Genomic DNA, 144,179 nt, shown 5'->3' with positions numbered 1-144,179 from the left:
AGATTATAAATGACACCTTCAAGCTCTGTTAACTCAGGAAGCAAACCGTAAATCAAAAAGGCAACTGACATTTTCTACGGAAACTCCTATACAGCTGACATTTTCAACATACACTTATAAGCATTAGGCCCTCTTGACATAAATAAGGCACAACATTTTTAATTTGGAAAGGTAAAAAAATTACACTATATCACCACACTTTATGTAAATATACTTGCTTCATATTTTCAGTTTACTCTTAAAAATGACATTTAGCTTCATATTGCATGTCATTTAACATGTCCCTTAAAGTGGTAAATCTGCATATATAATTGATTTCCATTACATGCGAGTAGGTGTTAAAACATGCTAATATTGGACTCAGCTCTCGCCAAGATAAGCACTAACTAAGACATCGATTTTTTTTACTGTAAACTAATGTGATCCATCTGTGTTTCCTTCCATCTGAGGGTGCAGATAACCTTTTGCCTGGTGTTGATGGCTGAAGTGTAATGCTGGCTCCAGGGATCAGCCTATTTTGCCTCCCTGGTGTATCAGCACACAAAACGGCTGCAATGCTGGTTCCAAGGATCAACCACAGTGTGGCCTCTCTAGCGCATCAGCATGACAACTGTCTGGACTGATCTGAGTAGGGTACTTCTTTGGGGTCTTGAAGTGGGCACCTTCCATCCTTGGTGTTTCGTCAACTAGCCCACTACACTTTAAGTAGGCTCGACAGTGATTCTGGCATCCCAGCATCACCCCCCTCTGTCCCCCACTCCCAATTTACTTACCTTCCTTTCCATCAACATTGCTTTTTTTTCTATTGTGCTTGAGGCCCCCAGCCACAATCTTTTCATCGCCAGTTGCTGCTCCTCTCTGCTGCTTCAGATAACTTCTTCACTATGTGTTGCAACTCTTGACCAATGAATCTGATGTCTCTGAGAAACTGGGTTGTGGAGTGTGCCACAAATCCTCGACAATCCATCTCCACTGGGTAAACCAGGACTCTCCATCCTCGCTGTTTCACTTCAGCAGCTAGTTAAGCACACCGAAGTTTCTTCCTCTCATACGCCTCATCCACAGCAACCTCCCTTGGCACGGTTAACTCTACACACACAGTTAGATAGTTTGAACCAACTGCTAAATCACAATGGAGTCAGTTTATTACTCACCTTACTGCTTTTACAATTATCAGTTTTTTTACTCATAAATATTTTAAATAATAATAATAATAATAATAATAATAATAATAATAATAATAATAATAATAATAATAATATTTTTTAGGTTCTGGAACCTTAAATGTATTAAAATTGAGCTTTTATGGAACCTCCTAGTGTGGTTTAAATTGTATTAAACAGTGTTTTTGTTAATCTTTGGAAACACTAAAGTATAACTGTGACAGAAATATAATAGTAGCAAAAGTAGAGTCCTTTGGACGGGCTGGTCTGACAGTTCTTTACCAGGAAGACTCAGTTGTAAGAACATAATGACCTAGAAGGAAAACGATGTAACAGCTGCAGATTGTAGAGACAGCTGCACTTATTTACCAAGGGGTTATGTGTGACGGCATAAAAGGGGCCGGAGAATCAAAATCTACTCCTTCGCTTGGTTTACACTTGAACTTGAAGGACCGTGAGAGACGCAGTTACCACTGTTATTGGAGAGAATATTTGTGAGTGTTTTGTTTGTTTGTGCTTGTTAGTAATTGTATTTGTTTGTGAATCACCAGATGGATAATACATTTCTGGAGCTGTCGCCTTGGGTCAGCACAAAGCCAGAACAGCACTTCACTACAGTCACTAATACATTGTTATCCACAAACACTACTGCACGCACCGGACTGGTGACTGTGTCCAGTTTTATAGTGGGGTGGATAGCGTGTATTGGTTGTTTGGGCTTCAATCCCTTGTTTTACCCTCCATGCATTACATATTGGTGTGTATTGCCGGAGATTTATTGTTTGGTCATCAGACAGGGAGTATAATTAAAAGACAGCCCTTTTCCAAACGTATTACAGTCTCCTGTCAGTGTTTGTTCTTGCACTGCATCACCTCTGCAGCTGTTCACAATCAGCAGCCACTTTGCCACAATGACAAACTTATCCCTTTAAATCAGGTAGGCAACCTTGGCTCTTCCGATCCATCCTACTGCAGGACATTGTTCCAACAGGGTTATAATTAAGGGTCTGGTTGGAACAAAGTCCTGCAGTGGAATGGATTGAAAGAGCCAATGTTTCCTACCCCTTATTTTTAAAGGGATATCTTACACCAAAAAAAGTAAATGTAGAAATCTAGTGACACATCTTTCAATTCACCAACTCACTTAAGGTCAAGAAAATACCATTTATTAAAAAACAAACAAACAGGGGACCCTCGAGTCAAAGGAGGGTTTTAACTTGAAATTGCCTAAATAAAACACAATGTTCACTGAGTAACAGTTCTATCCTCCATAATTGTAAAAATATTGTTTAAAAATAAATGTGGTTATTAAAATTAAAAAAAAAGCTATGATGTTAACAGGTCTGCAGACTGTAGCTATCCAGCAGCACTGTAATCACAACCTTTTCATTAGTGAGAGCTACTTCTGATAAACAAAACATATCACGAGCCACTCAAACATATATGGAAAATAAAATGAATAAATAAATGCAAACTAAATATGTAGCTAGTTTGATTATATTATAATATTATATTTAATATGAAGTAAAACTGATCTTACCTTCGTTTCAATGTGATACTTGACACTGCATGTTGTCCACCAGGCCTATGAAATTCGGCTTGTAACTGGAGAGGGCAACCCTGATGGAGTCATTCAGACGCTTGTTGGTCAGTTCAAAATTTTGATTCATGTTGTTCATGTCGGAAAAGGCAAACTCGCAAAGATATGTGGAACCAAACAAGGAAGCCACTTTCATTGCTGCTATGCAGATGTTTTTGAACTTCTCTGTATCCACAAGTCAGTTGTAGGGTATCTTGATTTAATTGAATGTCATTTTGAAGATTAATAATCTTAATTTCCAAATTGGCACAATCCTGGTTAAACAGCATGCCCACTTGTTCAGAAATTTCACATACAGGGGTCTGAAGTAAACATCACACACTGCTCCAGCTGCTTAAAGCACAAAATCGGTCGTTGAATTCTTGGCCAAGCCTGATCAAGAAATCACTGTACGTGCCGGTGCCCAAAAGCCCAGCAGTGGCTTCATTTTCTTCCAGTGTTTGTAGCACAGATGGAAAGTGGTGCATTTTCTTTTTCTGCAGCTGTTGTACCCAAAAGTCCAGCTTCGATTTGAAAACGTTCACAACACTTATCATGTTGACTCCATGAAAGTTTTAATTTCTGACACATGGGAAAGAAATCGACACAGCACATTCAGTCTGCTAAGCCACCTAATTTCGAATGCAGCAAAAGATGCCATACACAGATGACAGTTCATAAAGTAGTGCTTGAACTGATGGTGTTGTAAGGCTCTTGCATGAATCAAATTTATTATTTTCACAACAGGAGTCATTACGTGGTCAAATCCCATCACTTTACTGCAAATTGCCTGTTGATGAATGATACAGTGGTAGTTCAGGAAAGGAAGGTCTGCTTTGCAACTTGCAATGAAACCTACCTGACGCCGTCATAGCAGGGGCTCCATTGGTTGTAATTGACACTAATTTCTTGATTTGCAAGATATTCTTGATTTTTGCAAAATAATTATTGACCTTGTTGTAGATATCAACTCCCCTGGTTGTGTCTTTCAAAGGCAATAAAGTTCCTCTTTAACGGTGAAGTCTTCAAACACCATTCGAACAATCACTTACTTTTTTTGTGCGGAGACTGCTTCCTGCAGGAAAATTCTTCTCAAAGTCCTTGTGCACTGTGCAAAGTGCCTCTCGACATTGCACTTATTTTCCAACTGCAACTTCCACACCACCGATTAGGCAGACACGCTTGTCTTTAATGCATGTAAACTATAAATCATTTTCCCACTCTTGATGAAAATAGTATGTTTTTTGTCTTTTTTTGGACGGACCTGCCTCGGCATCCATGATTCAAGTGTAACAGTGATTTCCCCTCAAAAATAAATACGCATGAGTTCTATTCAACTACAAACTGACTACGAATCCCAAGATTCCAAAACGTCTCGTTTCCAGTCATGTTACATACATTTGTTCTTGTGTATCTTTCTATGGGGCTGTTTTTCCTCTAATGGCACAGAGTATTTTGCATACCAAAAGATATTGGCCAATCATCTAAAACCTTCTGCTACAAAACTTGGTTTAACACACAACTGGACGTTCCAACATAACAGTGATTCAAAGCACACATCAAATATTACTTCAGAATGGTTAAAGAATAAAATCAAGGTTCTGGAATGGCCTAGTCAAAAGTCCCGATATAAATCCAATTGAGAATCTTTTTTGGAGTTTGGAGACTGTCTTTGGAGTTGAAGAAGGCTGTGCACAAGAGAAGTCCTTGAAATTTGAATGAACTTGAACAATTTTGCATTGAAGGATGATTAAAAAAAGAATCATGCCAAAAGCTCATTGACAAATATCCTAATTGTTTAAACAAGGTTATTATTGCTAAAGGTGCCTCAACTAACTATTAATTTCATTTTTCTTGTCAGGGTATGAATATTTTTGAGTTAGCATTTTTGGAGTTTTGCAAAAAAATTGCTGAAGTAAATAATTGTAGACATCTATTTCTTGTAACTTTTTTCATCATCTGCAAAAGTGAAACTTTTTCAACAAAAGATTTTTCCTATAATTATTTGTTATTGAGAAATTTTGAGAATTTCATAGCCGTGCAGTAAGACAATTATTACCGCACGGTCATGTGATCTTGTACAAAACATTAGGAACAACTTCCTAGTATTGAGTTGCACCCCCTTTTGCCCTCAGAACAGCCTCAATTTGTCGGGTAATGGACTCTACAAGGTGTCGAACACGTTTCACAGGGATGCTGGCCAATGTTGACTCCAGTGCTTCCCACAGTTGTGTCAAGTTGGCTGGTTGTGGACCTCTGCTCCGAATAGCTCATTCCATCTCATCCCACAGATGGTCAATTGGATTGAGATCTAGTGACTGGGCAGGCCACTGCAGGAAGCTGAATTGACTGTCATGTTTGTGGAACCATTCCAGGCTTCAATGTCCTTTGGGTGGTGGACCATCCTTGATACAAACACGAAACTGCTGAGCATGAAAAACCCAGCAGCGTTGCAGTTCTTGACACACTCAAACCAGTGCGCCTGGCACCTACTATCATGCCCCGTTCAAAGGCTCTTAAATCTTTTGTCTTACCCATTTACCTTCTGAATGGCACATACACATAATCCATGTCTCAGCTGTGTCAAGGCTTAAAAATACTTCTTTAATCTGTCTCCCCTACATCTACACTGATTGAAGTGGATTTAACAGGTTACATCAATAACGGATCATAATGACAAGTCAGTTTTGAAAATATTGAATAAACCATTTGAATTTGAGTTTGATGATGATGAATTATCAGGTTACAAAACAGTACTGTATCAGTTTTTAATTGGCTAACAACAAATGCCAAAAAGGTATACTTTTAAGCAAAGTTCCTGTTCCTTTAGGCAGAGCATTTACAATGGGGAAATTCCATTTCACTACAAGGTTGTCACCTGAGCTGAAGTGTTCTCTTAAGAGGTGTTCCTATACGTGGAGACTACTGTATTGGACAAACAGGCAAATGTGAACTAGGATTTTATCCAGAACCTACTCTTGAATGTACTGTAAAGCCAATAACTGTTTACATTTTGCTTTCTTTTTGTTTCTGTACAGATATTACTTGTTGTATGCAGAATTGTTTTAAGCATACAAAATAACTATGTAAATGCTTCATTTATTATGTTATGTACAACGTTATGGTGGTAGCAAAGCGTAGATCAGTTTCCTCTCTACATTTATATGTAAGGGGATTGTAATTTAGTTTTTGTTATTTGTTTTCAAACTAAATAAAATAAAAAGAATGGGAAGGATGATTAAAAAAAAAAACATCTGTTTTGGCAGCAGCTGTGGCTTTGCTTTTCGCTACACAAATAGAAATTGTTCAAAAAGTATAATTTAAATTTTCATTTAAATAAATTAGCATTTGAATGAATATTCAATTTTAGGAGCCCTTCAAATTGATCAAGAAACAACTCAATTGCTTATAGTTATAATTTAATTATTGTTGTGAGCTGATTTTCTAGTATAAAAAGCTTTGTTCTCTTTAAAACAGGGTTACTGTGTGTAACAGTATAGAATTGTCATGTCTCACTTACAGGTTTCGTTTACAGGTTTTCTTGGGGCCCATTTTACAGCTGAGTGAACTGAAGTACAAGTAAATTGTGTAACCTGTCCTGGCTTGCAGTGTGAACTGAACTAGGATTCAAAAACAGGTGCACCTGTCTCCATCCTCTTGCATTTAACAGCTGTGACACATTTGGAAAAAGGTTGCATTTCTGGAAGGAAAATCAAAAAGTGCCATAAAAACTTGGCCATCTTTAGAGCCTGAGGAAGGGCTACACTCAGCCATAGATTCCCTAAGGTTTCCTCCTTCCAGCGAGTAGGTTTTTTTTTTTCCTTACCTGTGTGCCGAGCGGTTCGAGCAGGGCATTTCATCCTCTGGTGGTCTGGCCCGCATTTCAACTACTTACTTTTCATTCATCCTTTTCCTATTTTGGAGGGTAGGTAGCATTGTGCAGTTGTTGTGTTAACCATTCATAGTTTGACAGTCTTGTCTTTTGGGGGGAGGTGGACCTGTGAGCCACTTCATATCCATGGCAGCAGATTATCAGATGTCATCGTGTTTTCGCTAGTCGGACAACATTGCGGATAGCTGTCAGCACCCACGGACAAGGTCTCTGGCCAAATTCATTATCGTCATTAAATCATCCACATTGCGGCCTCTTCGTATTGAGTAACTAGTTCTGCGGTAATCTGGAAATGTATAAAAGTAACTGGTAAATGTATAAAGATACCAGCTGATGGGTCAGTTCATGTTAGTAGAAATATGTGCTGCTGTTTCCACTCTTCAGCAGGCTGTCAATAGGAGCCTGTGTGGGTTTTTCTTTTTTTTTTTTAAATCCAATGATGAAAGTGCGAGACATTTGTCATATTAGAAATGGTATTGAGCAGAAATCAACCCAGTAATAAGTAGGGGGTGATGAAGTTGCTAGTGACTAGAGGTAAGAATGCTACTTTTCAAGGATCTTTGTTTTGATGGTAGTCATGCATAGCTGCACTCTTTGTTTGATCCTGCAGATCATTATGATTGTAGGCTTATACAGCTAAAATGTATACAATATACTGGTCCAGTGGTAATTGGCAATATATGTAAAATGTCTACAATGCTAATCATGTATCTTACCAATTTAACTGTACTGTAATAGTGTACTGTGCGTGCATCTTATCTGCTTAGCAGTGATAATTGCATTCAGAGAGCTAGCAGAATGTAGCTGTCATTGTGACCAGTGATGACCTTCAATGTGATTTAACTGAAGTATCTGTGTCAGACAGTTAATTGAATGAAGCTGTGAACTTGTACGTGGCAATGGTTCTGATTAGTACAACAGGCCATAAAAAAAAAAGATAATGATGTAACTTGGGCCCCATAACATCAATGCTTAATATCCTGGCTATATATTTTCAGTGGAAAAAAAAAATGTCACAAGGAAGCATTTTAATTTCAATTTGTTTTATTAGTAGGATATGGATTATTCTTTAACCTCAACTGTAACTAAAAAGCAATGTTTTATTGCTAGATCTTAAATATATTAACTAATGGAGCATGTAACTACATTAGAAAATATACCCGTTTGAAGAGGTTTTCACGGTCCATTCCTGCTTCTCTGGATTTGATTTTACATTAGGAGTACAGACTTGTTTAATGTGCTGAAGCTTTAATATTTCAATAGCAAATACTGAAAGGACTGATTTGGAAATGGGAAACATACCTTCTGATTTGAAATGCTAAGTTTTAAGATAATGGTACACACAAATAGCCTTAATGATTTCTAAGTTTACTATTTCACTGAATAAAACTTTTAAGCTGTATTTATTCATGAAATGTATGCTCAGACCATAACTATCTACGTATGCATGTGTATATGTCACAAATACATATTTAATTTACACCAGATCAATTTTTGTTTTAAAAGTACAAAACCAAAGTGTGTGTGTGTATATATATATATATATATATATATATATATATATATATATATATATATATATATATATATATAATTTAGCAAAGCAGTTTCGACAGACATTGGGATTTCAGTTCTTCCTATGTTCATACATACATAAAATAGAATGAATAAATACATTAACCCATGGAAGCCAAGGTATGTTCTGATTAAATTAATTTATGGACCTCATGCTCCAAAACATGTGAGATTTGTTATGAAGGTCATAGGTTAATTTTTCTAAATGTAAAAAATGAGCAGGTCAAAAAGTTTTTCTGAGCTAGGATCCAGCACGAAACCCGAACTCACACCGAGAAGATACACAGTTGGAGACATATCAGATTTAACACTGAAGATATCTTGTATAATTAAGTGTATAATGATGTAGCATGGTGATTTGAACCCCGTAATAAATAATATTAATTGTGCTTCATCCAGCTCTTGGCCTGAGCCCCATCTAGTTAATAAATAAATAAGCCAGCTGTAATAAAATCAAACTGGGGGGGCTAAAAGCACGGTTGTTAACGTTGCATTGGGGGGGGGGGGGGGGGGGGGGGGGTCACCTTTAGTGACAAGAGACAGAGGTTGTTTTTCGACTGTTGTGACTACCGTCTGCATCAAATTAGAGAACCGTGTATAACAGTTAAGTGAGAATTCTGAGTCACTATACTTTGTTTTGATTCATTTATTATTCCGGTCAGGAATATATGTACATTGAGTGATGTAGACTCTGAGTTTATGTTGTGTAAAACACATATTTATTGTGTAGAAAACATGTCTTCTTTTTGATGCCTTTGAATCTTCATTACTTCTACAAAGTGCCCGGGTCGGGTTAAAGAACAGGGGCACCTTAAGCAGAAAACGCGTAGAACTACAAGAAACAGAGACTGCAGATCATACAGGCTACAATTACTACAGTTTAAAGTTGTAAACATTCCTGAATATCATAATATACAGTGCCTATAGTAAGTATTCACCCCCCTCGGACGTTTTCATTTTGTTGTGTTACAACCTAAATTCTTGATGCATTTAATTGGGATTTTGTTTTTTCCTTTGATTTACACAACCTCCTCAACACTCAAAATGGGGGGTTTAAAAAACAAATCAATTAAAAATAAAAACCTGAAAAAGCCTTCATTAGATAAGTATTCACCTCCTTTGCTATGACACTCCTAAATAAGCTCAGGTGCAAGCAGTTGCCTTCAGAATTCACACAATAAGTAAAATGGAGTCCATCTAAATGGAGTGCAATAAAAGTGGTTCACATGATTTCAGATTAAGTACACCTGTCTCTGTAAGGTCTCACAGTTCAAAGCAAAGATACTACCATGAAGACCAAGGAACTTTCAAAACAACTCCGGGATAAAGTTGTGCGAAGACACAGATCAGGGGAGGGGTATAAAAAATGTTCAAAGGCATTGGATATCCCTTGGAGCACAGTCAAGTCGATCATCAAGAAGTGGAAGGTATACGGCACCTCCCTGAATCTGCTTAGCACAGACCATCTTCCCAAACTGAGCAGCGGGGTAAGAAGGGCATTGATCAGAGAAGCCACCAAGAGGCCAGTGACAACTCTGAAAGACAGCATTCCATGGCTGAGATGGGAGAAACTGTCCATGTGTCAACAATAACTGAGGTACTCCACAAATCTGGCCGCTGGCCTGTATGGAAGAGTGGCAAGAAGAAAGACATTTCTGAAAAAAAGCCTATGTAAAATCCTGCTTGGAATTTGCAAAAAGGCATGCGGGAGACACATGTGAAAAAGATGTGGCAAACAATTATGTGGTCCAATTAAACAAAAATTGAACTATTTGGCCTAAATGCAAAGCTTTGTGTCTGGCGCAAACCCAACACAGCACATCATCCAGGTAACACAATCCCTACTTTGAAACGTGGTGGAAGCAGCATCATGCTATGGGGATGCTTTTCATTGGCAGGGACTGGGAAGCTTGTCAGGGTAGAGGGTAAAATGGATGGTGTTAAATACAGGCAAATCCTTGAGGAAAACCTGCTTCAGTCTGCAAAAGACCTAAGATTAGGATGGAGATTCACCTTTCAGTAGGGCAATAACCCCAAGCACACAGCCAAAGCGATACTGGAGTGGCTTAAAAAGAAGAAAATGAATGTCCTAGAGTGGCCTAGTCAAAGCCTGGACTTGAAATTGATTGAGAATCTATGGCAAGACTTGAAGATTGCTGTCCACCAACAGTCCCCATCCAACTTGACAGAGCTTGAACAATTTTGCCAAGAAGAATGGGTGAATATTGCACGATCCAGCTGTGCAAACCTGGTAGAGACTTACCCCAAAAGACTCACAGCTGTAATTGCTGCCAAAGGTGGTTCTACCAAGTACTGACTCAGGGGCTGAATCCTTATCTAACCAAGACATTTCAGGGTTTTTTTTTTTTTAAATTTTTTCATTAACTGTTGTTTCACAATAAAAATCTCTTACCTCTTCAAAGTGTTGAGTAGGTTATGTAAATCAAAGAAAAAAGCAATCCCATTTAAATGCCTCAAGATTTCAGGTTATAACACAACAAATGTCCAGTGGGGGTGAATACTTACTATAGGCACTGTAGGTTATGGTAACTCACCATTACTTTAAAAAGGCTATGGGACCTATTAACAAAACCATTTAACACATGTTTAATTAAGGACTTCTTTTTTAAAGCCCTTTCTGATTATTTCAGTCAATTTAGCAGATCATGAAACCTGTTTCTAACTGTTTTAGAGATGGTTAGCAGTCTACACCAGTACCACTTCACAGGTGTTGCGGTTGAATACCACTGTAATACCAATTGTTCTGAGAAATCTATTTTATGATTGACGATGATTCTTACCTGTTTACACTTGTCAGCAAGCTGGAATATTTTGGTTTACTTTAGATAAAGATGTTATCAATCAGTTTGCCATTCCATACTAACGATACAAGACATGCAGTTGTTTGTCATTTGTGGCTAGACTGAAATATGTTTTAATCAAAGTTTATTTTAGTTCTTGCTTTGTAACTTAAGCATATTGTTGCCTTGGCTCAAACTTCCAAACACATTTTTTTTTTCTCTTTAAATGTAATGATGCTTCCAATCCAAACAGAAATCCTTCTTAACAAAGGACAATGTCTGGCAAAGCAACCGACCTGAGAAGATGTAATAACCCTGTGATGCAAACAACATCCACGATTCTCACATGAGTGAATCTTCTGCCAAAATCAGATACGGCTTTTTTAGAGACTCTGTGCATTCTAGATATGACACACATTCATGCGTGGAGCACACTGCTTGTGGCTGAATTTTTAATATGAAGTGAGAACAATCTTCAAAAAAGGAATAGAAAGAAAATCGGTCATGAAAAGTTTGGAAAACACCAATGGGACCATCATAGTCTCATTTATGAAGGAACACTACCATTAGCAGACAGTGGTGTTGATCTGCAGATCACCAGTGTGCATTGGTGCCTATATTATGAAACAGAGGTGTTTTACCACAACTGTAGCTGCCATTTCCCCTTATTGTAGTACATAACCATTGCATTTATATAGTGCCACTGCATTTCTAGGGAATGTTACCATAGATCAATGCTAAGAGCACAGGATTGCAGTTATGTTGTTAAGACATTGCCCACCCCTGTCGTCAGCGCATCTGAAAATGCAAAATCAGGGTTTCAACTGGGGATGTCAATGGAGACAGTGTGACACTGGCCTCACTGCTGCCTTGCTGTGGAGGCCACACAAATAAACATCTATTGAGTACCTCATGAGTCTACAAATACATTGCAGTCAAGGGAAATGCATATTGTTTACAAATTTGGAAGGCAGGGAGCTAATATATAAATCTCCTAATAACTACATTGTAAAGGTGTTTCCAAGTATTTATTGAATTGAAAAAGTTACTATACATCTTTACTAGTGGTCAGTTTTGAATATTACTTCAGAGGAAATTGGCCACATTCTTACTTTTGTTTGACAAACAAGCTACAGAAAAAAAAAAAAAAAAACATTGCAAGCTTCATATCTACAGAGATATGTATTAATTCTGACAGATAGCAAATGTTTTACTTTATTTTTTGTTGAAAATAGTTTTCTAATCCAATTTCTGTTTGGGAGGAAATCAATTCAGAACAGATTATTTGACTATATGCCAGATTGTTTAGAAAGCCTTAGGTCTAACATTTTGGGAGGATAAAGTTGTTTTTCATGGTAGTAACTTGTCTATAACCCTCAATTTTAAAATAAGAACGTTTGAAATGTTTTTTTTTTGTTGTTTGTTTTTGCTTGCTGGTCGTATTATTGCTCGGCCTACACACTTCCTGTTGCGTCAAGCGCTACAAGAGGATGAAGAATCGACACTTGTGAAACCAGCCAGAGATTCACCCAGTACCTGGCTTCAAATATTCAATGCTCAGGGTGTTATAAAGAAGATCCTGGTCTTATTTTTTTAAATTAAGGTTTAGCATCATGAATACTATTTAAGTAACTGATATATGTGTTTGGTCAGAGTTATTAAGAGTAGATAAAAGCTTTTGAATTAGGTTGCACTATGCTTCTGTTATGCAAAGTCAAGCCTAATAATATTGTAAAACCAAGGGTGCTCTCCAAGGGTCATTTCTTTTATTTCACACAAAGACAGGCTTCATACTGACGCGTTTGTCTATACTGCTAAGTTTATTTTTGTAATAGAACTGTACATGCTTCCCCTAGTTGTGCACAAGTACAAAGCAAACATGTGCACCCTCTGCTTTGTGTCAGACAAATGAAACCTAGTATATTTCACGGACATGCACAAAACTAAAAACGATCTTGTGAAAGAACAACTTGCATGGTAATGAATTTGCTCCAATACCATTTTCCATGCTTGACAGGTAGGTACCCTTATGTCTGAATTCCTGCAAATAACTGCTGGAAGGATATTTATCTAAATCCTGGGGATAAGACAAACAAAACCCTTCATTAAATCTTTAGTCAGATGTCCAAAAACTGAAAGGAATGTGTAACCAAATAACAGATTATTATGCTCCCCTAACATTTTAACTACACAAAATGTAGACCTTTATATCGTTTGAGAAGTGAAGGGATATTTGTATTGTACTGTACTGTTTAACTTTCAGAATTTAACAAGAGCTTCAGAGATTTGCTTTTTCAGTGTATTTAACACCAGTTCATCAGTATTTGTCATATTTAAAAGTATACATACTTCATATCATGTTCTTTTCACAGCACAAGATGCACTGTTACTAGAGGCACGTCCAGAGCTCAGATACTGCAAAGCCTATGATCACTAAAGAGACGTCAGGAAACCTGCTTGCTCTCTGCAATAGTCTTTATGTAAATCATACATAGCGTTCTAGGCTATGGAGTGTTTAGCCGTAAGCATCTGTCAGCATTTTGAGAAAAATGACCTATAACCTGTGCTTTACTCGTCAAGCTCATGATACTGTTTTGTCAGTGCTTGCATTATATCACCTACGACCCACTGGGACCCAGTCATAGAGATAGCTCTCTGTGGTCAGAATATATAATATGGATACTGGGAAGAACAATTGCTTTTGTTTACCTTGGTTACTGTTTTTTTTTTTTTTTTTTTTGTAATTTGCATAAAGTAGTGTACAGATTACACATGTGTATATATTATATATATATTATATAAATATTATATCTATATATATATATCTATATATAGATATATTATATATATCTATATATATAGGATTAATAACTACATTGTAAAGGTGTTTAAAGTATTTATTGAATTGAAAAAGTTACTATACATCTTTACTAGTGGTCAGTCACATATATATATATTATATATATATATATAATATATATATATAATATATATATATATATATATATATATATATATATATATATATATATATCATATATCCTGATGAGTAGTAATGGGTTCTGTTAGTCCAATATTGAAATGTAATCATTTTCCACTGACTGTTGCATACATCATTTCTAAACTACAGCAAAAGAAAATCTGGAGTTATATAATTCCATATCCATATGTGAATCTCATTTGAAGAAGGGTAACTAAATGGTAACTCTGCACATGCTGTAATGTATCTTGCAGGACATGGAAGACGTACAGTAAGCTGATATAAACTGATAGTTCAGAATGTTCTTTATGCAGGATTTAAAATAGCTTCTGAGGTCTGAAATAAGAATAAACCATTATCTTCACCTGAGATTAAGACATAGACCATGACACAAAATTAACTGTGTAAGACTAATATAATAAGCTGCCTTCTTTATAGAGGCATTGATGTCATATTGGCTTAGCAACAGACATAGCAACAGTGTGGGTACCTTCAGTTACCATTCAGTTGCACTGAATGAAAATCCCTTTTTTTAAATTTTGCAATAACGTGTTAATAGTACCTTGTATATATTTTACTTTTCTTTTGTGTCTTTTTTTCAATAGGGAAAACATGTGTTTTTTTTACAGTACCTGTATTAAAACATAAAAAAGACAGAAGATGAAACCTTGAGTTCCCTTAATGTACCTGTTTCTGCTAGGACAGTATATTTGTGTGAGTGGGATTTAATCAAGAGGCTGGGTTTTATATAGGTCGATGAGCTGTGCATCAGTCAAAACAGCTGACATTGCAACCTCCCTGTGCCACTCACTCTCAGCACACACAGTATAGACTCCCAGAATGTCACTTCAGTTTACAAAAACGAGAATTGAAGTGACTGAGTTTTGCTTTGTTTCCTTTTTTTACAATTTGTTTTTCGAGTAAACAATGGTATGCAGATTTTAAATTATATATAGTAATTTACAATAATTGTGATGTATGTTTTAATAGCATTGTATCTTCTTTATATTTTGCAATAATAATAATAATAATAATAATAATAATAATAATAATAATAATAATAATAATAATTAATAGTGCTATCAGGCGTTAAACACAAATATAGAACAGCTGTCTTCAATATCTTTATGCAGTCACTAAACTTTTGCAAATTAAGAACATTATTTTTATTGGAGAATAAAGAGTTGACCTAACATTTATCATAGTATTGTACCGCAGTACCACCAACTTGCTTAGTTTTGGCGCTCAGTTGAAGCTGGCCCTGAAAGAGAGGCAGTAAGTAATTTGATTGGAAACCCCCTGGTGAGGAGGAGGTAAGCGCAAAGCATAGCACAGACTGCAAAGTAGAGTTTAAAGTAAATGTACATGGATTTGATATTAGTGGTAGACGACACTGATTGAAGGTTGACATCAATGTAGGAGTTAATTCCTTTGTCCAATGTTGTGTAATCATATATGCAGGTAAATTTAAAATTGCCTGCTTGGAACTTTGCATAGCTTTACAGTCTGTGACAAGAATTAAGCAGTATTTGTATTGCTTCCAGCATTCCGTCTGTTTTTGTTTTGTTAAGATTTGAAGTATGCCTTAGGACTCTGTATTCATAGACAGTATTGTTTGATATACACTAGATCATTGTGATGGTTTTTCACCTCTATGAAGCAATTTAACCTGTGAAACAGTTTTTAAAAAGCATTAAAAAAAAAACCCAAATCACTACACTAAAATGTGTTTGTAATTTTATGTTAAAGCATTTTCAAAAACGTCTGTAAATGTTGCTTTCTCTCTCACTCACCTGCCATTTCAAAAGATGTCAGTGCTTGGAGTATATGCATTTCTCAATAGCACTTAATTTGCAGTCACAAATCAATGTATATTTCTTTTTTTTTTCTAATTTTGATATTTTGAACAGCTAGTATATGATTGGAGATCCAGAACATACAAGGATCTGTCCTAGATACCTGGAATACATTTTCAGGATCACACAGCGCCTGAGACACATCTGCTGACTGTAGGAATTATAATTTTTTTAGACTATCTTACTTGCATCAGATACTTTTTTTTTTTTTTCCGATGCCATCATCATAATGGATATTCACCACCACCTAATATTCAGTAGCACTAATGGAGAGCCATAGAAGAATGCCAGTACATTTATTGATTTATAAAGGTCAGACACAACTTTTAACCATCAGTCTGCAGACTTTATGTCAGACAGCTATGGATTTAGGAACATATCTATATCAAAACATAGTTGCCACAGCCAATTATGGGTTTCAACAAAACAAAACAAACTCTGCTTTATACAAACTATGTTTTGAAGTCCTGCTGTTTTCTCTTTTTTATTATGTGTTATGGAAAGTGATTTGACATAGCAGAATCAAAATGAAAACAAGAGCAGAGATGGAAATAAGACTACCATTGCTTAGCGGTATGATCTGTTCCTGGTTTTACTAAGAGTTTAATAAGGCACACCTGATCTTGCTACCTATACACTGTGGCTAATCAAGCTTGTAGTAAAACCTGGAATGGGTGAAAATGCTATACCATGGGAGGCATATTTCCATCCCATAAAAGGATGAACAGAAAAGTATAAGAGGATTGTGAAAGATAACAATTCTACTTTAATACTTATCCAGGTGTTTTTGTTATGAAAATGTTCTGGTTTAATACAAACAAATCTTAAACAGAGTGATTTTGTAAATAATGCAAAAAAGACATTACCAGACTAGAAGTTAGAAAACATCTTTTGAAGTTAGAAAAATATATATATATTCCTAGTTGATAGTGAAATATGTTATTTTGTTGGAATATGGATGCTGCAGCCCTGGTACTACAAAATGACACAGGGAACTAGCCTGAAAATCAGTATAATGCTTTCTGCTAGGTGTTATCTGTATGACACCAATGATAATCCCTTGTGTAATTAACTGTAGAGTGGTTATGCATGCAATATTCGCTCCAAGACAAGCCTCAAACAAAACACAACAGTATTAGCCACAGGTGAATTAGTTTAGAAAGATTAATGACTGCACTGGAATTTTAATGCTTGTAGGATGGAACGGTGAGTCTTTAATTAAAAAAGTGAATCGTTATTTGTGTTCTGTTTCCCCATTAACATAGTTTTGCAATGTGAACATGTTGGGGTGGACTACCTTACCATACCTGAGGAAGCATTGGGAGTCCAAGGTTAGCAGTAATCAGAATCTGTACAACCTTAGGATGAAGTTTGAATATCAAAACATGAATCAGGAAATTAGATGTTTCTTCTTTTTTGGGGGAATTGTGTACTTGATGTGCTCTCGGGCCAGCGATATAAACACTACACTTTAATGTACAACAGGAAATAAATGTCTAAAGTACAAACCTATAAAGTACATCTCCTATAACAATAAGAGACACTCTACAAACAACATATTAACTTATATAGGAATGTCAGAAGACCTGTGAAAAAAGAAATCAAGTGGGATTTGAAAATTAAACAAACTGCATAGAAACTATATTGGATTTTAATAGTAATAATAAAAAAAGTCAGATTTTTCTTCTTTTTTTAAAAAATTTTTTAAGAGAATTCACCTTTACGTTTAACAAATGAAAAAGTCTGGATTTTGACTACTTGAATTCATGAATTTCATTTGATCAGGGGTTGAAGAGTTTGCTTCAGTTGTAAAACAATCAGAAACAGAAACTCCAATCAATCCCGGTGATCATATTTATGTGAGGGAAATGTTGAAGTTCACCTGAAACTGACAGGGGTACCTGTTTTACAGTTTGATCTTTTTTAACACGTCTTGTCAAAAATAAAAAATTTAATTAAAAAGCAGCAAACCTTTCTTTGCTTACATTTTCTTTAGATGGTATGGTGTCAGTCATATTTAATTAAGCCTACGAAAGTTCTCTCCAACTTCTATCGTACTCTTTACTAAAAAATATTATTCGGTAGAACCATGCAGTACCAAGGCTTATGTTAGCGCTTATGTAAAAAAAACCTTCTATGCATGAATGGATACAGTTGATTGGTAGATACAGTGTATTTTTTCATTTTTTACAAGCATGCAAATACAATTGTTATGGGGCCCTGGAACAGGTGAAGTATTTTGTCAGATTACAATTACACTTATCAAGTTCATTCTTATATTAGTTTACTTAAGTCATGTTGTTGTTTATTATTACTTAGAATTTAATGTTTTAATTAAAAAAAAAAAAAATAACAATATACAATAATGTACAACATAATGTACTGCCTAAAGAAATCATTTGTTTCATGCACTCTGGACAAGTTAGGGTGGACTATAATTTAACACCATATTTCAAATAATACATTCGTAATAGAAATCAGTGAGTAATAGACAATCTATTCTAATCTAATTTTACAGTATTATCTGTAAAAATTATTTACCAGAGGAATAATATCATTTTATAAACTATCTTCAATTTAATCTTTGCCCGTGTAATATAAAGCAGGACACTATTAATTTTGTCCACTTGCAGCATGCCATCATAGTCACTCATACTGAGTTTTAAAGGGCTAAGGGCTGGTTTATACTTCTGTCACAGATGAATGTGATACGTCAAAAGCTGTGTAGCTTCACTATTTGCTATAAGAAAGATGCATCGTGTCACAGCCCTTTTGACTGCGTAGCTTTCATTCATATTGTAAAACTCGTTTATTTACAATATTTACCAGTAGCCCGGCGCCTATTGGAGACTAGCGACTATTTTAGACTCAGCGTTTATTATGTAAGATCACTAATATCTGCAAATACTTCAGCTGCAATCATGAAAAAGCTGCCTGCACACAACATTATAGAAACGGCATAAGTAAATGACAACATTCCAGCAACATCATTAAAGGTTGTGTCAGTGGGTAATAACAGTTTTTATTGTAATAATAATAATAATAATAAAAACAGTAAAATCCACGAAAGACACCGCTGTAAACAATAGACTTGCAGCACAGTAAAAAAAACAAAAAACAAAAAAAAAAAAAAAAAAAAAACAAAAAACATGTTTTTTAAATTAATAAAAGCAATAAATATCATCTTTATTAACATATATTGACTGTTCACTCTCAAAACGTGTACACTGGTAAGCATGGAAAATCAGTGAAAAATTAACCAGAAACGAATCTTCACTGCAAAACAACTGCATGAAATAGGCCTGCCGTGTTAATATGAAAAAATGCAACCCTGTAAATATCGAAAAATAAGTTTTTGGTTTTTTTTGCCCACAGCACACTAAAAAATGCTTGAAACTGTTTTTAAAATTAACAAAATAATCAATACAAGTACCAGTTTTATCACAAAATCAAAGGAAAGGTGACTAATTTGTTTTTATAACGTGTACATTGATAATAAGAATGTTGGAAAATATTCATTACAAGACTCAAATACACAAAATACTGGTAATACAAAATAAACAACAACAAATACACTAAAAGGCAACCCTGTTAAAATCAGAAAACAAGTTTATATTTGACTTAATTTCAGAATGCCCCAAAAAGCTTTACAAATAGTTTTAAAATGAATAACATCATAAAAACAAACCTATTCATTATGTGTACCTTTTAAAATAAATGAAATTTAGTTCTCTTATCATTCATCCTAAGCCTGAGAGTCTCTTCATCGTTGTTGAAAAACTAATTGGCAAGCTCGCTGTACAGCCATGTGTGTGTTTTGGCTGGAAAATTCAGTATATTATTATTCATAACCCGGTGATTAAAAGAGACCTGGCGTCTATTTACCATATTTCCCAACAGCCCCTGCGCTTATTAGAGACCCGGCGATTATCTGAAGTTTTACAATACTTTAAATACAAACTACTGCTTACTGCATTCACATAATTGGAATAATTTACATTTTAGAAGATGTGCTGAGTTTGTACCTCTTATACTAGAACCTTATACTCAAAAATAAAAAACGACGCTGTTGGTACATACGTCCTCTCAACCAACAGAGAATCAGAAAGGGAGCATTTTATACATTAGAGAAATACGGGTAAGACATTTTTAGAATGACAGGTGAAAGGTTTGACGATCTGTTAAACAGATTGGGACCATCGCTTCAACACAACAATAAACATGCGATGCCAGTGACACTGCCAGAAAAACTTGCAGTCACACTGTAAATAGCAATGCAATTCCCAACAGTATGGCCACGGGCTTTACATTATCTCCAGTCCTTTTGTATTTGTTTTCTGAATAATAGGCAGCAATGCTGAGAGGTTATATAAATGTGAATGTTTACGTACTTCTTCTATTAAAAGTACCTTGAACTGTTGCTCTATGATGGTTACCAGTGTACGACCATGCAGCAAATATTGACATTTTACAACATCATCCGACCCAATGCGATTTCAGGTTGCAGGCACATGAGAAAAAAGAAGCATGTCGCAAGTGTGTTACTGATGTAATTTCGACCTGTTGCACAGGATTGGAGACCCTCAACTCCAACCAGAATTTATGTCAGTTTGAAGTAGGAACCAGCCTTAATACTTAAGCTGGCATCCATCTCAACCCCATCAGAAGCTGCATGGTTTAGAAGACAACCAAGTCCAAACAAACTATTATGAGACTTACTGTACATCTGGGCAACTATAACTGGGCTATAAATCTAGCATTACCTAATACAATTGTAGCTGGACTCAGTGATAAGTGTTTTGGCTTGTTGCATACTGTTTTGAGTTTTAGTATAGCCTAGCAGTACACAGTTGATTCAAATCATGTTTTGTATAAAATAAATCTGAAATTAAATAATGATCAAAGCTAAAATCTTAAGAGGAGCAAAGTGTCACCTTCCCTGCTGATCACCTTAGCCTGGGTTTAAATTTGTCTCAGGTCACAAATGAAATGAGTTTTGCACTCTCAACTCAGCCCCCTGGAGGGCATTTGGCACAGTCAGCAGTTTAGATTTGAAGGCCAGGTAAAATCAATGTAAATAGCATCTGACTGAGCAAGTACATATGTCTGTGCTGTTTCAGGCGTACTAAATTCACGAGGACAAAGTCAATAGTTAAATTGTTATTTTAAAACAGCTACCATTTTAACTTTAAATGTATAAAATGTTTAATGGTACAACACAAAGATGAGAAAACCAGTTGAAAATGATTGATAGAGAATGTCAAATACATACATTGAAAATATGGAATGAGTTCCTGGCTAGCTGATAATATCTTAGCGGTGAAATAGTAAGTAAATGGTTCAAAACACAGCATGCCTTCCCTAGTTTTGACCTCATGACATCTGTGCATACAGATTATTGGCATTATGGATCCAGAAAGAGAAAAACACAAGTGCCAGGAACTGTTTAAAAAATATATAAAAAAAAACTTTGACATCTTATACAGGTCTTGCTGACCTTGTCTCTTCCTCCAGCTCACCACCCTTTCATGACTTGATTAGTTATTGCCTCCTTACTCTTGTACAGTAGTTGCTAAGCAAGGCCCTGAAAGTTTGTGGTTTTGTTCAGTCAGTTAAGAGATACGTCTGTTAATTTCCAATACTTGCCAGCTTTTCATTAAACCAAATAATTACCATGCTGTGTAGGGTTGGACTGAATAACTGAATTTACTTTATTACAAGAAGGCCCTAATGCAGAAAAAAGTCTAATTTTCACTATTTATAGGGTTTTCATTTATTTATATTGTATGTACCTAGATTAGGGTATTAATAATAATAATAATAATAATAATAATAATAATAATAATAATTATTATTATTATTTAGCAGACACCTTTATGCAAGGCAACTTACAGAGAGTAATGATAACCTTCCGTTAAATGGGATTTATATTATATGCATTTGCTTTATATTCTCTGTCATTTTCGATTGCTACATATCTATTCCATGAAAATATTCCATGAAAATAAGGCTTCTGATGGGAGAGAGGTTGAGAAGCTCTAGGGGAATGCAGCTGCCACCTCTGTAACTGTGGTTTTGTAAAGAGATTTTTCATTTACTAATTGTCAGTTGCCACGGTTGCAGAGAGGGCTGAAATTACATGTGCACACCGCTACAGATCATTTCTGATGAAGAGGAATTCTTAATAGTATCTTTCATTTTTTTTTTTTTTTTCCGAAGAAAACAATAATATGTGGCTCTTGACAGTAATTCCTACTTTCCAACTGGAACTCTTTATTTACAGGCCTACCCAGCTGGACATCTGTAGATCCGACAGGGAATGATTCAATTGCTGTTTTATAAACAGAGTTGTCAACATCGTTACCTCAAACTTACCTAATGTATGTGTTGACGGATATGGCCTGTATGGATATGTGTACTACTTCCCTGCAGTAAAAAAAAAAAAAAAAGTTTGAAAAAGGCACTTAAATATATTCTATAAATTTATTTTTTTGCCAGATTGTTTGTTATTTTCTTCATTTGCCTAATATAACTATATATATACATTTTGTTAGTTTAGAAAACAACAGGTAGTAAAGTTCCTTGATGAACTGCAGGCAAACACCAGTAATGTGTTCAGTCTCGACACTAACCTCCTGCCGACTAAGCACCAAGCAACAAGGCATGTCCTGTATATGGCTGCTCTGGCCTCTGTATCCATAGTGTTATTTTTCAAGATTTGAACATGAATGAGCGGTATCTCTGTGTATCACATCTTTCTGGACAGCTGAGCATGTAGGGGGACATTGTATTCTGTGATGCAATGTATGAAAATCGTACTGTACTATTTAAAGAAAACTTGCCATAGACTGTTCTAAATTTATTTTACTCTTTACTCTTGATAATTGTGGCATACAGCTTATTCAATATTGTTACGTATCTTTGAACAATTGTCTGTACTTGCATTCTAATGATTCCAGTATCATTAGAATGCAAATTTGAATCAGTTTCTGTGTTTTGTTTTTATTATCCACACAGCATCAAATTCAGGGATGTCTTCATGATAGAACACTTGGCTCTGTGTTCATCTTTTCCCCTTTGAATAAATCAGGTTATGCTTCACATAGAAGTCAGTTCCCCAGTGTTAACTTTTAGGCTGTGAATTAAAATCTGTCAGCTTTTAAATGATATTCCATTTACTAGGATACAGTTGCCCCAAGTAATTTGGTTTCAGCAACACTGAACCAACTGTGACAAATCGCTTAATGATTTTAGAATCTATTGAACTGTTCATGGCTGTGCTGCACTGGAGTGTTCAATGATGTTAAAGTATGAGATTTGTGGTTTACAAACAACTAAACCAACCATTTGAAAACCTAAAATGATTTGGTACCCTTAGAGATTTGACAGCAACATATGCAACCAATTGGCTAACAGAACTTCCAACCCTATTGAGTTATTGGTTTGGAACTATGGTTTATACATCTTTGAGTTGTGACAAATACTATATAGAAACGTTGATTTACAGTGTGCCTAAAATGTGGAGATGGAAGTGTGTTCAGACGAAGTAGCATCGACTCATTTTAAAAAGCATTTGCATATTTCTTAACACATAAATGTCAGAATGCAATAGTTTTTTTTTTGTTTGTTTTGTTTTGTAATTTTTAAGAGTTTACACCAGGTGAGCAGCAGAGTTTTCCAATCATTTTAAAGTCAGTCACTTAACTTGTTTTCCACAAATATCTGATTTAAAAAAGGATATAAGATCTGTTTTTCTGTGGTTTAAATAAAAATGTTAAGCATGAGTTTTCCCCAGCCATAATGGAGAATTAACACAGGGTGCATTGGCTTGCTGTAGCGATTTTTTTTCAACAGCAAAACTTGCTTAAAGAACTTTAGAAGCAGTTACATTAGAAATACACCCCAGGAAATGAAGAAAAAATCTTTTCTGTAGATATTTTCACACTGATTGTAAAAATGACAAAATCTCTGACAAAATCAAATCTGTGTTTTTTTCAGTGTCTTTTTCAGTGTCTAGTCAAAATGTTTCTCACTGAATTTATGTTTTTTTTTTTTTTTAGCTACTCCATTATTCAACCTGAAACAGATTCCTAGCATCCCTTATTATCAGACCTTCCATTATGTATCTGTTATATAATTCTATAGATGCACAGTGACCATAATTCATGTGCTATGGGCTTTAGCATTACTCGCTATGGTCATGTATTTCGTTCCCATGGCTTTTTTGGAGCCAGTACCAGAATGAAGCAGCTACTTAAAAAACACAGTGTCTAAGAAGCCTCCAAACGTGTAGATGTACCATGAGCAGCTTTATGCAAGCCCTGTATATTAAAAAAAAAAATAATTGCAGAGGAAAAACATAAATTACCTACGTTGATCCTGACTGTATTATACATTGAGTTAAACTTACAAAGCAAGCAACTGTATCCTTGTATAGATCAAGGCAATGTGAACCTGTGAATGTGTACTGCAGGATTGGTTAACTCTCTTTCCTATAATGTGGTGAAACTTAGGAAAGGTATGTCAGCATTTAAGAACTATTCAAAGATGTGAAGACATATGGGGAACACTAAAAGTATTTTATATCTGTTATAATTTATAAATTATTCATCACTAAAGTCTTCAATAGTTCATCCTGCTGCCACATATTAATAGAATGTCAGTGTTTTATTGAAAGCTGATGAGTTCAATTAAAAGTTTACAAGATATCCATATTTAAATGAGGTAAATAAACCTAAAGTTGCTGCAGTACTTGTTAAAAAGAATCAAATAAATAAGGCAACAGAGTTATTCATCTTTTTCAAAAGGAAAATGTGCTATCCATGCACTTTCAGACAGCTGTCTGAAGCACATTGCCAGGAAACAGACCTATTACCTGTACCAAAGCAAGTCAAATACAGACAACCATTTTGTATGGCCTAAACAAACTATGTATTTCCTGCTTTTCCACTAAAATGATGTATTAAGTGCAGGTCAACCTGCCCTGGTGCAAGGCTGTCATCAACAGAAATGTTATACAGTATTTTTAAGAGTATTTTTAGTCTCAATTTATACATTAATTGGATATATACTTTATATTCTCAATATTTTCACAATATTACTTTTTTTATCTGTTTAATACATATAGGGGCCTCATTTATTATAGTGCACCTTAAATGATTTCATTTCTGTATTTACTATTTTTTTCATTGTCATGCAGGAATAGTGGGCATATTATGGCAAACACTGATTTTGTTGTGCCACAATATCATAATCAGAATGAATATGTGATTTGCATGGTAACTGAACAATGAGATGAGCTTTATTTACAACGTATTTACTAAAGGGCGATAATCATAGTGTGCACCTTAAAATGTGTGATAATAGGTTTGTTTGGAAACCAGGCTTTAATCACGGAATGGCGCAGTATTTAAACATATTTTTCTGGTCTGAAATCTCTCTGGCATCATGGAGGCATTACTTATGTGACATACTGAGCCTTGAAAATTACCTGTAAAAATTATATTAAGCACGAATAAATGTGAATGAATATTAGAATTTTTTAGATTTTAATTTATATTTCATTGCATTGGTACAAATAGTAGAGTGATTAAATAAAACACTGGTCCAGACAAGGTATTATAATTTAAAACAACTTCCTCTACTAGAATTTCTAACTGCGTGCATTTTTAGTTTGCGTTGATAAGTCTAGGACATTACCATGCACATTAAATTATCGCTCACAGTACATGTAGTGTACACGCTATGGTATGTAAATTAGCCAAATCATGTGCACGTAAACTAAGTGTTCTTTTTTAATTGTGAAATTTTGTGATTTTCTTTACCAACTCACAGCTGCCACAGTTTACAAGAGAAGCAGAAATCACAGTTATACGCGCCTAGTGATCATTTCATAAACCATTCAGAAGCAACCTGTATTTATAAAAGGATATTATTTAGCAAGCCTGGTAAATGATGCTATAAGAAAATAAAAAGCTATTGATATTTATACAAAGCACACATAGTAGGCTATAAAAAAAATATACCAAAAAAAGAAAAACCCATATTATATCATATCAAGTCCTGTACCCTTGAAATGGTCACCGGATGAACATTTCACTTTTGTAGATATCACCCTTAAAATGTGTTTTGTGAATGCTTGATTAAAAAATGTACTTAAGAGATGAGCTTGTGTCCTCAAAGCTGCATCAAACGATAAGCACCTCAATGTAGACTGCAAGTCCCAAGGTGCATTGTAAATCCGCACATCTGCAGTAATCTTAGCCTGTTTATCCGGTAGATGGTTACACTTGCAATGCATTAGTGGATCAGATTTGAAACACTTTCTTCATTGAAAAAAAGAATATAATACTTATTTGTCAGTAACTGAGCTGTGTAGTTTATATTGAGGTTCACTGGTTACAATATATATTGATTTCAAGTACTATATAAAGCTACATTCAGACATACAAATGACACTTGGTTCCACTCATATTTATTGAAATAGATAGTATCATAAATTAAAATTCTTATGGGTTTTTCTTTCTATCCTTTTTTCTAGCCATATCTGACGTTCAGTACAGATTATTAAAAGTCATTAAAATTATGGAAGTGCCAAGATTTCAAATTAAAATTCACGAATGAAGTAGATGGAGAAAATTAATCATTAAAGGAGTTTTTACAATCCACTAACCATTATTATCTGTGTTTTTATTAAAATGAGGATATCAGTTGGCAGTTTCCAATAGTGTCTAGTAATTGGATGAGTGCTACATTTCTGCAAGTGGTTTGATTTAAATGGTGCTGTTAATAGTCATTAGCACTGCTCAAGTAGAGCGTTTGTTGAATAACAGTATTAAACAGGTTTGTTTGAACGCTATGATATGTGTGTGTGTGTGTGTGTGTGTGTGTGTGTGTGTGTGTGTGTGTGTGTGTGTGTGTGTGTGTGTGTATATATACATATATATATATATAGAGAGAGAGAGAGAGAGAGAGAGAGAGAGAGAGAGAGAGAGAGAGAATTCAAAAACAGCAAAACCATGAAATAACCATGAACGTTAATGGAGTTTTCTGTTTATAACAAGTACAATGTATGAAAAAGAAAGTATGTTTAAACCTAGATAAAACATTTGCATTCTGAGACATTGTTTCGTTCTATATTTGGATGACTGTGGTAATTCCAAAATTAAATCCACTATAAAAATCTCTTGATTCCAGGATGAGATGCAGTACAATACATATTCTCTCAGCAGTGTTGAATGTGAAAAGGTTATTTGATGCTTGGTCTCTTAACACTGGTTCTATAACTTAGAGGACAGAATAGGTAAAAAAAAAAAAAAATTAGTAAGTTTGACTTTAAAGAATTTTTTTTTCACTTTATAGTGTAAATCTACATGATTAAAAATAAAAAAAAGTATTGTTTGTGATTTGCATTCTGTTTATGTTTGTAGGTACTATACTGCTCCAAATTCTTTATTTCCGACAAAAAAAAGTAAACGCTATGCATTTTACCTTTTTTTACCAAACACTAAATGCATAATAATTGCCTTTTCAGATTTTTTACTTTTTCTGTGAATGATCAAATTAATAATTTATAACTGTGTAGTAAAATAAGAATTGGGTACCTTAAAAACTGACGGGTACTCAGACCTCTACTATAAATATATATTTAAAGTCTGGATCTCGCTGTTATTTATCATTGTCTAATAGTAAGACCATAAAAATGGAATGCCAAAAAAAAAAAAAAAACCTTGAACCTTGCATTTAGCTTAAGTGTTTGTGACTGCCACATTACATTAAGGACCGATCGACTGTCTCAGGCAAATGCCAAAGCTATTTGTTCATGTTTTAAGATAGAATCAGTTTGTATTACTGGAAATGAACAATAGCGCAACATATATAGCAACATCAATTTTTAAAGTCCTTGTAAGTGAACGGGTATATAATGAGTTGCACATTTGGATCTGGTCATAGCTAGATCTGGTACCAAGGACAATATCCGTGTCTAACCATATTATTAATAAATGAAAAATAACCCGGAAAAATATGATATGACAAACCTCAATTTCACTGAATAAATACTGCTTCTGTTCAAGAAACATGATAAATGAGGCTAATTATATAAAGCTGTTCTTTCTGTGTGTCTGCAGATCGATTCTAATACCATACACTCTATTTCTGAGGTTCAAGGAGCTCTAAATGAGAGAATACCAGTGTACATTTGTTCCTAATGTAACATGTGTGTGAAACAAATTAGTTTGAGGAATCATCATTACAAAAAAAGACCTAAAGGTCACCAGATTTAGTACATTTTCAATCTTCAGTATATTCATGGAGGAAAGAAAATATGTTCTTATATGGCTTTCACACTGATACGTGCTTGTCGAGAATCTTTAAGATACATCTAGGCTTGTCAGAAAAAAAATAAAAATAATAATAATAATTCAGTGTCTAAGTACCTAAACAAGACTGTAATAATTGCATTTCTTTCATTGTCAACAACATAGCCAAAGGGATCCTACTGTTTTCAACATTATCTCTCCCAACAGCAGTGGAGTGGATAGGAGTTCCGTACTGGGGAGGTCATCACTACCCTGAAGATGGATGAATTGATGAATCATTTATAGATGCAAGTTTCAATATTTTATCTAAAGTCAAAGAAAACCAGCTGTATTGGTCATTTATAAGCCTTTATAAGCATATAGTGGAAGAAACCAAATAGTATCTGGTGAATGAAAATAAAAATCACTGATGTGTCTTTTTCTGCCTTTTGAAAATCAGAATTTGTATTATGTCAAACTGTATTCTGCACTGAACAAGATGCTAAAAAGTAATGTTAGTGTGGGGTCGCTTTTCTCCAAATTTACTGTAGAGTCCAAACTATACTGTGATTTATTAATTTACTTTGATTTCTTAGCTTCACTCTACCAATGCTGCTGTTGTCTACTGGAGCAAAAATAGAATGTCCTAATATCTATAATTCTCCACAGTAAGAAAAATATTTGTTTAAATAACCTTTTTAAATTGATTAAGATAGTTTAGAACCACAGGCCTAAATTGTATCCTGGAAGAAATTAACCAGGAGCGCCCCCAGAAATCTTTCATTGGTATGCAATGAACCACACCAACATCCCATCTCATGCCGATAATGACTCTGCATCACCATTCAGTAAAGCATTTCAGCCAATCAGAGTGCTGCATTTTTGTTCTTTCCTGAGTTTCGCATCACCCCCCTACTGATACATTACAAGAAACTGCACTCAAATTGCATTGCTGTTTTGCTTTCTAAAAATGAATTAACACAGCGCATTGCTAACAAGACAGAACAGCAACTACAGTGACACCCACATAGTCCACGACAACAATAAAAGCTACAAATAAATCTATTTGTAATACAGACTTAAACTACAGGAAAAACTAGCAATAATAATAATATAAGGAATAAACACTTCTGGCAAGATAAATGACGAGTCCAAAGGTGGAGTATTCCTGTCATCAGAAGCCTGAGATACAATTACAGGCTTTTTACTGCGCACTTTGGTGTACATTATTTATTATAATTAGTTATATTAGTCGGTTACAATTGCTTGGAAAAGTAGCACTTATGACCATTTCCCTTCCCTTGTTTTTTAATGCTTTTGTTTTGCCATCAAACTTTCTTTTGTTTTTGTGAAGTCCGTTTTGTTACCGTTGAACTGAATTTTCATATTTATGACCCATCAAATACCTGACTTTGCTTCCCAGTATGCCTCAATGTTGTCGAGTTGATGTTCTGGTATTTGATGAATTTTCCTGTTTTCTCTATGTTCTTCCAGTTACGCTTTTACTAAACTTATATCACTTTTTTCTTGGGGCAGCATTTTCCTGATTTTCAATGAACACGTCTGTTTTCATCAGTAACATTTTGAAATCTGGTCGTCATTTTCATTAAACTGCCAGTTTGTGTGCTGTGGTGAAGTCAGTTAAGATGCTCTCGTGACCTGTACATAATAAACCTTATAGTCTGCAGCTGTACATAATAAGACTGTAAACTCTGGGAGTTGTAATGTAATCTATAGGGCTAAACGGCTACTACTGATCATAATAATAACACAACTTGACAGTTACGTGTTAATGATTAGGAAAACATTTTATTAATTTTAATATAAAATGCTGACAAAATAAAAAATAAAAAAAAGAAATTTAAATGTGCACTTACTGTGCTCAATCCTGGAAGAGCAGCAGAATTCAGATTATGCAGGGGTACTAACATTTGATGCTGCCAACATATTTGCCAGAAACAGACAGTTTAGTGCTTTTACTGATTTTTTTCCCCTCTGACATTTTGCATTTTTGCTCTTTTTGAAGCTTCAACCAAACGTATCTGCTTCCATTTGTGATTGTATAAGCTTGAAATGTCTATTTTCGCAATCAATCGCACAAGATAAGAGAACATGTTGGGTGGGCCTCTGTTCACATGCCACATAGAAAGTCTTACAAGGTAAGCAATGAGGTTATGTGATCTACTGTAGCAGCAACAGACAAAATTGATTCACTGACACCTTTCAACGGGTGCCCCTTGTGGGGGAAAAGTAGTTTGTGATATACAATGAAAAACCTTGGGTTGCCAAAAAGCATCATAACAATACATTTCAGTTAAATGCCATAAGTGACTTAATTTAACTTTTGTACATTACAACTAATAAAAAAATAAAGGGGCAGTAAACATATTTCACCCACTATGCACACCAATGGCACTGGAGTACTGTGCGTTTGTATACACCAACAGCAGCCCACTTGCATAATACCAGAATATAGTTTTCTATATTATGAAGCAGCATCAAATGGTACTGTAAGCCTAGACTTGTACTATACTTCTCATTGTTAGATATAATTATTTTTTTTGTATAAAACAAGGATTATCTTCAGGTTATGAAGTTGTTATCGTTTTTCATCCAGTTGCATCTTGTGAATCTGTTGAGTTGTAAGCAACCATGACTTATTTGTAGGGTTTTGCATGTTCTGTACAGTCGTGTATGATAATATTATTCTTTTTAATTTTTTTTTTTTTTTAAGAGTCAATACAGGTATGTCTGGTATCCAGTTAAAATTAAAGTTTCAAAAGCGGAATTCCTTTGGGACATTCAAGAGAAACTGCTGCTGTTAAAAGCTTAGTTTTTCCGTTTTTTTTTTTTTTTTTTCCTGGAAAGGAAAAAGATCTTGAGAGAGATTAGGACCGTGTTTTTTTCTTTAGACATATGGACTACATTTTGAAGCCCTTAATGGGCCTTTCTTGTTTAAAAATATGCAGTAGGACATTGAAAACAAAAATGAAAAACAGTCTTTTCAGACCATGTTTAAATTCCTTCAACATTATTTATCTGTAATTGTGTTTTAAAAAGAAAGAAAAAACAATCATTGGAATGCTATGCAAACAACAGATCTCTTCCAGAAAAAGTCTTAACTAAATCTTTAATGTTATTATTTCAATTGTATTTATCAACTCCATCCTTTCGAAACCAAACGTATTATTGATTTACTGAGAATAATTTACATATACTGCTATAGTAGTACAAAACAAAATCATGTTAATAAAAATGTCCACAATCCAAGAATTTCCTGAACACATTAACTGGTTTCTGACTGATCTTCCACTGAACTCCTATCCAGTGGTGCCCCTGAATGCACTCATGCATTATTTTGTTCTGCCTTCCATTGAAAATTCTACTCTGCTGTTGCAGAAAAGTCATGCTAGGACATTGTGACAGCCAGATGACCTCTTTTTTTTCTTGACATTCTAATTGTCTAAACCAATACAAAAAGAGAAGAGTGTGAAGGTGCAACATATTGCAGCAATGCTTATAGTAATTGTAAAAGAAGCTCTTAATATATTTGCAAAATGCTAACAGTTATCACAGTGCTCCTTGTGTTTCTGAATAATATACATTTAGTATTGGTTTTATTTTCTATTACTTTCTGTACATTATTTGTACTTTAATAGCATGGCTTGATTAATTTAATTGAATGGCTTTTCATATAAAAACAAATTTCAAGCACAAGATATTCAAGCACAATTATATTATATATATATATATATATATATATAATATATATATATATATATATATATATATATATATATATATATATATATATATATATGTCCATGTTCTAAAAATTTTTATTGTTGTTTTCTCTTCACTTGGAACAACATTTTTCAACTAATCATTTCCCCCTATTCTCAAAGTACACTTGCAATGCACCACTTCTGTTCAAAGGGAAACATATCATGAGCCAGTTTATAATAACTGTGTTTAACTTGAATACAACCAGCATTTTATAATACAAAAAGCACATTTGATAATCCTGAGCCAAACATTATATTCTTGTGAGATACGAGATTGCCAGTTTAGTTTGTACTTTATAAGCGCTATTTAAAGAGAAACCATCTACACTTAGCGCACTGTGGCAGGGCAGAACTAAAACTATGTGTGGTGTGGCTGGCAGCCATCTTGGCTCATCTGTGGAGGAACCTTAGCACAGCCACATAGTGTACATTGGTTTGTGGAATGTTTAATTGAGAAGTGTAGAATGTTTTCATTGTTTAATTGAAAAGTGTGGAATGTGTCCAGGTGAGAACTGAATTATTGATAATCAATTAAGAGGCAAATACATATTTGCTTGCAGTTCAGTGAAGGGGCTTCCCTAGGCTGAACAGTAGAACAGTGGGAGAGGAAAGAGAGAAAGAGTGCACTGGGGATAGCCGAAGCTTTGTGTGTGTGTTTTTTTTTTTTTTTTTTTTTTTTTTTTTTTGGGGGGGGATTTTTTTGTAAATCTTTTGCTTGTTTTCTCCTAGACATAGCTGTCAAGAGATGACACCATACACTGTACACTAAATTACTGAATATTTTTTAGTTAACTGGAATATTATTTTTCAGCACTATTGTCACACAGTCATACAGGTGGTAACAGTTGCCCTTTACTTTATTTCCATAAGTTTTTATTTGGGAAGCCGTCACCATACTTTTTATGGCGGCACTGGTCTTTAGTTTCTCATAGGCTTTGCACAGTTACATTGAAGTTGAGGACCAAAGGAACACATATTCATGACAGTAGGACCAACAAACCACCATGGGTGTGCAGCTTTCCAGTTGGCTTGAGTAATTCCATTTGTCTATGTACTGTAAATCCTTTAAGGGAACCTGGCTTGTTATATTACATGATGTTATAAAAGCTGCATACAGTATGTTAAAGTCTGAAATTCTGAAAGTTATTAATTGTCTGCCATATTTTCAATTTCCTGACTGAGTTATCAATTAATCAAGCCACATTTTTGTTTACTATGGAATAAAGCCCACAAAGCTTCAGCATAAATGTTGGAGTAGTTAATAAAATGCAGTATGAAATATAAAATGCCATTATTTATTAGATGTTCAGTTGTCAATGTCCCTAAAGCTCTGCTGTCTCAAATTTAAGCATAGCCTGAAGATCAAAAGAACCCATGCTGAACACAATATTGCAAACACTGTAGAGATGGTTTTGCTACAGTGGCCAATTTAAAAATGTGAATTGTAATGGAAAGAATGCAACATAACATATTTATAAAAAAAAAATAAAAATAACGAGTATCACTGGGATTGGAATAAAATATTTTAAAAGTAAGCAAAAAAAAAACAAGTTTGAATGAAGAATGGGCTAAGGGTGATTGAAACATATGATATGATTAATACATATTGATGAAGTGCTGTATAAGTCTAAATAGTGGCACAAGATGAATGTCCTGTCTTAGTTATGTAGTATTTTTGATGTTTCATATATATTTTATACTGGTACAGTAGTGTTTAAGTGGCAGTGTCTACAAATGTGCACCATTCTTATACTGTATTCATGGTGTTTGGTTTCCAGTTCTTGCTTCTCTGTTTTTCATCATCCTTGCAAGTCTCCATCTGTATAGGCTATAAAATATGACCCAGAACTGGACTAAAAAGAAAAAAGAAAGAACAATCTTCCTTAAATTATTGATTTATTTATGCACCAACATTGTTTAATCTTTTCGCTATGGCGCTATTTGAAATCGTTCATATATTAATGATAATATAATGTTGAGGTTAGACATCCATTTTAAGCCTTTTAAAACAACCATTGGTTGCTTACAAAATGACTGACATCTCCAAAGTATCCAACAACCAATCAGGGATAGTAATAATATTTTCAAAACAAAAGTAAAGTTAAATAGACAGAAAGCTAGATGAGTGTATTTTAGTGTTTTGTTTTCTATTGGGAGATTTGGCGATCACAACTACAAGCTTACCGGAAATCATACAAAATAGTCCAAAATGTTTATAAACGCAAAAATAAATTAACAAAATATTAACTGTAGTGAAATAGTCATAGGACAAACTTCAGGGATGACTCTCCATCAAAATGCATTTCACTAAAGACCCAGGCCATAGAGATACCTTTTATTATGAGGTGCAGCATTTCAGTATCTTATCTAATGCTTACTGACAAAAAACCGATATATAAATATATATATATTCACATTACGCACCCTTCAAACAATATGGTGTAAAATCAAAAACAGACATGGAATTTATAAAATTCTTTATGATCCTAACTCCTGAGGGTTGTGGCTTCCACTGATACTTTTACAGTTTTTAGGTGGGAGATGACTAAGGCTTTGTTCACACTGGGTCCGTTTAGAGTGTTTGATCTGCATTCGATGTGGTTAGGTACGCACCAAGTCTGGTTTGCTTGATGAACCTGGACTAGACTTGTTCCTATACAAACTATACAAGGTAAACTGACTAGGAACTAAACATTTTGTAGACTACACATGCCATAAACATGTATTTGTTTATTTGTTTAATTAGTATTTGTTTGTTAATTATCACCTGCACCTGTTTTTTGTAAATTAGAGCCAGGTGCAGGGATTTAAAGAAAGCAGTCAGTCTCTTCAGGGCTGCTAACGAAGGAAGAGCCCGGTCAAGAACTATAAAGGGAAAGGTATTCAAAAGATAATCACGCTTTGAAAATGTAGTACCACAAAGTGTTTGTTTGTGCATTTGTTCTTGGAGAGATTTTGGTAGGATGATCGCTCCTAGGTAGAGTGACTGTGGTCTTGAACTTTCTCCATTTATAGACTGTGACAGTGGATTGGTGGAGCCCAAAATCCTTATAAATGGTTTTGTGACCCTTTCTAGACTGATGAGCATCAATAACTGTTTTTCTGAGGTCCTCAGAGATTTCTTTTGATCGTGTCATGACGTCTTTCCACACACCTGTATGGTGAAGACCAAACTCACAAAGTTTCTGATCTTTATATATGGTGGGGCCCCCCAACCTCACCCTTGAAGATCTATCTAATAATTTAAACACATAATTCTAATTATCCCCTTAATTGAGCTGATAAAACCAGTGGTTCGCTTACTTTTTCACATACCCTGAATTTTTAGTTACTCATTGTTTGCCTAATTCATGCATCATTTTGTTTCAAAAGACATGGAATTGGTTAATATAAACCATATTGGATATTTAAGAAATAAAGAGGTTTTGATTCAAGAAGGCTATCATGGTAGAACTGTGGAATTTCCATAATTATCATTGGGTTCACAAACTTTCTCGGCACTGTATATATATATATATATATATATATATATATATATATATATATATATATATATATATATATATATATATATATATATAGTGCCTATAGAAAGTCTACACCCCCTTCAACTTTTTTCACATTTTGTTGTGTCAGTGCCTCAGAGTTTCATGCATTTATATGAGGATTTTTTCCATGTATCTACACGCCATACTCCACACTGTTAAGGGAAAAAAAGTTTTTATTGAGAAAAAAAATTATATATTAAAAATACAAAACTGAAAGATCATAATCTACCAAATTTGCTTTGATTTAACAATATTTGACCATTCTTCTTTAGAAAACTGTTCAAGCTCTGTCAAGTTCCTTGGGGAGAGTTGATGGACAGCAATCTTCAAGTCATGCCACAAATTTTTGACTGGATTTAGGTTAGGACTCTCACTGGGCCACTCAAGGACATTTACCTTTTTGTTCCTTAGCCACTCCAGTGTAGCTTTGGCTGTGTGCTTTGGGCCGTTGTCATGCTGAAAAGTGAACTTCCGTTACAGTTTCAGCTTTCTTGAGGTTTTCCTCAAGGACTTCTCTGTACTTTGCTCCATTCCTTTTCCCTTCTATCCTGACAAGTGCCCCAGTCCCTGCTGATGAGAAACATCCCGATAACATGATGCTGCCACCACCATGCTTCACAGTAGGGATGGTGTTCTTTGGGTGATGCACTGTGTTGGGTTTGTGCCAAACATAACGCTTTGCATTTAGGCCAAAAAGTTCAATTTTAGTTTTGTCAGACCACAAAGCCTTTTGCCACATGGCTACAGAATCTCCTGAATGTTTTTTGCATACTTCAAACAGGATTCAGGGTGGGCTTTCTTGAGTAATGGCTTCCTTCTTGCCACCCTACGATACAGACCAGATTTGTAATGCTTGGGATATTGTTGTCACATGCACACTTTGACCAGTCTTGGCCATAAAAGCCTGTAGCTCTTGCAAAGTTGCCATTGGCTTCTTGGTAGCCTCTCTGATCAGTCTCCTTCTTCCTCGGTCATCCAGTTTGGAGGGACAGTCTGATCTAGGCAGTGTCTTGGTGGTGCCATACACCTTCCACTTCTTAATAATTGATTTGACCATGCTTCAAGGGATATTCAAGGCCTTTGATTTTTTTTTTTATACCCATCCCCTGAACTGTGCCTTTCAGCAACTTTGTCCCAGATTTCTTCTGAAAGCACCTTGATGCTCATGGTTGAGTTTTTGCTTTGTAATCCACTACCTAGCTGAGGGAACCTACAGGAACAGTTGAATTTATCCTCAAATCATGGCAAATCAAGGCAACAAAAAGGTGAAAATTTTGAAAGGGGGTGTAGACTTTATATAGGCACTGTATATATGATACAGTGTGTGTAAATCTCATGCATAATTCTGTGAGCTGAATTCCACGCGTTGTGACAACTTGCAAATTAATCATTTAGCTTGCTTTATTCGTGCGTATAATTAGCTTAGTGAATAGAGCTACCACTGGTTCATTTTTGCACCCGGTGTGGCTTCCCCCCCTGGTAATTCTGCTCATTTACTGCCGTTTAGTGAATGAGGCCCACAGTTACTTAGGTTAAATTACACATGGTTTGCTTGGGTAAAAATAGACACATTCAAAACCATTTAGGGCATGGACAACAGCTTCCTTTTTAAACCACTTAAATTTTTTTGTTTCTAAATTAATATTTAATTATTCCTTGGAGCACTGGACTTAGCTCTATGGGTTCAGTGATCTACTGCACTGCACCCGTCATTTCCAACTGACAGCAACACATTCAAAATATCCAGCTGTTTCTTTTACATGGAAAGAAAGAGAGGGTGCTAACAGAATCTGCCTTATTATCTGGAAAACTCACAATGTGCTGGACACAGGTTTAATAGCTGCACCATCTGTAAGAAATCTCTGTTTGCTTGATATCTGTATCTGTTTACTCAGCAAGTCTACTCTGCACTTCATGGAAAGAATAAGTGTTTGGAAAAATGTAATATATATAGGGCAAGCATACAGTCACTGGCTTCAGGTATACTCACACCTGCTTTGGCTTATCTATCTATGTGATGTGGAGCACTGAATCTTGGTACAGGCACTGAACAAACCATGGGGAACACAATGATACAGTAACAAAATATGGCCATTGTGTGCATATCACATGATTATTCATTATGAGCAGCTATAAAGCTGTGTTTAAGCCCTCAACTTTAATTTAGAAATGTAGCATCCCTTGTTTTATTGTTGTGACAGGATGGTGGAAAGGAGACAATAACACAGGGATTGCAAGTGAAAATTATTGCAAGTGGGATAAAAAAAAAAAAAAAAAAAAAACAGTGAGGGAGGGAAGGCATGATGGCAAAATCAAAATTCACTCAAATCTTCCGGACGCAAGTCTCTTGCCACTGTGATTTAAAAGTCTGAGACAAATCTCCCAGATTTGTTTCTATCGCCGTAGATGTGTTGATCTTGCCACTCCTCCTCTCCATTCCACACACCAACCCTGTGTACAACAACCTGATCCCTCTTGTGTTTGTGGCCCAGCCCCTGGAGTCATGGAAACACCAATCGCTAACTTACAGGTGTTTATAATTACCCTCTGACCCGAGTGGCCGTGCCCCTCATACACAGATTGTTGCCCTTCATCAGGATAGCGTTGCCCATAGAGACTTCTGTCTCGCTCATGTGATCCGTGTAGAGGGTACTTTAAGCTGGGCTGACACCCTCTGCTGTTGGGAATCAGAATTATGAGCCAAAATTCCTTTGTCTCATCACAGTTGTGTATTGTGTTCTCTGGTTTGTCCTTTGTCAATACCAACATTATTACACAACATCTTGTTTAGTCTTGAATCTAATAAACAATCATAGTTCTTATTATTTCGGCTCTTCCTAATCAATTTCCCCAACACTGCGCATTCGACCAAGATGGCGGAAGTGGGTAACAGTGTGTGAAAGGATAGCATCAGAAAGCTGCCGTTAAAGCACCGTTGCGCACTTTTATTTATAAAAATAAACAAAAAACACCTGAACAAATAAACCAGGTACAATGACCAAAATAAAATGTTCAAACAAATCGCAATAGTTACCTTTGGGCTGGGCAGTGGCCTTCACTAATGGGTCCCTTTCAATTCGAAGACGACCACCAACAATACTTTTGGGATATGCCTGCCACAGGTCAGGTATTTACTGAGCATTTTATGTCAGAGCTGCCTATAAGCCCCTCTGGAGAGTGATGTCCTTGGTCCCGCCTACCGAGGGAAAAAGTAGTCACATCATGGAGATAAGGTAGGTATTATTAACCTCTCCAGTTGTGTGATTGTTTTCTTCTAAGAGCTCTCACTTTGAGTTTTCTGCTAGTTTCACTGCAAATTATTTCTGGAAGTCAGCTTGCCACTTCCCGGAATCAGAAACTCGGCTTCTGAGGACTGAGCTGAAATGCTGCACAACTGTGCTCTGTTTAAAAAATAAAAAAGTAGTCTGCTTTCTAACCCTACAGCATCTGCTCTCTGTCTTTTTTTCTCTGCTTTTGCAGCTAAAAAAAAACAAAAAAACAAACTATAACAAAGACAGACGCTTCTTCCACTGGGGCCCTGCTCTGCCACACCCACTGTTGAGTCGGCGCCTCTGGGCTGACCTTGCCCGCCCAAAATGTTTGTACTGTTGTGTGTGTGTCTGTTGTTTTTTGAATAAATAAATAAAAATACAACATGTGCTTCCTCCTCTGGGTCTGATTGGCCCACTGTAGAATAGACTTACATACATTGACCACCCACCTCCAAAATAAATCTCTCTTTCTGTCTCTCTTTTTTTTCTGTATACTGTCTGAAGACCGTGTTCCACACCATTGTAAGCTAAGTGCTGCTCTGGTTGTGTGACTGCACGCAGTCCAGACTTATGCTGTCTGTAGGCAGTGCTCCACACCGCTGCATGCTGTGTACTGCATTGATTGTGTGACTACACGTGGTCCAGACTAGACACCCACCCAGTAACCTTGGTTTACAGGAGGCTTGCAGAGTTCACAGGGGCGGCTTCCTAAGCCACTTCAGCTGAGCCTTCCATTGGGAGCATTGGGAGCCCCGCCCCCCCCTCCTCCACTTGCCTTCCAGCCCATCACAGTATACCCTGTGCACAGGCTGCAGCCCACCAAACCCACAGTCAGGTAGCAGGCTCTTCCCCTGCGCCTGCCCCAGCTCCACCTCCAGCACCTTTCCCGATACCGACCCCACCGGACGTCTCGGACCAACACAAGGTGATGAGCGAGGAGGACCAGGGTGCAATTTTGATTGCAGCATACTGGGAGGGGGACCCGTTGGAGCAACAGGAGACAGAGGTCCAGGAAGTGATCAGTTCTGTTTTCAGACCAGCGCAAGATTTGACTTCCCAGCCTTTTCCGGTGTTCCCGGGTTTTCTGGAGGAAGTTCAATCTTCCTGGCAACGACTGGTCTCAGTGCTGAGTGTCTCCAAGCATGCATCCCTGCTGGCCTCCTTGAAAGGTGTGGGGGTGCTGGGACCAGCATAGTTCCCGCCTGTGGATCCCACCATAGCGGCCCTGGTGCGAGCCCTTCAGTAGGAGAGTTGTCCAAGGATCCTGTATGCCCTAATGGCCAATGCAGGATCACAGAGGCCCACCACTCTAAACAGTGGGTGTGGATAGGACAAGAGCATTGCATCAGTCTGACCAGCTCTTCATCTGTTATGATGAAAGAACCCTGGGTCAAGCCCCCTCGAAGAAGAACTGTCCCACTGGATTGTTGACGGAGTTTCGACTGCAAATACTAATGGTGGCCGCACACTCTACCAGTGGATGGGCTATGCCCTCTTTAGAGGTGCCTCATTGACAGATTATACTGAGGCTAGCTGGGCTACTCCGCATCCATTCACCAGGTTCTACCAACTCAATGTGGTAGATTCCTCCACACCTTCATTAGGCACAAGGGTCCTTAGGGTTACACACTCACACCACAAATATTAGTTTGGTGGTAGCAAGACGACCCTCATCCCTGACATAAAATGCTCAGTAAAAACCTAACCTGTGGCAGGCATATCCCAAAAGTTTTGTTGTTGGTTGCCTTTCAGGGAACCAGGGTTCGATCCATAAGCTATTGTTATCCTTCTCTCCAAACTCCTCCTGTTCAGGCAGAGAATTAGCCTTCACTGAACTCTTCTCTCTCAAACAAAGGGTTTTGGCTTCCTTTTTAAGATGTGGCTGGGACTTGGTTGATTATTCATTCAAGACCAGCCACGTTCCCTATGTGGATCCGGCAGGGGTGTAACTAACCCCACCCCTGCCAAACTTAAATACACAATAATACATCTCTGTTTAAACAATACACAACAAAAACACACTATTTACATGTGCAGAGCTTCCGACCTGTCACACAGTGCTAAGTCTAACAACATCTGTTTTTTCTCAGCTGAGCTTAGTGGTAGAGTGGGAGGAGCTGGGGTTTGGGAGATTTCTAGTTGGCATGTTTGTCTCCAGTACACTGAAATGGAGACAGGACGATTAAGGGACCCCTGTTGCCTGTTTTCCCTATTGGTTTAATTCAAGTTTCAAGCCTTGTGCAATTGGGACACATTAAGCTTAGGTTTGGTTTATACACTGTAAGCTGACTGACTGGGTAGTTCCCCTCCCATCTCAGTATAAGCCCCTTGTGAATTAGCTGTTTTCGCTGAATTGGATTGAAATCATTCTTTAGACAAATCTGCACATTATAAACAAAGTAGGCATACGTTTAAATTAGTTGGCACTGAGGTGAGGTTTATAAGAGGAACAGTCTAGCATTTTAATCCATAGCTGCTGGTTTCCATGCTGTTTGTAGTTTGGCTGGAGATGTAGGCCAGCTCAATACAATTTTACTAACTGATGGTATAGTATTTTGTATTTTGTATTTAGGCCCTGTGTTATAGTATTTTATAAATCTAAATTTATTGTCCCATTTACTAAATGAGAACGCATTAATTTGCATGCACACTATTTGGCTAATTTACATACCATAGCGTGCACACTACATGTACTGCGAACAATAATTTAATGTCCACAATAATGTTCAAGTCATACCTGTGACCACCGTGATATAAAAAGCCCCAACAGTCCAGGTGTATCTTGGTCAGTAGCTTATTGTAAAAGGTGGAAGTGGCTTACATTGACTGAAAATGAACAATCAACAGACGCAGCACTCAGCAGAGGACAGGCAGAGGCAACGTAAACTAAAACTGCACGCAGAGGAATTAGAAATTCTAGTGGAGGAGGTTTTTTTAAATTCTAACACCTTGTTTGGTCCAGTGTTTTATTTAACCACTCTATTATTTGTACCAATGCAATGAACTATAAAATAAAATCTAGGAAATTCTAACATTAATTCACGTTTATTCACACTTTGTGTAATCTGTTATTTACAGGTAATTTTCACTCCTCTATATATATGAAAACTTTAATACAAGTAATGCCTCCATGATGCCAGATAGATTTCAGCCCAGGAAAATCGGTTTAAATGGTGTGTCTATCAGTGGTTAAAGCCTGGTTTCCAAATGAACTAATTATCACTCACTTTAAAGTGCATACTACAATTATCGTCCTTTAGTAAATAAGGTGTGAATAAAGCTCATCTCATTATTCAGAGCGGTGTGCTTCATTTAAATACATTATCATACACAACACATATTCATTTTGATTACCAGTGTGGCACAATACAATCAGTGTACCCCATAATACGTCTACTATTTCGCACGCAAATAATTGCAATTGCAATAGTTAATAAGCAAATCATGAACATGCACACTAATTGCAATTAAGGTGTACCATCATGTTAAGTGCCCTTTTGTAAATGAGGCCCTGTGTACTCTGTCAGAAAGCAGGCCAAGTTGTGTATATTTTGTATACATTCCCTAAAGATAGTCAAAGCTTTCTCTCCCTTAAAACTGGCTTGCTACATCTACACTAGCTACTTGTTGCAACGGACCATTCAAAATATTAAAAATCAAATCTTTAGGCTCTGTTATGGACCAACAAGCAAACTTGAAGTTATTTTACACAAATGCTGTTTTTGTATTCATATATATAAATATATAAATATATATATATATATATATATATATATATATATATATATATATATATATATATATATATGTGTGTGTGTGTGTGTGTGTGTGTGTGTGTGTATATATATATATATATATATATATATATATATATATATATATATATATATATATATGTACATTGCATATTGATGTAACAACCTTAAAATCAGGTCCACGGTGTGTCATAAAATTAAACAAAATAACATTTTGTAACGTAACAGTTTAATGAAATAGTATTTTGTACCTACCACATTATATACTACTGTACAAATAGTATATTGTTTTTATTATTTATCATCATTATTTCACAGAAATAATTGTGTACTGTAATATCTACAAAACACATTCAATGTAAAAGTAATATTGTCTCTTTCCCAACACATACATTATGTGATGTAGTGACAGCCTTGAAAAATGTGAAACCCAATTTGTAGCATATTTTCTTTGCAACAGATGTTGCTTCCACTAAGCATGCTGTTTTCATGGAACATGCATCGTATAGTGAGGATTAAAGTAAAACGAATGCAGTGGTTTCATTTTTAGACATATTTCATTTATCATCAGCACAATTTCTAACAACTTTCTAACAAGTCCTTTTTTTTGCTATAATTCTTTTACAAGCCACATTTACAAAATCAGCTACAAGCATAACATGCATTATCAGCCCCTGTAACTCTATTGGGAATATTTATTTAAGTGTTTACTCCAGACTTTAATTAACTCCTATTTTTAGACTAGAGAAAGACACCTCTTAACTACACTGTGTCATTCTGAAAAATGAATGTATTACTTGTGTCAAAATGAACAAATTACATGTATCAAACTGCATCTGCTTTGCAACAAGGTGTTAAATCGTCATTTACTTTAAATTAAAAAAGATAATCAAGCAAGCAAGATAGTTATTCAACACTACTCTGTTAATTGCATTACTGTAAAGGTAAATGCTAACTCTATTACAGGTAAATGGTCTCCATTCAGTATTTGTCAACACAACATTTCAATCAGCTAATAATTGAGCTTAATGGGTTACTTGTCCCTTTGTTAGGTAGTTGAGAGGTGCTGTTATCTTTTCTATTTAATCATGTGCACAGATTGAATACTTTACAGTCCAACTGTGTGCACAACAATATTGTTTCAAATGTGTACATATATAACATAGCACAAAGAATGGAAGGGAAGAGGTTGTATGTGCTGCAAAGGGGAAGTTGTGTATTTAAATTGTATATTAATAATAATATGATAGCGTCAAGATAGCATTTTTTTCCACAAAACATTATTTTTATTTTCCATACCAATGTATGCACATTAATGGTAATATTAGACAATGGCATCTTTCAGCTGCAATTTGTCCTTGATCGATACATGTTTTTTTTTTAAAGAAACTTACATTTTTAATAAGCATCTAAGGACTCAAGGCCTTATTTAGAAAATTCCAGACTGTTTAAAAATAACCTCTTGCTATGCCAATGATCACTAAGGTTTGATCTACCATATTTAGCACAACAGTCTGAAGCAACCTTAATAAATCAATAGCATCCCTTTGGAGTACAATTCAATAATTCCTTTACATGGAGTTTGATTTAAATTATAATGTGCAGTTCCATGGGCTTGTCTTTTAACAGATACTTAATGGCTGGATAGAGTGATTAGAGGGGAAAAGGCCAGAGCAGTTGACTCACTGTGTGGTCTTTAACTTGAAGGTAACTGACCCCCTGTGTGCTGCTGTTATGGAATGCATAAAGTCTGAAAACCTGATTTAATTCCCAAATTAAAAATAAGTGATATGATATGATGCTGAACACAAGCAATTTGATTGGGAAATGTAAATAAAATGTCACGAATTGTCCAACACACAGTTCTCTATTCCAATTTGACAGTCCCTCAAAATGACACAGAGCGAGAGTGCACAAACATTTATTTAGAAACAAAAAACAACAAAAACTGTTCAGAAAATAAATAGGTACTGTGCCTTTAAAAATACAACTATTTACAAAGTCCCGGGGGGAGAAACAAACATATGTAGCAAAGCGCATAATAAAATAGAGTTGCTGTTAGTTTGCAGGACGAGTTATCCCTGCTGCACCATAGGTATTGCTCTTCAATCTTCTGAAGCATTTGTTAACCTGTTACTCTGCAGGAGATAAAACAGGAGAGTTTATCATTGCACAAAGGAGGACATATGTTGCTTCTATTCACCGGTCCCAGGAACAATGTCTCGAGCGGTGGAGAGGCTGCTGCTTTGTACATCTTGGCTCTGCCCCTTACCCGATTACCTGGGTTTGGAACCAAGTGTACCCTATTCCCCTCCACCAGCATCATATCAGGCCGACTCTTATGGAATGTTAACCCGGTAGTTGCCAGAGCGTGTTGGATGGACAGGGTCCTCCTGTTCCCCTCACTGGTGGGAGGTGAACTTTTCAGTGCAGGGATTTCATCTATCCTGTCACAGACAATAATTTTAAGAACATCTACTCTGTATATAACTGCCTTGGATATTGTATTGTGTATACCTCTTCTATACCATGCACCTTTTATACTCTATACTATCAGAAACACTGTGGCATCCTATTGAGCATACTAAAATCAAGTTATACTCGGTATTTTGATTTGGAATAGGTGACTTTCCTGTCTGGTTATTGGGTCAAGGAGGTAGCTGGGTCTTACTGATTAAACAACATTGAGCTTGTCTGTGATAATGGACCTTGAAAAGAGTCCAAAAGCCCTCAAAAGAGGATGACTGCACTTAACAACATAATTTCAGGTTCATTATCCCCCAGTAATGAACCTGGAATTGGCTACTTCAATTACCGGTAAATACAAATGCTGAAATGTATAATTAGACCTAATTAGATAATGAAATGCAGACCAATCATTAGTTTAATTTACTGTAGTTATTGTCCACTAGCTTTTCCTAATTTGAGGAGAGCTTTTTTTGCATCTGTGCTGTGATACAACCTAGTGTAAAACCAGTTGAAAAGCCTTCTTTTTTTCCATATTCTGCATTCTTTTGTACGGCACCACAGGTAATTATTTTAATGATTTGAGTTCCTTTGTGGTCTTCTCAATAGTATTATAGCCTGATAGCATAATCTGAGTGGAATGGAAAATGCAGACTTTGACAAAGGTCATGCTGTGATATTGGACACGAGATGCATTGCCATTCTCATCAATCCATAATGTTTTTAAGGTGAATGTTTTAGGTTAGTTTATGCTTACAAAAGCATTATTTATTGCAAAGACAAGTATTAATCAGTATTTTCATTCACAAAAATGCTTGAATACAAATGTCCTATATCCAGATTTGTGTTAATGTGTATCAGCTAAAATAATATAATTTATCTGAACATGTTATTTATTCTTAACATATATTCACAACACACTTGAATTATAATGTATCAGGCTGTGTTGTCTTGCTTATGGTTTCAGTGGTTGTTCTCATCATCCAAGATAAATGTTTAAAGTTTGGTTATTTGCTTCAGTATATGTGAATCATTTTGACGTTAGATGATATAAAATAAACAGCAGAAGAATTTGAATCAGTCTTACTGTACAGCATGATTTCGATAAAATATAAGAACAAGAATGTACAACCACAACTCTGTCGTTGTGGAGACACTTCTCCTTAGCCCAAAGCTGAAGAAATGTTGCTCGTTGTTTTGTTTTTCCTGTTTTTTTTTGTTTGTTTGTTTGTTCTGGCCAAAAATAACCTGATCAGTACTAGTAAGCTACAGTATGTGAGCAATGAACAGGTTCCTACCTTAGCCTCTAGGAGGCAGAGTGGTGCGGTGGTTACAGTCCAGAAGGTCATCAGTTCAAATCCCATCCCTGCCACTCTGATGGTCACCGGTTCAAATCCCACCTCTGCCACTAACTGACTCACGTGAGCGACTTACTTAACCTCTTTGTGCTCCATTCTTCAGATGAGATGTTAAATCAATGTCCTATTGTAAGTGACTCTGCACAGCCTCCTTCTGTAAAGCGCTTAGTGATGGTGGTCCACTATGAAAGGCGCTATATAAAAATAAACATACTATATTATGTCTTTTTTTTTCTGTGATATTTGTCTTGTCCTTAGTTGCAAATGACCCCAGCAGTATGTACTTTAGTAACAATATTGAGCTACAGTATTAATAAATGCATCAGCCTCCATCTATCTACTAAGCTACATAATATACTAGGAAAATGTAACATGAGGATTCTATACATTTCCTATCAGCTGCCAAACAATATTGACTTTCAACCTGATGTTTTTAATTCATTTTGTAAAACATATTTAAAAGAGCCCCACATGGTAGATTGTAATCACAATAACCTGCATACATCTTTCTCTTTATTTACCTTCCTTAAAGATAGAGACACAAAAACTGGGTACATCTATTCAGGGTGATCCTTTAAAGACCAGTTCACTGTTCAAACCATTGTACCCTTTTTTAATAGGCAGAATCCACTGTGCATATCAAATATGCTTCTTGATGTCACCAGACTTGCTCCACCCAGATCAAGACAGGTCAAGTCTTTCTCAATGCTTCCTTTGAAAACATTGAGAAAGACTTTTAGTCCCTTTTTTGTCAAATAATGTATTTTAGTTTTGCTACATATCCTAACAATGCATGTTTTATAGTCATGGCTAAAGCAAAACAGCATAATAGTTTTACAGAATTTGTATTATTCTAGTATCAACCTTTTTTTTAAGCATCAGTGCAGCTTAAAGATGAACTCCACTATATTCATCATAGTATCTCAACCAGCCACCTGCCACATATTGATTGCCTGAATCCTGCACAGTGGTGAATTTTCTGTTTTTATTGTATAGTCCTGTGGGGAGCAAAAAATTGACTTTTGAAGCACTAGCTAAAAGTTTTTTTGGAGTACAGATTGATACATGATATTGATCGTTTTGAATCTTTTGGAAACTGACATTTTAAAAAGAATCCGGTAATGTAATCAGATGATAGCCTTTTTTTGTAGGTCTCAAGCAAACTGAAATTCTTAAAGGTTCTTATGTCTTTTTAAGATATGCCACATTACATCATTCAATGAGTTATTCTGCATTTATGTTGCCTATTTTATCATGTTTTTTTGTAATCACTTTTGTAACATCATGGAAAAACAGACCGCTTGGAAAACATATAACAACAGAAAAAGTTTTTTTTTAAGGAAGCTGTAAATGTTCATTCGTCACTTGATACAAGTGCTATTGTTTTAAGGCTGTGGAAGTGTAGTCTGTTATTGAAATGAGCAAAAAACTTGAACAAACTCACCCAGTGCAATAATGAATTTCTTGAACTGTTGCCATTTTTTTTTTTTTTGTAATGTTTTGAATTTGTAAATCATTTTCAATGGCTTCTGTAGTGGATTCCTGAACTGTACTTAACAAGGTATAACATTTGATACTAAAATGTTTACAGCACAGTTCATTTAACATTGGAAGAACTTTAATTGTAGGTATAATGTTTTAAACATGTAACAGATACAAAGAGTATACTTATCTTATAAAAAAAAAATACTGTCAATCATAACAGTAATTACAACCGAAACTATGTTGGTTTAAACTGTTTTAATTCCTGATGTCATTTGATACTACACTGCCAGAAATAATTCTCATTTATAAAAAGTTTCTTATTGCAATTTCGAGAACAATTTTCTCCAAAAGCAATGTCAAAAACATTAAAACTGCCTCCCAGCTATTTTTTTGGCCCATCAAACAAAAGCAATTTTCAGTTGACGTGCCTACATTTCCTCGCTAACGGGGGCACTTGGACCCCTTATGTATGAGAGCACACTGCACTGGCAGCTAGCAGAAAAGGTAACCTTAACAAAAACACTCAAAACATTACTGAATAACATATGTGTATTTTATTAAAAGTCTTGCCTTTTATTCCTTCAACATAATACATTGAGTGACAAACGAAATCCTTAACATGTTATTCAATGGAGAAATTTCAATGTTGAGGCAAGCTTAAGGCCTTAAACCAGTTCAATTATATATATATATATATGTGTGTGTGTGTGTGTGTGTGTGTGTGTGTGTGTGTGTGTGTCTGTGTTTGTGTGTATTGTAACTGGATATAATTATTTCAAATGTAACTATTTTTGTTATTTTTTAAATATAGCTTTCTTTTGTAGCAACATAACAATAGTGCTGTCTGCCCAGCTTTGGAATTGCAAGCCTTAACCATATAGAGCTCACTCTTAAAAATAGAATTGGTAGCCTTACAACACATAAAAAGATATACGATACTCAATGTGCTGTCAAACATAGTTACATGTTGTGGTTTTCATTAATTATCAAGTAAACTGTGGTGCACCATATCATATTTTGGTGAAACTGTATTTTTGGTACTAAAATTGTTTTTATATTTAGATGTAGATACCGTAGATATGTGTTAATTATTATGTAAGGTATTAGTTTCATGGAGTGATAAATAAATAACTCCTCTAGTTAGCGGGCTTGTTATTTAAAGATGTAAATGATAAGAGAATGCGGTTTCCTGTGTAACCATAAGGCTGATCTCACCAGTGTGGCATGAAGAGGGAGCTGTAACGCTGCGTGTTAATCCAGGTCTACCTGCTTTCGCAAATCCAGTCCAGGCTTTCCAGGATTTCTCACTGCTTCCTGCAACAGTGGCACATTAATTTAAATGTATCTGCTGAAGTGGAGATAATCGATGCAAATCACTAGCACTGGGCACAAATAGGGTATGTTTGATTCACAATGAGGCTTAGCTTTAAGGTCACTTCTTCATTGATTCTTCAATTCGTTTTTTCCCCTTGTTGTAGTAATGCTGGTTGAATCTGGGGACTGAATGGGCTGAATTTGACTGCATCTAAACTGCCTTGTTTTACCCGCGGCAACTTCTCTGAGGATTACCTTTAGTCCCTGTCTGTTTGGAGAGGTAGGTCTATAATTATTCTGTCATCGTTACTAGCACAGCTGTTTGTTAGCCTGAGAGTACAGTGCATTGTATTTCACTGTGACGACTTATCGAAAAATTCCAGTTTTATATGCCAAATATTAAGGAAACCCAGTATTAGATGTGTATCATTAAGGAGTATTTCTTAATTGAAGTAAAAATGTTTTTAAGCTCTACAGAGGCAGCACTTGACATAATGTAAATTGTAAACCTTGTGGTCCTGTTAAAAGGATGTTGCAACAAGTGGTATTTGATTTGGTGGTTCATGTTTTACAAGTTATTTAAAGTACACATTCAGAAAAATGTATTGCTCAGATGTAGGCCTGTTTATAGTTAACGTGAGAATAATTATGAAGTTTTGAGCAGGATTTTCAAAAGTTCGTAAATGATAACTCCAGTGTTAATCAATAAATCGGTATTTAGCATTGATTTCGGCATTTTCAATTTTTTAAAATTAAATAATCATCCTGTTGTGATTTCTGAAATTATGTTGAATTCCAAGATAATGTTAATATCTTAACGAGCAGTGCTTCTTGCGACTATTTCTTTTGCTTGCGTGGGAATTTAAAAGTAAATCCGTGTTAATTGTCATTAATTATCAGGAGTTAATTTTCACTTGGAAAAAAGAGTTTTAATTAATGAAACAGGATATAACTTACTAAGAAACAGAAATTTAACAGACCACAGCTGACGAGAGAGAGAGAGAGAGAGAGAGAGAGAGAGAGAGAGAGAGAGACACACACACACACACACACACACACACAGACACAGACACAGACACACACACCGAGAGAGCGAGAACAAGTTAATTTCATACAGAAAACCTAGATAATTAAATATTTGTAGTTTTGAAAATATGTTAGCCGTTTCAATACTTGTGGTTATGAAGATGTAATCACACTTGTTTTAACTATGTGTTCTATTGCTAAATGATATACCGTTATTTGCACGAAGTGTTGGTAACGTTCGGTAATAGGGTTAAGATAACTACAGTCATTAACTCATTTTTAACACTAGATTACCTAAAATTAATGTTATAACAATCCTTGTGTCCTCAACTTTCTTTCCAACGTAAATAAATATATACTGGAACAAACGCTCACCTCGGCACTCGAGCATTAAAACACTTTTTGGGTAAGTTTTTATAACTTTGTGGCTTTAAAAATGAGTTGTAAATGTACATTAATAATGTGTGGTTATGGTGGAAAATGTATTATAGTAATAGTAAAGCCTTCCGAGTATAAATACAACAGTTGAAGCAAAGGGTGTTAGCCTGGGATTTTTTGAAGGCCCAAACATGTGGTCTGTGTTGAAGTTGCTCCCTTCCACATTGAAGAAGATGCCCTGTCCCCAGTTTTGGAAAAAATTCTGTTCAATTACAAAACAAAAAGCATTTACTTCAATTGTTTGTGGCATTTGTACATTCATCTATGGAGCTGATCTTTCAACTTTTTAAACTTCAGATTTCCACCATGTGTGTGCATAAAATTTAATTTCCCTTAAGTGGGGCGTTTTCCCCCATGTTACCTAAATGCTGCTACAAGAAATTATCAATGCAACTGTAGCCTATTTGAATTCAGCATACGTGCATTATATGACAGCTGACCTCTACTGTAGATTTTATTTGAAATTTACTACTGAAATCTTGATGTAGAAAACAGCATATTAGATATTACAATAAAGTTTCCTTGGGTGATTGCGTATTTGCAATGTGTCCTTGGCTTTAACACCTGTGTCTTATCCACACAAGAATGAAGAACAGGAGTACAAGGGCACACAGATCCACGAGGAATGTGATCAAGATGGAATTTTCCAAAATGTATTTAATGTTGTGAGACTCCCCCCGCACTTTATGTACAATGTATACTTTCACCTTCACACATTGCATGCATATAAAATGTTCTTATAATGCTGTAAGTGTTCCTGGCTACTTCTAATCATGATGAGTATATTTATCGCAGAGGTGAGCAAAGAGTACCAGAGAAAATGCATGATTAGTCGATTCACCGAATAATTAATTATAAACAAATTGTGTACAAATATATAATGAAGTGTTACATAGAAGGTATACCTGTATAATAACTAACTGCAAGCATAAATGGCACTTCAAACATATTTATTTATAGCCTACTGTCGTACATACTAAAATACATACAATCAACATAAGAAAATAAATTCCAACCAATATAGATATTATATTTCTTTTTAACCAAAAAAAAATTGCAAAATGTACATTAAAATAGTTGTATATAGTAAACTGGCAAAATATCCCCCCAAAAGAGGGTAAATGAAGTTTAATTTAATTTATTTTTTTAATTCGCACTGTCCAATTTTTAGTCACACGCAAATCGTAAATCAGCATATGTGACTTGTTCTAAATAAATGTACATTCTACATGACAAAATGCACAATTTTGAAGTTTACAAATTATACACAACACAGATATTCCGTAGTTTTTTATTTCCATTTGGCTGCTGCTTGCTTGTGGGAGAGCTGTCTCCCTGTACACTAGTAGTTTCCATAACAGCAAATTATGCTTCCATTAATTTTTCTTGATCTCGTTAACTTGCATTTTGATTAACGAGTTCCCCTTATCTGGTCATTGAGACAGGAAGTGATGTAGGTGACCTGCAACAATTAAGCTTTTCAACGAGAAATGCGTTCATTAACGACCTCATCGACTCAATTTCAAAGCATTTACAGATTGATTTAATTAAGTTTGAAAATCACTTTAGCTCTCGTTACTATACCACAAGTTCAATACACTAACACTGTTTTTTGAAAACCCTGCTCTTTATGTTTAAAAACAAGTCTTAATCAGATGTGTGCCTCCTTGATAAAACTCTCAGAGAATACATACATGTTTTGGAGTTTGGCAGTGCATGGTATATAAATATCTAGCAGCAGGGTGTACTTCTCTTATGAAACAAATAGAATATATAAGTGTTGTGTTGTGGAAGCACATATGAAAGTTCACTGTCATCACATGACCTGATACTGTCTTCACACATTGAATTAGCTGTTAGTTGGTCCACTGAATGTAATTTCCTTAGCATTTAAATTACCTCTCCAAAATACACCATTATTGCTTGTAAGTCATAGTGAATTACATGCAGCAAACAATGCACAGCTATTTTTACACACAGTAATGTTAAAATCTCTGTTTGTACAGCTTTACAGTATATGAGCACAATCGTTGTCAACTATAGAACCTACTGAGATTAGAGAGAGACAGGCTGCAGTAATTTTCACTGACAAAAAGATGCTGGTGTATATGATATTACATAAGCATTAGATCACACATTCAAATCCATGCAGGGGATAAAAAAAAAAAAAAAAATTGCACTGCCTGTTAAATATTAAAGGAGCTGCAGTTTAGCTAGTAGTGCAGCAGTGACTTTCCACAGAATTTAGTTTAATATTTGAAATTGAGTTAATGTCTGTTGTAAAAACACAGAACATAAGCAATATAAAGATAATCTGTGACTTACTGTAACACTGCACCTATAAACTGCAATAAAGTGGCTATTAACTACAGTATTGACAGGTCTGTCAGTTTTAGGGTGAATTTTGTTTTCATTTTATGGAGCCTTCATAATGTGACACACTGTAGAAAAAATGTTGCTGACTTCTGATATATTCAGGTTCTGTGCCTAATGAGATGTAATTTCAAAAGCATTATCAGATTGATTTTACTGTATAAACAAATTATGATTGAAATCCTTTACTAATGAAACAAGATCTTGCAACAATAATGCTGTTTTAAAAATTCTGCCCAGTCTTCTGTAAACATAAGTTTGACTGCTTACTTTTAAAAAGTAAATGCACATAATTGTATTGTAACATGAAACGTAAGAACAGATATTATGAGAAATGCCTTGAAAATCACCTCCACATTCCTAAATGTGCTAAAAACTAAATGGTAGGAAAACTGACCCTGACTCATTTAGCAGACTGACAGGTATTTAAGTGCTTTGCATTTTTGGGGGGACTGTGGAGAATGTGATTGGCATACTTCTATACGTTTAGAATGCTTCAGTAACTGCAAAGTACAAGCTAAAGAGTTTGATCATCTTGCGCTTTATCCTCTATTTTGTAGTCAGTAAACATGTTTAGCATTAAAAATGTTTAGATTAATCTTGTATTTCCACATTTTTTAGTACTTCAAGCTAATACTTTAATGTAGTGTAGCAGGGATATTTACTAAGTTTTATGGATTCAGTACATAATAGTAATAAAAAAAAAAAAAAAAAAAAAAAGCATTATTTCCCTGTTATTTCCCTTTTAAATGAGACTTAAAGGTTGATTACATTAACTTATATCTCACTGGAATAAATGACCTCTAGAATGTGTTAGAGCATTTTAGAGTACTGTTGAATTCCTCAGGATTGCATGACTGCCTTTTTAGGGGCAATTCCGGAATAACCACGGAAAGGTGGTAACTGCAAACCAAAGTGATTCTTCAGTGCTGTAAAATGCTCCAGTAAAATCCAGCTGTGGCTTATCCTGGCAGGGTACGCATTAGGTCAGGGGTGGCCAACCTTTCACAGACCAAGAGCCAAGGAAATAAAGTGCACAGTGACAAAGAGCCACAAACTTTAAAAAGTGCTTAATTTAGCATTTCAGTGATATTTTTATTACAATTACTATCACACACACTATTAAATGAAGCTGACCTTTATTTTTTCCAGTACATACATAATATTGCTATCCAAACAAGTACATTTTCACTATATATAAAAGCATAGTTTTGTTTTTGTTTCTTATTTGGGTGAGCAGCTAACTATCGTTTATTTTCTTATACCATAAACAGGCAGGATCTGTACTCAGTGTGACTTGGCATTCTTTACTATGCACATTGTTGGAGTTGTGAATACAGCTGTAGTTCAATGTCACTATTTAGATCTGAGATGGATACGTTCTACCATGTGGTGTGAGAGCTGCAGGTCTGAAATTTGCTTTTGCAGTTGATTGTTGTTTGAATATAGGATAGCAATAACATCCCTAAGGCAAGTTTTCACAAACTCACCTTCGGAGTAAGGTTTTTTTTGGCACTAATAGGCAGATTGTTTAGCAAATTTGGTCAACATTTGCATCTGTTTATCCTTTTGCTTTTTACCGACAACAGTCATTTTGACGAGTACGTTTTAATCAGCTCCGATATGAAAATGAAATACAAACTTTCAGATAAAACTCAAAAGATGTATTCGTGAACATAATATCTAACATTTGCATAACAGAAACACCATATTTAAATGGAAATTAGCACATATAACACATGACTATCATGGCGATTCTAGCGTTAACTTTTAAAGACAGACGTTCAGAATCTTTTGAAAATTCTTTGTCAATGCGGGCATGGTTTGTAGTGAAATAGTGCTGCAGATTTAAAGAATTGAACTGCGACATAAAGGCAAGTGCCTGGATGCATAACACATACACAGTTAGAAACATACTGAAAATAAAAACCATCATGAAAAAATATATATTGGGCCAGATAAAATTGCATGCGGGCCAGTAAAAACACTAGCTCAGTGGCCCGAGGGGCCAGTAGTTAAAAATCTAAACTTAGAGCCCTGGCAAGAGTTGTATATTAAACATACTAGTCAAATACTAGATACAGTACCCCCTCGCTATAACAACCCTGTTTGGGTCCAAAGCCTTTTGTTCGCTATAGTAAAAGGACAAACCAAAATGAACAATATAAGCTGCTGTTAAGGAAGTCACCTTGGATAAAGGCATTAGCTAAATTATTAATAATATTAGTACTGTTTTATTCTTTGATTTTCTTTATTAAAGTATTTGTCACTACTACCAATAATAATAATAATAATAATAATAATAATAATAATAATAATAGCAATGAGATTGTGAGTAAAAGAAGAATTACAAGTACAGTACCTGTTTGTGGCTTCATCCAGTATTCTGGCTATATCCTATTCATTGAAGAACACAGTACGGTACATTTTATTAATCATATTAAAGAAATGAAAAAACGCGATGTTAACATGCTTGGTGCTAAATCTGAGTCAGTGATAATAACTATCATATTCGATTTTTTTTTTTCCTGGGTTGGGAAATAATGTTAATGATTTAATAAAGGTAACAACAAGATAACAAAATATGAATCATGGTGAGCAGAGTACAGTAGCTTGTAATTCCAGTCTGTAACTGTTTAAAAAATCATAGCCTTCAATATAAAAGTGTATACTTTGGCTGTCGTAGTGCCCATTTTTCCCTTCGTTTTTCTGGAGCAGACAGTCATGTGACATATACCAGCGTGCTGACTAGATATGATTGCTTGAGTTGTCAGGGGTGTTACACGGGGCAATCCTTGCGGGATTTTGTCACAAGAATGTGTATGTGTACGTCACCCCGGAAATCACTCAAGCATTACCAATGAAAAACATTGATCCCTCTAAACGTGTTTTACCAGGATGATCTGTGAGTGGAATCTCGATTGAGAAACTGCTGTTTGATTAAAGCACAGAACTCTATCTTGTTAGAGTAAAAAATCGGATTGTCTGTCAGGCAAACAGCCAAAAAAACCACGTTGTCCAACAGATTTTTTTAGTTGTCCCGGAACGTCTGGCTAGCGATTTTGCGAGCCCTGAAGTGTGTATATGCATGTTTTTTTTTTTTTTTTTAACAAAACAACACAAAACACAGGAACAAAATAAGCGTGGCACGGGGGCCAAAATAAAATGTTTAGACAAATGAATAACTATGTGTCAGCTGGGCATTAGCCTTCACTGCCACATTGATCCACAATACAAAAATCACAGCACAGACACTCACCCACAAACAATTTCAAGAAACAAAGGATTTCTGGCTCTTTTTATACATGTGGCCACCCCCCAATTAGCATCAATTACCTAATTTGGGAATGGCCACACCAGTGATTGCAGATTTAACCCCATTCTGCCCTCCCACAAGGAGATAAAAATGTTTTAACTGGGAGTCACCTCTGGCTCGTGGAGAAAGAGGCCAGCACAACCAGAACTGTGAGGTTAGGGAGTGAGCTTCATTTGCCCCCAGAGGGAAATCATTGCAGAGGAGGCACAGTATAGTGGAGGAGCAATGGAATAAAGAGGAAATGTTAAGCATGACAGGAACTAAGGGTGTGACCTGGGGATTAAATAGGAAGTTTTCCAGATAGTTTGAAGTGGGGTAGAATGGTGGGGAGGATCCCTAGCTCCTGCTTCCTGAATCACAGGCAATCCCAACCCAGCAACATAGCACAGGAACTGGTAATAAAATATGTGAGGATTCTTAATGGGTAACTTAGGGAGACCCACAAAAGGAAAGGCATAACTGACAATAAATGAAGTATGTAGCTGGTTACGATTTCCTTTCAAGTTATTTTTGACCTACGCAGGAAAACCACGTTTATTGCCTTGTTCTTCTTGAAACTGCAGCAGGTAGGCCACAGATAGTACCTGGAACACTGTAATGTTTTCTTGTATCCATTAAAACAGGTGAATCTCTGGTCAACTGGCTACATATTTGTCATGAGGTTTTTTTCTTATGCATGCCCCGTTGCTAATGAAAAAGAAAAGTCACTCTAACAGCTGCACACATAGGATGAAAAACACATGGGCAATTTATTTTCGAATGGTCCATTCATGAAGTGGCAAACATGTTGACATTTTGTTAGTGGGGTTTTATTTCTCTAAGGTTAACTGAGCTGCATAAGATTTATAAAAAAAATGTGTTTTCACTCCACTTCAGTCTCTTTACTGGGATTAGTCATTCCAGAAGATTTGTTTTACTGTAAATAGAACTCTGCATATACTGCAAATAAAATAGAAGACATCGTGAATGTAGCATTTATAAGTCAGGGTGGAGATGTATTAAAGCATGTCAGTGATTCTAGTGGACTATCACAGTACATTGTAAAATCTATATTTATAAATGTGTTTGTTTCCATTTCATCCATAAAAAATCATTATACTAGGGGCATATAGAAAGTAGAGAAGCAGCACTCCAGCCTTTCATGCCAAGTACATTTTGAGCCCTAGGTTTTAATTGAATTCATGACTGTGTATAAAAAATGATTTTATGATAACGCGGTATAAAATATCAAACATGATCAGTTATTTTTCACAATTTTGTCAGTTGCAATAAGGATAGCGGCACCATTATTAAAATGAATCCTTGGGTAAATGGCAGGGTGTTTTCAGGGCAGGATTGAGATGTGCTTGCATACTATATTAAAAAGAAAATACTTAAGCAGTACTACCCAGCACATAGAGCATTACCAGAGATTATGCCAAACAGTGCATAAGCTCTGGTAATGCCCTCTGTGAAAGGGTAGTCTTCTGATTATGTCAATAAGAATGCTGAAAGTGCATTATGAAATAATAATATTTGGCTGTGTTGCGGTCTCCAGGCAGTTCCAAGAAATTCACCAGTTTTTTTAGCCAAAGGCTTGTGAGTTTTCTGGCAACTGACTTATAAAAAAAGTCGAAATTACTAAAACACTAAAATAAAAATAGTTAAGAAAAAGGGCATCTTGGAATTTTCCGTAAATGTTAATTGTTTCTATTTTTACAATTATTTTATCCTCTCAGAAGAATTTCAACTCTCCTGCCCTATCTTGATCGAGACATTTTATTTTTAGGCAGCGCACCCTTATCTCTGCAATAAATCTCTGGCTAATAGATGTGCTTAGAATACAGATGGTCAAGGCAATTTCCCTCTTTTTCTATCCTTTTCTCCTTGGCCCCCATACTGGAACATTACACCTAATAGAATGTATAATAAGCAAGCCTAAACCGGCTTTGCATTTGCTTTCCTGTAATTCTGTAGAATAGCCTCTTAGGTGGTGCTCTTTCCACTTCTGCCGCCAGCTACTCCTGCTGGGAGAGTTTGTGACTGGAGTGGATATGAGCTTCATCACAGCCTGTGCCTGCTGATGGCTTGTTTTGGATCAGTAGTGATCTCCTCGTTTAGTGTTGTGAAGCTGTCCGGTTCTAGTCGCCCCCCCCCCCCGGGGCATTTGCTGTCTGCTCTAGCAAGGTTAGTAACACCTGGTGTCTACAATCTGCACACCACTGTCTCACAAGGGGATGCAGATCCTGACCTTCTGATGGCAAACAAAGAAACAGCTAGCAGACTGCTTCCGCTTTTTATAGGTTTACTTTAAATTTCATTAAACAATGGTATTGCTATTGTTGGTTCATATTAGTGATCCTCAAAAAAGAAAATGTGGCCAGAGGCACATCTGCATAATATTGAGGGCATGATCATTTCTCGCTGACATTTTACCACTTTTTTTCCAAAATGTAAAGTAATATTCTATTAAAATACAGATTTATAAAATGCCAAAAATGTGAAGACTGAGAGCTCAGAGTAGCCTATTATAATGGCTTTAGTTTCCCTACCAATACAGCTGTATTGCTATATTTTAGATTACGTTAACTGCAGCGGCAGGCACAACACACACTCACACAACTTTATTGACCACTGGTTTATGTAGTGTGCCTGTAATAAGTACTGTTAACATAACTAGTGCACCCACAGTTGTATTGGGTCTTTTTAATAGCTGTCCTTCCCATTTTACATTAAAAGAAAAACATTTGCTTTTCTGTAAATGATTCTATCCTCTTGTCTTTAATATACCCTGTTCATGAAAGCACTCTCTAGGAATATCTGTTTGTATATGCTGTGAAAAACACTAGAAAAATATCTGTTTTGATTATTACAAGTTAGCTATAAAATGTAATGATGATACAGGCAGGCTGTACATGTAAACATGCATCTGATCTGTCAAGTTGATTCTAGTTGTTGGGAAGTAACAGGAGGAAGACTCCCTGTGGTTTATTGTGAAAGTGAAAGACTCTGGCTTACTTCTGGAAGACATAAACACACCAGCTGCATTGAGGTGTGATAGTTCTTTTTTTGAGTTTGCTTACATACATTTCAACTGTAGACTAAGCTGAACAGCTTAAATACAGCTCTGGGGCAAAAAAAAAAAAAAGTGTAGAAAAGAGATAGAGGGTAATGTGGTTATAATGCAATACAGACACGTTGTTTTGGCATGATACCTTGACAAGCACAGCTAAGGTGTTTCCTGCCCATTAGTCACTAATGTTGTTGCTTGCTTTTTTCTTAATAACTGTTTTATTTTTTGTACTAATTATATACTCTATACTGTACTCTACGAAAAGGCAGCCTGAAGCAAAAATAGCAAGTTTTAGGCCAACTGGATTTAGCAGGAATTAAACAACTTGCTCCCTTATGGAACAAACATGTTTTTAATATATGGTAGAAAAGTATGATCCTTATACTTTTTATATATAGAAGTTGGCCCCTTTATATATATGCACCATATATTTTCAACATATAAAATACATATATGGATTACAGACTAAATATATATTTTAAATATGTCCCATATAGTGTGTGTGTGTGTGTGTGTGTGTGTGTGTATATATATATATATGTATATACATATATAGGGGCAAATTTCTATATATGAAAAGTATGATCCTTATATTTTTCTACTGTATATTAAAAATATGTTTTTTCCATAAGGATTAAACTGAAAACAGATGGGATTTGCATTTACAAATTAAATCAGGAACTAAAAGGTTCCACAGAAATAAAAGCAAAAAAAAAAAAAAATCTGGGGGAAAGTTTTTTGAAAAAGCATGACAAATTTTATTAACACTGTGCTTGTTTGTGCACAACAGGCATAATTTACAATTTACAGGTGGAGGCTGTGTAAATTAACACTAATAGTGACTTTCTAATAACTAGCTAGATGGGTTTATTTGGCACTGTGACAGGATGGCGTGTGTGGTGACGTCAGGCCAGAAGCAGGAACTGAAACAGATACTGCAGGTAGGGTGCAATGGCATTTCCGCTGTATTTATTTTCAAAAATAGCAAAATAAAAAAGTTTAAACAAAACAAACAGTTGCTCACCGAGTGAAACACAAAGATTAAAATGAAAACAAATCTTGCACACTCGAAAAACCTTTTCGTAGGTCAGGCTGGGCAGTAGCCTTCACTTGTCCGACATTCTTTTTTTTATTTGTAATTTGAATTCTCTCCTCTCTTGTTCCTCCTCTCGAACACTACCCGGGTGCAGAGAGCGGCAAGCATTTGTATCAGTGACCGAGGGATTAACTAACTATCAATTATTCAATAATCCCTCGGTCACATTCTGCACGAGTTTACTAAATTATACTGGCAGAGGTGCCAAACTCGCCTCTGCCAGAACACACACACACACACACAGAGCTTTCGCCATCATAAATATAAATACAAAATAATAACTGCAAAGGGGCGGAGGTGTACCTGTTATAAAATAAACAAACAATATTAAACAGCAACAATGTTTTCTCTGCCCCCTTTCCATGTGCAGGGCTCCTTGCCCCGTCACAGCGTATTTTCAAGAAGCATTCCCTTCTTGCTTTCTTTAATTGGTAGTGGATTGTAACACCTTATTGCTGTCAGAATGCAAAAAGGATCTGGTTTTCCCAGTCAAAACGGTGTAGACTTTGAGTGACTTAGTCCTAAAACTCCGTAGTTCCTCAAACTTATTTGGCTCATGTCTATCAGAAGCAATCGTTGATGTCTTTTCTGTTCAGTTTGTGCTAGTCACCACTTTGTTATGACTTGGTTTTATTTTTTAACGCTGAATTACCACTTTAAGCAAACAATATTTTAAAAACTTATTAAAACTCTATATCAATGCTAAAACCATGGAAACAGGGTAGTATAAATTAATCAAATGAAAATCAAACCAGTTTTGTGAGGGACCTACTTGACGTACAACATACTGGATAATAGACATGCTTTTGTTAGTACGCCAAACCCTCACTGCTGAGATACATGTATATGTGGCCTTAAAGTACATTTCTAAAGAACCTGTGGGCTGGTCTACATTTTTGGTTAAAGACCTATAATACTTTATTTCAAAATCAATCGACTGACTCTTTAGCAAAAGCTTTATTGTGTTAAAGAGTAAAAGATCATTGTGAACAGAACAGTTTCGTTTGAGTGTGCAGTTAGATTTAAAAAAATAATAAGAATGTGTAGAAAATGTAAACCAGATGAAGAAAATCCCAAAGCAGACTTGCAGATTAGCACCGTGGCAAAGCTTTGTGGAGAGCAAACCATTTATTCAGGCAGAACTGCAGCTGTTCTTAAAAGACAAAGATGAGGGAGGCTAGGGGAGTATTGTCTTTTAAGGCTGAATATTTTTATGCCATGGGAATAGAAAAGATAATCATCGTTTGCATGCTGATGATCCCGATAAGTTCTAGACTGTACTATACAAATGTGTACTGAATAGATTTTGGTGGTTAAGCAAAAATATGTAGTTTCCATTAATGAGATACATCCCAATTGCTAGTTCTGTAAAAGACCCAGACATGTGTTCTGTAATCAAACGGAAATCACTGTGGCATGGTCTTAAGAAAAAAAAAAAACAATTGCACATAGGATCGTATGGTTTGCATGTGGCAGTGTTTAAATGGTTTTGGCTATCAGTGTTATCATCAGTGGAAAATATTTTCATAAAAGCATAATGCAAATTAAGGCATTGTTGATTTGGCCGTTGTAGTATGAAGCCAACAGGAGGGTGTATTAAAAGTGTGCTAGAACATATATTTTTAAATGTAAGCTTTTAAGATGAGAACCATATTATTTCATGGATTTATTTTTCAAAGAAAAGCAAGGGTGGTGACAAGGGTGAAATGTATCTCGGTCACTTGAAGTTAACTTGGATTGGATACAGGCCATGCAGTATGGACTACAAGTGCAGCCATTAATTTCTTCTCCCATAGCAGAGAATACTACTAACAAATCTTGTAGCCAGAATAGTAATCATTAGTATTGCTTTAGGGCATCCTGAAAGATGGATTGTCCAGTGGTTACTAGCACAGTATGTGGAGTTTTAGCACATTTTGAGCATGTTAGCAATACCATAAAGCCTAGGGGGCACAGACTGATTAATACAGTTGTGAAATAGACATTTGCCACAGAACCAGAGATACGCATAATGCATCTCTGCCTAGTTGATATATTCACAAAGTAAGTGCAAGTGGTGTTCTTTGTCAAGCAGTAAAAATTATAGTGATCCACACTTTTGAACCTAAACAGCTGACAATGGACCCCCAGGACTTTTGAGGTAAAATGAATTAATGGTCTTAAGCGTCAACGTTAGCTTTTAATGTATATAGAGAGTATTGTAGGAAGAAATCAATCTAACTTATATTATTAAAAATAAAGGACTAAAAAAGTAATTTTATAAAGTTAACACTTAATGACAGACTTAGCAAAACAAAACAACTTAGCAAATCAAAACAATAACATTATCTGGCAACATTTTATAATAATGGCCGAAAATGTATACAAATTTCACCAGAGCTCTATACGGCTGCATAGGATAAGCATCTGTTTTTATTTTGTAATGATTTTTCTAGTCATGAATACATTTTGTTTAAATGGCCACACATTTATAATGAATTTAAGTGGAACACCACAGGAATAGCAACTAATCCTTTGGAATTCATAGCAATTGACAGTAATGTACCCCATTTATATTCCATGATTTGCACACTTTTGCCGTCCATCCTTTTCAAAGCTTTTACAGTGTATTTAATATACTTTTTTATACAATGGTTTACCACCGTCAACTTTTAAACTTCTTATATACATCCTATTTTTTTTTTTTCTTGGAGACAAATCTATAGAGACAAACTATGCAGTGACTACAGTTTTTAAAGCAATTTACACATTGGCCTTTATCCCGGGTCTCTCTGGCTGAGTTCAGTTTTATTTTAAAATCAATGTCCTTAACACTATGACAGTAACATCTTGTGATTTATTAATTTTGGCAAAATCTTTAGAACTTCTGAACACTTAAGATATAATTAAATACCCAATGACACATATCTTTGAGCCTGTAGTAAATTCATGATCATCACAGTGTTTTTTTTTTTTTTTTTTTTAATCTGATGAGAATCAGCAGAGCACAGATGGTTATATAAATCACAGCAAGAAGGTGGTTAGATTTAGGAATGGCAAAATGTTTATTTTCAACCAAGCTAGCCATTAAACTTAAGATAATGTACAATTCTTTACAACTACCATTAGGAATATATTGCATTAGGTACCATTAAGGAAGTGGCTATGCTACAGTAGCACAAGGGCAGTTACCTGTACAATTGTCATGGCTCAAGTGATACTGTAATGGTAACATTTTGCTATATAGATATACCATTTCACACTGGTTATACACTGTAGCATCATGGATTGCAGTATCATGCAGCACATTGGAGGGCAATCTGAAGAACAGAAGGCTGGTTTGGAAGAACTGCAGCAGCTTTCTTTGTTTATTGAAGTCTGCAGTACAGTTTTCAATTTGCTTAATACATTATATTACACTGTATCTCGACTCAACTCTTTCACACATTCCAGAAGGCATAGCACTATTACAAATGACAGCATTACTATCAGTACGCTTCTGTAGCAGGGCCACTGTATAATATTTGTTTCAAACCCATTGTGTTTACCATTGCTGAAACATGCCATTGGTTCAACTGGGGTAATACACAACTAGTATAATGGTATCCATGTAGTATTTTTTAATGATTTCTGTAAGAGTAGAGACTGATCCTGAGTCTCTCAATCATATGAATCAAAAGCTTCTCAAATAGGTCATACTTGGCTGATATAGACACCCTCACACATGAGCCACCTTAATTATAGTAATATTTGATGATGCAATGTGTATTTGTGAAGGTTCTTAATTTATTCAATAAAATTACATTATTATGAAGAAAAAACATGCTCAAGCTAGTCATTATAAAATCGACTGACTGTCGCAGATAGCTGAATGGATACATAATTTATTGTTTCCAACAGATGCAACTACAAAGATGATGCTCAAATTAAATAAAACCTTTTGCTAAAACCATATAAATACAGTGCTGTATTTCATCTCCTTGTAATATCATTTAATTATTTTTTATCATTGGCTATTAAATTTAATATGTGACCTTGCTCCAAAAGGATGTACTGTTATTGCATTCTATAAAACTCAACATATGACATTAACAAAAGGTCATATTAATTTCTAACCAAAATGAGTTTTGCCTTAAAGCAAGATTCAATTCACAGGTATAGACATTTGCTGAATTATAGCATTATAGTTGGATACCTTAATTAGCCATATTAACACTGGCATTTTAAATGACATTGATTAAATGAATTTAGCTAAATACCAATAACTATTCAATTTAACTCCCCAGTAGTGCATTTTCCAGTTACATATTACCATGACTTGCATTTCTGTGACATTTATGGATATGTTGAAGTATTGCTAAATCAAAGGATTTATTAAGAACTAATGAAATAGTATCTAAGAACACAGTGGGCAACTGTAGATAAAGTAAGATTTGAAATGCTTTCAGGTGGAAATATTTTCTAGTCTAGAATATTTAGTGAGTATTAACATTTTCTGGTATTCATGACAGGAAAACGGTAGTTTCTCGCGGCAAGTTATCTGTGCAAGACGAAAAGATACGGATGTAGCCCCGGTTCCCTGAAAGAGAAGATGACCAACAACCAATACTTTTGGGATATGTCTGCCACAGGTCAGTATTTACTGAGCATTTTATGTCAGATCTGCCGTTAGGCCCCTCCCGCCTACCGAGGGATTAAGTATTCACTCCGAAGAGATCACTTTCTCTTTTGCATCAAACCTGCGAATGCAAATGATGTGACCTCGCAAGGTTTGTTAGTTGTCTTCTCTTTCGGGGAACCGGGGTTACATACGTAACCTAACGTTCCTTTTCAATTCGAAGACAACCAACAACCAATACTTTGGGGAAAGTACAGTGGCTTGCGAAAGTATTGACCCCCCTTGGCATTTTTCCTATTTTGTTGCCTTACAACCTGGGATAAAAATTGATTTTTATTTGGATTTCATGTAATGGACATACACAAAATAGTCCAAATTGGTGAAGTGAAATGAAAAAAATAAATTGTTGTGGAATTTTTGTTTAAAAAAATTCTAAAAAATAAATAACGGAAAAGTGGTGCGTGCATATGTATTCACCCCTTTTGCTATTAAGCCTCTAAATAAGATCTGGTGCAACAAATTACCTTCAGAAGTAACATAATTAGTTAAATAAAGTCCACCTGTGTGCAATCTAAGTGTCACATGATCTGTCACATGATCTCAATATATATACACCTGTTCTGAAAGGCCCCAGAGTCTGCAACACCACTAAGCAAGGGGCACCACCAAGCAAGCGGCACCATGAAGACTTAGCAGTCTCTTGTGGAGAAGTACAGATCAGGGTTGGGTTATAAAAAAATATCCGAAACTTTGAACATCCCACGGAGCACCATTAAAGCCGTTATTAAAAAATGGAAAGAATATGGCACCACAACAAACCTGGCAAGAGAGGGCCGCCCACCAAAGCTCACGGACCAGGCAAGGAGGGCATTAATCAGAGAGGCAACAAAGAGACCAAAGATAACCCTGAAGGAGCTGCAAAGCTCCACAGCGGAGATTGGAGTATCTGTCCATAGGATCACTTTAAGCCGTTAATTCTACTGATTGGGTTAAGTGGAATGCTGTAACCACCTTACGGAGGAAAGCAGAGGTTTGTGCGTAACGATACCCTGTTTCCATCCAAATACGCATACAGGCACTGTGCATTGACAGAGCCTGCAGCTCACTAACCCGCTTAGCTGAGGCGATGGCTAGCAAAAAGGCTGTCTTCATAGAGAGATATTTTAACTCTACGGAATGTACAGGCTCAAACAGGGCCTTAGTAAGATCCTCCAGTACTACGTCTAGACTCCACTCCTCAGGGAGAATGTCATTTCTAGGAGGACGTAACCACTGAGCACCCTTCAAAAAATGTTTTGCCAGAAAATGAGCACCAGGGGACACTGAATCAATGGGGACATGGCATGCAGATATGGCTGCTAAGTACACTTTCAGCCTAGAGGGGGATCTACCCTCCTCTAGCAGGTTTGCAGAAGCTAAAATGATTGCTATAGGGCAATAGATGGGGTCTTGACCTCTGGTCATACACCAGTTTTGAAAATACCTCAACTTATAGTCATGCAATGGCCTTGTGGAGGGGGCAATAGCATTCTGCAGTGTACTGTGTCTGAGAGCCCTAAGGTAGACTGATGGTCCCGTTCAGGAACCAGACCCACAGATGGAGTCTGCCCGGTTCTGAGTGCCTGAGAGTGCCTCTCACCTCTCTCCTGACCTTCTCTTGGAAGGCCGGGAGCAACAGTATTGGCGGAAATGCATACAAGAGCATCCTCGTGGGCTAGGACGTCAATGCCTAGTGGACCATCGCAGCGGTGGAGGGAGAACCATGGTGGACAGTGAGTCTCTGCTGTGGCAAAGAGATCTACCCTGCCTACCAGAAACGTTGCCAAATGTGCACTACCAGATGAAGGTGGAGTCGCCATTCTGACAGGTGAGGACCCTCCCTCGAGAGGATGTCCACCGCCCAATTCACCACTCCCGGGAGATGAACAGCCCGGAGTGATAGCAGGTTTCTTTTTGCCCAAGTCAATAGCCGAAAGCCTATGCTGAGCAACCCCGGGGACCGACGTCCTTCCTGGCGATTGACATATGCTACTACAGACATGTTGTCACTGCGTATGCTGCAGTTCTAGTGCATTTATGTGCAGGGATGTCCATTAACCTGACCAGGACCCACAGGCTTCTTTACCTGCCCAGACTGCACCTCAGCCCAAGTTGGATGTGTCTGTCATCACCACCTGATGGCTGTGGATCACTCCCATCCTTACACCGCGCAGGTGAGAGGCTTGCCTCCACCAGCACACGGCTTCCCAGCATACGCGAGATACAGTCAGCCAACGGTATCTGTCACGTTTGGGATGTAGCCGGAAGGCATTAAGCCACGCTTGAATTGGGCTCATATGGAGTAACCCCAGCTGGATGGCCATCAGACCCAGTTCTTTTTTACACTGTTGATCCCTGTTGAAACAGGGTTAAACAGTGGTGAATGGCAGCTGCTCAACCATACTTTGCACCGGTATTAACAGTCTTGCCAGATGCTCCATCATGATCGCCGTGTCGGCCACTGCTCCTTCCTGCGACTGGGAGCAGATAAACCAGTCGTCCTGGTTGTTCAACACCCTAATCCCCTGTAGCCGCAAGGGGTCTAGGATGGCATCCATGCACTTTGAGAACGTGCACGCCGCTAAGGAGAGGCTGAATGGCAGCAGAGAATACTCAAAGATGCTTCCCTGAAAAACGAAGCAGAGTTATTTCCTGTTTGCTGGATGAATAGGGACGTAAAAATACACGTCCTTTAAGTCCACAGTGGTAAACCAGTCGCCCAGCCAGACAGACTGGAGGATGTGATGGTGTGTGACCAATGGGAAACGCCTCTCCCTCAAGAACCCTGAGGTGCAGGTGTGCCAATATTGTAGCTAGTGTTGTGAGAAGGGGTTGGTCTGAGGCCACAAGCCTTCAGGGGCCCTGCCGGAGCTGCTGAGGTTGGGGTGGAGTCTACTTTGGAGGCTGCCCAGGGCAGCATTGGAACTGCCTCCCAGAGCGCTGTTGTGCTGGGGCCCCATGTCCAGTGTTTCCCCATCCTTGCAGGCAGCCCCGGTTATTAGCTGCTGCAGAAGGCTGAAGGCGCTGCCTCAGGTGGGGATCAGAACTGTCCAGGTCACAGTTTGTGTCATGGGCGGATGCCAGCGTCTCAACCAATCCCCTTCCGGAGCACGGGAAGTGAGCATCGAATCCACCTGTCGGGAGACCTCCTGTTCTTGGTGGGAGTGTTGTAGGATCTCCTCCACTGCTGGCCCGAATGTATGGCCGGGGAAGATAGACGCACCCAGCAAGGCAGACTTGTCCGTATCCGGGACCCTTGCCTGGGGCATCCAAAGCTGTCTGAGTGCCACTATAAGGCCTGCCAGGCTTCAGCCCAAGGCTTGCCATTGGAAGCCTGATATCTGCAGCAGCGTGTCTGAAACCAAGCGCAGCTCCGAAGCTACAGGTTCAGGAAGGGGCACCGATTGCAAAATGCCATCCAGTTAGGCCGTGAGGATACCTGCCGTGTTGGCCAGGTGCGTAACTTGCGCTTCAGCTGCATAAGCCTGCTAAAGGTTATGTGTCTCTGTTATCCTGCATTGGCCATTAGGGCATGCAGGGTCCTTAGACAGACCTACTGGAGGGGCTTGCATCAGGGCTGTGATGGTAGAATCCATTGGCAGGAATTCTGCTAAACCCGGTTTACAAGATCAGTAGGCTGGAGTCTGTGCGCAGGGTATACTCTGCGAAGGGCTTGAAGGCAGATGGAGGAGGTGGGAGGACATGGCACCTAATCTCACAGAGGGCTCAACTGAGCTGGCTGAGGAAGCCGCACCAGTGAACTCTGCGAGCCTCCTGCGCAGGTTCTGTGGCTGGGACGCTGTGCACATTGTGCAGAACGTCTCGTCCCCTAAGGCGGAGGAGGCATGCAGCATACCTAGGCACCTGACACAGAGGAGGAGTTTGTCCTGTGGGGGAAGCATCCCTCCTCAGGACATGCAAGTGTGGAATTTTAACATCTCTTTTTGTTTTTATTAGTATGGTTTCCTCTCGATACTGGATGATGAGAGTAACTCTATTTGTGGTCCCCATTTGACAAAAAGGAACGCTAATTTCTGAGAATTACCTATGATGAAGGATAGCCTATATATTTGGTAAAAGTAAAATATAAATAAATTAATTAATATTGTAATAAATGAATACATTTCTTTCTTTATATATCTTGACATTTATGTATTTCTTTTTCACTGTCAGATATAAACCATTTAATACTGTATGAAACTAATAAATACTCAGCAGTTCTTGTTCAATTGTATATTAGTGAAGATTTTTGTAAGAAATAAGAAATATATTGTAACAACCCTGACAACGGCTTTGTTGCAGGACTTGTCTGTTCAGTTTGTCTCATCTGTCTTTTATGTTACATGCATTGTAAGGGGAACGGGTCATGCCGTTACTTAGCATGGGAAGGGGGAGTGAGTGAATGAGTGGGGAGAATGCGTGCTGCTGTTTTCAAGGGTTGCAGAACAAGGATGTGACTGGCTGATGAGCTGGACAGTGGTGGGAAATGACGGGAGGTTATATAAGGGGCTGCATGAGCCTGGGGACGGGACTGGGGACTGGAGACAGTCCATTGCTAAACTTGAATGAGTAACTGGGTGCGACTGAGCGAGCGTGTGAGCTGTGACCGGACAGAATATGCAGTGAAAGTGCCAAGACTAAAACGTAGGTTTATTATTTTGGTGCTGTGAATTCTGTCCCCTGATAGGAATTCTCTGTAGTTTCAAATAAAACAAACATGAAAATGTTACAGTATACTAAATGAACGGATTAAGCTTATTATGATAAAATTTGCAAAATTTAAAACTAACTTTACTGCTATACTACTTGCAAATGTTGTAAAAAGGATGTACAAACTTTGTGGCATTAAAGCTAAGGCGTCTACATTGCAAGGTGGATTGGAAGCACGTCTTGGGTTTGATTCCCACACAGGGAAACAACTGGAGCAGCCTTGGCCCCCATTGTTTTTGTAGTTGTGCCTATTTCCTTTGTGCTGGGCAAGATTGCCCCAATGGTTTCTTGAAACTTGGCTTGTGTTTTTGATATCTCTACTTTAAATAGCTGGGCAACTTTGATAACTTGCCATTTTTTTCACATTTCCAATCTGTTTTTCTTTCAGATTCGAAATACAGCATATATTTGTGAACCTTCATAACCTGTTTGTTAATCTTGTAACCAGCTATCCAGCTACACGTGATAGTGCACTGTTTACATCTAGGGTGACTGGACTTCACTAGCAGGTCATGACCTACTAGTTCTGTGATGTCAAGGGTGAACGGAAACAATAAACATTTTGAATGCTCACTGGAGATATAAAGGAGTTGGAAACACCAATTTGTAAAACACATTGTTTTGTGCAAATTGACTGTCCTTCATATTACTTTTTTTTTTTTATGGAACTCCTCGTGTATTCTGTTATACATTTATATAGTCTAGGTATTTTAATATTGTCAAAAGGGATTGGCTGTTATAGTAAACAGTACATTTCTATCTCCAAATTTCCTGAAGGAATTAACTGTGATAATCAGTGGTTATATATTTTATCATACATAGCATTAAAGAGTAGCTTCAAATGCCATTTGAATTGCCTTTTCACATTCCCCCACTGTTTTGTGGTAATTACGATAATTCTGAGAGGTTTTGGGTTCTGTTGCTCTAATATTACTTTAACTATTTTCTGTAAATCTGTCTTTCCCTGGCTTGAGTGTGCTGAGACATAAACCACCTATTCTATTCACATCATGTGACCTCTCAACTCTGCCAGCCCTACCTGCTCTCTCTCCCAAATTTTGAAGGCAGATATGGAGAGAAAACTCAATACTGAAGCAACATACAACCCAGAACCATGATGACTTCAGATGTCTAAGGTGGAATGAGGAAAAAAAAAAAAAATATTTGAAGCCACCTTCTCTTAAACAGTGTGTATGCTTGTTGAGTCAGGGACACCCTGGCTGCATACAGTGGCCTGAGACCCAATTAACAGTGTTGTGACTGGTGATTCAAATTTTTGGTCCTATCCTTGTAGTTCACAAAGTGATTGTGCGGCTGAAAGCAGACGAAAATTGGCAGTTCGTTTGCTCATTCATTAGAGCTGTGGTCTTTATTGTCTGGCCTGGAATTTGAGGGGTGGAATCACACGCTTATCATTATTAGTTTTCCTGCCTAATGCTGTGGCTTAAGCTTGGAGCTGCATTGGCCCTTTTTTCGCCTTGACAGGTGATATGAAAACTAGAAGTAGATTTCCTTCTGCCAAAATTAAAGCAATCTAACACCTTCTGCAGATTATAGGATTGGGTTTATTGAGCATTGTTTTAATGGACAGATTTCAACTGATTAGCATTTAAATGGAGATATTTAAAAGGGATAATTCCAAGGACACTGCTACTTTCAAACGCTCTTTGCAAAAGGAGTCTTTAGCAAACGGAAACAATATGCTAATGTATTGTGAAATTTTTTTATTTTATTTTTATTTTTTTTGTGGATTCTATTTATTACCAACTGTTGTTACTATCAAAACCTTTCTGAGCTTTCTCCTCAAGCTGTTCAGTCTGAATAAACAATGAGCTTTTTAGCTGCCCGAACGTCAGTGATAATTGAAGTTTTGTTTCACTCATTGATTTATGAATTTGGTTAATGATGTCTTTAAGAAATTGCAGAAGCCATTATATATTAAGTGATTTTTAGCAGAGTATATTGTTTGTCATCAAGGTTTATTATCAAATTGCTAAAACTGTGTAGAGTCACATTTGGTGACATTTATATTAAGCACCGAAAAACCATTACCATGCTAAAACAATGTGCCTTTATAAATGAACAAATAGATTGCCGCAGCTTTTGAGATGTAGTTTCCAAAAGAGAGGCCTTCATCTTTTGTTTTCTGATTAATTAATTTTCACATAACTGTTTTCAAAATGTCACTTCGTATTTTACAGATGACTGTGAAGCAAAACAGACAGACAGACAGAGAGATGGGTCAATATAGATACAGATTGTTTTTTTTTTAGATAAATACCAATTTTGTATTGAATTATACTTTTAAAAATGTAATTCCAGCAAATTTACTGGGTGGGTGTTGATTTGCTAACTGTAATGAGTGAGTACTTTGAATTCCTCCTCTAAGGAGGAGTCTACTGTGTGCTGTCTTTGTTATTTAATAATAACTGTATGCTCATATTGAAGGCCATTGGTCAATCAACTTTCATTCTGTATCGTATCCTGCCTTGTTTGTGTTTCTGCACTCCCCTGCCACCCTACTATATATATATAGTGGATATATAATGCTGGACTACAGCATTCTGGCAGCATCAAAAGTCCACAATAAGTTGGCGTGCTAAGTAACAGTTGCCCTACTTTATGCAAATGCTTTACCACATGCTACCAAAGCCAGACGGATGAGCTTGCTCAGGGGTGGCTGGTCATTATGTAGAAGGGCATATGTTCTGTTTTTTTTTTCCTTCATGTGGACTTGTACTAAGGCTTCAGCCAAAATCAATGTTTGCTTCTCATTAGGATCTATGACAAAATTCAAAACAAACATAGATGCAGAAAATCTGTGTGGTTTATGAAGGCCTTGCTTGGGTCACTTAAGCTAAACGCCAACTTGCATGTATCTATTTGATAGTGTTTTGTAAGGACACAATTGATGATATTTTTTAAATATATATTTTTAAAGAAATATCAGTACAAAGGTTACAATTAAGTATTTACTAACTTTTCAAATTTTAACTGACAGTAGGACAATACTGGTGCACTATTTCAACAAAGAATTGTTTTTGGTAACAAGCTTTACAGTTGAAATATTGCATTTCTTTAATGGGGTTTCCATGCAGGTAAATTTATACGTGAAATGGTGATGCATGTGCGTGTTTGGGAGAATTAATCGGGTTTATGGCCAAAAAAAACAACCAAAGAGAGGGATATGGTAAATCTCATTTACTCATGTAAATGTCAAAACAAACAGGAAAATCCGTGGCCAGTTTCTTATGGAAACCCGCATTTCACGTGTAAATATCAATGACCGTGTTTATCCTTAACTATAAATACTGCAAGAGAGCAGGTCAGTTGTTACTGTGGATTCCAAGACGGCAGAAAGTAGTGGCTGATGGGCTATTTTATGGTTAGCAGTGGTGTACCTTAATGGTAATGCGGGCGGCTTTTTTTATTAATGTTTTTTGCTGTGTCTGGACTATCATGTTGTATATCTTGTGGGTTTACAGTTCTGTAGAAAACCACCTTGTTTTTGAGGATCGTGGGTTGGATTTTGCATAACCACCCATACTCTAACATGGGTTGCGCTTTTTTTTTGGGCTTGTTTAATTACCTCCATCTCCAATCCCGTTCTCCACTCACCGAACACACAACAACCCAGAGTGGGTGAAAACATGCTGCTTTTATGCAGCTGTACCGTGACTCGATTGCTAATCAATCATTCAATTGGAGTCTCGGTACAACTGCACGTGAATTAATAAAGTTCAATTCCCTGTGCTCACATATTATTACTTTTTACTTGCACGTGAAGTGCTGTGCAATCCTCGTGCCTAAATACAAATATACATTTTAAACACTCTTGTTACACAGATCCGTTTATATCCTGTGTACCAATGACTATACACTAAAATTAAAACACAACACATAACACAAAATACACACAGGGGCGGGCACTTTGCCACAGTGGTCACCAGGGATAAACAAGTTTGCAAAGCTTATAAAGAGCACCAAACATACACTCATGTCTAATATGTAAAGCTGCTATTCAAGATGGTATTGTTTGTCTTTTTTAATTCAAAATAAATTAGCAGTATAGTAAGTTTCTTTATGTGACATCCCAGCTACCAGAAAATATCCTATTGTGAACTTCAGAGTTAACTGCAGTGATTCAAACACAAGCTTACAACAACCCAGAGTTTTCTGTGTTGTGCATGTAATGCACACCTTCTGTTTAGAAAATATATTCATTCTGTCATAGCGCCAAGAATATGATTGTAAATCAGATTACTTTGTTTTATGGCAAATGTCAACATGCATTAAATATTTAAAAACATTAATATAGCATATACAACCATATTTTTCAGATTTGACATGATTGAATTGATTGCATTTCTTCTTATAAATCAAAAACAAATGTATTATAAACATCTGTTTTTTTTTTTAATTCATCAGATTTTTTTTTTATTTCTTGAATTGTCATTTCATTTGCTCACTTTCAATGCACACAATGAGGTTCATTCACCAGCTGATGTCAGTAAAAGTAATCATTTACCATTAGACAAGCTTTGATAAACATGCTTTTTTTTAATTATTACTGAGGTCATATAAATTTGGTTATACAGCACTCTAATATCATCCTAAACAGTCTACAGTTTGTGAGAGATCGCATAATTGAGTTAAAAAGTCTTTTTTGTCTGATTGAATAAGTAGTTCTGGTTACAATTTATGGTCACTTAAAAGGAATTGCAGATACAAGTAATTTATATGGTAATAATCTGCACTTTCAGATTCCCAATTAACAATGATTAGGTCAAAGTTTCGGACTGAGGAAAGGTTTAGGGTAATAAAAGGACAAAATACAAATTTACTTTGAATATCTATTAACAATTGTTATTGCTGGGGAATTAATGTCCGGTTAACATAAAACGTTTCTAAAGACCACATACAGTCAATTCCAATATACTGCTAAGTTTATTTTCTATTAAAAAAATAAAAAATAAAAAAAAAACATTCTGTATGCAAATCAGATCTAATACATTATTGCTAACATTAACGTTGTTATGTTTAGAAAAAATAGATGTATATTATTGAGCTATAACTTAACAAAATCAAGTGGAAAAATATTAATTTTAAATTTTATATATATATATATATATATATATATATATATAAATTGAAGGAAATTATATATGTTTTGATATAAATACTGTAGCAATACAGAAAAAAACAGGTTATACTTTAGGAAGGGATTTCTGTCAAATTCATCTGTTTAATTTTGGTATTAAAAGGAAATTTAACTTAAAATTTAGATAAATGTTTCAATATTAGTCTTTCATCGCTCAAAAGATTTAGAAGGTTGTGTCTAATTTTAATTTTAATTTCCTTTTCAATCTGAAGTTTATAAATTTAAAAGATAAATACATCTTTACAGCTACGTGGTATAATCTTCTCTCAGCATGTCTTACCCAGGTAATCCCATTATCCATCTGTGAATTATAAATGGAGCACTGTATAGCTGTGTGTATAAAATACTGTCATCACAGGGTGTGTCCTATAGAAAAGGTCAGTATGGCATGTGCAAGCTTTTTTGTTCAAAGGACTGCAATGCGTCTGTTTGTGTGACTATATAATGTTGGCACCAGGATATGTTTACATGTTACATTTTGTAATTAAAACCAATTTTATATTCTATTCTATACTCATTTATTGTCCCTTACATTTCAGTTGTGGGCTACCCTAAAATAATATTTTGAAAACTGTTGGGGATACATATTTTAGAGCTGTTTTATCTTAAGATTAAATTGTGTTATCCCGGTTCTAAATTCAAACTATCTCATAGGGATAGATTCTCAAAGCTACTGTATTTACTCAAAATTGTCATTAGCATGCTTGTTGTCTGATGAGAACACCACCATTTAGAAGTTACTAAGTTTAATCTTAAAATTGAATGAATGAATGAATGAAACATGTGTCTCACATTAAGTCAAATGGTACTGTCACTTAAAGGTTGCATCTTCAATTAATCATACCTATCTTGAACGTCTGTCCAGAAGATGTTCTTCATTCCTGCTACTTACTTATTAGACTTTTGTGATTTGTCTGTTTCAGTGTGTATCATTACAAGTCAAACTTGAATAATTGGTAGAACCACTTAGAAATCACTTATCACTGTTGCTTATCAGGGGAGGAAGTAGACACAATTTGTTAGCATATTCAGTATCAAAGCATTCATAAAGTATCAGTTAGACAATATGAATATTTTCCTGATGTAATGTCGTCAGAAAAGTAAACTTTGAGGCGCAGAAGTTTGGTTTCCAATTAGATTTAAGGTTTGCTTATTTTCAGGAATGTGTAGCTCTAATATTACCCAACCATGAAATACCTAAAGAGGACTTGGAGGGAAGGTCTGAAGGGTGTGGCCACTCCTGAGTCTGGAAACGTGGGAATAGTGGCTGAGTGGTTATATAGTTAGACTGGGGCAAGTTATGCTTCAATAACTCTTCGGTACCCTAACTTCTCGGACTGGAAGCAGCATTTTGTTTGTTTACAGTTTGTGCAAGTGTTCCTATCCCTCTGTAAAGAGGCCCTATCCCTCAGTATAGAGGTCCTATCCCTGTATAAAGTGGCCCTATCCCTCTGTAAAGTGTCTATCCCTCTGTAAAGAGGCCTTATCCCTCTATAAAGTGGCTTCAGGGTGACTGCTCTGTTGACTGAGGTTGTCTTACACAAAACCAGTAAACAACAACCATGCTAGGGCACAGGACCCCAACCCATTCCGGTATGTTAGGGTTAGGGTAACCCAAACCCTAACCCTAAACCCTAACCCCACTACACTGCATTCACCATGTTTACCCCAATGACAGTAAATTTAACACAAAAACAAGGGCTTATTTAAAGCAAGGGAACCCACCCATTCCCTCACTTTTCACCCTATAGAGGGTGTACCATAGCTTAGCATTTGACTTACAGTCAACGGGTCCCGAAATAGGTCCAAAATCTTTAAGCACAATATTTTATATAATTTGGATTACCAAATATGAGATGAATATCTGAGCTAAAAAAATAAACCAAACTATGTATTCTGTTGTGTATTCAACAGTAATCATCAGACAAGTTTTGGTGTAGCAGGGCAGGGGTACCCCATACAATTCTTACAACTATATGGATGGGGCCCTTTGGTTTAGTTGAGGACTAGTTGGTGTTATTGTAATTTATTTTTTAAATAAAAATAATTTCAGGAGTTCTTAGGTTCCAGTACAATACACTTTTTTTGGCATTTCATTTTTCTTTAACTGCTCATCAGCGTTTCAAAGTAAGAAAATCAGAAAATCATTAGAACTAAGCCAAGTACTGTAATTAAAGTGTGTAATCCGTTTCTGTAAGTCTCAATTTGCTGATATTAAAAACAAAGGTTAAAGGTAATATCCAATCTACTTTTAGTTAGATTGCTATTTGCCTAAAATTAAAGTAACAGATTACAGTATGATTAAAGGCCTACAGTTAATAGTAAGGTTTGGAGCTATTGAGAATATCAGATATTATTTAAAACCTCATTAACCTAAAAATGGAACAAGGTCAGTGGTTTTAGAAATCATCTTTAAAAGCTCATGCACTTACAAATAAAACAGACTTCTAAATGTTTATGATCAATGTTCATATAAATATTAAAATGGATCCTTGTAGTATATTTTTTCTTATCTCTATTGAAATAGCATGATCCACTTTTATTTATTTGATAAAGCCCTCCCTTGCTGCAGCAGACATGTTCAAATAAATATTAACTGTTTATTATTAAAGCTGCAAAATCATAATTGTGTTTAATTTACTGAACAGTGGAAACTGGAATACTTCAATTAGTTTGAACTTTGCCATTAAATCTTTTCCTAGAGAAATTCTTTACATAGTACTAACCTTTTTTTAATCTAATAAATTAACGGCCGGCATCACAGACTACTTATTGCTCTAATCTTGGACTACCTAATGTTCATTTAGATAAAGCCATTCAAGATTAGTGCTAATCAGGGGCCTGGAATACTAATTATATAGTATTTTTTCCATAAATACAGGCTTTAATGTATGTGCTAAAGCTTTGTGAACAATGCTAGAATTTATAATCAGTATTAGAGATAATGTGATATTTACAACATGCCTAAAACAAACAAGAACACAAACTAAGATATATAAATAAAACTAACAGTAAAAAATAACTAACTTGTAAAAAAAAAAAAAAAAAAAAAATTAAAAAAAAAAAAAAAATCTGGATTGAATACTTTGAAGACTTTTGATAGAAAAAATTAACGTGAACTAACTAGAATAGTTCAACAATTAGTTAAATCAACCAGAAATATATTGCTGTGAACACACTGTGGATGTCTTTGTGTGGTTTTTGTCCATATCTACACCTTCTGTGTAGGTTCACGCAAAATAATGACATAATCTGCATCAAATGTCAAGCTCAAATAACCCTTAAGGCTACAATTACATCTACTTAGTCACCTGGATACTTTTGTCTGGTGTGATCACAGTCCACGATCATGCTTTGGGCCACAGAGACCCAGGGGGTGAGTGGAGAACCTTGTCATTATGTACTAAGCCTTCCATACCCATTGATAACTGTAGATGTTTTACATTTGTAGTGTTTATTTGTACATTAGGAGCAACAAATGCTGTATTAAATACCACTTAAGTCTAGATTGTTATATACATTGTATTAGAGAATTAGCAAGTTGAACTGGAATGGAGTTGGAAACAGCTGGGTAAAATTTTCACTTGACGAGAGGCATTCTAATATGAGATTGGTGGATCAGTCCATCATTGTAACTAGACATGAAAAAGAATGTGTTTAAACCAACATTATATGCATTCTTCTCATTTAAAGGTTCTGTTTTAAGTACTTTACTGGCTTGGCTGAAGCAGAAGACAGGCTGATCAACTGGAACATAAAATACAATATAGTTTCTAGTACTGTATTATAAATCCTGTTTCCTGGGGAACAGCTAATGGTGTACAGTATGTATTTATACAACTATTTTTTAAAATTATATGTTTGAAATAGACATTTTAATATTTCCATAAAGAGGAAATATTTATGAACTGACTTATCACTACAATCGGCAGGTTTCATTTTGTTTCTTTCAGGAACCAACAGTAGCTGAAAACAAATACTTCACGCAAAAAGGTGATTGGTTTACTACAGTGTTTTTTGTGCTTGAAGAACCCAGTTCATGAAATATTTAATTGGACCAATTAAATGTTTATTAGAAACGTAATTGGTCCAATTAATTAATGTTGCTATTATGGTACCAATGCTTTGCTTCCCCAGGAACAATATTTTACTCTCAGCCTATTTAATATAATTATTTTGTTTATGTTTGGGTGATTTATCATCTAATTCAATCATGTACTGTAAAGTAATTCAATGCATGTGTCATTGCATAACTGTAGGTATGCAGCATATTATGTCTATGGTTGGAATTAATTTCTGCCACGGTTGTGTAGACAAAAATAATAATAATCACTGATGTGCTGCCTTTGCTTTGATTGACTTAAAGGAATTTGAGGGCTGTATGAACCTTATTCAGAGCAGAATATATTGTACCACTGAGTAAATAAGGACAAAAAGGTCCAGCAGCTTTAATGAAAAACTTCAAAAATTTCAAATGGGAGTTTAAGTCATTTCTTTTGAAGGGAAGGGCAGATTTATTAGTTGTGACAGCAGTGTTCCTCAAAGAATTAACAGCAGTGACAGAAATGGATCCTACGGTAGATGTTGTGTAAGTCGATGTTAAGTGATCTAAAATAACGACTTAGCAGATTAATTGGTTTAAATATATGGTTAGAGAATACATGTAGAAGGAAGGATTTTGGGTTCGTAGATAGGTTAGCTTCACAAGAAAGATGGCTTACGTCTCAATGATAGGTGAGCAGATATTCTGGCATGGAGCAGAGAATTAACCCTTAGGAACACTAGAAAGGATTTAAACTAGGCAGGGAGAAGGTGGGAACCAGAATCAAGTTCGAGTTGTAATTGGAGGATATTACAGTTGAAGTTCAATGGAACAGATTTTAAGTTATAATGCAAGACATGTAGGTCAAGTATATACCTAAAATAAAAACACCAGGTTTAACAAGATTAATAAAAAATATGTTTTGTTCACTGGGATGAACACGTTGCATAGATTTATTATTGTATTGCTTGTTTTTTAACAGGTGACACCAGGATGCTCAGAAGGATGAGGCTGTGTTCTAACTATTTGTACTCATTTTGCTTCAGCCGTTGTTTGGATTAAATGTTTTTGGAAACATGTAAGATTTTGTATTTTAATAAAGTTTTCCACACACGTCTTCAAGATTTCAGCATCAGTGAGCTACAAAATAACAAATCACCGGCCCCAGATGAGATTTATCCAAGGGTGCTTAAAGAAACGAGGGTAGAAATATGTAGACTGGCTACGATCATGAATAGTTACATACAGAAAAAGGTGAGATCCCTGAAAACTGGAAGCTTGCAAATGTTGCGCTATTGTTTAAAAAGGGGGGATAAGACAGTAATTCTAGACCTACCTACTAATGTAATATGCAAAGTTATGGGAGCAATATTAAGAGGTGTTGTGTGAAATTTAATTACTTTAAATTTAAAAGGAAGTTGATGTGGACGTAAATAAGACAGTTACTTCACAGAGTAATTTTAAAAGGTCCTTTATTATTTCACACACACACACACACACACACACAGTTACATACACAGATGCTATACTGCGAATAACGATATCCCTAACGGGACACAACCCAACAAGGTTACATACAAAGATTATATTAATCACAGATCAGTACAATCCATGAGACACAACTGAACTAATTCTTACCCTTCCAAGCGGATCGGGAGAGCCCTTCGACCCTGGTAAGAGAAAGCAGCTGTCTCCAAGAAATTACCGAGCAGGACTGCGCGCTAATCCTCACGGCTGACTCTCATCAGAGCAGGGGAGAACCCTGTCCTTTATAACTTACCAAGTTAGGCTTTTGCATGCGAGAGAGTAATTGGCCAGATCACTCCCTCGAGGCTCGGCCCTCTGAATAAACCATTCCTTTCCCTAGAACATTCTAACAAAAACAAGTTATATAAACGTGACAAAAACAAGTTATATAAGATACGGGGTTATTATAGGGCAAGGGCAAAGATGAACTCGAACGCATTTCTAGAACTTTCTAGAACACACTTTTTTTATTACAAGAGGTAAGCTTAAAGACTATTCAGCAACAATACTTTATAGGGGTTAGCCAGCATGGTTTCAGAAGCTGGGGGGGTGGTGGTGGAGGGGTATAACATGCTTAACTAACCTCCTTTTTTGGTGCAGCTAATGTAGATGATGGCAACACTTAAATAATTTATCTTGATTTTCAAAAAGCCTTTGACAAAGTCCCACATTAAATACTTATGTAAATTAAAATCAGCAGGAATACAGGGGAGGACATACAATTTGATACAGAACTGGTTAAAAAACAGAAAGCAGAGAGTAATAGTGTGAGGTGTAAAATCGGATTGGGGGATGTACTTATTGGTGTGCAACAAGGGTCTGTACTTGGACTGTTACTGTTCCTCATTTATATAAATGACTATGACCACAGTACACATTGCAAGATTGTTCAATTTTCAGATGATACCAAATCTGGGGGAGTAGTGGACTCTGAAACCACAGTCTAGGTAATTCAAAGGGATTTGGACCTTCTCTGTATAAGAACATAAGAAAGTTTACAAACGAGAGGAGGCCATTCAGCCCATCTTGCTCGTTTGGTTGTTAGTAGCTTATTGATCCCAAAATCTCATCAAGCAGCTTCTTGAAGGATCCCAGGGTGTCAGCTTCAACAACATTACTGGGGAGTTGATTCCAGACCCTCACAATTCTCTGTGTAAAAAAGTGCCTCCTATTTTCTGTTCTGAATGCCCCTTTGTCTAAACTCCATTTGTGACCCCTGGTCCTTGTTTCTTTTTTCAGGCTGAAAAAGTCCCTTGGGTCGACACTGTCAATACCTTTTAGAATTTTGAATGCTTGAATTAGGTCGCCACGTAGTCGTCTTTGTTCAAGACTGAACAGATTCAGTTCTTTTAGCCTGTCTGCATATGACATGCCTTGTAAGCCCGGAATAATTCTGGTCGCTCTTCTTTGCACTCTTTCTAGAGCAGCAATATCTTTTTTATAGCGAGGTGACCAGAACTGCACACAATATTCAAGATGAGGTCTTACTAGTGCATTGTACAGTTTTAACATTACTTCCCTTGATTTAAATTCAACACTTTTCACAATGTATCCGAGCATGTTAGCCTTTTTTATAGCTTCCCCACATTGTCTAGATGAAGACATTTCTGAGTCAACAAAAACTCCTAGGTCTTTTTCATAGATTCCTTCTCCAATTTCAGTATCTCCCATATGATATTTATAATGTACTTTTTTATTTCCTGCATGCACTACCTTACACTTTTCTCTATTAAATGTCATTTGCCATGTGTCTGCCCAGTTCTGAATCTTGTCTAGATCATTTTGAATGACCTTTGGTGCTGCAACAGTGTTTGCCACTCCTACTTTTGTGCCGTCTGCAAATTTAACAAGTTTGCTTACTATACCAGAATCTAAATCATTAATGTAGATTAGGAATAGCAGAGGACCTAATACTGATCCCTGTGGTACACCGCTGGTTACCACACTCCATTCTGAGGTTTTTCCTCTAATCAGTACTTTCTGTTTTCTACATGTTAACCACTCCCTAATCCATGTACATGTGTTTCCTTGAATCCCAACTGCGTTCAGTTTGAGAATTAATCTTTTGTGCGGGACTTTGTCAAAAGCTTTCTGGAAATCTAAATAAACCATGTCATATGCTTTGCAATTATCCATTATCGATGTTGCATCCTCAAAAAAATCAAGCAAGTTAGTTAGACACGATCTCCCTTTCCTAAAACCATGTTGACTGTCTCCCAGGACCCTGTTACCATATAGGTAATTTTCCATTTTGGATCTTATTATAGTTTCCATAAGTTTGCATATAATAGAAGTCAGGCTTACTGGTCTGTAGTTACCTGGTTCAGTTTTGTTTCCCTTTTTGTGGATCGGTATTACGTTTGCAATTTTCCAGTCTGTCGGTACCACCCCTGTGTGAAGAGACTGCTGCATGATCTTGGTTAGCGGTTTGTAAATTACTTCTTTCATTTCTTTGAGTACTACTGGGAGGATCTCATCCGGCCCAGGGGATTTGTTTATTTTAAGAGCTCCTAGTCCCTTTAACACTTCTGCCTCAGTTATGCTAAAGTTATTTAAAACTGGATAGGAACTGGATGACATGTGGGGCATGTTGTCAGTATCTTCCTTTGTAAAAACTTGTGAAAAGTAATCATTTAATATATTTGCTATTTTTTTTTTTCTTCATCTACGATTTTGCCATTTGTATCTCTTAAACATTTAATCTCCTCTTTGAATGTTCGCTTGCTGTTGTAATATTGGAAAAACATTTTGGAATTGGTTTTAGCTCCCTTAGCAATGTTCATTTCTATTTCTCTCTTGGCCTTTCTAACTTCCTTTTTGACTTGCGTTTGCAGTTCCATGTACTCTTTCTGCGTACTTTCTTTTTGGTCCTTTTTTAATGCTCTGTAAAGTGCCTTTTTTCGCTGAATATTTTTTTTAATTGATCTATTAAACCATTTTGGCAATTTAGTTTTACATTTAGATTTGTCTACTTTAGGGATATAATTGTTTTGCGCCTCTAGTACTACATTTTTGAAGAACAACCATCCTTCTCCTGTGGGTGTTTTCTCTATTTTACTCCAATCTACTTCTGTAAGTCTCTGTTTCATACCTTCATAGTTTGCTTTTCTAAAATTGTAAACCTTAGCTTTAGTCATTACTTTTGGGGATTTAAAAAACACTTCAAATGAGACCATGTTGTGGTCTGAGTTTGCCAGTGGTTCTCTGACCTCTGTTTTAGTTATTCTATCTTCATTATTTGAAAAGACTAAATCAAGGCACGCATCCCCTCTAGTCGGTGCCTTGACAAATTGTGTTAGGAAGCAGTCATTTGTCATTTCCACCATTTCTATTTCATCCTTCATGCTACCCACCGGGTTTTCCCATTTTATTTGGGGGAAGTTGAAATCCCCCATTAGTATGGCTTCTCCTTTGCTACACACATTTCTAATGTCATTGTATAACAGATTATTGTGCTCACCGTCTGAATCTGGCGGTCTATAGCATGCTCCTATTATGCCCTTTTGAATTTTTGTCCGTTATTCTGACCCATATTTATTCGGTTTTATTTTCTTTGTCCAGGTTTAACACCTGGGCTTCAAGACTGTTTCTTATGTGTAGCACTACCCCTCCTCCTCTTCTGTCCTGCCTGTCTTTCCTATACAGTGTATACCCACAAATATTATATTCGTCCCCATCACTCTCAGACAACCATGTTTCTGTAACACCTATCACATCACAGTTACCTGTTAGTGTAGTAGCTTCAAGTTCTAGAATTTTGGGCAAACTAGTACCGGCAAATCTGGGCAAACTAATGGCAAATTCATTTTAATGTTAAGAAATGTATTGTATTGCATATTGGGCTTAATAATCCATGTTATAAGTGTAAAATGAACTGGGTAGAAATAGGGGACAAGGACTTTGAAAAGGTTATTGGGGATATAGTGGAGTCATCATTAAAAGCACAAGAATGCACAATGTCCTAGTTAACCCCACCTAGAATATTGTGCAATTTTGGTCACCTCACTACAAAAGAAAACATTGTTGTACTTGGGCTGATCCCAGGACCATGCTATGAGGACAGCTTAAAATAATGACATTTCTTCAGCATATCATGCAGGAAGATCGGTTAAAAAAAAAATAAACAAACAAACATATTAAGTGCTCTGGCTTTTCTGTTCCGTACCACATCATGGATCGTTATTTCTGTGTTACCTGTTTGAAAATGTGGGCAATAATCCTTACAGTGTCAGTGCACTAGAGTGGACATTTTGAAATTATCTTTGAAACAGACTTTAGGTTATAAGTGTAAAAAGTTGTTAGGATGCTAACAACGACAAGTAAAATTGCAGGCACGCTATTTAAACAGTTATAGCAACACATGGGGACGTATAACACTTTTTCTTTAATTCTTCTTTAACTCCCAATAAAAAGCACTTCATAATCTATTTTCATCTTGGTGTTAATTATTTCACAGCGTATGCCGCCCTATATTAATTAATTAAACTAATTGGGGGGGGGGGGGGGGGGGGGGGGGGGGGGTCAGTGTTTTAATACTCAGGCAGACCTTTTCAATTCTTGTGTAGCCATGTTTCACTTATAACTAAGCTGGCTACTGTTTGATTTTTATTTTTTTGAGAAATTGACAATTAATATTGACATTTATTTTAGAAAGAATGTACTCCTTTTTTCAATCTTTATTTAATTCAAGCAGAGAATGGGTGAAATTTGACTTATGCTTTAGAAAAAACAGACTTTAGGCCACTGAGAAACTTCTCATTTAGCGAAACCCTTTTGTCATATTCAACATGCAACAAAACCATGGTTACCAATATTATAATTGAAATAACGTTTGCTCACAGCGGAGCTATACCTTATAAAGATAAAGAACCTACACAAATTTAAAAAATTGTTTCAAAATAAACTAGAAAACGCAGCATATAAAAGTGTGTTACATAAATGTATGGCATAAATGTATGAGTAAAAATATGTACAGAACAAAACATTAGATAGCTGAACAGAGCTAACTTGCATTTATTACACTATGTAACGCAATTTTTGTTCCTGGGTAGTAAGTGTTATTTCCTAATTGCTTATGCATTAAAAGTATAGAAAATGGCTATTATTCCCCACAAACTTTGTTTTTGTGACCAGGACAGTAATATTTCAAAATATCACTATTTCCAATGGGAAAACGGGCAAATGTGCGTCTTTTCGTTCACATAAAGTCAGAAAAAAACAACATATGAATCCAAATTAACATGTATTTATACTAAAGTAATACAAAAATGACTACAAAAGATTTAGAAGCGAGTAGTTTTTCGAGAATTACGATTATACTGTATTTACAGTATAATCGTAAATCTCAAAAAACTACTCACTTGTAAATCTTTTGTAGTCATTTTTGGGATTTCAACATTTAATGAGTTTTGCAGATTAAAATCGAAAAGTAGCAAGCCTACTTATAACTGCAAACCCTGACATGACTAAACTGCCTTCTATCTACAAAAATGCTAAAAATCTCTAATAACTAAATCTATAAACTCCTAATACCATTTATTAAACCCCTAATCTATTTGATCCTCCAGTTGCACTGTCTATGTTGTAAAGAAATGAGTCTCTGTTATACTAGACCTAAGGTCAGGCATTTCTTTAGATGCCCCACGAACATATACTGTGGATGAAGCTCCACCAAGAACAGCCATCTGTTGAAGGTTAGTGGACAGCTGCAGTATTTGACCAATGCTGGTCTAGATCCTCTAAGCATGAAATCAGAATGGAAGTTCCAGAACTCAAGCCAATCTTGACACATGGTGAAAAATGACATTTGAGGCTGTGTTGGTCTGTTTTTAATTGTAATATAATGATTTTGTAACTGACTGTGGTATGCAGTATATAGTTGATATATAATAATCAATACCCTTTGGATCAATTTGAACAAATGAGGATTTTAGCAATTTGTATGTTGTCTTTACTATTTGCTGCTGCTGTAGTTCATTGCAGCTATTCCCTTAGCCTGGCAGAACTTCAGAACACATTTTAAAAAAGTACAGTACTAGAAGTTTCTTGTTTTTATCCATTATACCTAAATATGCTCAGCATGCTATGCCATTGAGCTGTCACATTGAAACAAAATGACACTGTGGTGTGATAGACACCTAGAAAGCTCCGTAGAAAAAGTCAGCGGCAAGATTGTTCTTTCGTTGTTAAACCCTTTGTGAACACTCAGACTTTGAACAAACCAACCTGTTTCATTTAATTTAGTCCCTTCTCATGAATTCAGCCAGTGTGAATCATATTTTTGTAATGTTTTGGCTGTGACTGTGGGATTCCAACGCTTACAATTAACTATAACTATACCCTATGGTGCCAGCCACCATTTTCATGTCAGTTGTGGTTTATAGAAAGATTGTACTATGACATCCAAATAGGAGCATTTTATCTTGTGATGGTGAGAGATGATCAGTAAAATCACTATAGTAAAAATCCCACAGCTGCCTATCCAGGGCATATAAAAAACATTAAAACAATTGCAATTGTGTTTAAGAAAAGAATGTTTGTTGTTTTGCAACTTCCACGACTACTGCTGAATGACTGCTGTAATAAGCCCAGTTTGACATGGCTAATGTTTTGTGTAAGTAAATGACTTTGATAGTACCAACTCAGCTGAGTTGCTACTTTTTTTTTATCTTTCCACTAAAATACTTGGTGGATTGTAATATACAAAATAGATGGTAGAAATTATAAATACCATTGATTTCAGCAATGAATAAGTGAGTGTTGAATCTTCTTTTTGGGGGGGGGGGGGGGCTTTTAATACTGGTGTGTTTACTTGAACTGCAGCCTGCTGAATGCTAGCCTTTTTTACTTTTAAGTTGATCGCATAATGTGGAGAAAAAAAAAAAAAAAATGCAAGACCACATATATAAACTGTAAGATAGCATATGTTTTTTGTGACAGAGTCTACAGTGCAACAAGCTTTATAGAAAGTAAAGCCCTGATCTACTCATTTGCACAGTGGCAAACGGAAAACTGCTGTTTCACATGATAATACTTAGTTAAAAAAAGCAGATGTTTCTTGTCTAAAAATGTTCCTGGTGCAGGCGTTTTGGATCCCACCTCCCTGGTTATTATGTATATGGAACTTTCCTGTGAAAAGAGGGACACAGTAGGAGTGAGCAGATGGAAGTAACTGCTTAGTCTCAGAAATGACCATGAAGTTTTTTTTTTTTACAGAAAGCAGCTAAGCTTCTTTTGATTAGAATGTGAACAATAGGTGAATTGTACTGCTTACAGTTCTGGACTAACAGCTTTACTAGAGGGAAGTGATATGCAGAAAGCAGCTGTCAGTAAAGATATTTTCTTCTGGTAGCTCAAGTGCTGTCAAGGATTCGGGCAAGCCATCTCCGGTGAGTATGCAGGAAACAAAACAGGATATTCTTGTGCGACTATTGCTGTGTGTAATTACTTTACATTTGTGTACACCACTTGAACTTTGAAGTCTCCTAAAGGAATGTAAACACAGAGCAGGGTTATTCTGAGCAGACACAGACTAAAAAGTCAGTGGAGTTGTTTATTTATTATTATTATTATTATTATTATTATTATTATTATTATTATTATTATTATTGTTGGCTTTCAAGCATTTTAAAAAGAACAGATTAAGGTGTTTGGCCAGTTTTGTAAATTTGGTATAATACAATGGCATGTGTTTGTACACTTACACAGTATTAGCTGCATCGAAGGTACCATGGAATTACTTCACATAAATCTGAGAGAGCCTAACCTTTTCATTTTACTGTTGGTTGCATACATCTTGTTACCAGTAATGATAAGAATGTGCAGTGCGTGTATATTATTATTTATTTCTTAGTAGATGCCCTTACTCAATAAACACCGGAAAAACACTAGAAATGGTTACTCAATTCACGTTGACTTGACCCCTTTCCCTGTGAAAACAATAAATAAAAGTACCTACAAAAACAAAATCCCTGTAGAGTGCATTGATTCATTCTGAATACTTTAAACCCACCCCAGCTACTGAGTGGCAGTAAATTCCTACATTTCTATTGGAGGATGTAACACGTTTGTGAGATTTAAAACAAGGTGTTCTTGCTTGTGGAATTTAAAACAGTTGCAAATTGTGGCGAAATTAAAAAAAAAAACACCTAAACACTCAAAATCCCAGAAAAATATGCTTGTTGCCATAAGAATTTCGTTGTGGAAGACAGCAAAGGAAAGAAGGTACAACTTAAGTGTGCAAGTACTGTTGAGTTACTGTACATATTGTGACTGAAAGTAACTGAAAACAATAATTTCATACAGTATATAGAAGCGAAAGCTCCCGAAAAAAGCAGCAAATGCACCTACCCACATGGCAGAAGGCTACCCTGTCACAAGCATTAATACTGTATCTTTCTAAACAAGGGATTTAGGGGAGCGCACTAATATAGTAATTGTTCCAGCTGTGTATAAAGATATTTAGAACAGGATTCATTTATCCAACGTTTTACATCCGCCTTTACTCTAGTCCCACTGCAGTCGGATATGCGACATACTACTGTAATAAAAACCAAAAAACAGAAGCTCTACTTATAGTGATCAGATAAATGCTCTACTACATAATTTGTTCAGGCACATATTTTCAAAGTCGACAAGAAATTCTCTGGAAGTAGTCATAGAAAGTAATGGCTAATGGATCTTTGAGTAGTCTAGTCATTCCATTTACATGAAGAACATTTAATAAATGCGATCCTGGTGCTTTATCTCTAATTACATTTGCTAAAAGTGCCCATACGTCTTGCAGTGTGTGTTATAAAGTGGACAGTAATAGAGATTGTGGTTCAGTTATTGGAGTAAAATAAATTGATTTTACATCTGACGTTCAGGGGGCAGTGCCAGCAGAACCAGGGACTAGGTGACTGGCTGGATGGCTGGCACACCTTTGCAGGCGCAATTAAGAAGTGTAGTAGTTATGGATGTTGACTCACCTACAAAATACTCTGAATACATTAGCTTGAATGATTGTGTTCCCTACTCAATCCCCATATGTTTCTGAGGTTGATTTGGGAGAAGTTTGGGACCTAAAGGGTGGGTTAGTGTTTGGTGAAGCAGGGCTGGCTGGCTGGGGCCATCCACCAGTAAGGGAGTTCAGAGCAGTAGCACAGGGGGAGCAAGTGAGAGAGAGTGCCAGAGCTTGGAAAAGGCTATTTAATGGCTGTATTGATCCAGTTAGACCCAATTTGCTTTATTTCTTGATTATATCCCTCGTGCTCTCATTAGGACCATGTTGTTTTCAGAGATTGGTGCTATAATTAATATTAATCATTGGTGATATAAGCATTTTTTTTAGTAACCCTAGTCACTAGCTCTTATAGTAAACTCCATCAGTGAGGCCTCTGTCCCATGTGCTGTAGAGTAAAGGCTGTATCATAACATGTAACATGCATGTAACTTCTGTTAGACTTTCAAATCCTATTCTACAGCACTATTTTTAGATGTTCTGTATACTATGTATATTAAAGTATTTCATATGTACTGTACATGCCATTTTTATTAAACCAGTTTTGTTTTTATGCATGTGATTTTAAAATGCTTTTTTGCAGTATGACTTAATTTGACTAAAATGCAAAACATAAAACATGTTTACTGCAAACAAACTCTGCAGGACGACAGACATGATAATCCACCAACTAAGCACACTGTATGACATTGTAATAGATTATAGATGGGACTTCATGTATTGTTGATAATATGCTCTAAAGAACTGTAGCACTGATCCTGTTACCAGTGAGCCTTGGGGAACACTTGTTCAGGTGCCTGTCTGGTACAGTGTACACCACCTGGTAGTTCAGAACTACAATAGTGCTGGCATTTCAGTTGTGATTAGTTTTTAGTAATTTCAGCCATGATATTGAATCATTTAAGTGCTGTCACCTTTTCAATCTTGATAGCTACATTACAGTTATTAATGTGCCTGTTAGGAAGCTTATTTTACAAGTAAGAAACAAAGAAATGCCACTAATTATGTAGCTTTAAGTGATAAAGCAACGCTAAGACATACCAGACAAATCATACCCTGAAAACATAGAGCATGCAATGTGTCAGTAATGTATCAATCTATAAAGATCATAATACAAAAAAAAACAAACAAAAAAAATCCACAAGGTATTATTATTATTAATTCATTTGTAACTACTACTTTTGTGTGCAGGACTCAATATAACAGTCACATTTAATTTTTATTTAGGCAGAGAAAATATGTATTATTGCACTGGAGGTATTGTCCACATCACTGTGTGTTAAGGCATTTAGCTTGTTCTCAATTAAACCTTAAACCTTTCTTAGAGTTTGCAGAAGCCATGCATGATTAATATTAGCAGATTTTGAAACTACTTCCTAAACACACACCCTCTTCTGTCCAAATGTTATCTTTTTTATTTGAGATCAAAGCAGGACAGCAGCTAGTGCTGCATTAATTTTGGAACTCAGTATAGTGTGCTACCTCTTGTTGCTTAGGAACACATGATTTTTTTTTTGTGAATTTAAAATCCCAGGAACCTCCCATATGAATGAGATTTTGTAATATTAATGACGCTACTTTTAGGTTAGTAATTAGTATCAGAAATTCCTTTTATTGTTTCTTATTTGTCTATTAGGGGGCTAGTAATGGCAAATCCCTTAAAAATCCCATTTGTTTCTGTTTGCATAACGGTGGTAAAGTTCAATTTTCTTTCAGGCTGTCGGGTGCAAAATATATAGCATTTGAACCAAGGGTAGAAGTATGTCGCTTGTGGTTAAGTGCTTAAATGAATGTCTGCGTGTTTCATCCCCACAGAAATTTCACAGATTAGTGACATCCATTTAGAGTGCACTTTACAGTAAGACATATTGTTTTTTTTTTTTAATCTTTTACTTAAGATACGTTAATCTTGCATTCTTTCAAAGGGTAGCTAGGAGCGTTTCTTTTTCTGAAAAGTAGTACACAGAATAATATTTTAAACTGCATCGATGGGTAGCATCTTGTAATCAGTATGTCTTTAAAATTCAGTTAATACTTTATTGGAAGGGGCTTTTCAAATTGTTAGATTTTTTTCAGAATGCTTTGTATGAAAATAAACAAAAATAAGCCAGATTTTAAAGACCATTTTGGAATAGTGGCCATAATGGCATGTAATTACTGGGATTAAAGTTGTATAGTATTGTGACACTTGAAAATGAGTTATTTGTAACGCAGGAGTTTGGCACAGTGTGTTTCAAGTTTTAAATAAATCGTCCGATTAATCTGAGATTAATATTCATTTGAAATTACAGTACTGAGTAAGACTCAAAACAACCTTGCTCAGAATTTTAGCTATTCCTTCCTGCAACTAATTTGTTTATTGTCTTTAAAATGACTGTATTGCTGTTACAATGGCTTTATTCGCAGAAAGTTTGCCTTTGGCTTTTCATTTTCTTCAAATAGGACCCAAAGGGTTAGAACTCAAAAGTATTGCTGTTTGCCAACCCCATAATTCTTTGTGTGCTACTTTATAAAACATTATAATCCAGTAGTTTATTTTCTAATCATTTGGGGAAAGCAGAAAATAAACGTCCAGAATTATCTTCTGACTTGAAAAATGAAGCAGTCTCTCCTTAGAAAACTAAATCAAGGTTTTGCTAATTTACCTGGTTGGGCTTTAAGTGAAGCACAGCAATTTTCTAAAAATGGACTGCAGTGATTTCCTCTGGTTGCAGGAAAAACATCTGAAAGACTGAGGATGCAGGATCGAGCTATTAGTGTCAGTAAGTTGATTTGGAAAGCTCCGTTCCTCTGAGGTGTCTAGCGTGAATAGTTTGAAAACATTTAAAGCTATCTCTTCCCCTTCCAGATCACCATATTACACGCTTGACTGAACTAGTCAAATAAAGCCTTTTGGTGCTCATCTGGGAATGTTAGCCATGTTCCACTTGATCATTTGTGAGAATAGCAGAGAAAAATACCTACAGTTCCAGAATGAATATCTAAATAACAACGGCTTGATCTCATAAAGAAATAACTTCGAGACATAGAGACACTTAATCTCTGCCGCCTCTTAGTTATTTATGGCTCTTTCCAAGTGCTGTAGAAAATTGATTGTCCAAATTCCAAGAAGTTTCATTTCAGCTTTTAATACTGTACCATATTTTGTTAAAGTTTGTATTTTTACGTTTTACATTTTTGTGAAATGTTTCCATCCATTATAAACATATAGCAGTAACATTGCTTATAACACAGTCAATCATGCAATTATTGCCCACCTGTGCGGGTAGTATGTAATTTGGTATAGCAGCATAGTTAGTGGTAGAAAATGTGGTTAGCAAACTGTGTGTGAAACAATTCTTAGAAATATTTACTCAAAGAATGAGACAGCAGCTCAATTACATGTTCAAATAAATCTTTATTAGATGCTGGTGCTGAGGAGGAAGACATTATGCAGGCATTTATATTTACGTAAGGGCCAACTGTGGTATACCACAATGGGACAAAAAAAAAATTCAGGGAGTGGAGGCTCTACCTTGCTCTTTGAACACTGGCTATTAACTGTTTGTGTTTTTGCTAGCAACTCTGTGGTTGTGGCTGATTCTAATCAGATGACATTGTCAGTATGCAGTATCTCTGGTGTGCATATATAGGAGCTAGATTCCAGCCAGCAGTGCCCGAGAGATAGAACAGATGAGTGGTGGGAGCTCAACCAGTAAGTGCAGCGATTGCAAAAACCATAAACACTCAAAAACAGAAGTTGTGTATTTACTGTCTTTCCTGAGTGGGATTACTCTGGGAAAACTACCTACAGCATGAACAGTGCCTAGAACAAATTGTCAACTCAGTTTTTTAATAGTAAGTACAGGGAATAGTCTGTTGAATTAAAAAATAATGATGGTTAAGTTATCCTTTATTAACCTGCTGCTTGTTCTAATGTTTTTATTTGTTATTCCCTTCTCTGTAATAACCTCCATGTTGTGAATTCAATCTTGTTTAATTTCCTGTATGTTTAGTATCGTGCTCTGTTATGCCTACATGGCCACGATAAAATGAGTGACCTGAGTGACATCGTCCAGTTTATCAAATGTCATTCTGTAACATCAAACTCTGCTTGTGGCCTACATGCATTTTACTGAGTGCTCAGGATGACCAGGAGGGAGACACTTCTAGTGGTATGGGCTAGGTATGCTGAACATGTTGGATAACTATGTGACAGCAGTTCTGTACCTAAACACTATTCGTAATTAGACCCTGCCAAAATGGAACTATTTTTATCCTGGTGATGACGGTTTCTTCAAAGTTAACTCAGCCATCCACAACTCTGCTGCTGTTCCGAGCTGGTTCAGTGAACAAATACTTCTCTGGCCATCACGGTCCCCAGAAAGTCGTGTATACATAATAGTCTGTGAAAAGTCTCCCATCATCAAGGCATGGTTTTGTTTGTTTTTTTTTTCCTTCTTTCTCATAACAATGAGAAACAAATACCTGGAATTGCGTTGTTAAATAATAATATTTCCAGCCATGACGTCTTGTACTGTCGATCAGAGGTGACCCCTTAACATTTTCCCACACAAATCTGTAAAATCAGTTCTATTTGTGTACTATGGGTGGTATGCTATAACCCATGGCTTAGCTGACAGCCTATCGGGAAACTGCATGAATTGAGATTGAAATTTCTAACAACAGGGCTGTTTCTGCAACTCCTCCTCCACACTGAAGAAGGATTTACAGTAAAATTGCAAACCAGTAAAGCTGCATCCACACTGAACACGAGCGACACGAGCAAGTGAACAAAGTAGCTGAATGTCAGTCCACACCAGACACGACTTGGAAACGATCCAAAACACTGGAAATAAATACATGACCATGCCCATGCATTCCTATTGGACATACTAGAGTTAGGCTGGCCCATTACAAAACAGGTCTTGTTTTGATAAAAGGTTACCACCCTGACCCCTGGCAACTCCGTTGTAAAATAAAGGTTGGACTTGTAAAATCCATAGATCAGAGTCATTGAACATCATTGTGTATACGACAGTTTTATTGTTATATGTTAGTAATTGTGCAGTTGTACTCGTAATATTATTATTTTTTTCTTTATGGTACGACTAATCGTAGTAGTCTGATTTGAAGCCTGGTACATCTCCAGCTGTCGGCAGACAGCTGGACAATAGTAGTATAGCTGAACTGATATTTTCAACCAAATGATTTTATTGTTAGAAATTTATATTTTTTTTCTGCAATCGCAGTTGTATTTCTTTACAAATTCCTTCTTTAATCATGGTTGTTTATTAACTTTTTAAAGGATTTTAAAGTGCATATATTATATATATATATATATATATATATATATATATATATATATATATATATATATATATATATATATATATCTATGATATATTATTTATTTGATCCTTTCATGAAACACATTGCTTTGCTGCCTGAAAAGTCTTATCTCATGCAAAATTTAACTACTGAAAAGCACTGGTGTTTAACATTGTATTTTCTAAAGCACTTGTGTTTTCTGTTCTCTCATTGTCTGCACTGAAAATGCTCAGTGTCTTGAGAAATATTGATTTTCAAGTATCATATGCACATTGATTTTTATATCTTCAGTAACTACTCTGTTGAAGATGGGTCTGCATGGTGTCATTCAGAGCTTACAGAAACACTAGATGGTTAATTGGTAGCTGAACAGTTCCAAGATATTTTTATCTCTTAGACTAAAAACAACTTGCGAATGCTTCCTGCTGTATACAGGGCAAGTCAGTAGTACTACATTATTTGCATCCCTTACATTAGTATATTTAAGGATGATATTCTGTACATTTTAGAAGGCTTCATACAGTAATTGATGTCATTCACTAGAACAAATACTATATCTGTAGATATTTGAAGATTTGGAATTAAAGGTCTTACAACTAATTAAAAGTGTAGTAACAGGGTAAATAACTATTTGCCCAATTTTTAAGCTTGTAATACAATTTTTAGAAACTGCAAAATGAAATGATAACATGCATATTGTACTAGTAGAAAATACATAGGCTTTCATAGAAGCCGCACAAATCTTTTTAACACTGCTGTTTAAATTCAGAATTGTATTTTCCTTACTTTCTAAGCATGTTGAATATGTGTATGCCAACTTGTTTGAACAATTAAAAGATAAACACTGTTATGAAGCGGAAAGTGGTGTTTTTGAAGTCACAGGGGTTGTTTTACCTAATTTAGACAGTGAATTCATCTAAAGAATAGAGGAATGTTTATACCTCTTCTTGCAGTTTGAAGTAATGACCTGAGCCTAAGAAAACAGTGCTGTGTCTCATTTTGCCACAGTTCATTTTAGCTAATCCAGACATGGAACACAGCAGGGGAAAACTGCTGTATCTGGTGAAACAAGAGCATGAATAATTAAAACCCTGTTATTAATGAACTTCCAGACATTATGTTAATAAAACTGATTTCAAGTCTAATTTGTCAGCTTGAATTCTGTTTCTGTTCTTCCTTTGTCTGCGGTAAGAGCTTATCATAATGGACTTGATAATGAAATACAGGCATGCTGTGAGCTGGGCCTGCCTGAGTCGAGGAGCTGTCTGGTAACTCGATACAGTTGCCTTGAATAAGTAGAGAGGTATGAGGCAATGGCTGCATTCACAAAATGCGGCACTGCTCATTACCTTTGTCTACACTAACATACTTATGTGGAACACCAATATATTTAACATACATGTCAAAAGTGCATACCAGAATTGTTGGGATAGACTAAGCACCGTCTTTTGTGCATCTCTTTCATTAAACTGACCCTGTCAAAAACTACTGCAAAATACTTTTGCCCAAGTATATTGAGCACCTTCTATATATTGTGCACCTTGTATGAAGCATACAACCAGTATAAATGCTGCCATCAACTAGCGGAGCCAGCGGGTGGGCAGGGTGTGTGACCTCCCCCCTCCCCCTCCCCAGAAATGAAAGTTGGTGGGCCCCTCTCGACTGCCCGAGCACACACTTAGAAAAATACACCTCCACACATGCACTTGAATACTGCAGCTGTCATATGCTTAACTCTACAACTGGCACAAGGATGTAATCATCCCTGTTTTTTCTGCTGTTATTCTCCTATTAAAAATAATGGATTGGCTATTGGATAATGAGAAATCAGGTGGTTTTGTGGGCTTTGCGCTGTTGGTCTGTCAGCTGCGATGCTGCCGGTGTGAGAGTGATGTGAAAAAGCAACTGTATTGTGAGAGTTCTATTGTGGGAATCATTTTTGAGATGTATATGTACAGAAAAGTCAAAAGTACAGTGCCTGAAAAAACCTATAGTCAACCGCCTGATTAAAAAAACAGATTTTAATTTATTAATTTATTTACCAATAGTTATCCCAAATCCGTTACCCCTTCACCCCTCAACACAAAGAAACGACACTGTGGCTGAGGTGAAACCTTACTTTATATGCATGATTTATTATTTTTAATTTATCATTAACACCTTAATAATACTATTGGCTCCTTCAGCAGGCTTTTTTTTTTTTTTTTATCAAAAAAGCCAAAAAAAAAAAAAGAGAAAGTCAAGCTTGAAGGAATTTTTTTACAGTCTGTTTTTTTTTTGTTAAGCAGTTAATTCTGTTATCTAGCCAGAATATTATTATTATTATTATATATTATTATTATATTATTATTAGGGGACCTATCCTGGATAAAAATTGAATAGGGCCGGCTTAGGGGGCAAGGGGGTAGGAGTCTAAAGTCTATCTAAAATGTGAGGAAAACCAATTTATTTTCAATGTCCTTGTATTTTTCGTCAATAAACCCTTCACTGTTTAGATTTAATGGTATTCCTAAGCAATTTGTATGCCAAAAAAATGCATCTCCTGTTAATTTTTCAACTATTTATGTACTGCGTCTTTACAGTTTTTGATAGTTTATTGACTTTTATTTTAGCATTATTATGGTCTTAAAAGTCTACTTTATGCACATCAGCATTCCACTATACAGTAATTCAGCACTTCTGCTACATCTGCTTCGATACACCAGTAAATTATAAGACAACAATTTTAACAATGGGCCCCTAGAGTAAGACTCACCCTGCCGGCATGAAAAGCTAGCTCCGCCCCTGCTTACATTACACTGTATCTTACAGTCCATTAAGTCAAATGATATTCAAGGTATTCAGAGAAAGCAAGTGAATAACATTATATTGTCCAAAGTTAGGGTTATTTTATCTTGCGCACGCAAATGGACTGACATGTTTGTCTGCAAGGAACTTGGTGCCTTGTTGGATGAACATGTGTTCATTGTATTAAGAGTTAGTGTACTGTACTACTGACCTAATTGATGAAGCAAAAGTCTGCCATAAAATGTTAGAGCGTTCTTGTGTATTAGAAACAAAATGGTTACATGAAAAATTACCCATACTTGTTTTACTTGAGTGAATATTGATCTAATTGGGAGTATCAGTGAATCTTTATAAGTACAATGTGAGCGTATAACATACATAATACTGCAAGTTCCCTGAAAAGTAACCATTATTTTGGACAACCTAATGTTAATTCATTTTTCTCTGTACACCTTTAGTATCAATTGACTTACTGGACTTTAAGGCTGTTCTGCTGGTGTAGGCCCTGAAGCTTTGGCGCATACAGGGATGAATCCCAAATTACGGCAGATAAGCAAAACCCATTTGACAGCAGTCAAGACTTTATTTTTTTGCTTTTTATAAATTAATTAACTGGAGTTGCCTGTCTGAACAATAATATTCCTTTACTAATTAAAGCAATTAGCATTGACTCATTTTCCTCTGGATACTAATTCCTGTAATTTTGTAATTAAAATTTTTTAAATCTAATTGAGTGTCTTCATGGGTATATATATATTTATATAATATATATATATATATATATATATATATATATATATATATGTGTGTGTGTGTGTGTGTGTGTGTGTGTGTATATATATATATATATATATATATATATATATATATATATATATATATATATATATATATATATATATATATAATATATATATATATATATATATATATAAAAATGTAATGTGGCAGATAAGGGGGGGAAGAGAAAAAATGTAGTATAGGAGGAGTTAAAGGAATACATCCCCCAGAAGGCCATGGGAGTGAGCCAACAGCCGGTACATCTGGCTCCCATTAAAGTAATTAAGCCCTGCATAAAAGGGGTATAAACCCTGTAGTCATTTTTGTTGTGCCAGGCTGTGTGAAACTGTGCGTTCCTGTGCGTCTTAATAGAAAAAGGTAGCATGTAAACCTTTTTGTTTGTGTTGTAAACTGTGTGAAAAAGTATTGTTTTTGTAACTGGGAAACGGCTTAGCCGTCCAGTTGTGTTAGTTTAGGAAATCTGAAAAAGTCTATTTAGTACTCCAAAATGGACGTAGGATTGTGGTATTTTTGTTATTGTAAATAATAAAAGTGTGCAGAACCCTTTAAAAATCTAAGTTCCTGTGCTGGGGCCAGTGTAAGGGGCAAACGAACATTGAGTGAGTGAGATTGTTATATATATATATATATATATATATATATATATATATATATATATATATATATATATATATATATATATATATATATATATATAAAACACACAGTGAACCCATCTTAGATCATGATTGCAATACAGGCATAATTTGTGCTATAAAGCGGGTCATGATATAACCTGGGTTTCACGTTTGCTGATGACAACACATTTCAAGTGCAAGAAGAAAAAACATATATACATTTAAACAAATGCATATAGTTTACTAAAGGATAAATACGGTTTGTACCATTAACTGGAAGGAAACAGTTTGTGTCATTATCTAAAGTCATGAATTGTTGACTGAGAGCTATCAGTTAGACATTGCACTTAATGGCTTTTTTTTTGTGACAAAGGCTGTTAAAAAATAAATTTGGCGACATTGGTGTTTTGTAACTGAACTCTAGGTTTGTGAGAATATTGAGAGGTAATTTCTCAAAGAACCTATGGTGCATGGCGAGTGTTTTTTGAAAAATCGTGATAATAAACAGGGCATGATATTAAGCGTGGTGATATAAAACGGGTTCATCTGTATTATGTATGTAGTACAAATGTACATGTCTACTCAAAATATCTGTAGGGAATACATTGAAATGATACCAGTAGTATAATGTTACACTACTGTACCCCTACAACCTGTATTTCTAAGTGGTGGATGGTTATATGCCAGGAGCCTGGGGGCTATGTCTTTTCCATCTTTACAGTCTGTAAATAGATTGAGTCATTGTGGTCTCGGCACATTTCTTAATGGACAGGAAACCACCACGCAAATAGTGTTTAATCGATGGTGAGCGCAGAACACTCAGTTTAAAGCAGATTAGATAAAACGCAGATAGACTAATGAGGAAGAGTTGAAGAAGGTATGACGTCTGTGTGTAAAATCTCTATATTCACACCTATTTTCTGGTGTTTCCTATTAAGCACAAAACACTGCATTCAGAGAGAAAACTGTGACTTCATATGTTAATGGTTATTCAGTTAATTTTTGCCTTTTGAAGTGAAAGAATTGTCTGTTTCGTGATTTGAGGTAACTTTTGCTTAGGAAATACAGTATTATTTCCTTGTATTCCCTGTATTCTTAGACTGCTGCTGATTTAGTCCAATATATTCTGCTTTCATATTAGCCAACATTTATAAAGTGGCAAAGACCTCATGGGCGGTGAATTTTAGTGGTAAAGCAAGATTAAACTACTGAAACTCATAAACAAAAATTATGGGACAGCAAAAAGTGAAAAGCATTTCATTTCAATGCATTCCCACATGCATATTTTATCATTCATTTTTCCTATTGAGAATATATTGCCTTTAAATCATATTTCTGTTGAAGAGCTTTGACTTGGGTCTGTGAAAAAAAGATGAATCTCAATACACATTAGAACTGGAATATAAATCACAATAGGTCAGTACATCAAAACCAGAGCATATTTCCATATATTGGGTTTTACTAGATGCTAATGTTTATATGGACTCCCAGACATCATCTTTAAGAGGAGTAATGATCTTTATGCTTGCCGAGGGTAGCATAGGGTATTTGAGAGTAGATTCGCTATGCTGAAATGGCTGCACTTTAAGTAATGTGCAACCATAGATGTATTTATGATAAAACTTAAAGCTTTTTAGAAAATTATATCTTTTTTGTAATATGCTTATTATCTATTGTTACTTCTTACTGTAGTCATTTGTTGTTACTTGGATATTTATGGGCTGAAGCTCTTTATACTAATTGGAGACATTGGATTTCAGCTTTTCTGCCAGTAGTTCTATGCTTTATATACACACTACAGAAAAGTGAACCAGATAATGTCTGGTTAGTCCCCTACCAGCCACAGTAATGATCTGTGAAACCAATGTGCTTATTGGCTATTGCTACAGTAATAAGTAGTTTTATTTTTATATCTCTAAAATAAGTTAATGTGTCATGTGTAGTAAAGCCTTGCTACCCGACCCAATCTCGACGGGACCCGACAGTAAGTGTCGCATTTGGGTCAGGTTGGGTGTAGTTTGTATATTATAGTTTGGGGTTGGGCCAGTGTGTTACCAGTGAGTGGATTATGGTGAGTATTTGTTCTTCCTCTGTGTACAAATGCTTCCTAAAACTCACTTCCTTCTTTTTGAAAAACCACTCACCATGGAACATGTAGCAGTGGAACACCTGAATGTGTAGCAGTGGAATGTTCCTTTGCTGCAAAAGGTACATCTTTGTATTCAGGAATAATACAAGTCCATGTGGCCTTGTACAATGCAAATCTTGCAAACTATTACTGAAATATGACAGAAAAAAGATGGGGAATTCATCTCTGCAGCGGGACACTAAAAAGTGATGTATTAAAAGTCATAGTTGTGGTGTAATATTTGTTGCTGAACATTAATTTTAGCGGTTTGATATGATATAGGCTTGTCCAAAGTGCAGTGTTGGATTATTAGGAAAGGAAGTAAATGAGATACGATTAATTGAGTGATTTTGTCTTTATTGATTAAGTTTTAACTGGAAACCGGGAATATTCTACACTGAAGGTAGTTGGTGTCAGTAGCGTATGTTTTGAATTCAGTGGGGAGGGGAAGGTCTGGTCGGGTATGCAAATATTCCAAAGGCTTCAGACTCAGGTCGGGTTCGGGTTGGTTTGGTCGGGTTCGCATCAGATTTTAAATTTAGGCCCGAGCAGACCTCTAATGTGTAGGGTGGATCTTATTGGGGAAAAAACTAATTTTGCATTTTGACCAGCCAGAACCGCTCATCTTAGGTTTGTGGTCCTCTTGCCTAAACTACAGAAGATAATATCCCTTACAACAATACCCTACACATGTATTAACTTAGAAAATATATCATAGATAAATAAAACATTAAGATGGAACCCTTTATAAAAATAGCTGATGCCTGGGGCAATGAGGAGGTTATTTACTTTTTGATGGCTTTTTATATTTTTGTAATTTCATCTATACATTAAAAACTCAATAGTGCTGAATAATTAATATCTGTAATTTACAAAAACAAAAAGACAACCATGTCAAATCAGTTTGGTTACTAAGTCTGTGTGTGTGTGTGTGTGTGTGTGTGTTTGTGTGTGTGTGTGTGTAATAATAATAATAATAATAATAATAATAATAATAATAATAATAATAATAATAATTTTTTTTAATTTAGTAGTTAGCAATTAATTTTCCCCCTTTTTTTCTCCCAATTTGAAATGTCCAGTTGTTTTTTAGGCTCAGCTCACCGCTACCACCCCTGCGCTGACTCAGGAGCAACAACACCCACTGTCCTCCGAAGCGTGTGCTGTCAGCTGACCATTTCTTTTCACTCTGCAGGCCCGCCATGCAGCCACCCAGAGCTACAATGTCGGAGGACAACGCAGCACTGGGCAGCTTAAAGGCAAGCCCGCAGGTCCCTGGCCAGTGTGCGGTGAGCTGAGGATTCCCTGGCCGACCTAAGCCCCTGAGTCGTGTCCCCCCCCCCCCCGTTATGCACTGGCCCCTGGGAACTCCCGTCTACGGTCGGCAGTGGGGAAAAAAAAATAGTTGGACAGCAAAATGTGTGTGTGTGTGTGTATGTGTGTGTGTATATATATATACACACACACACACACATACTGAACAAAAATATAAACGCAACATGCAACAATGTCAAAGATATAAACAAATTTGTGCAACAAATTTGAGAGAAATAAGCTTTTTGTGCATATGGAAAATTTCTGAGATCTTTTATTTCAGCTCATGAAACATGGGACCAACACTTTACATGTTGCGTTTATATTTTTGTTCAGTGAATATACTGTATATATACACACATAGAAAGCACTTGTTTTCATAACCTATGGTTCAAAGAGAGCTGACATTCATAAATTTATAAATTGTGTTTGCTTGGGTCATACTGTATTGTCCCCTTGTGAACTATATGCATTATTTCTACCCAGTAAAATTAAATTGTATTATACAGTACTGTCACATTCTTCTGAAGGTAACTGCACTGAGGTATTTGAAGATGACAGGCCCAGCATTGCAAATAAAGGTTGTCACTTTCATGCACATTGCTAGGAGTTATAGGTATCCATGAGTCAAAGAGGCAAACGATGCATATGCAGTTTGTTTTTATTATTGTTTAGATTTCAATGATGACAAATGTTATTGGCACTGGTATGGTCTGGCTTATGATATCTTTAATATAGGAGGCTCCTTCAAATAGACAGTTGTCTCTCTACTAAATTCCTTCCATATATTTATTAACTTGTACATTTTTGTATGTATTTTCCACCATTTTCTGAAAAGAAAAACATACCATGCAATATTTAGAGTATGTAACATCTCCTTCTAACTCGATTTCCCTCATGTAGTAGAGTCACAAAGATCAACATGGTTTATTTTCTAATTAACAACTGATTAAACAAAATTTGCTGAAATAATGTTTTTTTTTTTTTTTTTTTTTTTTTTCTGAAACATCATTACTTGCAACTTGAAGAGCGTACACAGGAGGCTTACTAATGGGCTGTCTTGACCAGCCTTTCCACTCCGAGTCATGTTTGTATGGAGTTTGATTGGCTCTTGTAATGCTGAAATTTGCATATTCCCGATTAGCATTACAAGAGCCAATCAAATTGCGTGAAAGTACAAAACGGGCGGAGTTGGCCACTTAAATATTTAGCTAAATGTTAAATCTTGTTAAGAGATTTAATATTTAATGAAATATTTAGCTAAATGTTAAATCTTGAAACACAATTTATAAATTACATCTGAATGTACACATTTAAAAATATATTTATTTTCACAACATTTATAAATCTAGGGAAAAAAAATACAAGATTTGAGCTAAATCTGGAAGACATGTTAAAATATTAACTTTTTTTTTTTTTTTTTAAACCCATGGCACCCTATACGTTTGTGATTTCTTCCTAATACAAGCATAAGCATTGGTGGTACCTTCAGAAGCTATCTAATTTCACTTTTGTCAGTGATTAAGCTTCCAGAAGATATATAGACAGTATAGGCCAAGCTTATATCCTAACCTGATGCGGAGGTGATAGATTCACAGACTGATGTGCTGCACAGTTAGTCAAAAAACTATTTGTCAATGTCCAACAGAAGGAGATTATAAAGTCAGTTGGCCACTTTGCAATGCTGTAGTGGAAAATAAAAATTCCAGGAGCAATGACACTTGGCAGGTTAGGGCACCATATAATAAGAATCAAGATAGTAGATTGCAGTAGTATTGAATTAACTTTTTTAAATGGACACCACCATTTGTCTTGGTAAAGGGTTCCTTTGTGAGATAACGTTAAATACAGTAATCCAAGAGAATCAATAGTGCTACACACGACAGACTCACCAGGTAACCCAGACTTTGCTTGGAAGAGCCTGACATTAAGTTTCTCTTTATATATGGTTATGCAACAATATTTCTAGTGATCCCCACTTTAATAAATTAGTTTTGACACTTAATCAGCATGAATGTGTGCATAACAACCATACCATAGTTCAGTATTTAGCCGTCTATTTTAAATTGAAGATGTCCATTTAGGAGTAATTAAAATAATGTTTTTGTTTAAAGTATTGTGTGAACACAATGCAATTTGATATTAATGAAAAGTTTCATGAATATCACATGTTTTATATAACTTTTTTTACATTTTTGGAAACTTGGAAAAATAACTTGGAAACAAACTACTGAGTTAAAGCTTTGTGAAAAGGTCTCAACATTAAGAGTTAGAACTGTACACATCTGATCATAGAGAATTTGCATTTACTCTGATATTGAGTGCACAGTTGTCCTCCAGGGGGCAGTGGAAGCAGGGCCACCTTGCTTGACTGCACACGCACACTGCTGCTCAGTGCTGAAAGGACATAGATGGAAGCCATTGGAAAACCAACATCACTACCATCCTACAAACTCAGACTACGAGGTTACCTCAATAGACATGGTTACTCCCATGGAAAGAACATATGCATGCTGTACCTTACAATATACGTTAAAAGATGTGATGCAGTCCAAAGCAACAATTGGTCAAGTTGTGATTAAAGTTTTCTTTATCCTCTAAGCCAAGTCTATAAAGAATTTTTATAAAACAGAGAAGGAAAGAAGTCCGACATTGAGCTTTTTTCTTTCTTAAGTCCAAATTAAACAGAGGCTATACTTTTTTCAGCAATACAAAGCACAGAGCTAAACACAAAATACCTAATACTATTAATTTAACACAGCCTCTCCATGAAAGAATAATGAACTAAAAAATGTTTGGTTATGTGCCATTCATCATTTAGACCTAGCTGTGCAATAGCATGACAGATGGTGCGTGAAGGCAGAGTGCTCTATTGAATGAAAAAGTTAAATAAACTTCAGTTACACTGAATCGAAACCAGATCGTGTTTCTGAAAACTTTGAAACTTTAGAAGATTACATGCACAGTGGTGGGAGGGAGAAAAAGGCAAATTAATTACATCAACACCTTTGTGCAAAATAAAATTCAGTTGCATTCCTAATAAGAAACAGCAATCTGTTGCAAGTAATACTTTACTGGTTTATATGTAACCCAACCTAATAAGATTATATGTGAAATGCATTAGTTGAAACCAAGACTCTTTTCAAACCGATGTGCTATAGAAAGCAATAGATAATTGTAAATGCATTGGAACCCCCTTGACAACCCCCAAAGAGAGATTATAATTGAAGGGAATCTTCTAATTGAAAGGGACTGCCAAGAAGTGGTGATCTTAGTGATGTAAGTCTTTATGTTGAGTTGATAAGAAAGGATGTGTTTTACTTTATATACACTGACAAAAATAGTGATCCATACATGTACACTGACATTAATTGCTTTTAAACCCCACAAATACATTATGTAGCTATGACTATTTCACCTTTGGTCATAACTCATCAGAACACCTTGCCCCCAAGCTAACCCTAATACTTCCTGCACTTAACTAAATCTCTTTTTAAGGACAGAATCTTAAAGAAGGTTGCTTATCTGTCATAAAGCTGCTGCAAGAACAGCAATGACCTCAAACAAGAAAACATAAAAGCTGTTATAAAAACAAAAATGTGGGGTTGGTCATGTGCACCAGACATCCTTCATATGTATCTTCCAGGCATAGATACCCCAAGCATTGCCCCCCAAGCATGCCTCAAACCTGGGAGCACCCAGTCTCCTTGGTGCTGACTGAGCAATTCATCCTCCATGCACAAGAATCCAATCTCTGGCTTAGCTCTTTTTTAGACTGCTTTCAAAATGGTGCCAGTGCTTTGTGATGTGGTAAGGGGGCAATGTTGAAACCACCAAATACATTTGACCTGTTATTTAAACTGGATTTGAACCCTGGCTTCCAGAGGTGAAAGGTTATGCAATAACTTACTGTACCAACTTAAGACTGCCAATGAGCTGGGGATTCAAAGCCTAATTCAAGCCGGTTCAAGAAATGAAAGACTTGTGCATTAACCCACAGCTCCACAAGCCCTTACTTACAGTAGAAGCATTAACATAGGAATCTCTTAGAGAGGAAGACGGGCAGCTTTTGCTTTCCAGGAAGTAACTTGCTGCTGATCCAAAATGTGCATTTGCAGGCACTTACGACTAGAAAGTTCACAGCTAATAGGGATATAGCCTCTCCCTGTAGAAATCACTGAATGCAGTGTTATTCAGAGCATTTCCTGTGGGGGGTATTTAGATGAATTATAGCGGGGCTATAAATAAAAGGAGTTTTAATGTAAACAGGGTCAAGACAGCTGTCAGTGCTGACTCCAGTCTTTTTGTTTTTGTATACTGCTGATAAAACAGTATTGGAGTGTAACCAGTACAGTATTATGTAGTGTCCTGTACATGTGGCCGTAGATAAATGTTTATGTCCAATTCTTGTTCCCTCTGTTTTCAGTGGCCACGATGCAAACAAGTGTTATTAGATAGGAAAGCAGTCACCGGGGCTGGCAATCGAAAGGGGCCAGTTGACACGTTTTCACCATGAGGTTCTGCTCATCATTTCTTAATTAGCACCTCATTGCTTTCAGACGTGTGAAACCCAGCTGGCCAGAGGAAGATGACACCTCATGCTTTACAACAGGGCTTTTCTTTTCACTGAGCTCACTGGAACATGCAAGACTCTTTGGGAACTACAGCTGGTGCATGCACCCCTCCATTGTAAATGTTAATGGTTTAGATTGTCGATAAGGCCTCTTCGGAAGTCCCTTGAGCTGAGGAGAAGCCAAAGCAAAAGTTTATCTTACTGCGTGGCATTTCATACATCATAAACTGCCATTAGATATGACAAATTGCACAGTTTATTTTGAGATGCCAGAAGTGCATGTAAAATCAAAAAGGGATATGGAAATGTACTGCTGTGAAACAACAGTCAAACTTACATTAGCCTATGGGGACCTATGTTTTTTTTTTTTTAACGTGTTTGAAAGGAGAATTGAAAAATCGGTCTCCAGATCCCCATGAGTTAAGTCATATTTCTTTATTTATTTGCTTTTCTAAATGTGCCTTTCTCATGCCAGTACAGTAGTCTCCACATATAGGAACACCTAAGAGAACACTTCGCCTAAGGGAACACCCTTGTAATGAAACATATTTTTCCCATTGTAAATGGGGGAAAAATGGGAAGAGGAACTGCATTTAAAAGAACACCTTCTTGGCACGATAGCGTTCACAATGGATACAGTTCTGTTTTGTAACTTGATAACTCATCATCATCAACCATACATTTAAATGGTTTATTCAGTCTTTCCAGAACCGTCGTCATTTCATTGACTCGTTTTGTATTCTGATTTCCACAAGTGCACCTCATCGCTATAAAGTGGCATGTAATCAAACGGCAAAATGTGTTGCTGTTCCTCTTGCTACAAAAAGTTGGAATTTGTTAGAGTTGTTGAAAAAATCCTGAATCATGCACAGGTCACTGAGCAATTTGGTGTTTCCAAATCTGGTGAGTTGCTGCACCATTCTGTTAAATAATGTGCATTGTTTTGTATTGCCAGTTTATTAATGTTAGTTTGTCTGTTACTTTATTATTATAGTTTATTAACATACATTTGACTATTGTTTTTCTCTTATTCAGTTTATTTCATATGTTGATGCATGTGCGTCATGACAAGTAATACATATTTCTTTATTGATTCATATTGTGTCTGGTGGCTAACTCCGTTTCAGAGGACACTTTGGTTATAAGAACACTTTGCTTGCTTCCTGTGTTCTCTTAGCCGGAGACTACTGTACTTTGAGAATCAGGTCACACCCCAGTCTTAAGAATACTAAATAGGAAAAAAAAAAAAAAAAAAAAGCATCTTGATTCCTTTTCATAGTTGTATATGTCTTTTGAACATTCTAAACATTCCAAGGATGCTATCTAAATTGAACCCGGAGAACAACCATCATGCTTCCGATGCATTAGCCCATTTTTAAAATTGGGCACCATTATTTAATATCAGGGCTTTTTAATTGAATTTGCATTGAAGCGTTTGCGTAGTTATGTTCAATTAAGTGTGCATAACATTGTTTCTCTTTTACTGGTTTACACAGTAAACATTTAAGTACTGACTTATTTTTTTTATTTGTTTGATCATTCATACATACATACATTACAGGCCCTTTTTAAAAAAAAAAAGTTTTAACTGACATATGTTTTTAAAAAAATACAGTAATATTTGGTTATCATCTGTGGGTTTGAGAAACCTATTCAGTTATCTAATTATTAACCAAAAATATGTATCAATATGTTAGAAAGCTAGTTATTATGTGTTAATAAACACCCCCAAAAAGTGTCTGTTTCCAGTATTTACCAATACAAATGACACAGTCAGTTAAGCTTGTAGGTAAGAATAACATGCTTTACAGATAATGTCATTGTACTGTTAAGGGTTGTCTGTAGCTACAATTAAACCTTGTATATTTTACCATTACACTGCTGACTTTTTTTATTATTATTACAACCGTACAAAACCCAGGAGACTGCTTCTTACTCCTGCCTGTAATTTCTGGCTTTTCTTCTGAATGATTTTCAACATTTAGTAATAATAAGTTGCAGGATAGATAATAACTAAATACATTTTTGTATTTGTATATGAAATGATCTGTTCAACCGAGATTAGCAAGTATATGGGCGAGCATAGCTGTTTTACACAGAATTACAAATCTGTGTAAGATAATTAAGTTTGCAGTGTGCATTGGCAGGTTTAATATGTAATGTGTGACAGATTTGATTAACAGTTTAAAATTGTAGGGGCACACTTTATATTGTTGACTATAATGTAAATACTAGTCAACAATATTATACATTATGATAATGTAATGATGGAGTTTTCTGTCCAAAGGTATTATATCTCTGCCAAGGTAAGCAAATCTTACATTACAGGCATGTATTCAATTACTCTTTCTATAAAAGACCTCTGTGGCAAAGGTATCTCTATGTAATATTGTATTGTATACTTTCATTGAAAGGCTTTTTTTGTGATACTTTGATTTTATATTTTCTCTGTTAAAATAGAATTTCTGAACATTGATGCAAAAAGGAAATATTGCATTAACAATCCTGAACAATCCTGTGTGATCTGGACCCTTTTCCATTAGGGAGGTGGCTAGTACTATGTCTTCGTATACAATGGGACAAGCTTTTTTGTAACTTTCCTTTGCAAAACTATCTGCTGTTAACAACCTGACACTAGCAATGGTCGGAATAAGCAGCATAGTGTATAGTTTGAAAAACAACTTGTTGGATAAGGTTGAAAAACCCTGTTTTATGAGCATGTTTGTGCTGTATTTTAAAGATACTGGTACTGGTAATTGCATTTCAAATGAGGTTTAAATGATGCATTGCCCTAGAAATTGTATCTTTTTAACTTAAGGGGTGTTGTCCTGGTTAGATCATGGAAGGTTGCCACTGGTGTGTGACCCCTGAAAAAAGTTATAAAATAGGATGAAACCAGTTTGATGTTTCCATGAACAGAAATGAGTTGTTAGTACCAAGCACACCTAAGAAACAATTCTTCCATGTATGCTAGATCTTTTCAGTAACAGACAAATTTCTCTCAGTTACTGAAAACATGTCAACATGACTTCTACTGTGATAAAAAAAAAAAATGCTACCGGACACATTTAGCTTTTTGCCAATTAGAAGAGATTATTTGATCATGTGACAAATTGCTCATGTGACATATTGTAATGTACGCAGGCAGACCACTGGGCCAATTAAATTGCTCTAAACTGTGTCAGATTTGAATACTGGTGTAATTTAAGTAATTAAAAAGAATGGGATTTGTGTGAAAAAAAAACTCTAAACAGTGTGTATTTTTAAATTTGGTGTATTTTTAAAACTTTAATCAAATAAACCTTTGTGTATTTTGGGGGGCTGGAGCCGTGACTCCTCCCCTGAGCTATCCTGCTAAAATATCTGTCAGTCAACCTTTAATTACCTGTCAGTCACCCTATTTAACCGTAGCCAGCTTCTTAATTCTCCTCTTGCTTTTCAGTTTGCGGTTACCACGCAGGCTTGCAGACCCAATCTTAAAACAAAACATTTGCTTTCAATCAGTATAAAATGACTACTCACCCGGGGCAGCTTTCATTTTCATCTGACTCAGATGAAGAATTTTTATGTCCTTCTGGCTGTCTTCTTTCAACAAATAATCCACCAAAAACAAAAAGAAAAAACTTTCAAAGAAATCAACCCATCCTGCTTCTCCTCTATATTACAATGCTGATGCTTCCATTCCTGCTTATCCAGCTGTGTCCGTTGCCATTCCTCTTCGCCACAATAAATGCATTAAACCTGAGGACGATTCTCCAGTGCAACTTTTTTTTTTACAAGGATTGGCCCATCGACAAACTTGTGAAAGCCTTTTCAGAAAAGATTGCCCGTTGAAGCAGGGTGCAATTGGGTTGCTTTATTTGTTTCATATTGCAATTCCATATCAGACAAGTCTGTCTGGCTTCCTAAAAAGCCTGAACAAACTAGTCATTTCACGCGCCGCCCCTTCTACTTTGCAAGCTTCTCTGGATTTCAGCATCTACAACCCCTCAGCTTTCAATTTCATCTCATCCTTCCTCCCATTTGCGTTATCAGATTTTTTATGGTATCAACCAACTCATCCATCCTCTATCCACCTCCATTTATATATTATTACTATATTACCTGATCGCTTGATGCGCTTGATAACAGGATCTCTCGCTTGAAACCGGAAGTCATTACATCCTCATTAGTAGAGCACCAGCAGCAGCGTTTGCCTCTCCAGCTGCTTCAGCCACGCACACACCTGTTCTCAAGCAGCCAATCTTGACTTTATCGACCGCCTGTACTTCGGGATCCTCTGCTGTTTCAGTAGTTAATTGCACTCTCTCTCTCCGCTCAACTGAGAGTCAACATTATTGAAGGTAAAGACGTTAATTTAGTCTCAATTCTTATTGCAATCTCAGAATTTATGGATCACAGGGTAGTTGACTGTGGAGATCTGTCTTAATCTAAAATCTCTGGATCCTTGGCTGTGTAAACTCTTGGAGAACTGTGCTTGTTTTTTTCTGTTTTTCGCAATCTCCTTTGTGAAGTTTGTGAAGCTTTACGTTCACCGATGACAAGAATTGGAATCATATTGTTGATCTCTCTGTCAGATATGGCAGTGCCATTTTTATGAGTATCGTAAAGCTTTTTCAGCCAAAGCATCTTCTCAGTTAGCATTGGACAATACACTGATTACTGGTCTCAGCCCGATAATGATCTTTAATAGATTCTTCAGTAGTCACTTGTGGTTTGTGCTTCTACCGCCCTTTCTAGCTCTGATGAGGAGACTGAAGAGGAGGCTGCTTTTGGACACAAGCTCAAATTATCTTCCCCTGCTCTCGACAACATTTTTATTTATCTATTTTATTTTTTAATTTTTTTTAGGAATTGTGTGCCTGCAGTTTCTCCTATTCATTCTTCAGCTCTGGTTGCTTTTTCAACAAGCAAAGATTCTCATGAAACATTCCAGCGGTAGATAATTTCCTCATTCTGCATTTCCAAAGGGTGCTGTTTTTTTACTATTTGTAGTTTCGTGGCAATGTTCATTCAGGTTCCTTCTGCCCTCTTTCATCTAAATGACATTCACTTTCTCCTCCGTCAGCCTCTCCAGCTAAAGCACTGAACTCTCTTCTCAGCAGTTGGTATCCCCCTCTCACAGAGGAAAACCATCGGTCCAGTTCACACTACTGAGTTCCTAGGAAAAACTATGGCTACTATTTGATTTGAAGCACGATTGCCTCCCGAAAAATTGGTATGCATTTGCTCTCTCATTAGATCCTTTCAGATCTCTCCTACAGCACTGGAACAGCCTTTCTTTGTTTTACGATAACTTCAGTGCTGCCCCCCATGACTTCTTACTCCATATGGATGCTTCTTCTGTTGGTTTGGTGGTATTCTCTTAATCAGTGGTTCTCAGATGTCTGGCCCCAGAAATAGGCAATGCTTGAATGCATGACAAACACTTCAAAATCCCAGGATACCATAATATTTTGCTTGATGCTTGTAGATCTCATCAACATCTATCCAAAAATATCTTTGGGTGATTTTTTGGAGTCTACCCCACGCAAGTTATTACAGCCTAAACTTGGTACAAATAGCAAAAATTCTAATTTCAAGGGGGTTTAATGACCAGTGGTGGGACCAAATGTTTTCAACAGAATTTGGAAGACTGGTACCTAAGGGTCTTACAGTAATACTTATATTTTAGGACCTAGTATTTTTTTCTGAAAAGCTCTATTCGTTACGAGTAGAACAAGGTCAAGGTCCCTTTCTTACTTTAGGTTGACCTTTGCAAGGTCACAGGTAGAAGGGGAAATTAAAAAAAAAAGGGGGCTATCATTTCTAAACTTGGTGTGTCAGAAAACCGAACGAGACGAACGAGCAACGAAATGTCCCTTTTCTGGTTGAGTTGGCATGGCAGGTTTTGTCAAGGACATTTATTTTTTATATGTTAAGGTTAGGGTTTTTTTTTTATTTTTTTTTTTTATTTTTTGAGAGGAGGGGTTGAATGAGCAGTACAATTTACTTTTAAGACATTGTCACTCTTTATTTTTGTTGGCTCACTGTGAAACCATTGCTATTCACTATTGGTCTTTGTGAATCTCTTGAAAGATGGGAAGGGAAATAAGGTAATATAGCTGCCAATTAAGAGGGTTCTAGGTGTTACAATGTGAGCTCATCAGTAACCTCTGATACAAGTATGTTGGACTGGCAGCAAACTAATGAAAAGGAAACAAATCTATTGGCTAGTGAAAGCGAAGTCTATTGAATGCACAATATTTGCTGATGAAGTATAACACCATGTAACATTTTTTTTTTTTTTTTTGGTTCCTGGGTAGTAAGTGTTATTTCCTAATTGCTTATGCCTCAAAAGTATAGAAAATGGCTATTATTCCCCACAAACTTTGCTTTTGTGACCAGGACAGTGATATTTTGAAATTTACCTATTTCCAATGAGAGAACGGTCTTTTCGTTCACATAGTCAGAAAAAAACAACATATGAATCCAAATTAACATGTATTTATACTAAAGTAATACAAAAATGACTACAAAAGATTTAGAAGTGAGTAGTTTTTTGAGATTTACGATTATACTGTAAATCACTTTCACGAATCAGCCCCCAAATGTAGTCTCCCATCATGTTCTCGTTATACTGTCCTTGGTAGCGGCATTCAAAGTCCAGTATATCCTGGTGGAAGTGCTCGCCTTGCTCCTCCGAGTACGCCCCCATGTTCTCCTTGAATTTATCAAGATGAGCATCAAGGATATGGACTTTGAGGGACATCCTACAGCCCATTGTGCCGTAGTTCTTCACCAGAGTCTCAACCAGCTCCACATAGTTTTCGGCCTTGTGATTGCCCAGGAAGCCCCGAACCACTGCGATAAAGCTGTTCCAAGCCGCTTTCTCTACTAGTGAGCTTCTTGGGGAATTCATTGCACTCCAGGATCTTCTTTATTTGTGGTCCGACGAAGACACCGGCTTTGACCTTTGCCTCAGACAGCTCAGGGAAGAAGTCTTGAAGGTACTTGAAGGCTGCTGACTCCTTAGCTAGAGCTCTGACAAATTGTTTCATAAGGCCCAATTTGATGTGCAGTGGTGGCATCAGCACCTTCCGGGGGTCCACCAGTGGCTCCCACTTGACGTTGTTCCTCCCCACAGAGAATTCGGTCCGCTGTGGCCAGTCCCGCCTGTGGTAGTGTGCCTTGGTGTCCCTGCTGTCCCAAAGGCAAAGATAGCAGGGAAACTTGGTAAAACCGCCTTGGAGACCCATCAGGAATGCCAACATTGCAGCCTCTTGATGCCATCTCAGAAAAATGCAGATATGTATCCACTTAGGCAGCTGGAACTAAACTGAACTGGTGGGCTTAAGGCCCCTGTATTTATACTACTATTTGTATTACTGGAAAGTTCTAGAAGTTACTCCAAGTTTACTCAGCACTGAATCTATCTGGAATGTTCTGGAAAATAGGTAAATTTCAAAATATCACTGTCCTGGTCACAAAAGCAAAGTTTGTGGGGAATAATAGCCATTTTCTATACTTTTGAGGCATAAGCAATTAGGAAATAACACTTACTACCCAGGAACAAAAATTGTGTTACATAGTGTAATTAAAAGCTTTATTTTATATAGGAAACAGTTTATTGATTGATTTAATTATTATTATTAATTTGTTCATATATAATCCTTTCTTAATCTACAATGAACACCTGCTTTATGTTTGTATAAGACACTGTTTAATGGCCAGAATGAATGAAAGGAATCCCACCCACATCCCCTACAAGAGTCCAAACGTAATCCCTCATTAATGGTTAGAAAGAACAGTTGACAGTGTCTACAGATCATGTGGTCATTTTCGACAACTGCTCTTGTTTTTTTCATTCCTCTTTCAAGAAGTGACCTCGGTAAGGCCTGTGACCCTATCCCACCCCCAACTGTCAGCAAAGGTGTGCATTTGTTACGTGCTCCCTCCCTTATGTGCTTGAGTAGTGTGTGTTCCTAAGACTAGAGTGCCTGAGAAGTATGACCATCAATCAGTCACCATCATTAACTCCTGACAGTAGAAACCCATATGATAAAGAAAAAATATTTAAATAAGCCAGTAAAAAGGATAATCCATCAATTGCAACTATAATACACAGTCTCAGTTTATGGGAAGAATATATTATAGTGGTGGACAGTGTACACCAATTAGAAGAGACAAATCTAACAAAAGCTTTAAAAAGCTTTTTCTTTTCTTTTTTTCCCCCCAATTGTTGTAGATAAGATAACCTGCTGTGCTGAAAGCTTGTATGGTGTCTGTAGACTTTATCACTCGGAATATATAGATTACAAACTATTTCAGTCAGTTTCTGTTTAAGGTCTACCAGAAGGAACGGAAATGTCATATTGTAAGATTAGCTCTAATCTTAACTTGAAAAAGGGATTTGTTTCATCAATACTTCTCTGTGTTAGAAGTTTTCTCACCATGAGTTGTTAATGTATTTTAATTTAAAACATTTTGACTCCCTGGTTACTTTTGAATGTCTTTCATCCATATCTATAAAAGAAAAGTTACTTTGCACACTTGTTAGCGTATTTCCAAGAGCCACATGAACATTTTAGTAAACCGTGGCAGTCTTTGAATCTACATTTTCAGTTATTATTCAAATTAAATCAAATCTGGCAGATGGTGAGAGGAGAAGGCACTAGCTAGCTGCAAATCTCCTGTTCTACCTCTGTGATTGCTCTGTCCACAGTGGAATAAAGATTCAAAGAAAATCAGTAATCATGACGGATGTCATTAGCATATTCCCAATAAGGGAGTTTTGGAGGAAAAGAAAAAGAACCTCCCAGATAATATGGAATGAAAAGGAATCATTGCAGCGCATGCATGCTCACAGCTGCTTCACAAACAGCACATTTGCTCTAATGTGAGAAAGGTGCATTTACCAACGTATAACATTTCTTAGAGGCTTTAAGACATGTTTTTCTTTATTTTTAAAAAAGCTCCAAAAAACAAAGTTTACTGAATGTTTTTTTTTTTTTTTTTTTTTTTTTTTTTTTTAAATAAAGTACAGTACACTCTTGCTAAAATGAACCTGTTGGGGTCCAAGCCTTTTGTTAGTTATATTGAGGGGTTTGTTATAGCGAAAGGACAATCAAAATGAGCGATAAACTGTTGGACTAAGTTAATGAGATGAGATTGTGAATAAAAGTAGAATTACATGTACCTGTTCATCTCATGTAAGCAGTATTTTGCCTTTGCTTTATGCTATTCGTTAAAGAATTAAAACGCAGTACATAAAGAAAAAATCCCGAATTGAAACTGAACATTTGTTCTAAATCAATCTGACAGGAATCATTTCAGAGGGCACCAAATCTTAATTCAACATGCACATCACGACAGAGATATGCCTGCGTTACTCCTTTTTTCAGCATTGTTGCAACATCAAATTATTTTCATTTGGGAGGCATTACACAGCGCACACTTTTTATTGAGACAAAAAGAGCTGCAGAGGTGGCATCCTGTGCGTACAAACCACGATGTTGACAGAGTGTGCTTATATTATCTTTTTTTTATTCGGGGTTGTGGCAAAGTGGTTGATTGTGTACAGGTGCAGGAGTGACGCAGTGCACAATTAACAGACAGAGATTTCTAATCCAGTTGGAAAAGGGATTTTATTTACTATAATCCTGGTCTGGTGACCAAACAATAGTTCCAGGCAATACACAACAATGTGTATTGCACTGGAAACAGACAAACAGGTCCCAAATAAAAAACGCACGTATCTTTCCCACAATCTACAAACTCAGTCACCAGTCCTGAGTATGTGCTGCAGTGCTCATGGCGGGTGATACAAGTTTATTTGTGACAAAAGTGAAGTGCTGTTCCGAGTTTTGTGCTGGCCGTTGGCGACAGCTCCGGAATGTGTTAACCATTTGATAATTACAAACAAACAATTATAGACAAACAAAACCAAACACTCACAGGACTTTTATCACTAGGTCTGTCACGGTCCTTTCAGGTTTAAATGCTCAAACCAAAACAAAGGAACAGATTACGATTATCTGTCCTTTTATGCTGTCACACATGAACCCTTGGTAAACGTGTGCAACCGCCTCTTCAATCTGCGGCCGCCACGTCGTTTCCCTTCCGGCTCAATGCGTTATTGCAACAGAGTTTCGTCCCCTTCCTAGCTGGGCAACTTCCTTTGAACCCTGGGAAAGAACTGTTAGGCCAGTCTGTCCAAGGAACTCTGTTCTCGCTGCTTAATGCCCTCACAGGTCGGGAGGGTGATTTACAAACAGGAATCATTGTATTTCTGTCACAGGGCCAGGTTCCTTATAGCCAAAGGTTTGTTATAATGAAGGGCACTGTAGCAAGGGTGTACTGCATTGTACAAATTGTGAATATATTTAATATGCCCCATTTCTTTTGCGTGGATCTTTTAAAACCTCTGTCAATCTATTGCTCAGGACATCAACTACACACAAACAAGTTATCTGAAGGAAGCTGCTTCTTTTATTCCAGAATGGTTGGCTATAGTACAACCTGTTTTACGATTACATTTTATTTATGGCGTCAATATCCTTTAAGAATAAAAACAACTGTAATTAAGTCTGTTTGCTTTGGGCATTTTAGGCAATCTTAGGATTAAGATATTGCAGACTGTGTGTGTGTGTGTGTGTGTGTGTGTTTGGTGCTATAAAGATAGATAATAGGTAATTCCAGGCTAAGAATAAACGTAAACTTGCATAAGACGAGTAAAACAAAGAAGATCAAACAAACAAGCAGAGCACAATAGTAAAAAAAAGAAAAATATATAATTCAATAAGTAATACCTCTGTTTAAACTTTTTAATGATTCTTTTTCCCCCATTCGTAAATAATGGGTTTAAAGCTGGTGCAGTTTAAAGACCTTTAGACAGAGCCAATTTTATTCTATTTTCAGTCATGTTGTAGAAACATAACACAAAGTCGATGCAAAGGAACAAAGAAATGGTTGCTGCCTAACTTATGTTATGCTTGTCACAGCAGGAGACACACAGTATTGACAGCTCTTGTTTTTAAGGAAAGATAAGCTAAGGGTGACAGTCTTACCACTTTGATTGTACCAGCGGGAGACAGATGGTTAAAAATAAATAAATAAAAAACACTAACCACTATATATTTTTTTTTTATTTTAGTATTGGACCTAAAGTTTTTCAGGTAGTGAACAGATTGGATTCATTTTTCAACTACCAAATGACCATCTTGGACCCCTCTCCAATAGCAATCTATTAAACACCAATAAACTCCTTTATCCTTACCAAGACGGCAGAAACCATTAATAAAATTTCTGTCACATGCACATCACTCCATTCTCTTAATGAAAATAGTAGCAACCATTAATTACACTTTCTGTCACATACAAAAGACCCCTGTGATTGTTCCACGGCATCATGGTTTTATAGCATTCATTCACCTAGTGACCACCTATTCTGTGGAATCTGAATATGAATGCTTGGCTTACTATAGTTACAATGAGTTCTTGCTTTCTCATCACACATTGCACTGGACGAGCTTACCCAGGCAACAAACTAAATATTTTTGATTGATAGTGAAAATGATGATTATGAATATGGATAGGGTTTGATTGCTTCATCCATCTTAATCAGCATTTGTTTTCCTTCTGAATAATGTTGATGATAATAATGTTTAAATGCTTTTCCATATTTTCATGCTTTTTTCCTGATAACAGTAGTTGAATCATTTTCACTTGATTAATTATAGTAAAAACATCACAGCATGTTGTGGTGTTATCCAAAAAGATTATAGGTGCATCAAGCCTGTTTGAAAAATTTACTCTTTACCTGACAAGTTGCATTTACAACTGGACTGAGTTGAAACTCACAACAAAAGTCAGCTTTTATTTTATATATATATATATATATGAATTATTTTATACACTGATGCACAATGAAAATGCAACAGTCTAAGTTTTACATCAATAGCTCATTGGGCACATACATAATGTTATTTACGTATACAGGTCCCTGACTAACATGCAGGACAGCTAAGCTGTTTACCTGACATATAATACGACAACAAAACAGTACTACAAATTTATATAAAACCAAACGTAGGTTTTACACAGACCTTACGACTTCGAGTCGGGCTCTTTAATCCACAGCAGCAACAACACTGAGCAAACTGGCTGCTTTCCTTAAATACCCTGCACCTTCTCTAATTTCCAGTGATAGCCAGGTGCAGGGGATAATTAAGAATAAAACTATTAACAAAATTAAACCAAAAGCAATCATAAATAAAATGTGCATTTTCACATGGTGTTTTTGGGGGGCAGGGAGGAATCTGACCCTCACCCTGCCACTTTACACTACACTATATATATATATATATATATATATATATATATATATATATATATATATATATATATATATATATATATATATATATATCAGATATGTACTCTTGCTGTTCATCCCGATAGTTCAAACAAATCTAATATAGTATTATTAAGGCAAAGCACAATTAAAAAAATCAATAAACAGGTTACCTGTTTTGCTATGACATTTGAAAAACAGCAGCTGCTTTCTGAAATTTGCAGGCTCATTGCCCCTTTGGCTTTTAAAGCCTTCTGCAGTTCATGGATCAAAAGACAGTGAGGTCATTGCGTACCATATTTCATAATAGCTAAGAGATATAGTCCAGGGGCCATATTACAAAAGCATCCTAAGTGACATTCTTATCTTATTTTCAGAGATAGAATGTTCTAACTACAAGTTTAGTAGAGTTGATATTACAGAACATGATCTCCTAACTTATTTTCCTATCATAATTTAAGATAGGAAATAACATATTACAGAATGTTCCTAACTTGGTCATTTCTTAAGTTTCTTTCTTAAGATTTAGGACTTGGGGGAAGCTTTTCTATCTGTCAGTTAGAAAAAGAAAATTGTTAGTTTGCAAGATCTGAACAAACCATGCAAAAAACAAAACAAAAAATGATGCACATTTATTATTGTTGTGCTTTAGATTTTTGGTTTTGTATTGCAAATATTTCTGGGCATTTAGGTCTTATTATATACGGCATATTGTATAGTGATCCATAATGATCCATTTGTATATTTGGGTATGTGTAACGTCTTGATCTAGCCCCACCTCCCGAGGTGGTGGTTCATGTTATGCAGTTATTGTTGGTGATTATGGTTATTGATATTTAAAACTTTACTGAGTAATAAGATATTAAGTATTATGTGTTGATTCTGCTGTGTTATTGTATTATAAGCAGCAGCTCATTTATGAATGTAACTTGAAAAATACAAGTTTGGACTCTAATGTACAAAATTATATTACTGTACACACTTTCTTTCACACCGGAGGCACAAACATATCACAGTACTGTTATTTTAGCTTTACTTTAGCCTGTGAGATATTGTTGTGTGTTGGCATTCTGAATTAAAATAAAATTGTGTTCTTTACTGAACTTGGATTAGCATGGCTTAATTTTTTTATTATTTTTTTAAATAGTGGTATATATGATTTGTTGTTAACTAGATTTTATTGTAGATTTTTTCTGCGATCAAATCCTTATTCTCTTCCCGAGTAAAATTTAGAGCCCTGCCTTTCTTTGCCACAACTCAATTGAGTTTAGCTGCCATAATTTAAAAACATGTGTATTCTGGTGACAGTTACCTGAAGCTTGAGCTATAACCTGCTCTATTCAGACTCGATCAGTCGTTTATGGATAAGATTGTCGCGAGATAGGATTTTCTTCCTAAGATTTTCCATACTTAGGAAATGCTTCTGTAATACCAAGTTAGGAAAAATCCTATCCGAGCCATGAAAGATAAAGCAAGTTAGGAGATTGTTCTGTAATACGGCCTCTGTTCTCTAGACGTCATTTGCTATACAGCAGACAAGTAAATTACAAGGTTTTACTTGTTGGCGTAATAAACTATTGCTGGTTGTCTGACGGCAGACAAGTTGTTTCTAGTTGTAGTTTAATCAGCTTGACTCTAGGTTATTTTAAATAAGGAAGCCCCTTAGGCAAGGAAAAGTGAGGACTTTCTTATGTTTTAAGCCGTTAAAAATCTGTTAACCCTCTAAAGGAGGACAGTTTTTATACTACTGCTTTTATTTGTGTACAAGATTAGCCATCTCTTACGTTCTTACCCTTTATAATGCTGAACATGGTCCAACTACCACAAATGTCAGAAATGTTTTAAGGATTTTTAGTGAGGACTTTGATTTACTACACCCTGTCTGTAGTCATTTAAATTGATACCACAATGATAGCTGAGGCCCACCCTCAGCTTAAAAATAAAAAAGAAAGATTGCACCCTTGTGTTGCCCCAGCAACTGAAGAAAAGCTCTCCTAAGTTATGAGGTGTGGGCTTCCCTCACACTGTTGAAAACAATGTTGTAACAGTTAGGATAAAAAAAAAAAAAAATAGGCCCACAGTCTAGAAAGTGGAAAAATACTGAATGAATTTCATCCTTGTACCAACTATTTTTACCGGAATAAAATGTGACTGTGAAGAGCTGCAAAGAAAATAATAAGCAGCAATGTGTGAAAATGTCATAGATCTGAAAAACAAGCTGGGCTCTGGCAAGCCCAGCTAGAATTATGGTGGCTTTCCTCTGGCCCCCAGTTGTGCTGCTCTTATTGAAGCACAACATGTCTGTGTTGTTCCATGGAAGTTATTTTGTTCCATCTTGGGAAACTGTTTCAAAAGAAAAATATAAGTGGTACTGAGAAGGCTGCTTATTATAGCCTGTGGGAAAACATTCAGCGGTTTCTCTGTGTAATTCTGGCTTGGAGCGGTGCCACTCCTTATAGTTTCTCATTGTGCCATATCCTACCATGCACTCTTCAGAACTGGTACCCTATGAGCTTAGCTTCCCTATAATTTACATGATTTTAAGCTGCTAATCTGTTTTCATTTTAACCTGTTATTGCCACATTGTACCCAATTAGCATAGTTTCCCTCTGATTTACTGTATTTGAACACAATTTCCACTGTGTTCTTTGCTATATATTTTATTGCTATAGATTTTTTGTTTCCCTGAAGCTTAATTATAAAGCATATTTTGAAGTTTTATATTAGAGAGAGAGAGAGAGAGAGAGAGAGAAAGAGACACACACACACACACACTGAGTGTACAAAACATTAGGAACACCTGCTCTTTGCATGAAATGGACTGACGAGGTGAATCCAGGTGAAAGCTGTGATCCCTTATTGATGTAACATGTTAAATCCACTTCAATCGGTGTAGATGAAGGGGAGACGGGTTAAAGAAGGATTTTTAAGCCTTGACACCATTGAGACACAGCTTGTGTATGTGTGCCATTCAGAGGGAAAATGAACACGACAAAAGATTTAAGTGCCTTTAAAAGGGGTATGGTAGTAGGTGCCAGGCGCACCAGTTTGAGTGTGTCAAGAACTGGAACGTTGCTGGGTTTTTTACACTCAATAGTTTCCCGTGTGTGAGGGCCATTGCTCGATGGTACACCACCCAAAGGACATCCAGCCAACGGCAGGCCAGTGGTCGAAAATGGCTCATTGATGAAAAAGGCCACGAATTGTGCAGAGCAACAGACTGGCTACAGTTAGTCAACTGACAGTCCAGTACAATATTGGTGCTGAAAGACCCATAAAAGAATGCACAACTCATCGTACCTTGACATGAATGGGGTATGGCAGCCGACGACCTAATAGAGTTCCACTTTTTTCAGCAAAACACAAGAAACTGCGGTTGCAGTGGGCTAAGAAAGAAAATACTGGACACTGGAGGATTGGAAAAACATTGCCTGGTCTGAAGAATCCCGTTTCCTGCTGTTTCACGCTGATGGGAGGTATGGAGAAAACCACATGAGTACATGCATCCATCATGCCGCCTGTCAACATTGCAGGCTGGTGGTGGTGGTGGTGGTGTGATGGTGTGGGGTGTGTTTTCATGGCACACATTGGGCCCCTTGATAAAAGTGGAGCACGTTTGAATTCCACAGGATATCTGAACATCATTGCCAATCAGGTGCATCCCTTCACGGCAGCAGTGTATCCATCTACTAATGGATTTTTTCAGCAGGATAATGCCCCATGCCACAAGGCTAGGATTGTCCAGGAATGTTTCGACGAACATGACAGTGAATTCAGCTTACTGCAATGGCCTGCCCAGTCACCAGATCTCAATCCAATTGAGCATCTGTGGGATGAGATCCACTACCAGCCAACTTGACACAACTCTGGGAAGAGTGCCTCTTAACCACTGTACAAAAGGATTGTGTATCGTGAATTTCTTCTTCCGAGGTCATATCCACTCATACTTCTCACACTGAATGGGTCATGGCAGTGCATCACAGCACACAAGGATCAGATCCTGCATACTGAAATAATATAACAAGAACAAAGAATTTAAAAACGCCAGCCCCGGGAGTACACTTCATGGCTTCACTGACTAGCTGGCCTGATTTTATTAGCAGTATACCACTTTCGACCTGAGAGCATATATGTGATATCTGACATCTGAGTTAGATGAACCATATATTCAGAGGGAGTGCAGATTTGTAGCCTGGCTGTTCCAAGTTGCTGCTCTTCTCTGGTGATTCACATTTGCCCTGGCACACCCATGGGTTAAAGCAGACAAAATGATCATGGACTGAGTCGCCTCACCACGGTACATTGGTCCCTACTGCCAGGTGTTCGTTGAGCTCAAGCAGACACCTGCAGGCCTGGCCTTTGTTCTCCAGGGCCATTGCTCGCTAACATCAGCTGTCAAGCTCCCAGTTGTAAACAGACAATTGGCTCGCTGGTGGATGCAGAGCAATAAAACATTTAAATAATGTTGGCTGTTTATATATATATATATATATATATATATATATATATATATATATATATATATATATATATATATAGATACAGGAGTTTGTAATAAAAAAGTGTCCGGTCAGTGTTTTATTTCTGAAGTATCAGGTGCAGTTTGCTGTTACCTTGACAGCAGAATTACTTACAGTCTTTACAGCGCTGTGTGCTATAAAAGTGTACTTTAATAAACCTTGTGACATTCATAATACTTGAGCATGAATTAAAAAAGAAAAATGTAATAAGGTAAAGCCACAATGCCCAGCTGGACACTGTCTAAGGATATAATATTCCTACCAGCTTGAAATGAAGAATTCTGTTATGAACTGAAATATCAATCAATATCTTTCGGGAATAACAAAGTGAATGCTTGTGACCACATTGTATGATGAAAAAGCTGCAGACATTTGTCAGCTCCCCAGGGTGTCAGACGACTGATACCAACTGTTGAGATTAATGTTCAAACAGTGACTTGAAGGCTTATGGACTAAATGTTAGTAGAAGATACAATGGTATTTTTTTTTTTTTTCAATACTGGGTAATTGTATTTATAAAGAATCTTAATAAAGGTATCAATAAATCACTCTAAAGGGGAAACACCAGCAGAATGAATAGGGTCCAAGTTATTTAAATCTGCCCCGTTTTGCTCATTAAATTACCCCATAAAAACATGTATAATGTTGAAATCCTATTTTCACTATATATTTCAAGTGAATTACTTTTAAAGTTAAGCATTAATAAAATACACTTTTTAAACATGTATCTTGTGAAGAATTAATTTTGGACATGTGAAAACATTAGTGTTACAAATGGCTAAAAGAATATACATGTAATACATTCCAAAAAGTTTAACATTTTACAGAATATAGTATGTACACAGAGGTAAATACAAGTTACAATGTTCAATGTCATTCTTTCAGTGCTTTGCCAAACCTGAACTAGCATGGAAAGAATTGAACTAGGAAATAAAAATAAATTTGCCATACATTATCTGAACATTTATTACTGTAATAAATGTTCAGATAAAAAAAAAAAAAAAAAAAAGGTAACACCAAAGAAAAGGCATGTTCTAAATAAATTCTAATAGTATCTGTGTGTGTGTGAAATTATCCAGTGGGGCAAGAAAAGTATATTGTGAATTTTTATTGAGTATTCTTAGAGTATTGTCTTTGTAAGCTTAACTTGCCTTTCTAGCTTTGTGTTCTTACTGCTGTGCAACTGTATGGTGTCACACAGAACACTGCAGGCACCAAGTGTCACATTTCATGATGCATATATTTTGCATCTGATTAGCTATTTAGCACTGCATTGGAAGGTTTAGATGGTTCCTAAGAATCTATTATAAGAGCTGCAGTTGAGACCATGAAAGTGTTTTTAGTTAGTTTATGGAAATATCTGCGTATAGTGGCCATTATCCAGACTGTATTAAAATCTTGCAGGTGCCATTTGTGAATAAAGTATTAAAAACAAAGTAAATAAATCTGAGTGCCTTTTTATTTCCAGGGTAATTTGTTTTTGGTCCCCAGAAGAATAAATTAGTGCTCAAGACTTGTATAACGCTGTGCGAGTTCAGCTTGGTAGAATGTACTTTTCCCATGGGTGATCAGTGTTACCTGGTTTGGTGTTTGTGAAATCTGTAGCATGATTTAAAAAAATAAAAGACCTGTTTTAACTATGGCTAGTAGGAGAATGATGGAAAGAAATATTAACGCTATCGTTTAATGTAATCCAATTTGCACAGGCACATCTATTTAATGGTAACATACAAGTGGCAGTAACATGAAGCAGTGTAATAAATGTAATTTAATATAAAATCCTAGCAACTTTGAAGGCGGTGGAGGGGTTTGCATACAGTGGGTGCTAAAACAATGCCAAAATATTGAAGTTGCACAATTTAATTCATCCTTTGGAATAGCTCATTTATAAAGTCCAATATGTCATTAAATTGACATATCATTCATTTTCAGCCATTGAAGCTATAGATAAAAGAAGCAGATTTCTCCTCCTTTTTTATCTCACTCATTGATATTGTTGTTCAGAATGGGACTAGCCTCCCCATTCTCTAAGCCATGAGCCCCTTTTGTTCAAACCTTACACCCTGGATTCTTACCATTTTTCTTTGAACTCAACTATATTTTGCCTGGGAAAAACGTTTCTGTAAAGGCTGACCGCTCTTCAGGTCTTTGCAGTGTGTCAGTGGAATGTAGATGAGCATGCCAGTTTGGGGCATTCTGTTTCATGTTGACTAAGACCTTGGAGTGCACTTCAGGTCCCACTAGTCCACAGCAGCGCCTATTGTGGCTGTCAGCCTTTTTTCCTCCCTAGTTACTTTTTATTAGGCTGATAAACTCTTGAATTGTTGAAAAGCAGCTGCTTCGAGGAGGATTTAGCCGATTCTCATGGTGCTTCTTGTACACTTGGGAGCATTTTTTTGTCCAAGCTTTGCAAGTTTATGACACTGCATAACCCAAAACCCAATTGATCCATACCAAGCAAAAACTGCCTCAATATTAATAAGCACTTTTATTCATTACACTATGATCAGGAAAAATGTACTTTTATAAGAATTTTTTTTTTTTTTAGCGACTGAGCTACTTAACATAACATGCATATGTAAATAATTTGTTTTACTAATTGAACAAAAGTCTCACAGGCAGACAGCGGGATGTACTTTCAATTAATCTGCATGGAAGATTTACTCTGGCTTTTGTTTTTAGTACAATGAAATATAATTAAAGTTTAATTATTTCTAAATATACAAATACATTTATTACGGATGCTTTTTAATGCGGCATCAACCATTTTTTTTTCAAAGATTCCTGGATTTTATATGTTTACATAGATATTGTTTGATGCCATTTTTATTTCTGAGGGTTATAATAGCCAAGACTTAAAACTACAATATAAATTAGATATTACCTTGCCATTTCCTTTCTGAAGTTAATTACATGTCCCTTCTTAGCACATATTAACACACATTTCACGTTTCATGTCTTTCTATTACCCATCATTTTAAAATCTATTTTGCACCATTTCCACAACCAAAATGGACCATAATGATACAAAACACAACCTGGACATCATAAATTCTCCAGGAATCGATTGCTTGCCTTGGAATTTGTCAGACCTTTGCAGCTATGCATCAATAGACTTTACTGCAATATAGAGGTCTTTTATTCATAGTTCAGCAATTTACACCTAGCTCAGGTCAGACTCACTGCTTAAAAGTGATGGCAAAAACTAATGTAGCCTGTAAATTTTATTGATGCAGCCATAACTGGAACATAATTTATTTAGAAGCTTACTCTGGCATATGCACTTTCCCAGTTTCTAGGGTGCATATATATATATATATATATATATATATATATATATATATATATATATATATTATATATATATATATATACATTTGTATTGTATAGTGGGGTATACGATATATGACTAGTTATAGTATAAAGTTGTGGAAGATTTATTTTAGCTACTATTAAACAATATTTCTATATTCTATAAACTGTGTTATTGCTGTTATTGACAGCAGTTACAATATTTGCAAAAAGAAAATGTAAATGTGACAGATATATTCTGAAGCCTGTTCGACTGTTGTGTTGTGTTTTTTTGAAGATGGTAATACTTCAATATGGCTTGAGCTGGTCGAGCACTGATGTGACAATAAGCAATTAATGTTAACACTGATTATGTAGCTTATTTAAACAGGAAGCTGATACGGTTGGTTCATCAACAACTAATTTCAAGGAAAATATTATACTTCTCAGTTCATCTCTTGTATATTCCTGGCACGTCTGTATAACATCACGAATAAGAGATAGAGCAGATCCGAAATTTGTGTTTAGTGAGCAGAAATTAGGAATTTGTTTTCTGGTTATTAATGACATATCCAGTAAAATTATTATGAGGCTTCAGCAGTGTGGAAGGGGTGAGAGGTATATCAGATTTAAAGACAGGTGGTGAAATAAAAGAACTAGTCCAAATTAACAACATTTGAGGATTGCTCAAAACCCCAAAATAGATTTCATAAAATGTGTGCTTATTATTAACATTGCACTACAAGGCCTTATTTGGCTTTTTTTTTTGTTACATTTATGACTTCTTTGTCTACTACTTCTGAGAAATAATGTCATATTGTGATCTCTTAACTCTTTGACCCCTCCTGCTTCACAGTAGAATAAGTATTATTTTAGAACTTCATTATAGAGAAACTGAACCATTCAGAATGATTGCAAACATCGTAAAATGGTAATTGATAGGCTAAAAAAGTATGGAAGTGTCAATACAGTTTAATAACTGGTGAGCATTTTTTTCAGTGGGCTCATAATAACTGCTCATTAACACCAGCAACAGAGCATGACCTCAGCATGAGCTGTTAAAGTCGTTAAATTTAGTAAGCCCCTGACAACAAGCACCCCAACCCTATGGTGGGCATTAAATCATATCACACACAACCCCATGCATTATTCTCTATGTAAATGACATCTTGGTGGAGATGGCACAGTACAACCCCTTCAAAAAGCCCTTCAAACTCATGAGTTGTAGAGTGTTCTGTATTACTGTATGCATCCTTAGCCAATGAGGATGCTCCGTTCACTCCAAGACCTTTTTTTATAGAGGATGTTTCTCACAGTGCAACACATTAAAATGCTAACATTCCACAAAACAATTTTGTTTGATTGTATTAGTACACATTAAGTATTGGCAATTGTCTGCACTATAATCCTACGTTTGCAATATATTGCTTTCATGGTCCCATTAGTTGCAGAGCATTTGATATAATTGGTTAAAATGAAAAAAGTATTAGTTTTTATTTATTTTTTCACAGTAAGTATCCTATAGGTCAAGGTTTGAATGATGCTCTTTGAAATTCTAATAAAAATTCTCCCTAGTTTGTAGATGCTTTAGTTTGTAGAGGATATAGTATAAGCTTTACAAATGAAATATATTGTATTTCTATTTTGTATAGAAAAGCCGAACTATTGACCAGTTTAGCCAATATATGTCCCTAGATGGCTTTCGGTCACACAGGGATATTACTTATCACTGGTCCAAATAATACTCTCTATTGAAGACCTCTGGAAACATATTAAAATGAATGTTTGAAATGTGCAGTCTGTGGAATAGATCTGAATGGGTGAATTAGCTTAGACATGTCTTGACAGAATATTTCAAAACCTTGACACAATATCAGCCACTGATGTATTTAGATGTCACAGAAGCAAGACTTTTTTTTTTGTTCTTTTCTAGGTTAATGGATCTATTGTAGTTCAATTTTTTTTTATAAAGAAGATGGTTGGCTCTTTGAAGAAACACATGTAGAGCAATAATTTGTTTTGTGACATTATTTATTGATTTTAACGATAACAGCTGTTTTAGACATCCCTATACATATCCTGATTGTTCAATTTCTATCGATCAATTCAAATGTGCATTTGTTATGTCCTTAATCTCAAAAGTATGTATTTCTTTCTGTAGCACCTACACATTTGATCCATCATAAATGCAGTAGACATTTCTAACAGATTTACCAATTTGGAGACAAACATTAATCACTGACTTGAGTAAGAAGGATAAAAGCTAAACACTTGCATATATGTGTGGCTGAATAAAGGGACTATTCTATAATTGAAAATAAATAAAGGAAGTAAATCAGAAACAGACATCACAGACTATAGATAATACTCAACAGATTACCTCATGGTACTATCTGGTATTTAGGGTATGTAGGGTTAACACTCTCACTATAGATCTAGGTATATGTACATATTAATCAATTTGTCATTGTGTGTGTGTATATGTAATATGGGAAAATATCTTTGTGAGTGGCCATAGCCTGAATTATAATACTGACACTGACAGATTTTTTTATTCAATTCAAGTGTGTTAAGATGGTGATGTTAACCTGAATCAGTTATATTCTAGACAGCCTTTTATTTCATTAAAATGTGTTTATTATCTACATAATTGTAGTCATGGATTTCTTGGTATTCATGTTTTCTGGAACCAATTACAGTCGTATATGTCCAGTGTTGAGAAAAACATTTAAGCAACAGTCTCTTTATATTATGCAGTACTTTTATCTGTTGTACACTAACATACCACATATGTGGTATGTGGTTGAAAGCAGGCCTATGCTTTTATTGGAATTACAATTATATGTGTTTCTAGTAGATTGATATAATGTTATGAATTGTATCACTGACTTCCATATGGAGCTAGATATTTTATTTCTAAATTGTTAATTTCTGCTGTTTTGTCTCTTGTTGAATTTGGACCTGGAGGCCATTGTCGTTTTATTTTGGTAACGTAGCAACTTTGATGGGATGGCTGCTTTGTTGTGTTCTGGTAACATAATTTATTTTGAATAGCTGAAGTCTGGCAACTGAACATTTGCAGTCTGAATGATAAAAAGATAAGAAAAAAAAGAAAGTTAAACTGTGCTTTTTTAAGGGAATTGTAGTTAAACACATTATTTTATACCTTTCATGCCAAAGCACTGAACAATTATTTAAAAAAGGGGTGGGCTAGTAGTTTGTTTTAGTTAATAGTATGTTGTTGTGTGTATTGGTCAGTAGAAAATAAAGCCTATACCCCCCTTGCCCATTACTGGTTAAGCAAATGTTTCCAAAGCAGTAATTATTAATAATTTTCATGGATAACCATTTTATTTACCATATTTATATATGATTTACCATGTTCGTGATTTACTAATGCTTTATTACACTTATGCTTTTACAATTTTTACTCATCTCTCTTTATGCAGTTTAGGGATTTTATTGTGATAAAAATTTCTGTGTTTGAGACATTACCAGCGTTTGCAAATCTCCTTGACACAATGAAAGTGCTTTAGCTCTAGCAGCACGAACAGCCTGTCCGCAGTCTGTGCAGTATTATTTCTCATGATACAGTTGACAACAGGGTACTGATAATGTCTTCCATCACAGTTAAATAAAGAAATGCTGAGCAAAAGCTCGCTCCGAGCTATAAAGAGAAGCATTCGTTGTTGGAACTTGGACAGCACATGAAATTATTAACATATCTGATCATAGACAGATTGGAAACAGATGCAGTTATACCTGATAACTTCTAAACAGCAAAGCACAAGTTTCAATGCTAGCCTGGTATAAACCTTTTTTTTTTTTTTTTTTTTTGTCTGTCACACAGTAATATTTAACAGCTTTATTAAGCTGGCTGTTAGTTGAAATTCCCATTGAGCCCTGAGATTTGATAGAAATTAATATGGACAGCAAGTGTCAAAAGCAATAGGCTCTTTTCAAGTGATCAGCAGGGCAAAACAAACAAGTGTCACCAATGAAATGTGTTTGTCTGAATAGAAGGTGAATTTATAGTGGCCGAGTTAATTTCTAGAAATCTCTTAAATCCATTCACACTGGACGCATTAGCATTGCTGTATTTCCCTTATTTGTATTCAACCCATTCAAGTATAGGACAGATAACATGGTTTGTGGTGATATAAGCAATGTTATATTTGTTTTGTTGCACTTTAACGTTATAATAGTTACAACACAAATCACGTATAGCTGTAATGTAGTGTAATAATTAGATTGTATTTGAATATTTTAATGACCATGGGTTGATTTCTAGAGGCAACATTTCTAATTTACTGAAAGAATCTGGGCTCTGTAGAGTAGATAGTTCTTCATAAGGAACTCATTTACGGTTGAAACTGAATAAAAGCAGAAAATGAAGACCAGACTTAACCAAAGATAAGGAATAATCCACAGCAGATTTACCCGTTGAATAAGGTATTGTGAAACGGATCCGTCCTATTGCTTGTACAGTTAACCAAATGCATCTGTGGTCAGCGTGTTGTGTGTATGAGTGCAGACAAGCTGGGGGTCATTAACCCAGAAGTGGCAAGTACAGGCTGGATTATAGTACATCGAAAACATGAAATATAAACACTGACGACTGTGTTACAAAAAGCTTCAGAATCAGCTGCCACAGTGACCATTTACAAAGCAGCAAACAAAAAAGTGGTATGTGAATGGAAAACAACTATTCCAGTAAGTGAATACATTACAGTGCTGTTGTTGACTGTCATTCAGCCATAACCCCCCTCCGAACAGCAAGCTATGAAAAAACAACATCTTTTATGCTTTGTACAAACAGCAGCACGGTGTTTGCACTTTTAGAAACCAAACAACAAATGTGTTTACAGTTTGAAGATAGAGAAGGGAACAGTTTGAGATATGATGTTTGCTAAGCTAAGGTCAGTTTTTATAAATATTCATTTACACTATTATGAATTAATAAGGCTTGTTTGCCCACGCCTTGTTAGTTTAAATGTGTTATCTGTCAGCGATATGGATAATTAATGTCTAGCAAGTTAAAAAATAAAAATAAAAGCACAGTCAGTCTGCTTATGTTGGTTGTTTCTATTAATTTTAAGTTTAAAACAATGTTTATTTATTTTTTTATGGATTTATCTCTGTTTATCTTCTATTTTAGGTTCAAATATGTGCTGACGGGGCCCTGACCTACGTGTATATGAGTTTTAAAAACAAGCTGTTTCTGTGTCTGCACAAGAGACTTTGCATTGCTTGAAACCACAAAACAAGGTAGGGTTGTAGATTTTTACTTGGGTTCCCTAAAATCTCTGTGTTTTTAACCTGAAGTCAGATTGTAGGTACAGAGTCAACAAAGTTTGCACAAGCAGTTCTGGAGCTTTTAACCTCATCTGTTGGAATGTGCCACGGCAGTGCGTCACATAACATGCTATAGCTGTTGTAACAGTACGTGGAGGCCCTGCCAAGATTTATGTTTACAATTAGCAATGCAAGCCTCAGCTTTTACTCAATTTCAGAAAGTTGTTCTGAAATAAATTAAAGTGTCTATCGTTATCAAAGCCACTGTCGGTATCTCCATTTTGTAGTTGTGTGGACACAATTATGAGATTTTGAAACTGACAAATCCATTTTTGAAAAATGTCCTTTAAAAAGACAGTATTGAAAGACCTGTCATTCTTTTGATTTAATTCCTGTTACAACATCCATTGTAAAGGGTGAGTGTGAATGATAGCTCACTGCACATGGTACCTTTGTGTACAAACAAGAGCCTAAATAGAAATTCTCAAGCTGCTGTGAAATTTAAAAAAAAAAAAAAGATACCCCCCCCCCCCCCCCCCCCTGAGAGCCTTTGGGTGATGAAATGAATTATAGATCAAATATGTAGAAAAAAATAAGTCCCACTTTTTTATGATGAACTGTATAAAGCATTGTCAGTGTGCAGGCTAATTTAGCAGTCTGTTGCAAACAGAATGGTTAATTCTTTAGAATTCTAGTTATTAAAGACTTCATCCAAGCAGACAAAGGAGATTTTAGGTCTCATGCTGTTTTATTTGGCACCCCTTGCAGTACAATAAAATGCACGGCTGCTTTCATAGTTTTGTTTGTTTCGCTGTTCTAACTGCTTTGCGTGGTTCCAGAAATGCTTTCATTTTACAATTCCTTTTTGGAGTTCAAAGATAGAGCTCAAAGATTCAGTCTATAATCAGATCATTATTCCTCATGCTCTTTCATGTCTGTAGAAATAGACAGTAAACTAACAAAGTTCTGGGTTCCATTAAAATAATACGTAATAGTATGTTTTAAAATGTCCCCTTTGGTCATGTATAATGTTATATTTCCTAGCTATACTAAACTTTATAATTCATACAGTATGTTTTTTTTTTCCAAGGTACTGTCCACACTATGCCTTTAAACCCTATTAGTTGCCTTTAAATCAGCTTAAAAGTGCTAAATACTGTTTGCGTCTACTCTACGCAGCGTTTTAATACCACCTCAGGGGGTAGTCTCAAGTCCAGATGTAATTAGATCGCATCAGGTAGTGCCATTGATCAGAAGTGTGGATGCTTTAATACCTAACTACATTTTTTGTGTATCCTCCAATATCCCAAAATGATGTGATATGTTTAGGGAAATATTCAGGGCAGGCACCTAAAGGACTTGCTATCAGAGTACACTACGCACTAGATGTTAATTTTTATACTTATATTTATAAAAAATAAAAAATAAATCTGTTAGGACATCACTGTTAAACTTGTGGGGAAAGTAACAAAAGCAGAATGTTAAATTAGGCAACTGCAAAACATGAAATGCATGTTAAAAGTAGGATCGGGGGTGAACAATTCACTTAATTTGTTAGCTCTGTTTGAAATAAAATTAAGGGGACCAGAAGTAGGCTCAAGGAAAGATATGAAGATTTTTATTTATTTATTTATTTATTTTATTAATTATGAAACAATCACCTGATTAAAAATAAAACCCGAAAACTTGATGTCCTACTTATGCGTTTGTGTGTGTGTCAATGTATGTATTTACTTTTCCCTAAATATTTCTTTTTAGCAATATTGACCTTTATTAATGTGGAGCATACCACACACTATTGTATACATTTCCACTGTTCATTGCGCTGCTAGGAACTGTAACCAAACTATTCTAATAGTGTTTGTACGCATTAAGCCCACAAAACATAAAACAGTACTTCAGTGTGGACGCTTTGAGCTGGATTTATTAGAACGGTTTTGAGTACGGTTCTCAAGATGGGTTATGTAGTGTGGACATGGCCAAAGTCTTGTCAGGGCAACTTCTTGTAATATAAACAATTTTACGCATTTCAAAAAATGATATTAAAAAATTGTGACCGACAGGAAATACGTTTACCAAGAAAACCAAAAGCCGGGTCACATATGGGGGTAATAAAATATTATAAACACCTGCAATGTATACTGTAGCAGATCATTTTGTGTAAAAGATTTGGTTCTCAAATGATTATGATTATGCGCAGTGAATCCCAGAATTGTATTCTGCAATCTATCAAGGTTACACCCCCTGTTGCAATATAAAAGATCTGCTTGTTGCACTTACTTAGCAAGCTGTATCCAAGACTGGTGTTCCAGAGCGCGCATTGCTGCAAACTTGCTTGAAGTAATGAAACTGGTTATCAGTGAGGAATGGTCACTTATCACACTAGAACACACCTTGGAGGCTTGCCACATCAAATTAGCTCTGTCCTTGCTTCCTCTGGTGGTCCTACACCCAGTCTTAAAGCAATATAGTTTTTCCAAGCTCTGATTGTCCTAAAATTGCATTTACTCAAAACATTTAGAAGCACGTTTCACTTTTAAATAAGTGACTTTTAAAACTAGACACAACTCCATAGAGTTTACAGGAATAAAACCAAGTCCTTAAATCCTGAGGAAGACAATTTTAAAAATTAATTCTAGCTTGTGATTTTCTCATCTGTCTGTATCGGGAGCAATCTGTCTGAACAATACAGTTCACAGTGTTAGGGGCATTTTGATGTCTGAGCGTTTCACAGCAGGCTATCTATCCAATACACAGGAACAGTTTTTTATGTTAGTCTTTTTTTTAAATTTTTTTACAACATGTAGTAAATAATATATATATATATATATTATATATATATATATATATATATATATATATATATATATATATATATATATATATATATATATACAATATCAAATTGGTCTGAAAAAAAATCACAAAAAAATCCTAAAATAAAGTAAATCAAGTGGTACTTGTTTCCTTTATTTTTCTTCAGACTGAAACTGTATTTTTGTTATTTTGTGTCTTTCTGCATGAGTGAAAATGACGCTTGAAAAGGCATACTTAATAAAAATTTAACTAGATGCAGGTACCATCTGTATTTTTCTAGACAACTGACAAGAAATAAAAATTATAGGCATACATCTTTATTTGTGTGCCCCTTTTTGCAAACCATAGTTGAGTTTTATTTCATACTGTATTGTTAAAATAGAAATTAAAAAAACTGACAAAACGCGTGTTTCATAAGCATTTATGCACACAAGCGATGATATCAATACTTTAAGGATTAAATGTGTCCTGTGTTTCAATTCGCTTGAGCTGAAACCCTAGACCTTTTTTTAATTGCTGTGAGAAAATATCCTGATTTCTGAAAGATTAGGCACACACTTGTGTATACTTTGACCTGCGAGTGCCTGTGTCGGAATTAATCGTATGAGGTAGAGGGATTTGCTATTGTGCTTGCCTCACAGCCGTGCATGACAAACAGTGTCTAATAACCTCATTTTGCCTGCAAACCTCGTTGGTACCTTCAGTTTTTGCCTTGAGCTGCGGAGTTTTAGACCTCCACTTCTCTTTTTATGTTTCTTATTAGCAAACAGACACTTCGAGCCGACTGAATTTGAAAATGTAATGATTTTTTTTTTTTTTTTTTAACAAATATTTTAAGGGTTTTGGATAGTGCAGTTACAAAAATGAGCAAGCACTGAATTGTTTCACAAACTGCTCAAGTGTAAAAACTCTGGTTTCCCTTAATCATTTTGGAATAACAATGACGTAAAATTTTAATCATTACATGTTTACTTTGACAAATTAACAAGCACCCTGTCTATTTAAAAATATATATATATATAAGTTAGGAACCCTCATAAACACATTTTTAAGTTATTTAAATACTATGTGTTTGTTTTAAATGTCTAGGATTTGTTTCACAGTAGAATTAACATAATTATGAAGTGTCCCAAAATAAAGACTTAGACACATTATTTCAACCTGAGATTGTAAAATAATAAAAAAAAACAAACAAAAAAAACCACATACACACATTAAAGTATGCAGCATAATTCAAAGATTCTTGTGGTAAACCATTGTTATGCCAACCATCATTGCTTGACTGAAATTAAGCTATTTGGTCTAGACTGTCTTATTGAGAGTGCAGTCTTCTTAATCAAAATGCGTCTGATTCCATCTTTTCACTGAAATGCTTTTAGGGCATGCATTTAGCAGTTAAGCCATATTATTGAAAAAAGAAAGATTTTGTTGTTTTTGATGGTGACTAAAAACATGAAACAACCACTTTAGCCTCCCCACTGAGATAAATGCCTTTAAATCTGTTTGACTTCTTTCCCTTTCCTCTATGTAATAGATCTTAGCATTGGATATCCCTCCTGTCTTAACTTGGCCTGTAATTCCAAACAAAGGCAATTGGGAATATGGCAACAACAGTGAAAAGAAAATCAATATTTTCAGTGGATTTGCATCTTTAATAAGCATTTCTTGAAACCTTAGAAATCTTAGAATATATATATAATATATATATATATATATATATATATATATTATATATATATATATATTATATATATATTTTTTAACAAATCTTATTATAACACTGATGATGTTATTTTATGAATCAGTCTGTGCAGTACTAACCTAGAGGTATAACTGGTATTTTATTTAACCTGTTGTCATGAAGTGGTGTTGTTTGCCAGTTAATGTACCTACTGTACAGTATGGATGCTCCATTGTAGGATTATGTAGTCATTTGCATTATGAACCCTATAACAATACAATAGCATAGACATACATGTTTTACTGTATAATTACTATTACGATAGCCAAGAAATGTGCTGTTTTACAATAGACCTAAATAGGCTACACTATTGCATTTGTAAAGTTTAAACAATTTTAATGATTGAAAACAGCTGTTGTAGAAAGCTTAGAGTTAGAGCTTTTGGGGTCTTTCTCAGTCTGATACTCCTCTGTAATTAGATGACTGATTGCATGGAACATTGCCACACTTTTTTTTCCTGTTGTGAGAAAGCAAAAGGAGTAATTCAAAAGGAGCTCTGACAATGTATCTTTCTAATTTCCCCTTAATAGTTTACTGGAGAATCCATCAGGCAGTGCTTCCCTTTCTTTGATATGTATAGAATTCCTCTCTTTGTCCTTTAAACCAGCAGGCCTGAAACAAAATTGATTGCATTCTCCATTTTCTTTTAGGTAAAGTAATAAAACTGACAATAAACAGCTCAAAACTGCATTTTCACTTTATTTATTTTTTTAATATTGATTTTTTTATATATATTCCTAACAGAAATGAAGGAATCAAACTTTTCAGTCCCAAGCTGTTTAAAAAAAAAAAAAAAAAAAAAAAAAAAATATTCTGCACAACATTTTTGTGTTTATAGTTTTTTTTTATGCACAGCAATATCATTAAAATGTTTTTAAAACGAGACAATTGAAAGGATAGGGATGCAATTAATTAATTAAAAAAAAAAAAAAGGTTTTTGAAATCATTTTGAATCTATTGGCCATTTTGACAGGATTTAACACAGATAAAACATGCCTGAAACATTAAGAAAAGGAAAAAACAAAATAACACGTATTTTGTTTCATGTGGCATGTTTTGCTCATGGTGCAGTTTGCTGTATTTTGTTGCAGTAAGATACATCACACTCTGTGATTCCCATCTGTGCTGGTATTTGATTTTAGCTGTTTACAGGATGCCCCCATGCATCAAAACAACAAAACAGTAATTTGGGGGCAATAGCAGAAATAACCAGTCAGTTCACTTATAAAAAAAACAAAATCCCCAGAAAAAGAGCTTCATAATTACTGAAAAACAGAAGCCCATATAAACAAAAAGTCAACATCACTTGGGGTAACAATGTTCTTAAGTTCAGACCTTAAGAAACAACTAACTGACAGCCAAACCTTATGTTTTGGTAAGCTACCAGTCATTTCAATGAACGTGTCTATATTCCAGTCATGTTGTATTTAAGTAAAATGAAAGCCATTCTTATCATTTGAGCTATGCAATCGTACAGGAATTAAAAACTAATTTGATTTAAGAAATCTATTTGGAAAAATACTGCCAGGTGCATGTTATGTCTGTCAATATATACCAGCCATCCTATTCACTCATTGTAAATAGCGTTTTGTAATGATTTGTCACAAATGATAACCTAACACCTGTGTTCTCCTAAAGCTGAACCGTATTCAAGAAGATGTTGTTTTATTTTTTATTTTTATCGAATTAAATAGATACAAAAGAACAAAGTGTTCTTGCTCATTAATCTCTGAACATCATGATAAACAAAGTTCATGAGCCTTTGCATACAATCCAAAACATTGTACAATGTGGGTGCAAAGTGAAAAGTGTTCCTTTTGGATGTTCTGCTAACTTGTCAAAAATCACAAAAAGATATATTGTAGTTAGGAATTACTATTAAACAGAACAAGTATTGTTGGGTTTTAACTTTAGTGTTTTGTTGTATGTTCTGTGCACAATATTTAACCCTCCTGTTGTGTTGAGAATCTGTTATGTTTTGGGTCATATTGACCCGATGCAATTTCAAACTAATTTAAACAGCCTTAAATGGATTACATGTTTTTATTTGCAAAGGTTTTACTCTTTTATGGTCTTTTAGCTGTGATAAAACTTGTTTGACTGCCAACCTGGGAGCTCCTCATTTTGGAATGTCTTTACCAGTGAGATGCTGTTGCAATACTGACAGAGAACATTTGGCTCTGCTTTGTAGATATATATTGTTTGTTTTTTAGTTTATAAATATCTCCAGACAGGTGCAACCATTTTCAGAAATAATACAAATGTAATAATAATAAAATAACAAATTAAAGAAGTTTGTTTTATTCCTGTACACAAATCTACATAGATAAATGCTACAGGTCACAGTGATCCGAAACATCTTATTTGTATACGTGACCTGTTGTAAAAAAAATAAACAGCTCAAAGGTGCTGTTTTCTGTGTATAAGTTCATGACCCCAACTTAGGAAAAGTCATAAAATAGTACACAGAAAATGAAAAGAAAAATAGCATTTAAGCTAATTGGAAACTAGAGTTGGGTCAAATAGACCTGAAACCAAATATGAGGGTTAAAAGTGATTGGTTGATTTCTCATTCATGATTCATAATTGTAGAACATAAGTGAGCAGAAAGAATAACTTTTCAGCCCTTACAAATATAAGTCTTCTTTAATAATGTTTATAATTCTTAATTTGCTTTTGTATGTCTGCCTTGTTTTCATCTACCATTTCTCTCTGTATCTTTATTTATCTTTTTCTATTTAATTTTTCCTTCTTATACAATCAAGATGGCCACCATAGTAGTAGTGTTTGCATGTGAATGTTATTTTAATTTAAGTTAATATGTTTTTTTTTTTTATTTTATTTATTTTTTTTATTTGTATATGTTTAAATATAACTGGGAGAAGACTTATTTTATTTTATCTAAATATATATTTTTTGTATAGCATAGTCATTATAGAAATGTCAACGTGTAAGTGTTTCTGATTCTGGATTGAATGTATGATGAGATTGTCTTTTAGAGTGATGTTGTTTTTAGGGATGTGAACTTACTGTTGTCTGTTTCTGGTCATCTTGCCAGGACACTTTTGTAAAAGAGGCCTTAATCTCAATGTTTGTTTTTTTTTTCCTGGTTAAAGAATGAATGAATAAATAAAATAGAAAATAAAACAAATGATTACAGCAAGTCTACTAGTACTGTGCTGAGTTCAGCGCTTTATCCATTTTTGGATACATGTTACCAATAAAAAAAAAAAAAAAAAAAAACTATTGCTAGCCTCTTCAGAAGTTAAAAACACAGATTTGATTATACAGGTTCTGTCTGTACACTGCTTTTTAAAATTGTTTTCATCTGTCTTGACCCATTGGGTGTAATTCTTATGGCAGCACAGAGAAGGGGGTTTTGGAGACTAAAAATAAATGGAGAAATCTGTATCAACTTAAACAGTCCGGGGGGGATGGGGGGGGGTCAAGGTTTTCTGTGTTCTGATTCATCCTCAGTGATTTTAATATTTCACATGCAGCGAAATAATTGTTTGCTATTTAAACTCCGGATATTGCTTTCCACATTAAATCATTCATACTGTTCATAACAGGATAAAGTTAGCAATTGAGCTTTTGAAAGAAAGAAACTAAGTAATTTTCTTTGTTCATGACTGGTGATAAAGCGTGCATATCAAAGGTTTTGCAGGATTAATGGGTTCATTGGAAATCCAGCTGGGTAGAGGTGTACACACAGTCAAAGTCAAAATTGTGTTAGCTTGAAAGTAGTGGAAAACACACTTTTCTGGGCTTTTGAATGTATGGCTATGAGACCAACACAAAAGTTTTTTTTTTTTTTTTTGTTCCATGGCAACTGTATTTTTAGGTGTCTTAAACTAACATGTCTGTCATTAAGTAGGAGATGGAAGAAGTGTAGAAAGGTGCACAGTATGTTAGGTCCCTGGTGTCTGCCATGCTATTATGAGTTGAAAGCTATGTGCTTTTAAGGGAAATCTGTGACAACATGATTCAAAGTCAGTGGCTGCATTGGAGGATATGATTAGCATCGCTGTGTCATTACATCAGCAACACGATGGGCCAGAAAACATTTTTGCTCGGAAGAAAAAAAGGAAAAACCAAGAATAAATAAGTTCACTCCATGAGAAGAAAATTAGATAAAAATTATCATCCAGAACTAGGGGGATGATATTCAGCCACAGCTGTAGCTCCGAGGTGGCTGCATAGTGAGTCTGCAGTGTGAAAAGAAACAGTCAGCTTCGGAGGACAGCGTATGTTCTTTTTCGCTGCTCCTGAGTCAGCGCAGGGGTGGTAGTGGTGAGTCTAGCTTAAATAATAATTTAATATTCTAAAACTGGGAGAAAATCATAAAATACTAAATTTAAAAAAAAAAAAAAAAAAAAAAAAGCATTAAGTGGGAGTGGAAATTAAATCTAAAGCTGTACACAATACATTCTAAAAGTAGAATACCAGAATTCCAAGAGTATTAGCGACTGCAGATTTTTTTTACATTATGAATTCATCAAATGATGGATCAACCTCTGCAGACACATTTTGTAAAATACATAGAATATGATATGGGTCTCGGCATGGTTATAGACCAGTATATTACTGTGGAAGTTCAGCCAGCCACCAGTGCATTCAATGGACACATCCATTATCGGGCCTCTGACTTGAAAAGGTCCTTTCGAGTATCAAGGGTGTTTGGTTCTCAGCTGCTGACATTCACAGGCTTAACATTCTTCAGGCATGTTTTTCAAACAAACCACAGTGGATAACCCAGCTGAAATAAGGAAGATCATTTAGAAACCAGCCAAGGGATATAGTGAAACTACATGTAACCTAATAAAAATGACTTGACTTTCTAAGTGTAAATCCTTAAGTAGTGAAGCTATAGAATATATACATAACCACTGCTTTACTAATATATACATACAGATCTGTACTGTATTAGAGACATATGGGAGTGCAAGATCCATACATTCTGCCTGCTTAAGCCATGATATATCACAGAAGCCATTTTTCTTCTATAAGAGATAAGCAACATATTGTTCAAAGGATCACTTAATCTGTAACAGCGAAACTTGCATAGTGAACAAATATAGATTTAAAATGACATATTCGTTTGTTTTTGTTGAGCCCATATAGATCTTTAGAAATGCCCGTTGTAAAAATAATCTTAGAAAAACAGTTAAAATGCACAAAAAATGCTGAGATAGATTTAAAGGGATCAGCCAAAAAGCAGTGTAGTTAAGTAAAGTGTTTTCTGCAAACACAGATAATGTAATCGTTCCTTTTTTTAGTTCAGTTTTTATGCATAACAGTACAAAGTACAACGTCCAGTTACTGGACTAATGGGGTAAGCAGTCTCGTTAACTGATTTTCTGGATTATTGACCCACAACATAAAGGTAACAAAAACACATTGCAAGACTGAAAACTACTGCGCCTAGCTTTGCCAGCTTTAAACTTGCTGTAAAATGTGTTATTACAAAGTGGTCCAGTTAATTGACAATCTGATTAATAGACATTTCTAGAAAACCAACTACAGTAATTGATATGTGGTTATAATTGTGTATTGTGAAAACTGCTGTATTGAAAACACTGCAAATAGTATAACGAAAGGAGAAACAGTTGGATGTAATATTTTTTTTTTTTATTGAGTATGTCACATAAACATCTGAACAAGCGAAGCATATTAAATATTATATATACACACACACACACACACACACACGTTTATTTTACAAATCAAAACAAGAAAAAGTAAATAAATAAATAACATCTGAACAGACATTGGTTTACAATATACATATTTATACAACTGAAACAATAGCAATACATTTTTTTACTTTTCAACAGAAATCGGTTTATTATCATATGCGCAAAAGCAACTAAGCAATGTCGATAAATAACCTTAGAAGAAAACTTTTTACAGAAGCGCAGCAGCACAAGAAGTTATAAAAAACTTTTTTTTTTCTGCTTTTTTTGGACAAAAGGGTATTCCTTTACCTTGAGTCTAAGGCTGTCCACAATCAACAGAGATAATGTGCATCTCCATACCTGCAGTGCCCTTTCCACACACCGCCTTTCTGCACAGGGCACAGCTGTCTGAAGTTTGATTTTTATTGCACTTGCCAACCTGGCATTGGCATCTATTCTGGCTCTCAGTGGGGTTGCCAGCTTCAGCTGTGGGCACATGCTTGGCAGTCTCCCTCTGTTCCAAATGCTTCATGCAAAGAGCCTGTGCTAACTATAACATTTTCTCTGTGCATTCTTTGTAATATACCCAGGAGTTGATGGCTGCTAGGTCCAATACATTATATAACACCTGAACAGGCCACCGTCAGGAGCCATTTTTCACAGAATACTTCCGTGCCGTCTGATCCAAAACATCAACTCTATATTTTGTTGCGTTGTACAACTCCACAGTCTCTGGTATTTTTTTTTCACTAGTCCCTATGGTAATTGACTGACCAAAAAAGCACACCTGGCAAGCAGGCACCAGCCTTTGAACAGGCTGTCAGTCATTCACGCAGGCAGAGAGTAGAGACTAATCTAATTACAGCTAAACCAATTGTGGACTATAAAATAAAAATGATAAAGTAGAATACCATTCTGTATAATCAAAGTACAATTGTTTTCTGTGTGATCCTCAATGTGACTGCTCCTGGGGCTTTTAGGTATAGTGTAATGTATCTCCTTTATTTCTGCACTCCCGCGTTTCATGTTTGGACACATGGACAGAAAGGTACATGAACGCACAGCCACATATGTTACACAAGTGGAGAAAATTACATTTTAAAACCAAAAAACGCCAAAATGACTGCCGCAGGGCTTCTAGTGTAAAGGCATACCTCCATAGAAGCAATAAAGGGTTATCACAGCAACAAAATTGTTAAATTTGGTAAAGGCCAATTTATCACAGGCTGAAATTATGCTGTTTGGTAGGGCTATATATCTACTGTTTTTAAAACATTGCCAAAAAGGAAATTTAATCCAGACTTAAATGTTTCTATACTCTGTATACATTTATTTCTAACTTGGCTGCAGTTACTGTCATTACTATACAGAGCAATTATTACATGGCCTCTTAACATTTCCAACAAGTCTCTTTCAATATATAAATCTGCACTACCAATATATACTTAATCGTGAACAAAAGACACA

The 144,179-nt window shown here is 35.9% G+C and overlaps 1 long non-coding RNA gene across 1 annotated transcript; it reads left to right on the top strand.

Annotated features, from left to right (window-relative positions):
• Nucleotides 1-49,130: 49,130 nt before the first annotated feature.
• LOC121330791 lies at nt 49,131-132,444 on the top strand. Its single transcript, XR_005951893.1, has 3 exons — nt 49,131-49,211; nt 49,293-49,408; nt 132,340-132,444. It is a non-coding gene; the product is annotated as an uncharacterized LOC121330791 (long non-coding RNA).
• Nucleotides 132,445-144,179: the final 11,735 nt, after the last annotated feature.

Source organism: Polyodon spathula, chromosome 18 (assembly GCF_017654505.1).
Source record: "Polyodon spathula isolate WHYD16114869_AA chromosome 18, ASM1765450v1, whole genome shotgun sequence".
In the NCBI taxonomy this organism is placed as follows: Eukaryota; Metazoa; Chordata; class Actinopteri; order Acipenseriformes; family Polyodontidae; genus Polyodon; species Polyodon spathula.
Note: the sequence above shows the minus strand (reverse complement) of the source record. Positions and strands in the feature narration are given on the sequence as shown.